At 41.6% G+C, this 140618-nt stretch overlaps 2 protein-coding genes and 2 long non-coding RNA genes across 4 annotated transcripts; 2 read left to right on the plus strand and 2 right to left on the minus strand.

Annotated features, from left to right (window-relative positions):
• The first annotated feature begins 15942 nt into the window (after positions 1–15942).
• On the plus strand, positions 15943–18597 carry LOC120751150 (uncharacterized). The gene is made up of 3 exons (XR_005700288.1): positions 15943–16049; positions 17524–17570; positions 18506–18597. It is a non-coding gene; the product is annotated as an uncharacterized LOC120751150 (long non-coding RNA).
• An 11101-nt stretch (positions 18598–29698) lies between these two features.
• On the minus strand, positions 29699–34081 carry LOC120750966 (uncharacterized). The gene is made up of 3 exons (XR_005700221.1): positions 33969–34081; positions 33523–33608; positions 29699–31512 (listed from the first exon to the last, which is right to left on the minus strand). It is a non-coding gene; the product is annotated as an uncharacterized LOC120750966 (long non-coding RNA).
• A 223-nt stretch (positions 34082–34304) lies between these two features.
• On the plus strand, positions 34305–104289 carry FBXO11 (F-box protein 11). The gene is given in 32 exon segments (XM_058420094.1): positions 34305–34726; positions 69002–69129; positions 69244–69325; positions 75048–75192; positions 76453–76582; positions 77593–77676; positions 77765–77897; positions 82886–82992; positions 83084–83195; positions 88105–88211; positions 88297–88434; positions 95799–95841; positions 95844–95908; positions 95910–96016; positions 96337–96376; positions 96378–96420; positions 96504–96598; positions 97637–97711; positions 97713–97763; positions 97860–97935; positions 98324–98410; positions 98524–98665; positions 99581–99672; positions 99675–99692; positions 100832–100860; positions 100862–100940; positions 102233–102347; positions 102768–102786; positions 102789–102807; positions 102810–102871; positions 102930–103021; positions 103023–104289. Coding segments are annotated over 32 exon segments (2682 nt in total). The 5' UTR covers positions 34305–34614; the 3' UTR covers positions 103078–104289.
• Positions 104290–104753: 464 nt separating this feature from the next.
• MSH6 (mutS homolog 6) lies at positions 104754–118471 on the minus strand. Its single transcript, XM_040060161.2, is given in 25 exon segments — positions 104754–104960; positions 105096–105250; positions 105791–105848; positions 105850–105881; positions 108030–108147; positions 108699–108899; positions 108901–108965; positions 110280–110349; positions 110351–110479; positions 110481–110600; positions 110602–110679; positions 110681–110701; positions 110703–110774; positions 110777–110839; positions 110841–110981; positions 110984–111081; positions 111084–111141; positions 111143–111246; positions 111249–111584; positions 111587–111650; positions 111652–111684; positions 111686–112834; positions 113989–114161; positions 116650–116852; positions 118412–118471. Coding segments are annotated over 24 exon segments (3705 nt in total). The 5' UTR covers positions 116810–116852; positions 118412–118471.
• Positions 118472–140618: the final 22147 nt, after the last annotated feature.

The raw sequence follows: 140618 nt of genomic DNA on the forward strand, positions 1-140618 counted from the left end.
CGTGTAGGTGTTATTATGACGGTAAGGCTCCGAAAGAATCAATTGCACAAAAGCCAGGCCGGCCGTGGCTCCTGCTAGCAGTAGTTTGGGTAACACTGCTCACGTCACCTTCTCACATTACACCCTGTTCCTTGAAGGAGGTTTGGCTGTAAGCTCCTCCCGACTCCATGCTAATTCCAAAGGATAACATGAGCATCAATTAGGCACTACCGTGACTCACTCGGAGAATGAAATATTGCCCTTGGTGGGAAGTCAACACGGCGTGTTTTCCTTCACCAGCACGCGTTGTCCTACCCACTAGGTGTCCCTGCCAGCCAGGGAAACAGAGCGCCGCAGCCAGGGCTGCGTTTGCTTCATTCCACTTGGCTTCAGCTGAAAACATCAAACGCAAACAACTACCCAGGAAACATGTCTGAAATAACGTCTTTTCTCTCTCTCTCTCTCCCTCTCTCTCTTTTTTTTTTTTTTTTTTTTTTTTTTTACCCTCCCTTTTTGGAGCGGCTTCAAATTCATGCACGATGCACAGGATGGGAAAGGCAGCTCTCCGTTTTGCTCTGCAGAGGAACAGAAAGTTTTTGGCCCAAAGGAAAACGGTTTCCCCTCCTGGATAGCAAGCAGTTGATGGGCTGCTTTAGCCCAAGCACCACCAGTTTAATCCCTCCAGCCTCATCTCCGACTTTTGTAGGAGCCAGATAAATTGTAATGTAATCCCTCACCAATATTTGCCCATCTTTGGAATAGCTCCTGTGCCATTTTGTCTCCTCCACCATGGTGTTGAGAGGTTAAATGAAGGGTGATACTACTCATTTGCTTCCCAATTTTAAAAAAATAAATCAATATTTAAAAAAAAAATATTACTATCAATGTGTGGATGTTCAAGTCTCACAAAGAAATTCCTAATGTGTGGGTAAATAGGGCTAGGTGGATGCAGGTGTTTATAACCTCAACATGGATTAGGCATAACACACGTGTTCAAGCGGCTGCCTCTGTAAATAAGAGATCGTTTTTCCCCAGCTAAAATTTGCTCCAGTAATCCCTGGAGAATTTACAGAGGTCAGCAGGGAATCATGGAAGAAAGTGAAGACATTAAAGGAAGCACATATCTGCAGATGTGGCAGCTCCTGCCAGCCCAGGAAGAGGGAGAGGAAGGAGGCAAAACCTCGAAGACATGCAGGGAATTTTTTGTTTTGAAAAAGGTTTTATCTCTTTGTGATACTGAACTGGGGGAAAGAGGGGCAGAAAAAAGCTGGAGGAACTCATTCCACATTTTTGTAGTTCTCTTTCCTGATCAGTAAGGGAAGGGCAGCAGCATTTCCAGTCTCCCAGTGATGCTGCTTTACGAGCAGCCTGAAATCCTTCGAAAGGAGAACCGTGTTTTCAGAGCCGTCACACGGGATGATTTCTGTAGCAGAAGCCTGGTCCGAATGCTCCGTGTTTGGGAGCCATCCGTGGGCAGCGGGCCCCATTGTGCCGCGCGCTGTGCAAACAGCCAGGGAGAGCCACCGCTGTCACAAAGGACCTGCTCTCCAAACAGAGACGGCCGAGGAAGAATAGCAGGAGGATCAGAAATCAGTTGACGAGCCCCGAGTTGCAGGGTTTGGTGAGGACGCCAGAGAGATAGAAGCCTGGTGTTCTGATCCCCAGCCCAGCAATCTGCTCTTTCTCACGGCCAGCCACCTTTGGCCGCTCTGGTGCTCGCAGGGTGTTAGTGGCTTGGTATTTTTAACTACTGGGAGCTTTCCATACAGGCACACACCCTCTGAACTTGGTTGCCCCCAGGGACAGTGTCCCCTCCTGGCCCTAAGACAGCTTGGGGGGTGCTCAGATAGTGACTGGAAGGTGACCTTCACAGCAGAAATGCCACGCAAGCAAAGGGACACGAGGAGGGCACAGCTCTTGAGAAATCCGGCTGTTGAAACACCTTCGCATCTTGCAACACAAAGCCAAAACCCCTTTGTCTTAAGGACTTAAGACTAACCATAGGAAGAACTGTGTTTGTCTCATGTTAATCACCTAGGCAACTGGGAAAGCAGAAGTGAGCTTCGCTTTCTAGCGGGCTCTAGAATCTGCCAATTCATTCAAACGCCTTTTTCCGGTACAGCAGAAATATGCGTGGTTCTTGCGTCTTAAAGAAGAAAAACCGTACCTATAGGCAATCACTTTGGGGTGGTAGCTTTTCCTTTCCCACAGGTGTTATGTGCCTGCAAGGCCAGGTAGTTATTTAATGACCCAGGATCTACATTAGAAGTACAGCCCTCTCCCTCATTTTAATTTCTCCTCCCCTGGGATCCTGCCACTGGGGCAGCAGGGATTTGTTAGAGACCAAGGAATGGGCTGGGAACCACCCTCTCCTTTCCCAATCAGTAAGGAATGGATAAATGCCTCTCATGCTTTGAGAGGGGTGGTTAAGGATAGGAGGATATAACCCGAGAAAATGAAGTAACGCCGTGTGGGTGCAGACCTGAAGCTTGTGTCACACTGCTGCAACACAGCCATCAGTAAGTGAATAATCCAGCCTGCCACAGGGTCTTGCAGGATTCAAGTCCCAACTCATACCTTTATCGTGGGCTGGGTCAGGAAAAAGGCAGGGAGGCTATCTCTTAGCAAGGAGCAGCAGCAAGGTCGTATTTTTCCTAGTAGCTCATTCAAATCTGAAGTTGTTTTTGTGAATAAATTCTAGCATTAGCATCTGCTATTTCATGGAAACACGTACAAAAGCATAGGTTGAAAATTCTGTTGATCTTTTGGCAGAAAATGAGGCCTTCAAAGCAAAACACCCCCCCCCCCCCCAAAAAAAAAACAAAAACCACACCACCACAGACAGCTCCTACAATCCTAAAACAAAAGGTTAGATTTAATTTGATTGTTCCTACTCTTGTCCAGATTGCTTTGCTTCTGATAGATTGCGATAGTTTTTCACAGACCTCTTTATTTCATAAATGGAAAAAAAAAAAATCCTTTCTGGATGGTGCTGTCCTAGAAGAAAAACATGTTTTTGGTAATGTCTTTATTTACATTGTTTCAAAACCTATTTTCCTTGAAAGGAAATGTTTATGAGGTTTGGCTTTTGTCCCTGTATTTCCTAGGGAGAGTTGCTGGTGCTTTGCTCTGCCTGCCTAAGCCCAACATTAAATCCAAATCTTTAGTATTCAGCAGAAAAAAAATTATGAGTTTTCTAGCTATCTACAGTTCCACAGAAGGGGTGTGAAGCCCTGATATTTCAACTGGGCAACATTCAGAAAACTTTCAAATGACTTTACAAAGTTATAAATAATTATACAAAAGGTGCAAGGGCTTGCAGAGAGAAGCCAAGTTTATGAGGCCCAGAAACTGAGGGAATTAGAAAATTTTCCATCTGCTTGGATGGGTTTTGGTTTAAACACTTGAAAGTCAGATTCATCTGAACATACTGGATGAATGGAAAAGTTACAGAGCTGTGGACAACACGATACATTTCACTCCCACAGAGGCTGCTGAATAAGGCAGAGAGAAGCACATGATCAGATTCTCTACCAATTTTTTTTCGCAAAAGAGCACAAAACGAGCAAGAACAAGAAGGAACTCAGCAACCTTGCGAATCCTTTAGAAGGGATAAATTCACGGTGAGGATGGAGAAGCAGCTGTGCCTGTGCTCACAGCACCTGAAGTAGAAAAGAGCAGGGAGCACAGCCTGCAGAGCACAAAGTACCTGGACAGCATGGAAACTCTCCTACATCCAACATGCAGCCTGCAAGGTCAGGGTTTATTTTGTTTTTCCCCAAGGCCATGCAGCTGTAAAGGGGAAAGAACTGAAGGCCTGGAAAACTCAGGAAGTGAAAGGACCACTTTTGGTATTTCTTATGTTTAGAATTAAGAGAAGGTAGAGATACGCTGCTTAAGCACTAAGATGTAATTTATAATGAAACATTAAAGGCTAATTATTGGTTATTTTCAACAAATGGAATTAGTGAATGAAATTCCTGATCACAATGCATCTGTCTTTAAATTATGAGGATCACGACACTCACAGGATAAAGCTATGGGACTGTCAGCATGTGATGGCTCTAGGAAGAAATGGAATCCAATCACTTGTGTGTGGAATAATTTTTTAACATTTTAAACCAGGTAAATAAGAATGCCATTTATTCATTAAAAAAGATAAGTTCTTGGGAGCCTGATACAAGCCTCAGGACCACCATTATGAAGGGAAGTGGTGTGTGCAAAGCAACTGTCATCTCCAAACAGACTTGTTGAAGCTGGGCCCAGAAATTATGAATAATTGGGCAGTCTTATGTGCAAAGAAAGACTGGCATAAGCAGACAGAAAGTGTTAAAGTGGTGAAATAAGGGAAAGGGACACTGGAATAAAAGGGTGGAATTTGGCAAGGAGAGATTCTGTGGCATTGGGAGCTAGCTGCACCGATGCAGAGGGAGGAGAGAGGCATTATAGGAAGAAAAGAAGTTAAATCTGCAGGTTACAAATGGATGTAATATGAGATAGAAGCCATATGTTGTCATTTCCACTCCCCCTGCTAAAGACATCCTCCCTAAAGTCTTGATCAAGGAATGGGCTGTAAATCGCAGAAGAGGCAGGGTGCAAAATTCAGTAATTTCCATTAACTGACGCAAGGCTGACACGGTAATTGGTAAAAAAAGTGGTTTAGGGCAGTCTATTACCTTTTGTTTTGTTGCTCATCATTCCCACAAGTTCATAAGAGAGTACAAGGCAGTCAGATACCCAGCTGTCTATTAATAATTGATTTAATGTAATACATTAAGTAATCTATTTCCTTGTTTCTCTTTTTAATATAATCCATGAATCATGGCGACCAGTGAAGAGGCTGACTGACCACTCAATGCTAACTTTTTCACTAATTCCAACTATTCACTGGCATTTAAGAAAGTTAAATATCTGCTAAATATTTTGTGGTTATAACAGGGATGCTATGGATGTGGGAGACAAATAGTCAGTTCATTAGATAGTGTTCATTTTTGGATAAGAGTTCGTAACTCTGCCTTGTGCTGCTTCCAGTAGTCTCAAGTCTACCCAACATTGGACACTAAAATAATTGTTGCCAAACATAGACCTCTCTCATTTTGGCCCAGTGTCTTGTCTCTCCCAGACCTAAGTAAAAGTTTAACTTGCAGAAGTTGCTTTTATCCTCACCATATTGCTACAGGTATCAGTTTCACGGTATCTATTTACCCCACAGTCAAAAGATTTCCTATTTTCAGTACCTTTTCAAGGTGAGGAACTGCTTTTCCTCTTTTACTCATAGGGAGCTACGAGTGTGTCAAGAACCTGGCTTTGCTAATTGTGCTATTTCAGGCACTTCTGCTTGTGAACATATGTGTGTTTTTCACCAATGCCAAGATTTTCACTCACTGAGTGTCACTTCCTTTGTTAGCTCCAAATGTGCAGAGGCTGAAAGGGCATCTTTACTAGTGAAAAATCTCTCAAGAACTCTTATAAATCATTCAAGCTTCTGGTTGAAAATGTTTCCTTTCACACGCTTCTTAGTGCCAAATACAGGCCCATCTGGAATCATTATTAATTCTGTTGAACTGTTTAATTCCAAATGGTTCTCTCTCTCTCTCTCTCTCTCTTTTTTTTTTTTTTTTTTTTTTTTTAAAAAAAAAAAAAAGAAATACTTGATTCAGTATTTTATAACCATAATTGGAATAGCACATTAAGACTCAACAGCTCATTTTTTTTTTCCAGGAAATGGCAAGCAACACATCTTGTACTCAATCAGTCACGTTAATAGAGCAATGTTAAAAAATCTTGTAACGAGCAGCTACCCACTAGTTTAATTCTTCTTACATATTTGTTTGCCATATAAACAGAGATGAAAATGATCTCTGTGGGCTTAAGAAAGCCTCCTAAACAATTCGGAGCACTTCTCAGTGTATGCTTCATTGAGCACATCAGCCAGAGTATTGGAAGAATAGGTGCTCTGCCACTGAAATGGTTGAGCAAAGTGCAAAGCATGCTCCTCCAGATACAAACTCACATCAAGACAGTGGTTTCTGGTTTAGCATCAGGAGAATTAAATTAGAAGAAGAATTAAATTCAGTTTGCAAGCAAAGTTCCATTCACATTTCAAAAAGAAAAGTGCCCAAAAGTGGTAGTTTTGTGCAAACCTGCTTATTTAACTTGTTTTTGCATTAAACAATGCCTCTAGGATTTGAATGCACACATCTAAGGGAAGGGAACTGCGAAATCTTGGTGTCATTTATGTCAACAGCACAAAATTCTTGATGACTAACATTCAGGACAGCCGGGAATTTCTCTGCATAGTTCTCCACACGCAACTGATGTGGGAGACTCTCAGGTTGCACGTTTGGCTCCTTGACACTTGCTCTAAAGAGCAGTCACAGATCTCCAGGCTCTGTGGGGTTGCACAGGCTGCTCAGTTCAGGCAGGCAGGCTGGAAACACAGAGCCAGGCACTGGCTGCCCACGGAAGGGCACAGCTTGCATCCCCCACAAAGCTGGGGATGAAAGCTCTGGAAGGTTTTCATCCATAGAAGCTGGTGATTAATGTTCAGCTACAGAGAGCTGTAGGTATTAAAGCAGTCAGAGCTTGGAGTGATACAATTATAAATTCATAGCCAGACTGTCATGAAACAAATTAGTCTCAGCACTCATTTTCTTTGGCAAAACTCCCATTCTTTGGATGCCTTTCTGGTGAAATTTACTGTGACATGAAAGATATCCAAAATACAGATAAAAGGAGTAGTTTTCCAAGTGCAAAATCCACTAGAAGTGTGTACCATAAACTCCCAATAAAATAAGCTGGAAGGCAGCTTTCATGTCTGATCCATACTCCTGCTCAAAATAGGGTCAGCTTTGAAGTGAGATGGGGGTACTCCGGGCCTTGTCCAGATAAGTTTCGAGTATATCCAAGAATGGAGAGCTTACAACCCTTCTGAGCACTTATTCGAGCACTGGATCTTCTTTACCACAAAGTTTTTCTCCTTACATCTAACTGGGATCCACCTTGCTGCAAGTGGGATTCACTGCCCCTTGCACCCTCAAGAAGAGTCTGGCTCCATCTTGTCTATTATCATTTATTAGGTATTTACAGAGAGAAGTAAGATACTCCTTGAGCCATCTCTTCTCCAGATGAACAACCAGCTTTCTCAGCCAGTCCTTGTACTCCATATGCTCCAGCACCCTGAGCATCTTGGTGGTTTTTGCTGAACTTGACCCAGTACAGAATCATAAAATCGTTTGAGTTGGAAGGGACCTTAAAGATCACATCATTCCAATCCCCCAACATGGGCAGGGACATCCCCCATTAGCTGCTCAAAGCATCGTCCAACCTGGCCTTGAACACTTCCAGGGATGGGGCATCCACAATGGCTCTGGGCAACCTGTGCCAGTGCCTCACCACCAAATTCGTTGTCTACCAGGACCCCTGGGTCTTGCCTTGAAAGCTGCTTTCTAGCAAGCCCAGCCCGTGCTGTTGCAGGACGTTATTCCTTACTGGGTGCAGGACTTTGCATTTGCCTTTATTGGACTTTGTGACATTTCTCTCAACCCATTTCTCCAGCCAGCTGTCATCCCTCTTCAATATCATGGCCTTCAGTGCATTGACTCTTCCATCAGTTTCAGGTCATCAGTGAACTTGGAGAGGTTCCATCCCACTCCATGGTCCAGCTTTAAAGAAGACCTTAAATGACATCAGATCCTGCAGTGAACCCTGAGGAACACCACCAGTGCTTCACTACTTCAACTCTGGTCTGCTGCATGAAATACCTGGGGTCCCGTTGTCCAGTCAATTTTCCACTCATTCTCCTGCTCAGTCCTCTTGTCTCCAGCCCAGCGCCCAGGATACTCCTGGAGGCTGTCAAAAGCCTTGATTGAAGTTCAGGTAAACAACACCCACTGCTCCCCAGTGTCAGCTGAGATGGCCATGCCCTCTGGCACTGCCCCTTTCAGTGCCCATTGGCACCACCGCCCACAGTGTTGTCCCCAGGTTTTGTTACAGAGACCACGTGAAAGGATTCTAATGTCATTGATCTCCTTGTGCAGCAGATACAGCCATGAGGACTTGATTGAATACCAACGCCAGGAGACAGCAGCAGAGTAAATTTTGCTTGGAAATATTGCTGCAAAATCATCATATCCATAGAGAAGAGTTTGATGTATTAGTAATCAATTTCCCTGGAATATTCCTGTAATTGTTATGGTTCCTTAGGTGTAAGGAAACAATTTTCTGGATTTGGATCACTGTGTTAGTTAGTCTGACAAGCCCAAAATAAAGTAAATTTTCACACATCAATCATTAGCATATTTGCCTAAGAAACAGAGAGCAGAATTCATGCAAAATCAACAGCTTATTCTAGTAAATACATATTCATAATTATTCTATGTGAAATATTGCTTTCTGAGTTTATTCAGCGAATGCTAACTACATTCCTAACAAATATACAAAAATAACTGTTCCCCTGTTACTATGGAGAGGGAGAGGAGAAGGTATTTTGCTGGAGGACTAATTGTAAAATCTTTGGAGTAAGAACAAGAGAGTGTGATTCCCTCAGATACAGTAATAATAATTTAGCAGCCCAAGGTTTTACATTTAAGGTTTTGGAGGGAGAAATGAGGAGTTGCTGATGAGCTGGTCTAGAGATGTACTGAAGGGGTGTTTCACGGGAGGGACATTTTCCATCATTCCGAGATACAAGAAGGGAAGGCGTAATTCTCGGCTGAAGAGAAACAAACACAGGAACGGGTTTGGCTTTAGCAGCTATGCTGCGTCTGAAAGGATCCGAGCTCGCCGGACACAACCACCCCTGTGAGAGCCCAGCCCTCTCACATCTCCTGCAGCGCAGCTGGCAAAGCCAAGCCAGGATACATGTCCTTGAAGGACTCAGTACGCACATGTGTGCACGCACCCACCTGCGGCCATGCGGCCACTTGATACCTCATCTCCATAACGGGATTCGCCGGGAGCGAGCCGAACGCCATCGCCCCGCCCCGCCGATGCCTCGGAAAGAGCCGGCATTCCGCGCTTTATGGCCGTGGCGATAAACCCAGACCGGGCCGCAAGTCACATTGATCAGAGAGCCTCTAAGGCGAGGAAGGCACCCTGCGGCACGGAGCCTGCAGAAGCGCCGCCAGGGAGGGATCACAGCACTGCCAAGTGTCGCTGCAGCGAGGCGCAGGGAGGCTCCGTGCTGCATCCAAGAAAGGACGGGGCATGCTGCATTTTATAGGGCAGCAGCTACAGACAGGAATTTACACCTTTTTGCCAAAGATTGCTAAGCACTCTGCACCGATTCCTGACGTTCAGGTTCCCAGCGCCAGTATGTGGTAGTTTTCCATATGGCAGAGGGGCTTTTTCATCCCTAACAGTGCGCTGCACTCATTATTATGCAGTAGATTTTTTCGTTTCTGTACACCAGGCCTGGGATCTTACAAGGAAGTGATTATACTTGCCTAAATAGAGGTTCTGGTGACAAGATAATTTACAACGCTCTGTTGCATAATAATTGAGCCAAGGTCAGGGAAACCATTGATGTAGCGCAGTCAGGGCGGTTGTAAATAAACCCCACATCACGAAAGGGGCTACTGTCAGTGAGAACAGACAGACAAGAAAGGACAGAAAAGAAAGACCCTCCAGCTCTCTCACCATGGTAAATTCTTACTCCCTACCCCTATCTCCACAGATCCCATGGTTGGCTAATTAAAAAAAGGAGGTGTAACTATCAATCTAATCTCACTTGTTCTCAAATTTACCATAATTTCTACACTTGAGAGGCTGGTGAAATGAAACAGCACTACTAGAATTTCCCATTCATCAGCAGGAAGCAGAACAACTCTGGGAATTGGGCTAAAAATAATTAAGAAGCAGGATCAGGTGCTGTGCACATGCATCTGTCTGTACACGGGCAGCAGGCACACGAGCATTTACTGGAGGTAGAATCAGTAGCACGGGGGAGATGAGCACCACCAGTAATTTTATCTTAACATATGAATGCTTGCAGATGTACTCATACTTATCAGAGCAGCAAAAACGCCCAAGAAAACTGCCATCAAATTATGCTAAAAAAAAAAAAAAAAAAAAAAAAAAATCAGCTTTTTAAGCAGATAAAACCACCACCAGCAGTACTTCAGGAGACACTTGGGAGCTGCTGGGGTGGCCACAGCACGCAGGGTGCTCAGCACATGGCCCTTATCCCAGCACACTGTGGGCACAGAGAAGGTACACCCCCTTTGAGCAGGAAGATTGACATTTTCTGGAAGCATCTGCCTTATTTCACGTGCTTTGCTTTGTTTTGCACTTGTGCAGTAACGCTAGAGCTTTTCAGAAAGTGTTGGAGTGCTTTTGCCCCTCCTCCATCCAGGCAGGCTGGAAGTGAGGTGCTGCCAGGGGCCTTGCTCTGTTCAGCACAGTGAGGGTGCAGCAGGTCCAGGACCTGCTCCAAAAGATCAGACACAGATATCCTGCATCATCAGAGCTGTTCTTCAAAATCCACTTCCATTTCAAAGGGATAGCTGAGAAGGAAGCTGTACCTGAGAGGCAGGACTAGGATGGAGGATTCAACTAAATAAGTAGCTCTCACCTGAGGAATCAGCTATCCAGCAGGATGATTTTTGAGAGAGATTCCCCAGCTTTACAATTACTCAGCCTAAACATACAGTTATTTGCCATGTTCCAGGAAAAGCCTTTAGTTTGCAGCTCCTCCAAGAATGGTATAAGGAGATGGTGATGGGGCAAATCCTCAAGCCAGTGTAAACCAATGCTATTTTTTTGCCTCTGCTATTTAGTCTAAGAGCTCACACACAACTTAATATGCACTTGTGTTAATATTTGCACTTTTCAGGGTTTGGTAGATTGCGTGCCTGGCACATGTCAGGCTGAATGTCATTTCCAAAAGCTAGGGGATGTCACTTCCAAATGCTAGGAAACCTACTGGAAACTGCCATTAAGAGTGTCTAGCTGACAACATGTAGCACCTCTCTGGAAAAGCCTTCCCACCTCAAGCACCTCCTTGTGATTAATCTTTCAACTAGACAATACGCTTTACTATCTAAAAAATCTGAATTTTTAAGGACAGAAAGCATTAATGGTCAGAGGAAAATGTGAAGAAATTAGCCTTCAAGTACTGCAAGACGCAGGAAAAAGATACAAGGATGGAGAGGCCAGGTCCCATTGGAGACCACAGCTGTAGCCTCTGTCTGCAACATTGCCTCCTGGCAGCATTACTGTATCCAGCCCTGGAACCCAGACTGAATGCCATCACTCCAGAGTGGTACATGATGCACGGCATCTTGGGAAAATTCAAATCAAAGTTTCTTTCCTGCACATTGGAGTGGGATAGGTAGCAAAGGTTGATGTAAAAAGTGAGCAAGCAGCAATGATGAGGTTTTGTATCACACAAGCTTAGAAAATAGTCTGGAATAAAAAATATGTGCATCACTGCCTTTCACACTTTATCTGATCTTGCACTGCCAGACAACTTAGAGTGTCTGGCAGAATTCAAGATCATTTTGCAAAGACTTTTCATTCTCCTTCAGCAGATCTCTTTCTGTAATATGTGATGGGCAGGGAGTTGGAATACATCATATTAGAATGAATATAAATGGTAATGATCATGCTCCTCCACAACACTTCCACTTTAAAGAATCAGTTAATGAACCCTGAACCGAACAGGCTTGCCAGTCAGGAATAGAGCAGTCCAATTGATAAGAGCTTCCTGACCCCTACTTCTCAAGGACAAGATTCAGTAACCTGTATTTATGTTAAACATTAGCGTACCCTGTGAGGAACCTCCAGAAATCAATAGGAATTGCACTACATGAGTAAGACTGGCAGAATCTGATACCAAGTATAAACTCAGATTAGTCCTCAGCTGCGTATTTCTGTCTGCTCTTCTCTTTTTTATTTTTTTCTTTCCATATTCCTCCTCCCCCATGTCTGCACCCAAGGAAATACAGAACGTTCCCTCTTATAAAAGGCACTTGAATGGCTGCTTCTCCTCTTTCTCTGTAATCCAAAAAGTATGAATATTTCTTGTTAAAGGAAGGTAATGTTTGACAAAACTTGGCAGATTGAAGTATATTTCTAAACCTGGAAGGAGCCCAGCCTTTTTGACAAAATGGAAGCCACAATTTGTGACTTTTAAATGTGAAGTGGTTTATTTCTTCTTGAAGAAAAAAGTATAGCTGAAACCACTAGAGAAAGCATTAAGGGAAGCAATCTGGACTTTAAAAAAAAAAAAAAAAAAAAAAAAAAAAGAAAAGATATATAAGATCTACATCTTTTTCTTTTACCAAAGCATGTGAGGGAAGAGGTGGATAGAAACACAGAGATGGATTTTCTATTTGCAGTTCCTTTCCCCAAATTTTTCCAGAAGCAGAACAGGCTGTAGCTGGGTAGAGGAACTGAAAGCCTGAAGATACTGGTAAAGAGAAAAATACCCATGTGATATAAAAGGGAGGTGGGAGAGAAAAATCCTTCAGCCTTTTGAGTCAGCTCAAAGTTAAATCACATCTTGCAGCACAGGGGAACCACATCTCCTGAGAGCTGCAGCCTGGGTTTCTGTGTCTCCTCTCTGGTCTGGCCTCCTACGTTGGACTCCTTTTCCCAAAATGTCACTTCCACCCACCACCTACAGCAAACTCCTTGACTCAGCGGAGCCAGAAAAGCATGTTTTGCTGTTGGAGCAATCGTTGGGATGGGGAGACTGGAGGATGGCAGGGGAGCAATTCAGCCTCCAACCTTCTAGCTCAACAGGCTGAAGCACAGTAAGCTCAGGCTGGGCAACCCTAAATGCAAGACTTTTGTTTAAATCACCTGATGAAGGAGTTGTTCGTGTGTTAGAGTTGCTCATGTGGCAGAAACTGCATTTTTTATCAAAAACATGGTTTTAATGGGAAATTTAGAAGTGGATCCATTCTTACTAAAAAGGAATAGCAAAAAACCCCAGTGGGATCTCAGGAATGAAATCATGCAGAAATCATCCTTCCAATACTGATGTGCAGGCACAATAGATACTGGTGTTTTCTGTTGCTGAATGACTGCTGCTCATGCTGCCTTTTTCGAAGCCGAGTGACAGATTGTGCTGGAATTAGATGGGAGGCATTGCTACCTTGAAGCTGTGTGCCTGTGGCTTTACAGCACTGACTAGCTTTGAGTCTCTATTTTCCCCCAGTTTAGTAGGTACTTTTCTGCATGAATTAGATGCTTCCAGATTTTTTGAGCTTGTTTTTCACATCGGACAGTGTCTGATTGCCCTAAACTATTGGATAACTAGCAATCTTAAAAAAAAAAAAAACAAAAAAAAAAAAAAAAAAAAAAAAAAAAAAAAAAAAAAAAAAAAAAAAAAACAAACCTGTGTGTCTGGCTCTGGTATTTTTTTCTGTTCCTGTCCTAAAGCCATGTCAGGTTGAAATAAGGTACACAGCATCTCTCCCATCCTTCTTCATTGGCAGCGTCCCAGTTTCTGTGGGAAAGAAAACCTGGAGCATGCACTGACAGGGAATTGCAGCATGGTCAAATAGGTTTCTGATATAGAAGAGTGGGACAGCAAGTCTGCAGGCTCCTCCCTGCCTGCACAGACAGAGCCAGCCAGCCAGGAGTTCCTTATTCTTTCTATAGACACAGACAAGAAGATTTACTGCTTAGTGTAGCATTGCCTCTGGGGCTGGAATTGGATTTCTCCCCAAACTGTTCCTTCCTTTCAATCTCCTCTTCTGTGCAGAAAATTTTAGAACGAAATGCCACTGGATTACACAGCTGCTGTCTGCCTGGGCTTTAAATGTGCCAATTTGCATCAGTCTGTAGGAAGTGCTGAGAACAGGCTGGAAGTGACTGCAGCTTTCCTATGTTACTAGTGGCATCTTACTTGCAAATCTGAAACAATTGAAGAGAAAAAGTGAAGTAGGACTAGAGACAGCCAGCTCTGAGATGCTAGAAAAAAATTAAATTCTTCTTTTCTTCTGAGAAAAGCATGTGTGAAACATAGCACTCTTGAGGGATGCCCTACAAGACGTCAGGATTAAGCCCCAGTAACTGATGGAAGCAAAATGAAGTACAAAATATCCCCATGAAGTAAAAATGTCTCTATTTGTGTAACTGATCACGCCGGGGAATTAAAATCGTTGAGAACAAACCTGTCACTAAACACACTAAAAATTTTTCAAAGATAAATTGTAACAGTATCAGTGCACTGTGAGAAAGCTGATTCCTACTTGTTTTGCAGAAACAAATAAATAGGATAAGAGCTGAACTGCAGAAATGCTGGCTTGAAGCAAAGTGCTAAAGCTTTGCAATTATGTTTTCTGTTAACAGATAAGCAGGCACATTACCACGGGAAGCATCACCATGTAGCATCACTACGAAGTCTTCTAATGTTACCTTTACAGTGTGCAAGCAGGTTTCCATCTCTTAGAGAGACCTACTAGCTTGCTGTTCAGTGTTTGGGTTATGCAAGGACTTTGTACCTTGGCAGGCTCAGGAGAAGAGGAGGCAATGTGAACAGCCTGGAAACTGGCTGTCTGCCTTGCTCCTCGTTAAAGTAATTCTGGCATTAAGAGTTGTCACTTGGGAACTAGACAGAGATGTTGGGCTAGGACTCCTACATGAAGGAACTGCCTTATATGTTGGCTGTACATCCTCAGTTTAGGACTGGGATGTATGTGTGAGGTAAGTGATTCAAATTTAGAACACCCTCAGACTGCTTCTATGCCCAAAGGAAGGCATAATCATCTGCTAGTGATGCACAAGACACCCAGATGTTAGAAGAAAAGTCAACAAAACTTCAACTTACTGTCATGTGCCCCTCTTCATAGGAGAGACTTTTAAAGGGTAGAGTACAGGAAAAACCCTGCACGTGCTCAGTGCTTCCTCAGAGGACAGTAAATAAACCCTTTAAACCTTGTTGAACCAAGCTAGTAAAGCATAAAAATATTTAGTAATCACCATTCTAGGAGGGCCACCTTTTTCTGAACAGTAACTAATGTTATTTCAAGACATTTCTAAATATTTATATCAACAATGTCTTGACTGCAGTATCAGCTACTTGAGTGCCTCTCTCCTCGATGGTACGTGCTCCATTTCAGCTGGCACATTTGAGGAGCTGAGTTCAGTATCTTAGGTGAAGAAGCACTTAAAAGGCATTAACTAGTAAATTAACATCTCTGTTTTCAAAGGGATGTGTGAGAGGAAGAAAAAGGCAAACTCTTGAGTTAGCACTTAAAAACATAAGTGAAATCATACAGAATTTTTTAAAGAAACTAACTTGGACAGCTGCTGTTATGATTATCTTATGATATTCATTAAAGCCCTGTTTGACATTCAAATAAGTTCTTGTTTCTGGTGGCAAGCAAGAAGGAAAGTAGGCACTTTAAAGAAATTACAGGATTTAGAAATGAAGATGAAAGATTCAGAACTACCTTGTAGTTACTTTTTGCTCCCTTTGCCCTCTTATAAACTGGAAATATTATGACAAGAGGCACAGTGACCTCTGATGTACCGCACAGGAAGAAATGAGAACGTTAATAGGGGAAGCACCAAATTAGACACCTGAAAGAACAGGATTAAAAGATGAATAAGAATATTATATCACTTGTCAGCATGGCATTACAGAGTCCAACTTCCTCTTTTCTTCAGATTTCATTAAGGAAATGACTAGATAGGGCTGTTTCTTTCCCAGCCCTGCGCAGCCTATTGAAAAGGCAGGATGCATTCACTCCAGTAGGATACACTCACTCAGTAGTAGCAGGCCAACAACGTGCAAGGCCTAAAAATTATTCCATGAGGTTCCTATGGGTTTGCACTGCACCCCTCTCCCCCTATCCTAACTGGGCACACCTGCTCCATACAGCTCATCCTGTGAGTGGGACTGAGCCTCCTCAGAGCTGCTTCTCAGGCACTGCTGCAGCCAAGGCACAGATGCTCCTTGTGCTCCCTTTATTAGATACACGAGCAAAGGGGATGAGCTCCTGAGCACCTGAGCTCCCCGTCTCCCTCTTTGGCTCTGTCCCACCCAGTCATCTGATGACAGCACAGAAGATCAGCTACAAGTTTCCACCGTAGCTTTAGAGGAACTAAAAAATGTGGGTGCATTCTGCTCCTCATTAATTATCCAGCAGCACTCAGGCTGCGGGTGTGGATGTTCCTGACGCAAAATCAGAACTTGCTGCATTTCAAGCAAATGCTTGCAAGTATTGAAGATGTCATTAGCCATCCAGGCTTATTCCTCTTGGACTCCCATTTGTTCCTGAATATCTACCAGCCACATAGCAGAGTATTTCTTTCCATATGTGGTTTGTAGGAGGTAATGATCAAATACTATGATGACGATGATGAAGCTCTAAAAATATACAAAATCTGAGTAGATTAGACTAAAATAAACATGGACAAGGGTATGTTGGGAGATGATCCTTTTACTTGGAGCTTTCACCTTAGTGTGGTAAGAACTAGATTTTTTTCTTTCCTGGTATATTATGAATCTTGTGGTTTTTCCCCAGGCAAAAAGATGTATTGAGAATAGTGTAAGTGGGTGAAAAATGTAAGAACTGGCAGACTGAAGTGTCATGGATGATGTTCTGCTTTTTATCAGCTTATTCGGTGAATTTTATATTTGATTTTGTGCTGGTTGTAAGCCTTGGAGAAATACATTTTATAAATTAAAAAATCAGAAAAAACTCAGCATATTGCAATATATCTTCACCTGTTATATGCATGCAAACTCTTCTTAGAAATGGGTTCTCAGATTCTAAGTGGCTTCTAAGAAGTTGATTTTGACCTTTAAAATAAATTTTATTTATATAGAAGTTTTCAAGTGACACATATTAAAGATGGAGATGTTCGGATATCGTAGTAACTTGACTGACTGGCTCAATATAAAACTATCAGAAATCAGTAGGATTTTCCTCTTTCTTTTCAGTTTGTAAAGGTTTGTATTGATTGGCACCTTACATTAGAATTTAGCTGAAAATAAGGCTCAGTCAAAAACCACTCTTGTCAGAGTGAATTCCAAAATCGTTTGGAAGATGATTTGGTATCCAAGTACCTCCATTCCCACAAGCACTCCTTTCCAGACATAAGAGACTGAGATTTAAGTTAATTAAACATGAGACAAGATTCTAATTGATTTGATTTTCTTTCAGAAGGCTTGATCTGCTCTTCACAATTTCTGGCACATGCCCCTAAATAAGCAATATGTCACATCCCTGTTGCCATGCTGCATGTGTGGGACTGAATAAGCAAAGCCTTTCAGTTACAAAGGGATGTTTCAGCCTAGGCCACTGAATTCCAGTTCTACCTGTATGATCCCACTTGATTTACCAAAGGCTGCTCCCTTAGGTATCTGCTCAACCTGTCTGAAATGACTCACTAGAAACATTCTTAGCATATGCCTTAAAAAAAAAAAAAAAAAAGTGGAAGGAAAATAAAGAGTGAAAAGGCAAAATAACTGTTCTGTGTTATTTAATTTCTCAGAACCTTATTTATTCTTGCATTTTGTCACTGTAAACCTCTCATGTATTTAATTACTATTTTTTTTTTTTCTTTTTGTTATTTTTACAGGGACTGTGCAAATCGATCTGGAGAATTTCTATTTTGGATGTCATTAAGTAAGTATTATCTGTTCATTCTGACAGCTGATCTCTGAAAAGAAATCAGCTGTTATCATTCATCTGTCTTTTTCCTGGGTTCAGATGGAAACATTTCAAGTATTCTCACTGCAAATATAAGATTTTTTCTTTACATCTGACATTATTTCCTGTATTCTGGCTCTCTAAAAAAAAATCCCAAGGTCTTTTTTAACATTTTTCATACAGCCTACATGTCAATCAAGACGAAATGTTTATCTCGTCAACTTTTTATGCCTGGGACACATCTATGCAACAGGAGAGTGCAGTTACAAAGGCGCAAGGATGTTAAATGCCCTCAGACGTCTCATGCCATGAAGATTGATTTAGTTTGGTTAAGGCATCTGACACTTCCCTTTTAAGGGAAGATGTTCCTGAAAGAATGTCCTGAACTTTGGGAACACCCTTATCTGCTATTTGATCTGCATTAATCTTCTCCTATATCACAACCTCTTATTTGCCTTTCCATTCTTTCTATTTCTTCTGCTGAAAGTTTCACAGGAAGAAAGAATCACAGTAAGCCTTGTTTCTTCATTATTTATCAAGGCCACTGTCTCTCTTGGAATCAAAATACCATAGTGGAAATCTTCAACTTTTCTTTTACATCCAAGAAACAGATGGGCACCCACACGTATTTATCCAAAACCCCCTTTCCCCATTAAGACATATTTCTTGATCTTCTGCAATGACACCAGGAAATGAGACACTGCCCCTCACATCCTCCTGGCTTCTCCCTCGCTTTCAGCTACAAGTTGTAATTATGGGGGCTCCAGAGTAGCCACACTTCCATGCAGAGTCACCCTCCTCCCCATCTCTAGCCCTGTGCAACAAACGCACCCCATCAGGTCCCTGTTCACTGAAGGGTCACGTCCCTCCCAGGACATTCTGATACCTCAAGCTTCATCTTTGTCTTTCAGGGAAGACTTCAAAGCGCTGCTGGGGTCAAGGTTCAGACCCTTCTCTGGAAAAGCAAAAGAAGATTCTAGCTGTAGCTTATGAGGAATGATGCAAAGCAACTGATTGCATTTTGTCAGGGAGAATGAACTGAGCCCGGGCTACCCAATAAACAAATCACTTAAAACAATTTGCAAGTCATATTATCTCCACATTTTTTTAGGAGGTATCCTGAAGGACTTTAGAGAGACATTTACAGAGGAGTTGTACCAGGAGACAAAGCACTGACTGAAACATTAAAAGACTACCGATGAAATCCAAGCAGTTCCATACTGGAGGGAATTTTCTTTCTTCTCTTGAAATGCAGAAATTTCAAAGTGCTAAAGTGCAAGCAAAGACAACGATAGTAGGGCAGCCTAAATCACTCCTTCAGGAATTCCTGACACAATCTGTCATGCAAGTAGGTACCCATACTAAACTGCAGAAAAGAAAAATTTTGCAGAAAAGGAAGGGAAATGCATAAAACTAAACGCTAGTCATATACAGTTGTCTGTTGTTGAGTTGCAATTTACTCACAATAATAGCAGAAAGAATATTAATCTATAAACAGTCTTGAAAATATGAGGAGAGCTGACCAAGTTCCCAGTTGACAACCAGACCACCCAATTGTCCTTTGTGCTTGGGTGAGATCGAGCAAAGGAAGTAAAAAAATATCCTGAAGGATGCTAAGATGTTTCACAGGGTGTTTACCACTTAGTAGAACGGAAAGCAGAATAGGCAAAAAGGTTGGTGACACAAGCTGGACCTGAGACAACTGGGAAGAAAGGTTGGTTTGGGTAAATTTCTCAATGATCCTTCTGATGCTGCGTGCCTTGAAATATCAGTAAAGACAACCTTGGACAAAATCCCTTCCCTTAATGCCAATTTGCTCTAATGCCATTAAACCTCGTTTGGAAACGGATGAGGTTATACAGGGTAAGGGCAGAAACTGGATCTTTATCCAGGGAGATGCTTCCAGATCTCCAGAGGATGGTCAGTAATAACACAAATGCAGTTCTTACTCCCTGACATCACTGTTACAGCTCGTTGCTTTTGCTATTACTACCAAGAGCTGCTGTTGGTGCAGCGGCCTGCAGACGTTCACCAGCTTCAGCCCCGTGGCGCCGAGGGCTTCTCACACACCCGGTAAATGGAACTTGCAGCCTCCCGCTGCCCAGGAGCTCAACTTCAACAGGACCAGGCAATCAAACGGCAGGAGGAGATCAGAGCGTGGAACGCTGGGAAGGGAATCGGCCAAAGGTCACCTCGGTGCCAGACAGGGACAGGGAAAGCCAGGCTGTGCTGGCTGCAGGCCTCTGGAGCCGCGGCTGATCTGCTCTGGTGCCTTGGTGCCTCTTTCCCAGAGAGCTGACTCTGGCCAGGCCGGCTCTTCCAAAACAGAACTTGCACAAATCCCCAGATCTTTTGCCCACTACTTGCATTTTGTGATGCTAATATTTATTTGTCCCTGATAGATAAGTTAGGTTACCTAAATAACCTGACTGATTATTTTTTCATGCTGATACTTGGTAAAGCATTTCTGAGCAATCTGGGCCCATGCGCCACTAACCAGGACAGCTTTGGCTCTTTCTGTGATCCAGGCATCCTCTGCTCTCTCCTCTTATTAGCTGATCATTGGCACAGGCAAACAACTGATGGTCCCAGCTCCGGCCGAAGGCAGCGAATGCCCAGCAAGAGATACAAAAGCACGTTTGATAGAGGAACTACAGCCTGAACATCGGCCTCTTTCGGAAGGGAAGGGTCAGCAAAGCGCTTTCCAAGACTGATTAAAAGCTCTGCTCAGCTGCAGGAGGGTGGGAGATGGCAGCCAGGCTGACAGCTGGCACATCCTCACTGCTGAAGGATGGGGAGGTGGAAGTTTCTGTCAAGGGTAGGAACACAAATCCTTCTTGATACCAGGAGTCATATAATCTGTAAGAGTGAATTAGGAGAGAACTAACAGGTTTTGTGATTTTTTTAACCCCTTGAGAGAATTGCAGATGTTTCTTGCCCATAAAATACATAGAAATAAACTTGAACACCCTGGAAAAAAGTTAAAATAAATATATTTCAGGGAATTGAAGTGCTACAACATTTGTTAATCCATGCCTTCCCCCCCACCCCCCAAAAAACCCAAACAAACAAACAAAACAAACCAAAACAAACCAAAACAGAAAAATAATCTAATTTGAAGAGGAGTCAATTACATTTCTTTGGGGATTTTTTTGGCATACTGCACTCACGTTTTCCAACTTCTCAACTGCAGATACCAGAACTTACTTTTTTTCCCTAGAAAGTGGCGTTTGAACATTATTAAATTATAGTTGAAGTGGGAACCAACACAACGCTAAATAAGAACACCGACACAGACACAGACGCCAATGCTGGTGATGCAAAAAACCACTAAGCCATTTCATCTGACTAAGCAGCAAAAGAAACAAAAGCCTTTGAATTGCTAACAAGTTAAATCACAAATTGTAGGGTTGGCTGTTAAGTATTATATACCACAAGAAACTTTATCACAAACTATTAGAGCTGGCATTAATTTGTGCTTGGCTTCCACTGCATAAAGCCCAAGTGCACCCCTGAGAGGGGAAATCCTTGTGCCTGTGGAAAATAACTGTGAACTTTGCCCTATGGCAAGTTTCTAAGAGGCTGACACAGGAAAAAAGAAGTGAGTGGAAAGGATCTGACTGGAAACACAATAGCAGACTTAAAAGGCTCTGATAAATGAAAAGTCATTCCGAGATTAGGGTCTCATTCAAAAAAAAAAACAAAGACATTTTCTGGTATGTGGCTGAAAATAGATTCCATATGAAAATGCTTAGTAAAGCTTATCAATACTTTTCATTCTCAGCAGTCTCTGAATAAATGCAGCAATTTTTAATACTAAAATGGCATTTTTAAAACATTCTGTAATTTAGACGCAGAAGCTACACAACTAATGTCTTCATTTTTCCAAACCAATAACGCAGTTTTAAAGATTCTGATGTTACAATTCTTTCACACTTTTTTCCCCTTCCATCTGCCTGATCTTGTCCTCACTTCTTGTAAAAATACTACCAGCGAGGAAAGAAAAACAACCGTCCTTGCCTGAAAACTGAACCAACTTAAGAGTCAATTGATTCAAATGTTCCAGAAACTTTGTGGAAAATTTAAAGAAAGCACTGAGAAATGTTTCTCATTTTTGGACCATCTCTAGTATCCAATGAATCTTTAAATCCCCATTTGCAGGGTATACGCAATATTCCGAAGTCTTTAAAGGACTGTTGCAGACAGAAGTTGTTTTCCTTTTCCATAAAAAACAAAACACGCCACAAAACAAACAAACAACTCCAACAAACCAAATTGATGGAATTTTTAAAAGACAAAGCAAATTAAAGTTTTGTCGGGTTGTCTAACATTTGATCACGGTGCAGCACGCAATATTTCATTAACGGCAAGAGCACAGCTGGGGGAGGGGGGTAAAAAGCCATTGTTCTGTTGATACACTAGGTATTAAAGCCTTGCAGCACGGAGTCCGGCACAGGCTTAGCGCTCCCACGTTTCTCACGGAGCACGTGGACTCGGGAGAAGAGCCGGTCAGCAACGGCACACAGGCCATCCCTCCCTCCCTCCAACAACCTTAGCCAAGAAAATAACACCCCGACTCCGCAGAGCGATTTCGCCAGGAGGATTCACCCCGGCCCCAGGGGCCCGAGATGTTGCTGTCTAGCTCCGCGGCTCCCGCGCTCCCCTTCCCGAGCAAACGCCGGCGGAGCAGCGGCGGCCGCGGCCGAGCGGAGGCGGGAGCGCGCGCGCCAGCGCCGCCTGGTGCCCAGCGCCGGGATTACAGCCCGCCGATGCCACGGCTGCGCGCCGCGCACCGACCGCTCGCCTCGCTCGGGCGCCTCTTTCTCCTTGGAGATGGCTCGTTTTCACCGAACAGCGTTCTAAGCCACGAGGCGATTTACTTCACGTTCAAAACATGGGGTTTTGGTTAAACGTATTCTCTCTGTTTTCAACCGGGCAAGCCTTCAGTCAGAATTTGCTCTTCTATTAAATATGCAGCGTAGGAATCTGGGAGTCCAAACCACCAAGAAAGTCAACTCTGTAACCATGACTCAAGTGAATAATCATGAGACATCTGTGGGACTACTTCCAGGAGTGGGAAAAGCAGCATATGTCGCCAAAAGTGCTTTGAGCACTGCAATTCTGCCAATTCTATCGTGCATCTCCTATCTGCTGCTTGAAGACACAGCTTTGGGAGTCGAGTGCTTTAATGTGAACCTAAATTCTAACCTAATAAGAAAAACAATTTTTAAACTTGTTCAGATAAAAAAAGCTTGGGGAGGTGTGAGACATGTGAACCCCCCAAACTAGATACCACCATGAGTAATAAAGCAGTATATTTTAAAAATTTTTTGAATACCATCGAGAGAGCGTGGGCGTGGATGCCTGGAGATGACAATACTGAGCAAACTCTGAAATTTGCTCTTGGATGCAGCAGCTCAGTACATCAACCTTTCAGGAGAGACCACCGCCCCCAAATTCTGCAGGCTTGTACTTCACCTTCTGCCCTTGCTGAACAAACCTGTGCAAGAGGCTGGAAAACAGTTCTGAATCACTTAGGGGAGGAGTGGAGAGGAGGGGATACTGACAAATCCTATTTATCTTCACAGATCAAATGTGGCAACGGTGGGTAATTACAATTGTATTAATTTACATAAATGGTAATTACAATGTATCTTCTTCACCAAAGAAATCACCTAAATGCAGATACAGCCACAAAATCACCATCTACTGTATTACTCCTCTGTGTGCTTTTATTAAAATTATAAACTAACACTCAAATCTAATTTCTGGCTTGTTTCTTCCCATTTCCACAATGATCCCATTTTTTCTGTAAGGGTAGAATGAAGCAACCTGAAGTAGCAAAGGTTTCCTCTTCGTTGTCTGAAATCTGGCAGCCCATAAGGTTGTATGATGCTATACAAAGCTTACTTTACTGTTCTATTTCCTTTTTTTTTTATTTTTTTTTTTGCTGTTGAGGTCAGTTTGTATCTTCTAGCATTCTAGCAGGAAGTCAGCGTAGCGTCTCAACTGCATCTTCATCTTCAAACAAGACTTTTGCAAACTGATGCTCACAGTGGCTCTCTTTAGAGTTTTTTTCTTGTGGGGACACAGGCAGGTCCTCCTGATTGCTTCTGAAAGCATCTCTTCACTGCACTTTCCATCTGCACTGGCTTCTGTTTTCAACACTAAGGTCACCACTAAGTGTGTCTGGTTTTCCCACTCTGCCTGTTGCATTAGTGGCACTCTGAAAGTGAGATTTTCACTGGATGGGAAGTGTTCAGTGAATTTTTAAATACCATTATTGATTTCACATTAATTTTCTTTATGAACCAGGGAAAGCTCTTATGTGATGGTATAAACAGCCAAGAAATATTTGACAAGTTGTTTAAAATCTGTTGCCTGGAAGAACTGTGGTAGAGCAACTGAATTATTTTCCTGATATTTTAGTATATTCTTTAAACATATTTTAACTGATTATTATTATCCATCCTGAAGTACGCAGCACAAAAGCGATCATACATTACCTGCAGCAGAGGTGGCTACCTCCTGGATCTCTGCCACAAGAGAGATGATATTTTGCCCAAAGCTGGTTTTTTCCTTCAATGAAACAGGATTAGAACATAATGATTTTGCCTCTGCACCAGTCCACACCAATTCTGTGGCTTCTGTTTTAGGGCATGAAACTTGTAAGAAGGGGAGATTCTTTTATATATGCAAACTTCTCTACCTGTTACGTCAGTTTATTTCACATCCCATGGGTGCTCTTTTGGATACAGATTATTGATTGCTCTTTAGTGAGTAACTTTTTAGTCATTCTCTGGCCTCAGAAAATTACCTTTAATGTTTTATGCAAGAGTATTCATTATGAACAATTAATGTACTGAAAATGTCAGCACCTGAAGAAGGCATTATATAAAAGATGAGTAAATTTATGGTCATGCATCATTCAAACTTCCTGTACTTTTCATTCTTTTAAAATTTATGTCTTACATTGTAGTGCAATAGCTTGTAATAACTAGGTGACCTGAATGGAATAACGTCAAAAATGTCTTTCTGGGCATTTTAGAAATTAAGAGGTCTTTTTCCCTCTACCACTATTTTTATATTGTATCTATTATATTATATGTAATTATATTATTATGACGTGTCACAGCTTTATAGTAATTCAAAGTATTTACTTTGCAACATCTCTTCTCATGTTTTTTAATCAGAAGAAAAAAAAAATTGGTTCAGAGGAAGCTTCAGTCTACATAAAGACATTCATAGAAAGTGAGGAGTCCTTTGTATCAACTGGAGGGTGGAAGGACTACTTGTATCCATTTATATTGATATTTGTCAAGTTTTATAACATAGAACACTGAATTTAAACCTCTCAAACTTTTCCCTTTGACATGTGGAAGGATCTCAGATTGTTTCACTTAATTTAGTAAGCTTTAAGCCTTGAAAGTGATGCATGTTTCACATCACTGTCCAAATGCTCTAAAAAGTATTTTGAAGGTACTGCCAGCTAATTAACCAAATCCAGGAGCAGCAGATTTTAATCTAACTTCCAGTAACACTTGAAGTAACAGTCTCGGTGCAGCTGGTTTGCAGTGCTGGAAGGGAGAGGAGAGGTCACTTTAGGTGATCAGCTGCAGTCACGGGCAGCACATACTTCTCTCTCCAGTCACAGCACCACACCTAGGAGAACTTGTGCAGAGGAGTTCAGTGGTTGGTTCCTCCTTGGCAAGAACAAAGGCTCCCCCCAAAACCAAAAGAACCTTCAGCTCTGAGCGTTGCAAGTATCAGCTTCCTCCTCTGATTTACACAGTCACTCTTCTAGGTCATGGTACGAGTGCCAGATGGTCTTTGCACCTTTTTGAAGGGACAGGTACAAGAAGGCTTGGGTACATGAAAGAGGGTTTTTTGGTTGAGCTTTATTCATCTTTTACCTGACAGACATAATTGCTAAGTTTAATACTGAGTTAGTACTGAAGTACTTTGGATGTTAGACAAAAGTCATCAGCTGCAGAAAGATTAGGAATAAATACAATGCCAGTTGACTGTCACTCATACACTACAATAAGGGAAATATTGCTGGAATAGGGTCTGCATTTCAATTCAATTATACTTGGCAGCTCAGTTAGAATTGCTCACTATAATACAGATATTTCCCCTTTCAGTGTACTGTAGTAATGGATATTCTTCCCTTTTTATCTCACATATGAGTGATGAACAGGATGTTTCTAATTAAAACCAACGCCAAACATTCCATTCCCCAATCTTCACCTTTTTATGTTTCTTCACTGACTACTCTTCCACACCTCCAAAAATTGACTCATAGATTGGATTGCCACCTTCTTTTTCCACACCTCACAGTCTGAGTATGGATACCCTGAACACACAGCCCAAAAGAGTGCGGTGCAACAGAACCAGTGACCTGTGGAAACTGTGATTGTGAGAGCTAGAGATCCCCTTTCCACCCAAATGTGTTCAGAACCATGCAAAATTCCAGCACTGAGTATCCACTGCCCAGTATGGCCTAACACTGACTACTGCACTAATGTCATGCTGGAACAGAGTATAGAGGGAGAAAATTAGATTTAATGCTTTTCCTTCTTCGCAGTTGCTTTCTGCCTCACAAAAAAGTAAAATGCCTGACTGCATTTTTGTTGTGAATAACTATTAATTAGTCCATACACAAAGTGGTTCATAGAAGAAATGCCATCTACACAGATGTAGATCTGAAAAAACACAACTTGCATCAAAATATACCTGGTTTTGCCAAGCAGTTTACAAGAAAAAGTCATCCATTTAATCACACAGTAATAAGATGACAAGTTTGATTAAAAACAAAGCTCAGCTGTTAAGAAACAAAGATTACAAAACAAACAATAAAGATTGAACATTTATAAACTTCTAGACTAACAGCTTCTCTACTGATGCTCAGTATGAACTTACAGTGGCAGTCAGTAATCTGTTTCCATAAAACAGCATAGAGACATCACTTCCCTTTATCCAATTCCTAAAAGGAAAATTCTCTAGAATATTACACTACTCTTACTCAAGTTTTTCTTCTCATCTTAGCTGAGACTTGAAAATATATGATAACCTTGATTTCTCATTTTTCTTTTCTGATTTGCTGTGGAAAAAAAAAAAAAAAACAAACCCACAAAAACTTAAGTAACAAGAAGATTTAAGACTCAGGAACTCAGTGAGTCAGTAAATCTGAGTTTGTCACACTGGACACAGCCAAGTGGAGGGAAACCAGATTTTATTTAACATATTTAAATCAGTTGTTCTGTAAGCTGTCCTGACAGTGAATGTGCATTTACATATACTATATAAATTTTGTTGAGGCCTAGATCACACTCATGCTCATCACCAAGAGTTGGTAGAGAGGATTTTACAGTGCCATTGATCTCATTTATACACACCTTCTTCTGAATGGGTGATCTATACCCCATGTCTGCTTATCAGCATAAAATAAGATAATGGTAAGAACCTGACACATTAGGGATTCACTACAGAAACAAGGTTATTAGGGAATCAAAAAGATCACAACCAAGCCTTTGATGTGGTAAAGATGGGATAGGAAAAAAACTTCTAGATCTAGAATAACCTAAGACGACAACCGACTAGACTCAAAAGGGGACACCTGCAGCATGCTACCCTTAAAATCTATTCTATTTTGTCAGTTATTCCTAGGAAAACACCTCCTCTTGTTGATTAGCTCACCCTGCTGAGGCATAGGAATGTGTACACAAAAAATGGAGGATAAATAGAAGCAAACATACCACCACCATGCGGATAACTGGACAAACCATGCAGCACTGCAGAAAGTCACCTTGGTGACTGTAGGTACTTGGCCTGTAAGACATTTCTTGCCAATTTATCTGCCACATTCCCTCAGCGGCAGAAGTCCAAAGCTCCTTGAAGGCAACAATCAACATCACCACCACGTGGCAACAAAGAGAAATTAACTACTTAAAGTCATTACGTAGCTTTAAGTCTCCACTCACTGCATGCTCCCAAGTTGGTCATCTCTGAAGTACGTGCTGCTACCCGTGTGGATGCGCAGCTCAACCACAGAGCAGAACGTGGGGCTTCAGCAGCAGCCCAGACAAGTCCCACAGCAGCACAGCTATGGCTGAGAGCATTGTAATAAAACAGATCTCATTAGGAATTACATTCACCCACGGTCCCAGGGAAATACTAAAGGCATGCTTCCAGGATCACAGTGAGCCAATCTGTCTACAAACTGCCTTCACGTAAGGGCCATGCTTCCCCACCATGTTTCTGCACTACCATTGCACATGTCTGAAAATAGCTGTGCCCTCAGCTGGATTAGTTTGCAGTCATTTTACCCCCTCCATCTGCCTGTGCTGCTGCAGAAATGCTGGTAGAAAGGACAGGGTACAGGGTAGGGGCAGCAAAAACTTGACTGTGAAGAGCAGGATAATTTCTTAAGGGCAACAACTTGGATCCCAACTGCAAAATACTCTTCAGGGTATCCAAAAAACGCTTTCTGATAGAATATCTCTTGGTCATAAAAATAATTACAACTTATCCCCAGTTATCAAATAGGGCACAACCAAGAGGTCCACCTGAGACAGCAAGATGGAGAAAAAGGACCTAAATTCCTCTTTTCTACCTGCTCAAACTAGATAAGGAGCAAGATGGCAAGACATATATACACAATATGCTACACTTTTTTTTTTTCCTGGACAGGTGCAATCTTTCTCTACTGAGAGAACTCTTATGGTAGAAAAGGATATAGCTTTGGAGCAGTTCATTTAAAATGGCATCTGTCTACCAGGCAGCAAAGTGAAAAACTGTAATCTCTCTCTTTTTACCATGAAGAACTCATTCCCAACAGTTAACAAAAACAGTTGTTGTTAGGGTTAAAACTGTCAGTACCAATAAAACCCACACCCACCTGCTCTCTATATTTGAAATGAAGGCAGCTATATTCATGCACTGATGGTGAGACCACTTTTGTCTTCCTGCCTTCAGGTTGAAAGCAGCATCACTTCTCACTGCTGACCCTTCTCTGTATGGAGATACAAAACCCCACTTAAGCACCCCACCTCTGGCTGCTCTGCAATGCTGCCAATTGTTTGACACATTGAAAATGAAGAGTGGGATTCCTCATACTTGTTTCATATTTAGCTGTTCATAACAAAGGTGAAGCAAAGTGGCCCTAACTTCTCCTGCCCCTAACTTCTCCTGCCCCTCTAGGCCTGGGATAGACCAGCTTCAGGGAACTAAGTACTTTGCGAAAATGGGGAGTTCAGAATCCCACTGAGATATTTTTAGGGAAGAACCACCCCCAAAATCACCAAAAAATTTCATAAAGAAGCCATTATTTTCCTTTGGTAGGTCTAAATCTGGAGCCAGGCCCTCATGTAACTCCAGCCTCCTGGTATTATGAATGATTGAGTTTTCCAGCTGGGAGTATTGGATGTACTTCTTGTAAACATTTCTCATTTGGGACCCAACTCAATTCATTATATTGAAAGATCTCTTCAGGCTGCATCCTCTCTAAGGCAATACAAAAAACACCCACACCAGCCTTATTTGGGTGGGCAGAAAACCCCAGCTCTAAAGACAGAACACATCATATGGACACGCTGCTGATACAATGTGCAAAACAAAAGTAGGCTCCAAGGAATAAAAACTGAGTGAAGCCCATACTTGATCTATGTACATGTGAATCTGAAAATGAACAGCAAGAAGCAAACCTTGAGCAAATGAGAGCCACCAAGTCAAAATAATCTCAACACCCATAAAATTATGTGATTCATACCCAATCTATTTTAATTAATTTAAAAAATGAAGCTTTGTATCAGTTCAGACTATCTGAAACACCCAAATTCAGCACAATCCAGAGGACCAAGTTTGGGTATTTCGTTGGGTACTATCAGGAAAAATGGGCTGAAAATATAGAATGGATACTTGAAACAGCTCCATACTCCCTCTCCCCCCCCCAGAACATATTCCCCAAAAAATCCAGAAGGCAGCTGTGTAGATATCTAGCTATGAAATTTCTACCAAGACAGCTAATAATGCTTTAAAACTCAGACACAATCCCTCCAGGATTTTTTTTAGAAGTTACTTTTATTAAAAAAAAATTAGTGAGAACTGAAGTACCACTCATGCTTCCAGAGAGCTTTTGTTAGGGCAGAATTAGAATTAACACGTTAGATAAACATGTTGCAACAGTCATGTGAGCTTATAGGAAACAACACACATTCCCCACCCTGAGGTCTTTATTTTTAGTGCAGAAACCAGGTTGGTATAGCAACAGAAAACATCCCAGCCACAGACTTTCACCCAGAAGGCAACCCAGGAAGGTCAGCTAACATCAAGCTGAATTTCAGGAGACATGGCTAAAAGGTAAAATGGTAAAAAAAAAAATGGTAAAAGGAGGAGAGATTTAAGAGTCTTTTTCTGCAGGAGTGGGAAGATTCTAGCTGCATGAGATGGGTTGTAAAACACAGTTAAGAGGAACTGAGGGTCAGAGACATTGCAACAAAATGACATTGGAATTTTTGAGTTGCACAGCAAGCACATTCAACCAGTCCTAGGTATCAATAGCTACTTATGAAAGGCCCACAACTTTCAATCTTAGGAGAAACAACCCTCTAAGTTTAAAGAGCTACAAGTCAGAAATTCTCACTGGGTCAGTCCCAAATCCTCAATGCAGTATTTTTAGTCCAGGGACATATTAGCAGCATATGAGACGGTCAGAAATAATAGGCAAAATTCTTATACTTCTGAAAGCAGTAACCTGACACCATGGAGAAAGCCTTCGATAAGGACTCCTTTACCCTGGGTTCTGTTCATAGCCCTGTTAATAGCCTCGAAATGCTCTTGGACAAGTCATTTCAGCCCTTTCTGATTCACTTTCATCCATACAGAGAGGGAGAGACATGTGGTTCCTTTGCAAAACCACTTGAATTGATTAAAAAGCACAAAAAAAAGAAAAAAAAAAGAAAAAAAAAAAAAAAGAAAGAAAAGAGACTCCTTGTATTTTCTTGTTCAAATCTACAAGCTGTAGCTAAAGGCTCTGAGGTGGGCTTTGTATAATAAACTCTAACCATGTTCTCAAAATGTTTCTTGTTCTCTCACAAATATTAGGAAGCAAAAGCTAGGGAGAGGACTATGCATTTGTCACTTAATTAAAAGCCAGAAATTAGGGGCAAAGGGGTGGTTTGTTGGTTGGGTTTGGTTTTTTTGTTTTTAATTTTCAAAATTATGGTTTCTGAATAATTTTTAAATAGAGCTTTAGGACATCATATACAAGTTGAAGTCTGCCTTTACTTACGTTTTGTGAACCCCGTGGAAGTAATTCACAGATTCACTGAAACCTGTTATCTTAGATTTGTTTTGATCAACTGTAAAAGCAATATCTGCATCTTCAGGGTAAGGATGGATCATGACAACTTAAATGAATCTGTCCCACATTCAAAGCATTTCTAATAGGCTCTGAAGCAAGGCTTTTCAGGTTACTTGTGGATATATACATTAAATAGAATGAAATAGTGGTGATTCCTGCAGATCACCCTGGCCACAATCAGCCTTGCTGACTTAACACTTTATAATGTCCCACAGTAAATTCCCAATCCTGCTTATTCAGTGACCTCTAATCTCTCAGCAATACTTTGAGATTCTAAAAAAGAAGCAGATTCCCTGTCTTGATATTTAAGGTGTTTTAACAGTCTTACTTTAGAGAAAGTCAGCCGACTCAAAGTTACTCTTTCTCTGCACATCACCCCCACAAACAGGAATCCCCTTCATGACAACTTGCACTACATCTCTCTATGAAGCTGCTTCATCTCTAACTCTTCTGTGTTAACACATAATTAGCAAGTTACTGTTATCACTAAGCACTCTGTGGCATCTCTTCCAACATGCAGGAAGGAAGGTGATCTCTTCAAAGCAGCAGCCAACTCTTGAAGAAGAAACAGAGAACCAGTTATCATTAACATTTAAATACACACACATTTGAAGTTCAGTGCAGCTTAGAAGATGGTCTAAACATGATGAGCTTGCACTTGACAACTCTGTCCAAATTGCTTATGCTATAAATGCTCCAAGCAAGCTCTTCTACCCAGGTCTTACATCTTTCTGTTCATAATGTCAGGCTGTTCAAGGGTCACCAAAAGGTGATTTGTGGCCAACATAACCAGCCCAGCAAGCATTTCTATTGTCAACAATTATGCAAAAAGATCACCGTACAGTTTAGCTCTCTTCCTAATTTAAATAAAGAAAAAAGCTGGCTTGACAAAGGCAAAATTATCTTGCCAGTATAAATCACACCCACATTCAGGAATGGCTTACTAGCACATCATACAGAATGGCTTAAAGCACCTCCACAGTGGTCAATACAATGAAGCCCAAATTAATTTGGGCTTTCAGTGCCATTTCCATTACAGAATGCTGTTTTCCTTTGCAGAGGCTTTGCAGAAGCAAGGGACACATAGGATGGCTAAGCACAATGTTTTTAAAGACTGACAAACCTGAAATTATGATCAAGTCCCAGACTGGATACATTTAACAGCTATGAGGAGAGATTCAGAGATTTAGTCAATGCTTTGATGAGTTTTCAGGCTTTCTACTGTCTGGCCTTCTAAAGCACAGCCAAGAATATCAGACAAGAGCACTGCAAGTATTTCTTTACTCCATCCCTTGTAAGCAAACACTGAATACTTACAGGAATTACTTTTTTTTTTGCCTCAGTAATTTACTAAGTAACTAAACCAAGTCTGTATTATTCAGCATGAGGTTCTCGTCCTATCAACTCAGATTTATCCCAAATTCCTGCATAACTTCTATAGATTGCCCTTGATGTAATTTGGTTGTCAGTGAGAGAACATCTTGGACCTTAAGGAGCTAATTACAGAAAGTGTTTTTGTAGGACAAGAGACCATTCAGTTTCAACTAGTTCAAGACTTCTTAAGGAAGCTTAGAGTTTGCTTTGATTAGATCATGTTTTATTCTAGTATCAGAACCTTTAGATTCTTGAAGGCTTCATGTGAAAATTAGCTTGTCATCCATCCTTGAACAAGCTTTCAAAGATTTAGAGTACTACAAACTTGGAGAATACCTACATTGAGCAATTTCAGGTAATCTTGTGACACTAAGAATTCATTTGCTTGGTGAAGAGAGCACAATTAGAAGAGCTGAAGAGAAATGGATTCAAACAATTGAAATACTCAGTTTAAAGACTAGAAGTTTTCAATGAGGGGAAAAAATCCTCAACCATGACACAGTAAGTTCACAAATTCAGCAAAATACCTGCGTAGGGTTAGTCTTTGCATTCAAGAGTTAAAGCAATTCCACAATGCTACTACCAAAAATAAAAATACTTTAATGATATTTACATGTAATTATGTAGCTCTACAGAATGTTCAGCACACTAGCCTGGTAATCGTTATGACAGAAACTGGCCCCAAACAGACTGATGTTTATATTCTTTTTCCCTACAAAGTTCTTCCCACAGGAGCTTAACTTCATTATTTCTTCCCTTAGTATCAGAGAAGTTGGCAAGAATTACTTCCCTCTGACATGGACAAACATCCTCCACTGTTTCTCCAGTCACTCTTTTAAGGCAACAAAATGTTAAGTCTAAAAAGTGCTCCTTAAAAACTACTGAGGTTTCTCATATGTTTATATTTGGTCTAATATGAACTAAGAATTAGAATTTCACTGTCCTTTCCTTTAGAATCTCAAGTATAAATACTTTAAAAGTATTTTTTCTTTTTAAAAGCTGTCATTTCCTTTAGCTATATTATACCTTCATTTGTCAGCTTGAAACAAGCTCCTACCCAACGTGTTTTTAATTACCATCATTTATTTACATTTTATACCAGATAACACTCTTGCTTTTCAGGCATAGACGACGGCCCTGGATCCAGAAGCTCCCACAGCTTAGTGTAAGTAGGACTCCGCACAAACCCACCTTCACAGCATTAGAGGCAGATTCCTGATATAAAGAGATCTCTTCCATACTGCTTGTGTTGCGCCATCCATTTTATTAAGTGATTCCTGAAAAGGAAAAAAGACCACAAGCTAGCTTCGTTTACTTTCCTTCCTGCTCTGAGGCCATCAGCTGAGCACCAACACAACAAACATAATAAAGAAAGAAAAGCCTCATACACTCGTCTAAAGCCCAAAAGAAAAAATGATCGCTATATTAGCAAACTACAGCACAAACACGAGTGGGCACACCGGCCAAGGAATATACACAAATCCAGACGGGAAAAATGGTTAACAACCAGTCAGGAAACCTATACGAGCCGGCACCCACACCACGGCTAATCCCAGCCCAGGCTGGGTTACCAAGGCGCACGGCACCACAACAAGGCACCGTCGCCAGACGCCCGCCTTCTCTCTTTCATCACACACCGCCTAAGTAGAGCCTGCCGGGCCCCTCCGTTGCCGGCGTCCCCGGCAGCTTCCGGGCCGCCACAGGCCCGGCTCCACAGGGGCACAACCACCACAAGCGGGCCCGAGCGCCGCCATTGCCGCCCCGCACGCGCGGCCCCGGCCTTTTATAGGCACCGCGCCGCCCCACCCCGCGCCGCGCCGCCCGCCCGCCCCTCCCCTACCCGCGCACCGATAGTACGGCATTGCGGATTGGCCGCGCCCTCGCCAGCCGTTTGTGTGGGGCGCGGCGATTGGCGGAGCACGGCCGCCCAACGGCCGCCCGCTCGCGAGCGCGTCCCTGGCGGTGTCAATGGCTCCTCCTGCCACGGAGCAGCGACGGGCCTGAGCCGGGCAGGACCGCGGGATCGCCGGGGGCCGGGACGGGGGGGCGCGGCGCCATCGTCCCCCACAGCAGTGCTGGGAGAACCGGCGGCTCCTCTACCTTCGAGCGAGCGGGCAGCGGCGGCGGGACCCGCGCCCGGAGATTTCCCCCCCGCCCTTCCCTGCTGCCTGCGCCTGCGAGGCGGCCGCCCCGGGGCTCCCTCCGAGCGCCCCCGTCTCCGCCGAGGCACCGGTTGCCGGAGGATTCCCCCCCTCCCCTCCCGCCGCCCACACGAGCCGGCAAATGAACTCGGTCCGAGCCGCCAACAGGAGACCCAGGCGAGTGTCCAGGCCGCGCCCGGTGCAGCAGCAGCAGCAGGAGAGGAACAACGCCGCCGCCGCCGCCGGGGATCGGGGTAAGCCGGGCTCGGGGCCCGCCCTGCGCGGAGACCGGCAGGAAAAGCCCAGGCTGCTTCACCCTTGGCTCCCGCTCAGGCCGCGCTTTGTTTGGCTCGGGCTCTGCCCCAGCTCGGGGGGAGGCGGGGGCTCGGCCCCTTCCTCGGCTGGGGAGGGGGGAGCCGATCGCCCGCGGCCCCCCGGGACAGGACACCCCCCCCCCCCCCCGCCTCGCCCCCGCCCCGTCCCCGGGGACCGCGAGCGGGCGAGCCGCCCTCGCCCCCCGGGAATACCGGTGCCTTTCTCCGGGGAGCGGCGGGCCGGGCCCCCGAGAGGCGCGGGGGGAGAGCGGCCGAGGGAACTGCGGGGCGGGGGGAGGCGGTGGTGCCGGGCGACTTGCGGCGGTACCTTCCCCGAAATGGTGTCCGGGGGCGGCGGCCCCATGTCTGGCCGAGGCTCCGCGGGGCCGGGCCCGCCGCGCCGCGCCTGCTGCGCAGTTCGGGCTCCGGCTCCAGAGCCCGCGGGGGGGCCGCTGCCCATCGGCCATTGATCCCCCCCGGCCACACCGCCCCCGCGGCCCCGGGGCGGAGCGGGGGCTCGGGCCGCCCGCGCCTCAGCCCTGCCCGGCCGGGGCCTAGCGTCAAAATGTTGACAATTCGGAGCTGTTGGGGGAAGGCACCATTGTGTGAGGGCTTGAGGAAGCGGCGAGGTGGGATTCGCTCCTCATGGAGCCCGGAGCGGGGTGCGGGGGGGGCTCGGGGGTGGCGGCCTCTCGGGCCTGTCGCTGTCGCCCCAGTGGTGGCTCTGAGGGTGCCACTGTGCGTGTGCTCCGAATGTACAGGGCTGGTGGTGGCCGGGCTTTTTTTTTTTTTTTTTTTTTTTTTTTTTTTTTTTTTTTTTTAAGGCGAGATGGGGGTGGGATTGGAGGAGACATTTTGCATGTCTTATCTGGTGGATTGGATTTTAATTTTTTATGCATTACCTGTCACAACTCCGGTGTGATAAAGGAGACTGATCCGTGGTGCGGTCTTAGGTGTACAAATGTCTTTTTAAAATTAAAATTAAAAAAAAAAAAAAAAAAAAAAAAGGGCTTCATTGTCAGATGAATGTCTTTTGTTTGAATATCTAGGATATCACATTAAGAACAAGGTGTTTAACTACGGAGATACGTCGCGATAAATATTTTAGTGCATTTTATACAATCAAAACATTTTAAGTAAACGAAGTAAAGAAAATTTAATCTGAGGAAGTATTTTTAATTCTCCATTCCTCCCCCTCCCTTCCCTCCCCTTCCTTCCCCCGCCCCCCCTCGCACACATTGGTCAGAGCAAAGAATGTTACCCAGACCAGATTGCTGTGTATATAACCAGAGGATGTGATGTCTTATGCCCAATTATGGGTCTTGTGTAAACCTTCCAAAATCTTCAGTAATTATATGATTAAAATGACTTCTCTGGTATACTGACATTTAAAAGAAAAACAACAACAAAGAAAATAAAGCAAAACAACAGCAAAAAAAGAACTCTCAAAGACATACACTGAAGGTTTTCATAATCAATGTTCCATATACAGAATATAGGGATTTTTTCAACCCCGTGGCTGACTTTGCCTTTTAAACAGATTGAAATACAACTTACAAAAGGCATCCAGAATGATGTGCTTATGGATTAAATGCAGTGATTATTCAGTTTTACATTGGACTGCCACTCTTCATATGTTACTAATTTGCTAAAGATACAGGCAGAAACTTTATCTATTAAAATGTGAGGCTGAAGTGTGTTTGTATTACTCTGACATTTCTGAAACTCTGGAATCACCTAATTTATTTTTTTTTTTACATTGTTCTGTGCTGTTCACCACTCAGTGGTGATGAAATTATAACAAAATCAAATTCCATGGTTTGTGGAAATTATTGTTCCATGTGGATCACTGCTAGCTTTTTCCTTGCATGTTTGAAGGTCAGTTGTGCTAGTCTCACTTGCCCAAAAATGTATTAACAGCATTAATTTTTTTTTTTTTTCATTAGTGTTCTGTCTACATTTGGAGTGTCTCTAGTACAGTTTCTGTTCTGTCTCAGGATTTGCAAGGTCTGATCCACTGTATCTGGAAAGTAATGTCAGTTTTACCTGTGACTTTGATCGCTTTGTGCAGGGCTATTGCAGTAAAGGCTGATGAATAATGCTACTAAATTAAAAGCCGATATACTGGGGCTAGATTATACCATGCAAATCAGTGTTGACATTTTTCACCTTTATTCCCAAGCAATGTAGGTCATTTTGAAAAAGGCTGTACAAAAGAATCAGTATAAGTTATTAGGAAAGGGTTTCCATTGAAGTCAGATTTAAATTTGTTTAAAAAAACCTCTTACTGGATACTGTGAGTACAGCTGTGACTGAACACATTTTTTTTTTTTTTTAATTGTTAATTTCTTTCCTGCTTCATATTACAGCTCCGTACTTATTACATGGGACGGAGTTGATAATACAGCTCACAGTTAATCTTTGGAACTTCATGTTTCATATCATTAGATTGCTTAGTAAAACATGTACTAGATCTTGAGCTTTATTTATTATTTATTGCTGTGTAAGTAGACAGTGTTTTACAACTGAGTAACAGCTGTAACGTTCACTACTGGGTTAAAATCAGGTAAAAAAGTTATTGATGCCTATTGTTAATAAATAGATCACTGGGAAAAAGTGCTTTTATAAAAATCCTCAGATGTTCTGTATTAGAATTTAAAAATCATACAAAGCTGTGCTTTATACTGAACTGATTCACATTTTGTTTGTAGTAGGAACAAATCTAATGAATATATAACCCTGCTGTCTATATTACACATTGATGAACAATGCCTTTGTACCTGTGTTCTGATGAGTGGGGAAGGGAGATCATAAATGATTGCAGATAAAAATGTTTTCTCCCCCAGACTCACAGTGTTGTACAGCCAAGATAAGATGCCATCAGGATACACGTCCCAAGATGTTTTGCCTTATCCTCTGTTCTTCACATCTCCCTCCATCTAAATTAGCCACTGGCTACACTATGCCACTTCTGTTTTACCTTCTCTCTTCTGAGTCTCCAGTGGGGTTACAGTGGTTTTGCAATTCTGCATGAAGGATATAGAATAGATGTATCGTTTTATTTTCTTTAGGACAAAGGCCTACCCAAAAGGAAATCTGAACTTGGTAATGTTTATGATTAAATATTCCTATGTTTGCTTATAGTGCTCTTTTTTTCTTCCTTGAGTGTATAGGTTTGGCTAGTTTTAGGAAGAAGACAAGGTTAGACATTTATTTTAAAAGATCAAAAGATCTTGTGCGGAATGCAGGTGAAATTGTCAATCTCAGAGCTATCATGTGAATATTTTTTTGTTGTTTCTGTTCTTCTCAGAATAATAACTCCATTAGTGCATATATGCCTCTGTAAAACCAGCACATCACTGGATGTAGTACTAATGAGGTTCTGAGCTCCAGTGTCCAGAGTGAAGTGCTCTTAGGGTCAGCTCCTGTGTGCTGACAAATACCCAGTGTGTAGCGCTGTGGCAGCTGCATCTGCCACAGTGCTGCGCGCTGCTCTTACGTGGTGGCGGTGTCCATGTGACAAGGCAGGGAGCTGGCTCCAGTGCTGCCTGCGCCAAATGCTAACTGCCTTTTTTTTTTTCCCAGGTTGATTTTTGGCACGAGTGCTGCTACAAGGGAAGGGATAACACTGAACGCCTGTGGGTGTGGTGGGACTGTGGCAACTCCAATTTAGATTGGGTTAAGCTGGGTCAATAGTTCTGGAGCTGAGGCAAATTTAATATATGCAGCCTGTAAACCTACCTTGCAAGTTTGCTTCCCCTCCTCGCCCCAATCTATTTTCCAGTGAAAACAAGATACATACACTCATACAGTCTGTGTGTCACTCTGCAACTTCCGAACTTGTTAGCTCATTTCAACCAAAGTTGACAAAGGGGTGTGAAGTTAAGTTTTGTGGAAACTATTGGCTGGGCAGGGGACAAAGACAATGAGGGAAAGACATTTTTAACTCACCCTCTCTACTCATGCCAAGAAGCAGCAACCAGCTGGCCTGTCAGCACACAAGGTAATTGAATTAGTCATTTGTCTGTATAGGGGACATGAGGGCTTGGCGTACTGGGAAAAAGAGTAGGTTAGGCTGTGTAAAATAAACGTAGAAACTAAGCTTTAGTAGAGTCCTTGCTCACAAAGTTTGAATTTTGTAATGTTGAGATAAATATCTTAGGAAAAGTAAGGAGTCTTTATTTGGCTCTGTTTCAAGTGTATGTGTATAAGCACATGCATGATTATATATGATTTTTTTTTTTTAGTATGTGCACCAAAAAGCTTACTTGTTGAGTGCAGGGCAGTAAAAGTAACTGAATTACATTACTCTTATTCTGAAGCAAATGCACAGACTTGCATCAAAGCACCTAAATGGGTTTCAGTTTTTGTAGGGTCATCCCTTAGGGCAAGAAGTCAAGTCAGGTATCCGTTGGTCCACATGGAAAGAAATCTAGTTAAGGCTTTTCTCTATTTCTTGAAATTGAGTCATGGGCTGAGAAAAGATATATTCACATATGGAAATATAATTCTTGTTTTTGCAATGAAAAGTTTCCAAAGTCTACCTTACAGATAAGAGTTTAGAGTCTATAAACTTGGTTATTCAAGTACAACTTCTGTTTCCCAAAGCCTCATTCTGCATTACGAATACAAAGAAGTATCTGTGTACCTTTGTTGTGCTTCATGTAGGACAGATGCCTAAACCTATGCTAAAGCTTTCTATTTCATTTGGAGAGATCAAAATCAAGTGTATTTGTTCTTGGCATTACACAGTAGTGTTCATTGCCTATAGTTTTGGTATATCTTAGTCAATCATAAGACCACTAACATCAATTATAGTTTCCCAGAAATGTCAAATCTTTTTTTACTTTCTGTGTTACAGAAACTTGGAGCCCAGTGGTTTAAGAGACAATGGAGCCTCCTCCATGGGTCTATTTTTTATCTTTGTGCTTTGGGGGAAGGTTATGCTCTGTGCTCCTCTCCTTGCTCCGCTGCTTCCTGGGCCATTAACAGTTACAGAGTAGACCAAAGCTGTGCAGTGTGTGTCAAGCTTTTGCTGCAGGTTTGCAGGCACGAAGCATTTGTTGAGCATAAATAAACTTTCTGTGCACTGGATATGAGGCTTTGATGTATATGCATAGAATTGGAGCACTAGGAATGCTCTGTCAGCCCAGCAGCTGCCTGGGAAGGTCAGGCTGGCAGCCTGCTTTCCATGGGCAGCTCCCTCAGCAGTGTGGTCAGTCTGGTGTGCCTCACGAGTGCTGAATGCGCACTGCCTGTGCAGAGCTGCTGCTGGGCCATGTGTTTGCTCAGCACACTGGGCACACACACACAGAGGTGGCATCCCAGGGGCTGTCATTGCAGCCGGAACAACTCCTTTGGCCCACAGTCTCCTCTGGGTCCCTGGGGTAATTGGAAGGAGGATGCACCAGGTGCATTGTTAACATGCATCACCTGTGGCAACACAGAAACTTCTTTTTGCAGGCTGTGCCTGTAAACTGGTCTGCTAGGAAGAGGAGGTGGTGTGCTTCTGTACAGTTTCTAAGTTGCATTGGTTAGCAATTAAATATATTTAGTCTTACATATTACAGCAGATGCAATAGGAAAATTAAACCAGAGCTGCGCAATGTATGGGTAACAAAAGCAGAGGTGAACTGACTGAACTAGCCGGAATTGAGAAAATGGAAGGTTTGTTCAGTTGAATTTGTCATTACCTAATCTTTTAATGTTTTCAGATTATTAAGTATTTTGTTTTGTTTCTTACTTCTGCGATATTTCTGCATTCGGCACTTGGATTGGAAAGGGATCAAAACTTGGTGATTCTTGTTTGTGGTACTAAGCTGTAGTATCTGAATATAACCTAGGCTTTTAGTCTGAGTCCTTCAGTTCTTGTGAACCGGGGGTCAAGGAGTGGGGAGGGAAAGAAAACAGATTAAAACATTCAGTGAAAATTACAGAACATCAAAATTCTGCTTTTGTAGTATATTACTGCTTTGAAATTTTTGTAGAAGAAAAGAGTAAGCTCTAGATGCTCTAGAGGCGTCTTCTATTATGGCATTGTACTTCCTGTTGGAAAGTTTAATGAACTTTTCTTGAGGTGATTAAAAGTTGTGAACCTGGAATCCTTCTTAAAAGATAGCTTGAATAGTAGTTATTATGGTTGCTCTCAATAACAATTTTCCTGATTATACTGCTGCCTGTTTTTAAAGTTATTACCCATTTGTGGAGAGAAGCTGGGATAAACAAGCAATGAACACTTATAAAACCTGCAATTCTTTCAGTAGGCTTTTGGGGACTACTTTTTGTGCTCTCCTCTGAAACACTTCCTTTTAGTTGCATTTTTCTAGGAGAGCTAAGTAATTGTAGAGCCTGTTTGTTAGAGAAAGGGGTTGTCCTGGTTCTCCTGCTTCAAACTCCATGCTCAGAGTTTGCTTTGCTTTGACACCCTTAGCTCCCTGAACCATGTCACCACAGAAACCAAGCCTCCCAAACAGTAGTTACCTGCTGTTTCAGCTGTTGTAGCTGTCTGACTACAGGGTTGGGTGAGGGCGTAAGACAGCTGGTGATCAGTGGGACTGACCCTTGCCCTTGCAGGTCACCCTTAGATCACCTTGGCAGTTGTGTGGGATTGGAGCCTTCCCCAGTGTCTGGTGCCAGTCCTGTGTATTTGAGAGGAGCTGTTGCAACACTGCTGGGGCTCTGTGCTCTGCTCTGTGCTGTGGGACACACAATGAAACCTACTGTTCGTTGTAACAGAAACCTGCAGTTTCCATTCCGTTGCCAGGTTTGTCAGGTCCCTCTGATGTCTTATATATGAGAGTTCAGGCACTGCTTTGTTCTGGGAGCTCAGACTGCTGCATAGTTGAGCTCTGCCTGGAAACCTTGTCACTCAGGCTCCTAGGTTTGTTTCTGTTGAGCAGCTATATCCTGACTCTGTGTAGGTTATTCCTCAGAAGCCTGTATAGATATGCTTCCCATACATACCGGATATCACTGGTATTCCAGTATCGAAATAATGGTAGTGTTTATCTTCTTGTGCAACCAGTTCTGTGTTCCAAAAAACTGATTCAGCTGTACCATGTGAGTGCCAGTCTAGTGCTGGTAGAACATATAAAGCTTTTCCTCACTCTTTCTGTGCTGATTGACTGCATTGAGCTTGGTAGGTACATACAGCATAGAGAAATGAGCACTCCTGGGAATGAGGTTGGAGACAAAAGCTTGGATTTTATCCTGCTTTGAATTGCCACTACATGGCAACAAGGCCAAATCAACAACTGTACTTGGGATTCCTATACTTATTTTGAATAATCAGTGTCCACACCAGCAGAAGAGCTGAATTTGCAGTCTCATGGTCATCATGGTTCATGATTTTATATAGAAGGGCTGGTTAGCGTGAATAGGTCATGTTACAGTAACTATTTCCTTTTGGTAATCACAGTTTGTAGTATTTGGAAACAGCCTGTTTACCTTAAGGGCTCTCATTTGTGGGTTCTCTTCTGTTGCTTGTTTTCAGCTTACACATCCAGAAGCAAAGGTTCCAGGAGGGTTTAGTGTCTTGCTTTCTGAATAGGGGAAACTTGTAGCTCTACAGCAGGTCTAAATTTCAAGCTATCTTTGTATTTGGACAAGTTATTGTGGGATGACAGGTTACCATATGTCAGCTGATCGGTGGTGTCTAATTCACAGTAATTGTTCATGTGTATGCTCTTAGCCTGTGGCAAATGGAAGGTAATTTGAGTTCGCTTGACCCTCTTTCATTATGCTCTTGCTAGGCACTCCCTTTTACATGTGGATTGTTAGGCCTGCTGAAGAGCCTTGGCTAAAACAATAATGCAGTTTCTGTCTCTCAGCTACTTTGGTTGTATCTGTATGACAGCAGGGTGAGGACTTCACCCTTTTCCTGTATTGTTGCTGTTTTGAGACCATACCTTGCTGAAGAAATAAATCCTGCAAAGATGCTATCCTGAAAACCGGTCAGATGCTACAATTGCCAGGTGTGTTTTTCTTTAGCAGAACATACAAAGCTTTATTAGTGCACTTAAAAACATGTGAAACAAGTTATTTTTTTCACAGTATCTTGGGATACTTCTTCGTTGTTTTTGAAGAAGTACGTTTTACCTTGATTTCTTTCAGAAGATGCTTAGGAATTGAAATAATTATAACACTGCAGGAACAATTTTCAGTGTTCTCATTCAGAGCCTACTGAAATCCTGGCTAACTGAAAGATTCCCATTTACTACAAATGGCACTTGAATTTGATCTGAAATGACATGAAAGATAAAACAATTGATTTTCTTTTTAGTGCTTAGTTGTTATTTGAAATTTGATTTTTGCAGCAGAAAATCCAGTCCAGTCTGGTTCATCAATAATTGTTAAAAATCTAAAATACTACTTAAATGCTTATAGGAAGATACTTTTCAGTAGTGTGATACAGCCATTCTGTCTTGCTGCCTTACTGAATTCTTAAGGCTCCCAAAGAGAAACTCAGAACGGTCTCTTGAATCTATTCCAGTTCCTCTTCTTACACAGATTAATCTCATTACTTAAGTACTGCTTTACTGATCCTGTGTGTATATAAAGTATCCTCCCTGTTTTTTCATTCTTATTTGGTCAAAAAGTGTTTTTTCTGGGAGATAATTGGGTAAAATTTACAGTTCCCAAGCTGCTTATTTTTGGAAAAGTTAGAGGAAATGTGTAAATTTCTTCTTTAATTGGAATTCGAGACATAGGTCTTGGTGCAGACTTGCTGTAGTCCTTTGACAAGTAACTAGTTGTAAAGTTTATCAACATACCTTTAAGAAGTTCAGTTTATCAATGTACCTTTAGAAAGAACATTATGCTGCAGAAGCATGGGAAAACTTCAGATTTTAATCATTGTTTCTAAGAGCCGAGGATGAAGTTGAATGTTTTTTTGGCTAAAGAAGCCTTTCCTGACGATGGGGAAAGCAAGAGGCCAGAAAGGCGACCCAAATGCTCTTGGGTCATCAGTATAAATTGTGTGTTGTGGCTGCTCAAATTAATGTTTACTATTTCCTTCAGTTGAAAGACTACAGCTCTTAGATGGTTGTTGCATGAATCGTTGTCAAGATGTGATGCCCTTACCTTTCTCTGAAGGTGGTGAGATCTGTGACCATTTTCTTGGATATTCATCCATAGTCTTTGAAGAGCAGTTACTCAAAATAAACCAGTTCACTCTAAAGTTTCATTTGGAAACTTCTGTTCATCTGCTTGGACCTGTGTTGGCTGCAACTGTCCAAGCTGAGACTGTGGGTAGGGACAAAAGATAGCTATGACCTTGGAAAACCGAAGGGCCGGGGCAGTTGCAGTGTATGGAAGTGCATAGTGGTTTTTCCATCACAGAAAATCTACTTTTCATGGACTCAGAGACTGGTTTGGGTCGGACGAGACCTTAAAACCCATCTGATTTCACCTCTCTTGTGTTGAGGTCTATTTGAGGCTTCCTCTGTTTCCGTTTTTAAGTTTCTGCAAAGCGCTATAATAGTTGAGCCTCTAAGGTACATGCCATGGATTGCTGTTGAGGGAACCTCCTTCAACACCAGAGTTGTTTGGCCAGCTTAGGCATCAGTGGGAGGAGAGAGGATTAGTGCTGTGGGCTACTGTTGCTCTCAGGTTGACTAGCAGAGGAATGGGTGTGATTGTGATAATGGCTGATATATGAGCAACTTCAAGCAGCCTTTGATAACAAGTTTAGAACTTTTCATATCTTGCCAGATTTCTTTTCACTGATCAGCCTGTTGTGATCAATAACCTGCTAATACACTTGACATTATCAGTATGGTTGTTTGTCATTGTCAAATTTTACCTTAATTTGAAAGGTTTAAGTAACTCAAAAAGGCATATCCCAGTAGGTTCAGTGAGTGTCTGTCTAATGAAGCTTTGTTCTGAAGATCAGCTTGTCACAGTACTTGTCACTGTGATGTTGGATCTCCCATTTTGTCTAAATAATGCTTGAACATCTGAGCTTGTTAACTTTAGAAGTCTAAACAGGAAATAATGTTTACTAACCACCCTATGTCCTCTAAAACTGGTTTTTAAGTGCCAGAAAAGGAGATGAAATTATTCTGATTTTCCAGTTACAGACAACCTAATTGACATATTAAAGTTTAAAGGAAAATGTATTCGTCATGTTAATGTTGAAATCTGTAAATTTGTAAAAATGTAGGGAAAAGAGAGTGAAGAAATTAATTTCAAATGAATTTTTATTTTACGATTTCAATCTCAATAGTATGTGGTGTTCCAGTTCAAGATCAGTTTTCCTATTCACTTCCTTTATTTTTCAGCCCATGTTTTTCTGGAAAACTTATTTGAGAAACTGAAGCTTTGAGTGTTCTCTCTGCTGTGTGTTGCTCATATGCTGATTAATACAATGGAAGTTAAAAGTAGGTAGTGTGTCGAAAAAGCATGATTTTTTTTTTTAATGCCTCTCTTTCAAAGGTGTGCCAAACAATACCTGTTATCCATTGGTACTGAGAGTGGATTCATTGCTCTGTTCTTGGGTAAATCCCAGCAGACTGAATGCATAGTTTTTCATTAGTTTCAGTTGACTCAATGGCCAGTATCACAAAGAGTGCTATGAGCTGCCAGTATATTTTTGTGTGTGTGTGTAAGAAATGTTGCACAATTGTGTGGAATCAAGAACATTACCTGAATCTTAGTCAGTTGGGCACAGTGATTTTTCAGACTAAATGCACTTTAGTTGTTATCTCAGTGTTTCTTCCCTATCAGCAACATTGGCCCTGAGCATTCCTCTGGGCTAGCACTATTAGCAAACAGAGTCTGGTGAAGTGGTGCTGTAATGGCTGTGAAAGGCAGAAATTTTCAACTCTTTTATGTCACTTGCATGGTAGAAATAATTACCACTTTCATAATGAGCAAGTTATAAATAATAAAACCGACCATTTCTTTTTCTAACTATTTTTATGGTGTTTTGATGCAGATGTAGTCACTAAAATTATGTATATATACTGAGTATTAAACATTAACTAAGATTTATTTCTTGTAACATGTGTAGGGTCCTGTTGGCAGAAAGATTATGTTTTGCAATAATATAAGTGCTGTGTGTGCATTATGGTGTCTGGAGAAACTGCTTGAGCCTGGTTAAGATTTCCTTAAATTTCTGGGATATATTTCGTTGTTTCCCCAAACGCATTAGTAGTACAGATATGGCCAAATACATTATAGAAAATGAATTTTAATTTGTCTAGCTTTTGAAATCAGTATATGGCTTGAGAAAGGGCAAAGGGATCAGAAGAACAGGGTTTAAGAATGTGGTATCCTGCTTGTATGGAGTTTTTTGCTCAGTTACAAAAAAAAAAAAATCACCCTGCTTTTTTTTATTAAAGCAGAAATGTGATATATTTCCTCCCAAGGCTTGCCTCTTCCTCCCCTCTGTCAGGTGTTTTTCACTATATATATGGAGACAATTCTAAAGTCTCCCTTTCTGCAAACCTAGCTGGCAAAAATCTCCCCATCTAGATAAAATTTCTCTTAGAGAGAATCACTAGTAGACTTAACGACTTTGAGAGTTTAAATTAAATTACACATTTTTTTCTTTTAAGATTTGTATACGTGTGTGCATGTTTAATTTTCAAAGTGAGAGGAACAATTCAGTGGTTCTTTGTTTCCTCTTAGTATTTCTAGTAACAGCACTGCAGTGTGTGGACTAAGACTAATGAGCAGTTTGTAGTCCAGAAGGTTCCTGACATACTAATCTTTTCACAGAAATCCTTACTCTTGTATATGCTAAGAGTTTTCTTGGGAAGGAGCTGTTCAAGCATTTGGTGATGTAAAAAGAATACTAATCAGTGCGCTCAGCTTTAATCCTTCCCTTTTGCCTGAAGGTCTTGTGTTGGAGTTGCAGTAAACGTGAGGAAATATCTGTTATTCTGCCACTAGTGATTGCTTAGTGTAATTTCAGATACTGGTAAAGGATCCCATTTGTTTTACTAATTTGGATATTTGTACTGCAGAACCCATGTGTCATGCAGGCCTCCAGTCATGTCTGTAGCTGTCATTGCACACCTGGGATGTACTGATGTACCATTGTTCTGACATCAGCAGTGGGAAATGAAAGTAAAGAAATGGCATAAGTTGCCCAAAGTCACCTGGGAAGTCTGTGGGCACAGTTTCACTGATATTTTAAGCAGTGTGATTGCAAATGGCCGCCAAAAGGGATTTTCTCCGTGGTTTGCTTCTTCCTTCCTTTGTTTTAATGACTGTTTACCTATAAAATCATTGGATATTGTGTGTGGGAGCTGGTGGGAAAAGGTCTGCACCCTCCTTTCTGGAAGTATTATACACTTAAATTGTTTTATCTTTATCTTAGAATCACATCTGTGGCAAAGCACAGAATTGATCGTGATGTCCTTGGATTCCTGTGGTTGGTACTCTAGTTGTGAACCACGGAGTGTCTCTTAGTACAATACCTGTTTTCTTTCTGCACTTATGTTAGTGCTCAGCTTGTCCCAGGCTAAAATCTGGATGGGTGTACTGGGAGTTGTTGCTCTCAGTTGTCCTTTGTCCTGTGCTCCCAGCTGATCCTTGTTCAAGACAAGGATCACTGAATGGCTCAGAATATGGCTGTGGTGGTGCTTTAATCTTTCAGGGCAGCATATGAAGGTAAAGGAGAATTGCAGTTGGTTGGCTTAATTATGCTGGGCTGAAAGCTGGAGTTGCTCTTGGAGTGCCATGTGAGCTGTATGGCCATCTGTCATTGGGGCAACAACTTATATTCTAAGGGGCAGCTGGCAGGGTTGAGGTTTGCTTTGCCTGGCAGACTTTTTTTTTTCTTTATTTGCCAGTGTGTGTGTCAGTCAAAGCCCTTATTTGTGGGTAAGGCAGAGAGTAAAGGTTAACTGTTCACACAATTAACTTTAAAAAAATTCCCAAGAGGAACAGTGGGCATTTCTGTGAGAATAGATAACATTCTTACAGCTTGCATTCTGTGCCCTTGTAGACTCTTTTTTGTGCTTTTGAGATATAACATGGTGACAGTTGTGAAGCCATAGGTGTGCCTGTGGGTTCACTGAACCATATTTATGGCGCAAGAAAATTACACATTTGTACAAAAATGCAGTGTGACATTGTGAAGGCACAAATACTGAAGGAAGTGCATCGAGAGACAATCTAGAGCTCATGTGGAAGATTGAAACACAGAGATTTTGCTCTGGTTTAGAAACTTTATCATAGGCTTCTGAGTAGGAATATGGGAACTCTTAACAGTATTGATCATATTGGCACATTGCTGTGAACAGAAAGAGGAAAAAAAGCGATGGTAACATTTTATTTGAGTAAGACTCTGAGTTTGTAAAAGCTAACTGTAGGGAAAATAAGTAGTTGGAGAAAATGCTGCAGTTGGCAGTCAAACAGTATATGGCTTCTAATTTGAAATGCTTTGAATATTTTTATCAGAAGGGGAAGTACTGCTCCCTCTCTTTTTGTTTGGTTGTTGGCTCTTTTGTTTTTTCAAGACTAGGCATGAGTTAATAGTTCAGTGGTTGTGGAAACTCAGCGAGTCCAGCATTTACACTGGCTCCTGAATATTCAAGTTCAACTACTGTAACTTGGTCATCCCCTACAGCCAGCTGATGTGCTGGGGGAAGAGGCTGGGAAGCAACATAACAATAATGAATTCCTAGTACTCAGTGGTAATCTGGACTGGTACACATGATGTTCTGCTCGAACTTGAAGCCGCTACTGGCAGCCCTAAAAGGACCTTTATAAAGATGATACCTGGCATATGGGTGCTTTGTATACTCCTGTCCACTTCTCCATCCATTGGACTGGTAAATCCATTGGATTGTTAAAAGGAATACGTGCAACATGCATTTATTGAATTTGCGATGGTATGAGTCCATAGTTTGGTCTCAGAATCTGTCTCGGTGTTTATTGTGCCTTTTCACAATCATGTCTAGGAATAAGCAGTAGGGCTTCGAGGCTGTTAAAGTTGGAGTTTTATGAACATGCAATAGAACATGTCTGAGACGTCCTGTCATTGCTACATGTAGCTCAGAGAGGAGTCTGGAATTAAAATTATCTTCAATCTGTGCTACTAAGTTATGTTTGCTAGGGGAAGGCGAATTTTTGATGGCGCTTTTTTTTTTTTTTTTTTTTTTTTTTTTTTCTTTTTTCTTGTAGATGTGGTGGAAACATTTTACTTTAATAATTGCTTCAGATTTGCAGGAAATTATATTTAGTTCTCTGTACTTTTCAAAGTTGATTAAAAAAAAACTTCTAATGACTTGGAATAAAATGTTAAAACTGTCCAGAAAGGGCACTGACAAAGTATTGTACTTATTTGTACTGGCAAAATGATGTTCAAGGTCACTTTCAAAATTACTTCCAGTGTAATTATTTCTGATAAAGAACTTGCCTGATACTGTCTGTATTTTGAGATGTTCAAGTCCACAACTTAGCTGCCTTGCTTTTGATCTTGACTCGGGCACCATGTTCCCCAATAGGTACACATCATAGACAGCTTCATGTAGGGAACTGCTGTCTGAGGCTGTCCCACAGCACGGGGGGGACTCCTGGTATTAGCATTTTTTTAGTGTTTTTTAACGTGTGTTTTAATAAATATGTGCCTCCAGTCTCCAGTGTAATTTGTGATTGAGGTGGGAGGAATGTGATGGTCGGATTTTGTCCCTCCTTTATATTTCAAGTCCATTCTTTGTTGGGAAACCAGAAATCTTCTGTGTTGACAGTAAGGTTTCGTGTTATAAAAGATGAAATTTAGTTAACTGTTCTGTGCTGAAGATGACTGCACATCTGTATTTGTCGACTAAGGGCACAAAACAGCTCTTTGTTGCCACTTGTGTCATTGTCAGTTTTATGGCTGTGGTTGTTCTAGAAGTTTTCACTTTGTACGATTTTCTTCCCAACACTGTTGTAGCTGGAGGTTTTTTCAGGTCTTTATCCACAATTGATTACTTTTCTTTAAGGGAAAACTTTTCTCCTTTTCCATTTGTTTCCTAAAGAACATAAAATATTTTAATAAGGGTTTTCTTTTGTCTTAAAATCTAAGCTTAAATAGCCAAACTGGATTTTGATTTTGAGATGCACATGACTTCTTTTATTTTTCTTCTTAAGTTTGAAGGCTCTGGCTCTCAAGTGTGAAATGTTGCTAACAAACTTTGCAAAACCTGATAATTCATAGCTCTTCATTTTGTTCCCAGGAACAATGACATTTTCTGACTAACAGATGCCACTATATAGTATAAATGGTTCTTGTCCTTGGAATACAGAAGACTCTGCTGCTGTGAAATATGGATTTAGTTTTTCACCCAAGTGTTGCTCTTAAGGTCTTGTTAGCATAATACTGGTTTTGTGTGCTTAATTATGTGTATTCAGCAGCTTACTGCCTTGTAATAAATCTAGCCTGAGCTCTAAATGACTTTTACTCTCTCAGTCCATGTTGCTATAAATGTTTATTTTTTTTTCATTCTGGTAGCTGAATTTGACTACTGCCCTTGATCAGAAAGTATCGAATTTGTTGTACCTGTACACTGTATTTCTACCAGGGCTCAGTCTGGTCCTGCATGATTTACTTCTCGGTATGTTTAACTAAAAGGAACAGGTGTGTGTTGGTTATAGGAGCCACCGGCTTCTTGCCTGTGGACCGTTCCTTCTGGAGAGTGCCTATGTTTTTTGAGGAGTATGGATTGCTAGATTGCCCATGTCAATTAAGGTAAAAGTTCTTGGAAGCAGCACTTATTTCTACCAAAATACTAGTTTATGAAGTTGTGAACAAAACCTCAGTAATCAACTAAACCTCAAAAAGTGAACCCCAAAAATACCATATTTAGAGCATCTGGATGTAGGATGAGTGTTGGTATCTGTGGAGGAAAATGAGTAAAGGAAGGTTGCTATCGGTAACTTCTTGATTAAATTCAGAATGGGTACACATAATGCAGTATTTAAAAAAAAATTATTCTTGAAATATGTATTCTGTGTAAAACAGTCACAAAATTACACGTGAGCAAATTATTACAATAAATATACTAGCATTTTTTTGTATAAGCTCATTCATTCAACCTATAGAATATGAACAGTTTGTTTTTTAAATTAGCCATAGTTTGAGAATAAACATGTCAATAATTCAATCTGACAGTTGCTTAGAATAAATCTTAAGACAATTTTTTAGCTAGGTTGAGCATGAATATAACAAAGATGACCAATACTCTGTGTGCTCAACCAAAATACAGGGGGGGAACATGGTAAAGCTCAATGTGCTCGTAGACTATCTTTGATACGTACTAGAATGTGGGAAATATCCCAGTTTTGCCTCTAGAAGAACAGTGAACAGAGATGTAAGAATGTTATATTTGATGGTTGACAAGTATTGTATATTCTAGTTCAGTGGGGGAAAATATCCATTTATTTAGTAGGCTGGATTTAACTGTGTTCGTGACCCTTGTGGCATACTTGAAGCTGAGTGCACAAATTATATTTCACTTGCTTGAAATGTTTTGAATGCTCATGATTTAAGAGCAACTCATGAAGGATTCTTTTAAGTCTCTAGTGATGCCGAATCTACTCATGTCTGCACTGGCACTTCAAATGTGACAGACTACATAAATGTAGTAATAGGGGGCTTTTTGTGCTTCCGAATGGACAGTGTCTCAGCACATTCTACATGTGTGCGATTTGAAACTCGCTGTGATTCGTCGTTCTGAGTTTGCATCTGTGGTCTTGCTATCCCATGGTAGTCTGCAGAGAAGGTGGATGCGGTGTGACTGTGTAAAGACAGGATCATCAGTCTATAGGTGCTTTGCATGCAAGGTTTTCCTCTAGGAATACTTAGGCACTTCAGAGGCTCCCTTCAAGGTTAAAGATACCAGACAGTCAATAAAAAACCTCTTGTGTTTAGAAGTGATGGTTAGTACTAGATTGGTTCTGAATTGTTGGCATTGACCCACGTTCCCTGAAGCACTGCAGTTCTCCAGGATTAAATTATACAGGAAACGTGAAAAGACGGGAGCAGAATGAACTGGTTCTGACTGTTATTCTTCTAAGTATTTAAGGTTGGTTCTTACTTTATTTTTAATTAGCTAGTGTATGTATGCACACATATGTAGCTCTTGCCGTTGACAAGAGTTTTGAACTTTCCTCCACCGAAGACACAACCTCCTGTAAGTGCTTTGAGAGCCTGAGATATAAAGTAGAATATATTTTTCTGGAAATATTTTTCTACATGTGGCAAATCTGAGGTATCTGTTAGGGGAAATTAATCTCTGTGGTGATGTCTTAGCTTTGTTTACTTGTTGGTTTCTGGTTATAACTGGACATTGCAACGACCATAATATTTTCCCAGAATATCACAGTAGATAGTGCAGTGCATCTGTCTGCTGCGAGTGTCTGTTGTCTATCATATGGAAGTAAAAATTCATTCCATCATAGTTGAGTCCTTGGCCTGTTTCTCATCTTGTGCTAGTATCAGAAATACACACAGCACTGGCATGAAATAATTCACCGACTGTTAGGGACTACACTTCAAAGATAGCAGCCTGATTTGATGTCAGGCTTCATAGTTTTTTGACTATGGTTTGACTGATGCACCAAAATTTCTTTTTGTTCCTTACTTGTTAGTCATCAGTGGTGGCATGTGCTCTGACATCTAAGGAAAAAGATATTGTCAAGCAGCTCCCGTAGAGTGACAGGGTTCTTCAAGGTATATTTCTCTGTTTTCTGCCTTTTAGCTGTGCTGGCTGCAGGCTTTTGGTTCACAGGGTTTGGATAATGCCCACTTGCCTAGCCCATAACTGGGAGTATAGAAGCCACGGGCTGTGTGTTTTCTTCCCAGTTTAAGTGTTACTCAAAGCCCTTTTGGAAGTGGTGTTTCAGAAGCACAGGAGTGGCACTGAGATGTCTTTGGTGGCTTTGGGTTGGAGGGGGGAGGTGGCCGCTCTCTGAAAACTTCAGTTGCAAGTATGACTATATAGTTGTCCAATTCAGTAAATAAAAATTCAGGATAAGTCTGGTTAGTGAAATTAAGGACTTTTGGTATAATTCAGATCAAGCATTGGAAACTGTGGGGCACTAGATTCTCCTTTATTTTCACCAGTAATTTTCAGTAGTATTTAAATTCAAATGAGTTCACAGAAAATACTTTTTTCTACCCTTGCTTTACAGTAGTGAAGTCTGAAAGAAGCAGCAGGTGAAAGAATGTAAGCAGCAATGTCTTTTAAATCCTCCCCACCTACTTTTGAAAGATGTTAATCCTTTAACTCATGAATTGGGTGGAGTATGCCAAAATGGCAGCAGCCAGTTCTGGTTTGGCTCCAGCAGTTTCAAGCAAGTTTTTCAGTGTAGAGTTCTTAAGCAATGTGCCATCATCTCATCTCAGATTATCAATTAGGGTCAGAGATCTGAATGCTGTTCACATAACCCCAGAGCACTGCATGGTGAACACGAGTCTAAGCCTGTGTGAAAACAAACTCACCATACCTCCGTGTTGTCTTAACTTTTTCTTGTTCTAGCCTTGCTTGCAACCATGTCCATGAGCTCTTTGAGGTGAGTTTGGGTTTTTTCCCCTCTGCTGTAAGTGTTTGAAGTGACTGACTTAGCTGCATCTCCAGGTGCTCCTGCACATTAATAACAGTGGAACAATTGAGTAGTTTGCAGGTGTGTCAGATTGGTAAATTCAGAACAGGTGAAACTGTGACAGGATGACTTGATGAAGGAAGCTGAAACTGAGGTGATGATTACAAAGAGTGACAGAAAATAGGGTCTGGAAAATAAATTCAATTTGCTGATGTTATATAACCATCTTAGTGCAGCCTGTAGATTCATTAGTTTGGGAACATACTTTGTAAGGGAGAGTGATTGTGTGTGGCTTTGGTTTTAGCAAATTGGCTGTAATTTAGAGTGAAGGTGTGGGAGGTAGAATATATTAATATTCTGACTTTCTAGCTGGTGCGATCTTGTCTAGCAGGTGAGTTTTTCAGCGTGTTCAGCCAGCATGTGTTCCAGCATATTTCAGTTTACAGCTGCAAAGATCCTTGAAGCCATGAATTGGCACAGTAGCAGTTGCTGATTTTTTTTTTTTTTTTTTTTTTTTTTTTTGGTAACTGCTGAGAGCTTAACAATCTTGAGAAAGAATGGTTTATCTCTTTCTGTACCAGCAGGACATTCACAGGTTTGTGCAAAGATGATGTACAGTAATAGTGTAAGTATTACCTCATTCCAGGTGAAAGACGTGGGGGTGGGGGGGCAGATGCTATTTTGAAGATCACCCTTAAGTAGGTGGTACTTGTGTGTCATTCATCCTAGTGTGAGCAGAAATGACTGGAAAAACATGAGATGGGGAGAGGAGTGGGAAAGGAGCGTAGCTTGCTGCAGATAGCCCAGAATCCTTTCTGAGCTCTCCCGGCACAGCCCAGGGGTTTTTGCCTGGCAGGACTGTGGCCTCTGCTTAGCTCGCTGTCTGAGAGGCTTCACTTCTGAACAGAGATGGAGGTTGCCCCTGCTCTGCTATCACCGTAGCAGTGCAGATTTTGAAATCTTAATTCTCTTAAACAAAGGTCTAATGGAGTTTGTCTTCCCTTATTTGTCAGCTTTAGCAGTAAGGGAATAATCTTCTCTTGTAGCTCTGTAATCAAAGCTTTTATTTCAGTCAAAACCACGTTTGAGCAGTGTAAACAAGATCACACAGGCAGTGGTTTGTTTACTTCTTCCAGGTAAACACTAAAACCTCATTAGCTTTTCTTTAATGTGGAAAGGTGAGGAGAGAAGCAGCTTGAGTCCTCCTGTTTAAAATTTCTGCACATTGGCTTTGAGATTGACCTCTTTGGATTTTTTTTCTGTAGATACAATTAAAGCATTTGAAAAGGAAGGATGTTTCTATCAGTTACTCATCGGCATTCAATTTTGTAGAAATGTTGCTGCTTCTGTAAAACAGCTTTTTGTTACAAATACCGTATCAGTTGCTCTCCCTTTACACAAACACTGTGCGTTCAAGAACAGATAAGGACTTGGTGATGTTCCACTTCCCTGGTCAAGTGTATAGAAGGGCCCTGGGGTGTTTTATAGCCTAACTCTGGGTCAAAATGCACAGCAGTGGTGTTTTTCTCTTCTCAGACCTCTGGATCAGGAAGATCATGAAATGAAACTGAGTCTGACAGTTGGGAAGGAGTGATGTAATATATGGATTATGGAAATCTAAGAGAAGGAGGGAGTTTCTGTTACTTAAACAAGGTATATTTTAGTACTTCTAATCAAAGCTTTAAATTGCTGTGCTGAGGATGCTTTAACCTAAAATAGTATTTCTTCATAATAGATTTTTGCTGATCAAAATATGTTTTGATACAGATTATTTGACAACATAGGTAACACTGGTGTGGAAAATATCTGTGCTCGTGTAGCAGTGTAGTTTTACATGTGTACGGTTGAAAGTACCATGGTCTGTCTTCCTGTCCTAATGTGACAATGTCTGATTTTTAGAAGTGTGGAGTACTCAGCAGAGTTAAAATGGCCTGAAGTTTTTGAAATGCTGAAGTACTGCAAACTTTTATAGCAAAACAGTTGGATTGGAACTTCAGTGAAGGCCAGTGGTAAGGCCTTGTAATAGAAGTCTGAAGGGTAAATACTTCAGGTCTTGATATGTTAAGCTGGAATGGGAGAGCATTTACCTGATGACAGTGCTGGAGTCAGACAATGATTGAATTGTTCTCTGATGGTTCCTTCTGCCTTTACCAGATTAACAAGGCCATGGCCATCTTGGAAAGGGCTCACATAGTCTGGAGACTCCACAAACTCCAGGCAACCTGCACTGCTGCTTAGTCACCCTCACAGTCAAAAAAAAAAGTCCTCTTATGGAAATCTTTTTCAGATGTCCTTCCAGTGCTTAAATGTTTTCTCACCTTATTTGTGAACTCAGTGAACTTCTGCAGTGCTTTGGGCCAAGAAAGTCTTTGTTTTTAGTTTCAATATTTGAACAGTTTGTCCTGCAGAAGAGATAATTATCTATTAGATTAGTTGTCATACTAATTTGTGGGCCATCTGTCTTGTTTGAAATATGATGTTCCTTCTTAAGATTAATACTCTTTATTCCTGCAACTTTTTAAGGATATTGTTAGATGACCTAAAAACCACAATAAATTAGTACTATGAAATGGTATCCCTCTTGAACGAAGGTATTGTGATTTTCTAGTCTGTTGATGCACTAAGTAAAATTAGTTTGGCTAAACAAGGGGTGTTTATCTGTTCTGGTGGATCAGTGTGTTTGGAACTGTTTCAGGCCTGCTCACCTGTGACTCTTCTCTCACAGAGTGTTTTTGTGTAGGTATCAAATTTATCTCCAGAAGAATGCCTTGACAGCTCTGCATATGCACACAGCTACATTTCTATTTAGTATGTATTTAATTTTCATCAACACTAAAAATTATTGACAAGATTAAACTATGTAGACTTTTTGGAACGTGGGGGTAAAGAGCTAGTCGGCGCTAGTCGAGGCATGACAGGGAACCTTACCATGGGGCATCTTCATGCCCCATCTTGACATCTTTGAATACTTTCTAGTCAGTCTTCAATTTTTTTTTAAATCTTTCTTTGGGGAAAAAAAAGAAAATTGGGAAATGTAGGTAAAAATAACCAGAAAAGGAGTTTACAGATTCCCTTTTTTTCTGCATGTGTTCTGTACACTCTACCCTCTAAAGTGCCCTGGTCTGTAAGTACACTGCTTGGTGTCGATATCCTAGAGAAAACATTTGAGATCAATGGATGTTGATGGAACTGTGCATACATGAAGGGAGAAAACTGACTATATCAATGTGCGACTTCTAGATTATCTTTGATATTTTGGCATAGTCAGAAAGAACATTCCTCTTTACACCTCTTTAGGTCCTTGTGGCCCTTTAGCATATTTTTTGATGGCTTTTTCAATCTATCTTTTAATGGCTCACAACACAGAATTACTGTGTGTAGTGAAGGGCTTTTAGAGTCTGGATGGAAGGAGCTGTTACTGGGCTCTTCTTCAACCATACTGTTTCCCTATTGCTTTATTCTGCATGTGTTCAAATAGCTTTTACAGTTAATAGACATGATTTAAAAATACTTTTTTGAATAGAAATTTACCATTCTGCAGCATGACAAATTTGTAGGAAGTGTGGTGGCTCAGACCTTCAAAATGGAGGCAGAATAACTAGCAAAACCCCCCTTCTGTCTGGTATTAAAATGAGTGAATATCCAGAATTTCAGAAACTAAAAATGGGAGTTTGGGTGCGTCAGAAGGAGGACCTGTTTAAGAAACGAAAAGTTCAGGATTCTGCTGTAGGTATACAAAAAGACTAGACAGACTGTGGAAGAAGAACAACCCTATTGAAAACTTCCAGTATTTCTGGACAATTTAGGCAAAACAAACAAACAGAGTAGTTTCTTTCCATTTTGTGACTTATGCTTGCTCTCAGGTAACCAAGCTTACTCTGCCTGCTTGAACTTTATTTCCTTTTAATGTTGTTAAGAATAAATTTGAAATGGAAATAATAAGCATCTATTTCTTTTGTCAAGGAGGAATCTATAAGGCTTCTTTTTTTTTTTTTTTTTTTTTTTTTTTTTTTTTTAAAGATCGGCATTTCTGTATTGTTTAGTGTAACAGAGCTTTAGTCAAATTGGGACCATAAGAAAAACAGTTGAGAGATACTAAGAAAAGAAGTTAGATTTATTTTTAAATGAAATTGTCAGTAGTTGAAAACATCTGATACAGATACAGGGCATCATCTGTGGTTTTAAACTTTGAGAGTGTTCACTGCCAAAAATCTCTTTCTGGAAACTCTTAAATTATGCAGCCATTACATTTAACTTCAGTATTTATCAGGAGAAATGTATCTGCAATTAGTGTAGTTAATTACCAAAATACATAATTAACAGCCAAATACACAGATTTTTGCACTCCACCACCACCCAAACACCTTGACAGTTGTTGTTTTAGTCTCTGAAGTTTTACCAAAAGCAGAGTTCCTGTATGAAAATCAGTTGTCTTATTCATTAAGAACACGTTTCTGAAGTTCAAATATGCAGCTGTTAGATATATAACAGCTCCCCACAATGTGAAATGATAGTGTTAATAGAAAGTACTAATGGAAATTTAATAGCTACTTAAAAAAAGCTTTTAGAAGTTCATTGATGCAGCATTTCATGCATAATACTGCTTTTAATGGCGAAGGTACATCATCAGTCAGCATCTGACAGCCTGTTTTCCTTGCAGTTGAAAACAGGAGGGTTAAAACCAGCTGAGTGTTGTGGGGTGGTTGGTTATGCAGTGCTGTGAAACGGGCTGGATAACTTTAAGTTTACAGAATTAACACAGTGTTTAGGTTTGAAAAAAAGAAGTGTCTGTAAAAATAAACCTGGTTTTAAAAAAGTTCTACTTAAAGGCAGAGAAAACAAAAAACAAAGGTAAAAACTTGATTAATATATCAAAACTATGCTATTTGGTTTTCTAATAAAATCAGGACGTAATTTTACTATTTTTTTCCTCTCTAGATATGTAACAGCAGTAACTTCTGGATTGGGATGTTCAGGAGATCTTTAGTCTATAGGGCAAGGATGAACAGAGTATATTTCCTGTGCTGCAATTTCCTTGAACATATAATACAAAACCTTATTTTCAGCTTTCCTCTTGTTTGATTTTCAACACATTGGCAGTGGAAAACAGATGATTCTGTTCTTCCAATTTGTATTTCAATCATGTATTAATATCGTAAAACTTGGTAGAAAAGCTATTTAGCCTTTATCTCCCAAGGTAGGTTTGAACAATGATAGTTGTTCTCTGTGTAGGATTTACTTTTTCTCAAAGCAACTTGCGTTTAGGTAGACCCTTAGACCTACAGTATTTGGTGTTGTCAGCAGTTTTTTGTTCTTATTGTAGCTCTTAACAAATGTAGTTTTGAATCAGATGTTGACTACTGCAGTGGTGCTTTATAGTTTGATGACAGATTTCCTAACTCGTATTAATAACATATATGCTGGCAAATAAGTATTTCCCTCCTGCACCCTGATGATACTTGGCACTTGCTATGGCCACACGTTGTTTTCTCAGTCATTTCCGCGAAGCTAAACAGAACCATGCCTTCCTGCTCTTGACAGGCACCTTGGATTTGGTAATTAAAGGAATTGAATAATAGGAACAGTCCTTGAAGTTTTCAGAGGAAGGATCAGATGAGTGACTGCATGTAAACCTTGTCACACTTAGGCTTGTAAAATTCAGCCTTACCACAATATATATTAGATGCAACATATTTTGACTAATTTAGGGATAAAAAAATGCTTGCTTTCCTTTTTTTACATATACATGTTTCTGGCATAATAACACCCATATATTATTTTTATTGAGTAGCCTTTCTTGTAAGGTTAAAAATGACTGTGTCTTTTTTAAAAAGAGACAAGGGGTCTCTTTGGTGAATAAAAGAGCAATAATTTGGCAGGAGCTAATGTGGGGTTTTTTTGTTTGGTTGGTTTTTTTAGCTCTCCAGTATAATGCATTTATGTTTTCTGGATACTGTTGTTAGTTATGGTGTTCTTATAGTGGTATTTCACAGTTTCTTTGGGGGGGGGGGGGTGCGGCGAGGTGTATGTGCTGGAGTTTCTTTGCATTTTGTTTGTGGGTTTTTTTTCATTTCAGCTGTAACATTTAAAATTCTGTGTAAGTGTTGATTGTAGTACTAGAGCAGCAGGAGAAAGCAGTGTGCTTGTTTAATATCAGTGTAATAGTAAGGGAAAATAGCCAGAAATGGTAGCAGAATTAATATTTTTTCCTTTTGCAGTTTGCGCAGTTCTTTTTCTAGAGACATACTCTTGAATATCCAAAATTGTGAGGAGTGTTAGCACAAGGTATGTTTTCCTCCCAGCTATCTGTCAAGGTTACATGGTCCATGTTTTTTCCTCTGGGCTGTTTGGTGTTTCTCTGCTTCTTCATAAACTTATTGTCAGCTTGGAAACTTTGCTTAGTACAATAGGGGAGAAGGACAGCTGAATCCAGTAAGCTGTAAAGTATTATTAATATAGTTTTCCTCCTCTTGCTACTTTCCTAGAGGAAATAATACTGACTATACCCCTTGAAACCCAGCACACAAAAAGGACTGTCTGGCCTTTCATCTTGGTTGGTTTTTTCCTTAGCTTTTTCGCTACTGCAAAACATATCCATGACCGTCTTTCCTAGTCATGCTGGGCATTTCAGAAGCTCTTTAAATTCTGAAGCACTAAACCAGAAATTTCCTAAGGTTCATCAAAACTGCTCTTTGACATAATGAGGTTTTAGCTGGGCCAATGTATTGATAGATGTCAGTCACTTGTGATGGAGAGTCCACAGAAGGCAGATGGCTTTGCATGGCAAGTATCTCCAAATCTGCTACTATGCTCAGTAGCAGGAGATGGTATTTTTTTCTGCCTGTTTTACAACAGTGTTCTGCAGATGTGGCTCATGACAGTGAAATCTGTGGGAGGCTTTCATTTCCTGAAAATAGGGTGAAATGATTGTGCCCTGAGATGGTGTTTTACAGGGGTTATGCTTGAATAACTGCAATAGTGTTAATTCATAATAAGACCTGTGAATTTTTTAATTACACTTTCAAGAGGAGCCATGTTTCTCTTGGTTTCCCATGGATCAGAGAAAATTTCTGTAAATAGATCAGTTATGGACTGTAGAAAACTTAAAGTTGTGGATGTGTTAAGTGAAATCTTTGCATTCTCATTGAATTTACTCATTCCTAGACTGTGGGTTTGCCCAAAGTTTTTTCAAAGATACCAGAAACTCAGCTAGAGAAGAAATGAGTAATGTCCTGCTCCTTCAGCTCAGCAGTGCTGAAGGAGGTGAGGCTGAAAATAATTGCTGCCAGAAGTTAATACAAAGAGGAAATCACAAACTTCTGATTATTTTTCCGGAGTTGGTATCAAGAATATCCAGACTTAGTCTAATTAAAGAAGGTAGAGAAGGTAAGGTTTCTACTTGCACCTATTCTGCTTATTAGAAATAATCTGTCCTCACAAATAACTAGCATATGTAAAAAGAGTAAGAGATACTTAGGACATTTTTCTCCCTAAGTTTTGGAGGAAAGTTTTCATCCCGGTAATGTCCAACCTTTTAACTGACATCATTTTTCATGAAAGTGAGTTCTCTGGGTTTAATTTTTTTTAATGGCTTATTTGATTGGTTGTTTTGGTGGGGGGGTTCTGCCTGCAGGTGTGTTGTTGTTGTTGGGGTTTTTTTTGTGTGTGTGTGGTGGTTTTGTTTTGGTTTTTTTTTTTTTTTTTTAAGTACCAGCTGGTTCCGCAGTTCCTCTGTTTATGTGTTCCAGTGACTTTGGTGTTGCTGTTGGAGAATCTGTAATTCCTTCCTCTCTGAGAGACACTTTACTTCTTGGTAAAATGGGATTTTGGATTTTTTTTTTGTAGGCCCCAAGGGTGTGGTCACAGGGTTCCATTCTCACTCACCTCGTTGTTCAGGCACCTTGAAGTACTGCCTGAACCTGGAGTATGAGGATTGATCAAAAACATCTTTCTGGTCAGAATAAAGTGGCAATACTTGAACCTATTTCAGTGTTTTTTATTGTTCTCACTGGCTGTGCTTTCCTAATGAGATTAAAGTTGCTTTCTCATTTCTAATGAGATTTCAACCAGAGAGGAAGATGACCTTTGAGACTAGTAATCTGACTGCCCTAACAAATGAAGCGACATGGCCAAGTAGAAATTTTAATTGGTCCTACTTGGAATCTTGAGTATAGTAGTCACAATAGACAAGAAAAAAAAAATCAGCTTGTAGTAATAGTCTTTTATTTAGTATCATTCAGAAATGTAACAATGAAAGGCTCTTGGCACTATATTTCTTAACCTTAAAATCTCCTTGGTCAGCTTTTTCACTGTAGCATCAAGGAACCGTGCAGCAAGGCCACAGCTTTGAAAGTATTCCTTTCTTAATGAGGAATGCACCCAAAAAGGGTTCCTTGTCTCAATGAAAGCTTGTCAGAGCAGAAGTCAAGGTGCCTATTAAGCAGGGAGGGAAGTTCCCTTAATACTTGCACAGCAGCCACCTGGAGAGTTGTTTATTACTTTGCTTAGTGTTGCAGCTGTATATACATACAGGTATCATCAGTTTGGGAAAGCAATGTAATTTAAAAAAATACCAGAAAATAAAATCTGTCTTCTAGTTTATCAGGTCTACATGCTAGTGCTGATCATTAGAGCTTCTTGTTCAAAGAAAAAGATCTTTTTTGTCTTTCTCTAAAATGCATACCTGAGCTACTTGTTAACTCAAGTACTTGCACAGTTATTCTCTATGTCTAATAACAGTGTGCATGTTAATGATTTTTTAATTTTTTTTTTTTTTAAGAAATTCAGTCTTTAACCTGATGTTAAGTATCTCTTTTGGGGCCATGGTTGTGGAAACAAACCAGAATTTTCCATCCAATACTCATGATCAGTTTTTGATTCTGGCTTCTGGAAAGGAGTATATTCTTCATAGTAGCCCGAGGGATTTTAAACTGGTGTTTAAAACTGGTGTTTTAAACATGTTTTTTGTGCTAGGTGGTTTTGGACTGTGAGCTCCCTAGAGAATGAAGTGTAAAGATGTGAATAGCTATTTGTGACTGTTGATAATTTTTTAAGAAATATAAATGAGGACAAGGTTTGGGCTTGCAGCCACTGTATCTTTCCCGGTTGTCTCCTTTTCTATTAGTCTGTTGTGTGCCAGCTCTTTGAACTGAAGTTTTTGCCTTGCTGTGTAAGTCATGTTTTCTGTGCAGCATTTTGGGGGTGCTGGCTGACCTAGCAGAGCTTTGAGGGAGTGTTATCTGTGTCTGGTTTGCGTGGCCTCTGTGAAGATTGCAGTAGTGGGCTTCACAGTGTGCTGAGGATGAGAAAAGATGAGATTTTTAGGATTTCATGGAAATTAACTTTTATATTAGAGTAACACTAGGAAATAATCTCAACTTTAAGAAACTTGATGTAGCTAGAAGTAGTTGCTTTTCTTCTTGTAGAAAATACTTCTAAATATGTTGTAAAATTAGCATGAGCTTCTGGATAAACACAAATAGAATTTGAGCATCTGATCTAGTCTTACTCTATTTAGGCCGTCATGACTGCATGACCTATTTCCAGAGAGGGTAATAAGATGTCTTATTTGGGTATTGATGTTTAAAAGATTAAAATGTAAATGTAAAAAAGGCGCTGTTTGATTCTTTGGGTGGAAAGTGCTGCGGTGTGTGTGCGTGTCTCTTAAATTTTGCTCTGTAGTACTGTGACTTTAAGCATAGTTTTTTCCCCTCTTTCAATTTAAGAAATAAATCTCATATGTGAAAATTTTAAAGTATTCCACACAATTTTTGTTTATTTTATAAACTGTTACGAGCTACAGTGTGCTTTGCATATTGTTGTATATCTTTGGTTTGTAAAATTGTCAGTAAGAAATTGTATGTATATTTAAAATATTCTAGTAGTCAGTAATGGTTATTGTCTGGTTGTTGCTTCCCAGAAGGCAGAATCTCTTTATTCCGTATGGCATTCAGGAAGCCTGATCTTTCTGCAGTCTTTAAGAAAGCATACATTTTTAATGTTAGGTCTGTCCCCTTTCCAATCTGAGAGCCTGCTACTTGAGTAGCAGTTCTGACTCAGAATCTTTTTCTTGCAGAGTTTCTTCCAGTTCCAAACAGCTTTTTCTGCAGTCAGAGGTTAATCCTTCTCACTGACCAGTGTCATCAGAACTTTGCACAAAATAGTACCTTCTGGATTTTACCTTTCTGTCAGCTGAGCTGCTCTGGATAATGCTTGAAAAATACTACAGGTTTTTTTTCTGTAATAATCAAAAAATATATCACAGTATTTATTAAAGTCCAATGTTAGTAGCAAATGAGTTTGCAGCTACTTATTTTAATACCATGTTTTTAACATTAAACATAAAATGGAGTAGCTGTATACGTGCCTCCTGTTTGTTATAGACTTTTTGTTTCCCAAGTCCACTGTAGTAAAGTGGAATTTGACTGTAAAGGACCACCACGATGGTCCTGCCTTTAGGACATGTTATATCTGAGCTCTGTGAACTTTGCATGTCATCTTTCTCAGTTTTATAGGGGGTTGGTTTGTTTGGGGTGAGGGGTTCTGGGGGCGGAGTTGCTTTTTTGGTTGTGGTATTCCTAGGTAGTGTTTTTTTTTTTCTCTTCAGAGAGGTCCTCAGATGGCTCTCAAAACAAAATGGTCTCCATTTCAAAAGCAACCTTAAGCCATCCATAATTTAAATGAATCCTTAAATGCTGCCTGGAATCAATGGGCAAGCCTCTACTGGTGTGAGAAACCTTTGCTCTGAGATACAGAGGAGTAAGTGCAAATTCTGTATTCAGTATCTTTCATGTTTTGGTACTGTTTCTGCTTTCAGGTATCAGCCACTTGTTAGGAATGTTTTCAAGGACACACTTACTGGTACATGCATTTCTTTAACAGCTCACTCCCAGAGACTTGCTCCTTAAAGAAAAAGGGTGGGTGGGTGTGTTCCACTTGTTCTTTGGGTCTGCAGTTTGTTGCAGAGACATTGCTGTAAGTGCAAATACAGGACTGCTTTGTATTTCTGTTCTGTAAATTACTTGCCTTCATTGTTAGCTCTGTTGGGGTTACCTTCTTCTCTGCTCCCTTAAACTTGTGTCATCTTCTTTTCTCTGTTGGAGCTCTGAGCTAGTCCAGAAGTGGAGCCAATCAAGTAGTTGGGGCTGACATCTCACAGGCTGGCAGGATGCTTGATGCGGGTTTTGTCAGATTTATGGCAACATCAGCTCAATCCAGAGCATAGGAGCTGTGTCCGTTAACATTTGAGTTGCTTAATTTGTAATTTCTTCTGGTTAGGAAGGTGTGGACAGTTGGAATTTTTTTAATAGTTTATTATTTCGTTCTGAAGTTGTACTAGTTCTACTTAAAACACTGTCTAAAGAGCTCTTCCTGTTAAAAATTTGTTTAATAGGCAAGGTAAATCATGGCTTCATTCAAATAGGTTCAGTATGGATTAACTTTTTTTTAGAGCTGCTCTTCTGGATCTACTCTCAATTTGATATGGATTTTCCTGTCTTAAAACTGGTTGTTGACATTTCTCACCACTTTCTTTTCTTGGCCTGCAGGAGCAATTTCAGTGCTGTGTCTGTTCGGAAATATCTGCCACCCTCAGGACTCTGCTTCTCTTGACTACAAATCTTTTTGGTTGGTTGGTTTTGCTCCTCCTGCCCCATTTGGGGAAGGTAGAGAAAACCAGCACAAAAATGTGATGTTGCAGAGTAAAAACTTACGTTATCAAACCCTACAGGTTACAGTGTATGAGCTGCCTTCCTTGGGACCCTCTCCCCCCTGTTTTCTTTTTTATTATGAGTCTATTGGGGGAATTTAAAGCTTTTTTCTTTTAATTTTAAAGAATTTGTCAACCTTGCAGCTGTCATTTATACTTAGGATGGTTTTTGGAAATATTATCTGAACACATATAAGATAGAAATGAAGCCACGTGCATGTGTTTTGAAAAAGGTATCATGGATATGATAAATTTTCTCTAGAAGTGACCTGGGTGTGTGTATTTTTTAGTAAATAGCTCTTGACAGCACTTTGTCACTTCTCTGTAACTTACGTCTTCATGAAACAAGTCAATTGTATAATTCTATTTTTTCTTTAACGTATTCACTTCCACAGCATCTGTGGAAATAAAAAGCACTCTTAACAGCAGTTGCCAGAATGGCATATTCTTCTTCTTCTTTTCTTCCTGGAAGTATGTCCTTTTTGGTCTTTTGTGGGTCTTAAAGCTTATAGTTTTACCGTTCAGGTTCGTGAGTAAGTTTGAGATATCAGATGAGATAGTTCTTAATTTAAATTTAGGTTTTGACCTGTCAGAGTCAAAGTTCAGTAAACATGACTTTATTTGAAATTATTTTATCTTACTATATGATATTATTGGTGTAAAATATTCGGGCAAATATTTTTATTTGAGAGCAGACTCAGCTTAATTTAATCTCTTAAAAACTGCAAACATATTGACTTGGTTAAAATTGTGACACCATCTGGCAGTCATTTCAGCAGGTGTTTGTATGATGATATTAATATTACACACACACTCTTCCAAATTTGTTTATTGACTTTTATGCTTCTATCATCAACAAATGTGATTATAATGTTTTTTATGTATGTTACTGCCTGATACTGTTACACTTTTAAATAGGGTTTTTCAAAATATTTTGGAGGCAGTGAGCTTCTGTATTTTAAAGAAGATAATTCTGCTCTAAAGCAGGTATATGTTGAAGTGATTTTTAGGGAAGGATTTTCAAAATAGAGTTCTTGAAGTCTGGTTTTAGTTTTCTTGCTTAGGGAAAGGCAATGTGCTGTGTTGAAGAAGTATTACTTTGCGAGCAGCATTTCTCTGAAGGTTCCCAGTGTAGCTGCTTTAGTCAGTTCAGGGCTTCCAGGGAGCATCTGGAAGGCTAAAACCCAGCACCAAGGCTATTGCTCTAAGAGATCACTCAAGACCTTCAGGTTTTCTGGTACTGTTCCACTTGGCAGTAACTACAAAGGCTGCATCTGGAAAAATAGGATCAGTTGTTATTTTCTGAAGTGTCAGAAATCTGTGCTGAAGCCCCTCAGAAGTGTGGCAAAAAGTGCTGGTGAAAGACATCGTGGTACCATTCCCTTGTCTTCCTTCGTATTCAGATCAAAAAGGGAAGATTTTAATTCTTCTGATACCTGCTGTGAGTGTGTGCTTATCCCTTAATGTCATCTGTGCTAGAAGAGTGATCTTTAGTGTGACTCCTGCCATAAACACACCGCAAGAAAGTGAATGTATTTCTCTTCTGATTAGCCAGTCCTTCAGTGTTTCAGCCAAACTGACCTTTCCTTCCATTTTACCCCACAGGCTTCTGCTGTCTCTTTCCAGCAGTAATGTCTTCTGTCCTTTGTGGCCTCCATGGCTGTTCTTCTGAAGACCTGATTGGGGTTTATCTGTGCCTTTTCCATCACCTACTGAGAGATCAAAATTCTGTGCTTTGCTTTTTTTTTTTTTCCCCCATTGTCTTTGCTTATTATGCTGTTGCTGTGTTTCATGTGGCAGTTTTGAACTGTTGTACTGACCATCCAGAGCAGGGGGAAAAACCCAGCTGTTCTGACAGTCATCTTGTGTTTTCAATGCAAAATAGGGGAGTGTGGGGGGGTTGAGACACCATGCCCAAGTTCCCAGGTAGCTTCTGGGGGTATTAGCAACAGTAATCCTAGTTACTGTATCAAATCTAAAATAGAAACAAGGGCTGCAAACCGGATCCCTGCTGCAGTGTCTGAGTACATTTGGGTGTTTTGCTGTGAGGAGCCTTGGGGCTGCTGGTGGTGTCTGAATTCCTCCTGGCAGGGCCTGCTTCCCACCCATGGCTGCTTTTCTGCTCTGCTGTGCCAGGGGAGCTGGGAGCTCTCCTGTAGCAGCTTCTGTCTTCTGCCTACCTTGTTAAATTGAGAGGGTGTTTTCCATCAGAGATGCAAAGAAACAGGTAAAACCAAGTGACTGAACCATGAGTATGCGTTGGGTCTGCTCTGAGGTCACTGATTTTCCACAGGCAGCGATCCCCACGCTGGGCCAGACATGCCTTCACTGGAAGTTTCACTACAGTTCATCTATCAGTGTCCTTTAGGCTTTTTGCATAATTCATAAATACTTACCCTTCTTAGGCAGTGAAGTGGTCAGATGCGAGGTGTGCCTGGGAAGCAGCAGACAAGGGAGTATGAGCCAGCTTCTAGCTGAAGTTTCAGAGGTGGCTGTCTTGTAAAAAGTGGTGGGTCCTGTTAGAAATTTCACGGTTCACTTCTGCCCTTAAAAACCTGTGCTGTTGGTGGTTCTTCCCAGTCATATGGTCTTGTGGCTGTGCTGATCTGGACCAGCTGCTGGACTGGCTGGAGGCTGATCATGGAGGTGCTTGCAGGTTAATTTACAGGTGGATTAATGAGCTGGGGAAGCTCCTTCTTCATGGCTCTGAGGAGCCTGTGTGAAGGTGTGCACATCAGCAGTGAGCTTCATCTTCACACCAGCTTCTGTCCCCTGTTTGGATGTTGTGGCAGTGTTGTGAACTCAAACGGCACATAGCAAGGTTGCTGTTCATAAATATCAAACCCTTCGGAAAATCATGAGACTAAGATTTTGAAATGAGCATAAGTCATTTCAGAATAGCATTGCTTTGTGTTTTAAACAGACTACTATAGTATTGGAAGAGTAGGGGACTTTTATTGGTGGCATATTGGGGTTCTTTTTGTGGATTTTTTTTTTTTACGTTGGTCTCTTCAACCGAATATATTCAGGAAAACTGCTGGCTCTATGGCATTGCTTTTATGGCTTTTATTTTCACATCACATTTTGCCCAGTTTAAGAAAGAAAAGGCAATTAAAATGAAAAGGACATGCAAAATTGCTTTCTCACAGTTAAGCATCTATAGAAAGTGTACCTTTTTCTTACGTAGAGTTGGTTTTAGTTTATTTTCTAGATGCTTTTTGTTCTGGCCTTTTTAAAATTCTTGCAGCTTTATAATGTAATGTTAGTTATAGGGCGTGCGGCGATGAGTAATTATTTCTTGCTTGTTTCAAGTATTTTCCACAAATACAGGATCAGGGAAAATAGAAACTAATGAATCAAAAGCTTTAAAGTTATACTCATGACACTTATTTTTTAAAGGACAGGGGAAAATATGCTCTTATTCTTTCAAGTGTAATTTAGGTGAAGAGAATGTATGTATTTAAAGCTACCTCCATTTTATAGAAGGTTTTGTGTGCTGGCCTGAGCTGTTCCCAAAGTGTTTGAGGAAAGCTCTGTCTTGAGTTTCATACTAAGTGCTATGTTTACTAAAAGATTTCCTGATAACATATAGTTAATAATTGACACTTCAGTGTTCCTCATTCTGCTGATAATGTTAGGTAAAAAAATTGAAGTAATGAGGTAATTGAATTAACATAGTGCATTAAATACTTGCAGAGAAACCAAAAGCCTAGGTTTTTGATTAGTTTTTCTTAAGCTGCTTTTGGTATAATTGCTGTGTATGTATGGAGAAACTACAAATCAAGGAACTGTATATGCTATAATATTCTGACTTTTTTTTTTTTTTTTTTTAAACTACAAGTTCTCTGTTCTCTAGAACTTCCTCCCCACCCTTCTGACTATATACTTACCTGAAAATTTCTGTAGCATTTTCCTGGTATAAAGCAAAGCTACAATTCCAATTATTGAATATCTTTTTTTGATTGCAGATGATGATGTACCTGCAGATATGGTTGCAGAAGAATCAGGTCCTGGTGCACAAAACAGCCCATACCAACTTCGCAGAAAAACTCTTCTACCTAAAAGAACAGCTTGTCCTACAAAGAGCAGTATGGAGGTAACTTTGGTTTTAATTGTAAAGGAAATTTTACTGTTTCAAGAATATGAAACTAGTTAGTGTTTTTCTTAAGTTATCCAATGACTGAACTAATTCGTATTTATTTCATTAAAGGGTGCCTCTACTTCAGCTACTGAAAACTTTGGTCACCGAGCAAAACGCGCTAGAGTATCTGGGAAATCCCAGGATTTATCAGGTAATAACTTTTTACAAAAAAGGGGGCGAGGGAGAAGGTATAGAGACATTTTAACGTCACACATTCTCCCACACACATTATCCTCCAACTGTTTTTCTGTGTGTTCTCCAACTAAGAAAGAGTAGTGGGGAAATAAAGCAACAAAAAAACCCATCAAAACAAAACTACAGGCTTGTTCTGAACTTGAAATTCAAATGGTAGCATGATTTTAATCAGAATGGAATCTGGTCCTTTGTTCTATCTGCTTCACTGCAGGAATGTTTTGGTTATTTTTTATTCTCTTAGTGCTGTGGAGTTGTAGCTAGGCTACTGTTAGGAGCAGTAGTAATGCATTGCTTAATTACCATTTCTCATATTGATGGCATTGTCCAATTCCATTTTTAGGGGTAGTTTGGGTATGTCATCATAGCACTTGATTGTGGAGAGAGGGAGAGACTTGGTGTGTTTATAAATATAAAAACAGATACTTGCATACATAACATACGTAGATTTTTGCACACATCTACAATAAATGTACATTGTACAATAAACACACATCCAATATGTGTGTATAAAACTTTAATGTGTGTGTATTTTATTTGTGTGCACACACTTTGTAGGTATATACAGACACACACCCCCTGCTCGTTTGTTTTCTGTGTAGTTTTTCAATCTCTCTGCTTCTATTGTTTTTAGTCTCCTGACACACTCTTCAATTCCAGATCTGCTGTCACTTTTGCCTGGAAAATCAACACCAATGCTTGCCAGCTCCCATCAATGTGGTTTCTTCTGCTTTTCTTGCTTCTGTTTTTTTCAGTCCTTGTCTCCTTAATACTGTGAATTAAAACTGAGCAGCTGGCACAAGGCTTTGGGTCTGTTTTCATTGCTTCTGTTGAGGTCTGCTCTTTCTGGCTTTTCATTTTCTCCATGGCATAGTTTTTTGTCTTTTGAGTGCTCTGTCTTTTCCCCTCTTTGTTTTATTCTCCTCCTCTTTGATCAACTCTTCATTTCAGCAGCTGTTTAAGAACCATTTAACTTCAGGTTTATATTCTTAAATAGCCAGAACCAATTGTACATAAACCTGTGTCATTTTGCATTGATTCATTTCCTGATTGGCCCTCTGGAGCCTTGTGCAGTTTTGTCACAGACTCTGTTTCTCTTGACAGTCCTTAGTTTTTCTTCCATTTAATTCATTTTTTGCTGTGTTTGTCATTGTGCTTTTACTCTCCTCCTTTCTTTAGTAAAAGTCTGTAACTTTCCAACATGAATGACGGTGATTTCCAGAGGAATTCTCCACACTTTCACCGTGTGTTCCATTTATTAGATTCTTGAGCTCATATGGGGAAAGTATGGGTATTGTAGTGGCTTCTCCAGTATGGAATTAACAGAGGAATTATAAACAGTGACTTTACATTTTTACTTTTAAGAGTGTGTTCAAACCAGTTGCGATGTAAGAAAGGAGTGTCGTCCTCAAACCGTTTTCTATTAATCTCTTTCCCACTATGGGTGACAGATATTTTTATTCTCCCTGTTGAGTTTCTAAGAGATTCCTCTAAATTTGTAGGAATATTGATTCTGGTGAAATTTATTTTGACACACAGTCCCCTTCACCTCACGTTTTGTTGGCATAGGTAATGATAGCTGTTGTAACTGAGTTGTGAATGTTTTGGATTGTCATGAGTGATGACTGTATTGTCGTCTGGGCTGTACAGGTGTTTATTTTAGAATTGTGGGTGAAATGAAGGCATGGGACGAGAAGTACAGGAAAATTTCTTGGTGGAAAACCATTCCTTGTTTTACAAACTGAGTAGAAGAAAACTCAACATTGAGTTGAAAGGAGAAATGCCAGTCAACTAGAGTTTCCAAGTGGAGTGAAGCCAGGAGTTGGAAAAACGTGTATTTTAATACAGATTTCAGAGTTGGTTCTGCTGAGAGTGTTGCTATTTTAAATTTCTCTTTTCACTGAACTATGGATTTGCAGTACATACTGAGACTTGAGGTTACTGGTTCACTCACTGATTGTTCTGTACAGGAGGAACATGTATAAGTTTACAGAACTTACTGACTTTGTAAATTGATTTTTTTTTCTTTTCCTATTGATTTCCTGAGATACTTTCCCAAGAGCAATACATGCTGTTTCTGGCATATTTCTGCTTCTTAACAAGAAAAGATTTTTACTAATATGTCGTTATGGAGGAAAAGCTATTTGTCTCCATCTTTTCCATTAAAATGGACAAAAAAGGCAACCATATAAGACATAATTTACAATTTTGTATTCTTGGGATGGCATTCTTGGTCTTTGTACAAAGAAGGGAAATCACTTTCGGGCAGCTTTCCCTGCTCTTTGTCTTGGTATTACTTTACTAGTTCCTATCAGCCAAATGATCAAAACTGAAACTGATTTAGCTTCATGCATATCTTGTGGAAACTGAATGGCATTGCGTAGCTAACTAGTGTGTCTAACTTTGAGATATGCAGTATATTAATGCTTACTAAATCATAAATAGTTTAACTGTCAACTTATGTTAGGGCAAAGATGAAGATTGGTGACCTCTCACATTTAGTTTTTATTTTTATTCCCGTCTGGCTTTGACACTTACTTGGAAAACTGGTTGGGTTTCTTTTAATATCAGTATACATTTTGTACATTACCTTCACTTCATCAATAGACATGAAACTGTCAGGGGTAGGAGCATCTAAAGGCTTCTGATTTGGTGGCCAGACAAGCCTTTTAAAACTGTTTCGGCTCATTTTTGTAAACCGAGAGGAAGAACACATTGATTACATCCTTGCTTTGACACATTGCTAAAAGAAATCTAAGATGTGAAGTGTGGGTTTGTAGAACAGAAACATATAGGTCTCTCTTGGGTACAGAGAAGGCTTCACACTAGGAAGCAAATTAGCTTTTTCAAATTATACTGGAGAATTTCACCTGGTAATCACTGTATCAGTGATTTGAGTGGAGAAATCTAAAATCAACCCCTGCTTAATTGAGCAGAAAGGCAATTTAAATTAAATTGCTCTGTTCTACAGGATTTTGAATAAAGCTGAGAGAGGATAGCAAACACCTGTAAAATCATCATCTTCATTTTGAAAGCAGTGCCTAAGTTTCCAAGTAAATGCAACTTGAAAAATTGAGGGGCAAGAAGGTTAATTGAGGCTTTTAAATTCTTATTATTATTTTTATTTTAAGTGTTTTGACTCTTTTTCAAAGTTGGTCCTTGTGCCCTGCAGTAAGGAAACACATCTGAATTTCAATTTTAATTTTGAAATCGAGCCTAGGAAGGAAAACAGGAATATGAACTTTGGAGCACTGGGAAGGCACTGTGTTAGTGGGCTTCCCCATTCAATAAAAAATTATTCAAGGTCCTAACGTAGGTAAAGGAAGAAAAAAACCCTGCCGTTTGTTTATGGAAGTAACTGCTTAAATTGTATGCCTCAGGGATTTGTGTGTTAAAAGGAGAAGACAGGTCATGGAAAACTTGGGAGTATTTACTGTTTTGCATCTGCAGTATAGCATTTTGGCTTTCAGTAGGACAGTAGAAGACTACATCTAACTGGAAAGCTAGCAGAAAAAGATTAATTCAGAAGCAATGTCCAATTATCTTGTGATGCATTTCAAGAGTAACAAGGACTGTAGAACGAACTGCCTCCTGCCTGTTTGACACAGGGAGGACCTTTTATATCTCCAGTGGAAAAACACCTTCTTAAAAACCAGCCTCGATGGTGCATGTAACATTTTTTTGTGTTCCCAACCATGTTCCTCCCTTACAGGCTGCTGTTAAACTCTTCAGACTTCAGCCTCCCCAAGTATCTCTTGAGCGAAAGGCCTTTCCAAACTACTTGCATTTCATAAGTATGAACAACTTACTGGCTTCAGCCTGGCTCATAAGACTTTGTTTTGTTTTGTTTTTCCTTGAATAAAAATAATTTTGTAATCTGCCATTAATAATGCTGTTGCATTATTAAGAAGAGAGCTTATCTTGGTCAACTTCTGGGCATTCATTTGTGTTTCTTTCCTTGTGTCCTGTGCTAGCAATTCTGTAGCTTTCAATGGACTACAGCAAGGAGCTGATCATAAAAAAATTCTGGAAGGGGGATAGGATACTGTGGAGCAAATAGCTGTGGGCGTGTGGAATGATGGCACTTACCACTTTGGTACAGCATAGATTTTTTTTTTTAGGTTAAAGTGGCCTGTAGTTTATGGCTGTAAACTGTGATACTGCTGTGAGCAGCTGTCAACTGCATAAATACCCTTCTGGCATCTGAGATGAAATTGGTATTCTGGAATCACTAAGAGGATATTCATACGATGGCACAATAAGGAACATGTTCATGGAAGGTGCTGCAATCTCAGGAATATTTCAGAATTTCTACTGCCTGGTCTGATCAGAGATGTAAACATGACACCCTGAAAAAACAGCTCTAATCGCTTCTGTTACAGTGCACAGGTTCTGGGGATGTGGTCTGCAGACCCCATTTAAGGGCAGATAAAAAAGCCACAGTTTGGTGCTTACAGTTCCTGCTTTCTCCATCTTACAGCTGGAAATAACACATTTCTTTGTGCTGCCTTATCCAAGGGAATCCTGGGGCAGTTTGTTCTGTTTATATGTGAGATCTTGCATGGATACTCTTTTTCAGAATGTTATTCCCTCATATTTAGTAGGTCACCTTTCTTAAGGTCGCTTCAGTAGGTTTCTTGTAGTATCCAAATGACAGTCCTGTTGCTCCTTCGGCACAGATGTTCTTAAAAAAAAAAAAAAAAAGTGAGGGGCGTTACATGGATGTAATTGCGCTGTGAATTTAGCGGGCACAAATTTTGAATGCCTTACATACAAATCCTCTAAACTTTGGTAGCTGCTCTGTGTTATTGTGCCTTTAGGATCATAGAAAGGATCCTGAAGCCATTAGCCGATTAGCCAGGGACCTTTGCAAGTAGAACTCAACTGATTTGAGGATTTCTGCCCCAGGAGGATCTGGTGAGAACACAAACTGCAGGCAGGGCTTTCCCAAAGGAGCTGTTGTACATGGACTGTCCATGTGCCTGTGAGCAGGGGTTTAGCAAAGTGCACTCTTATCTCCACACAATGACGTGAGAATACAACTCTCTCCAGCCTCTCTGAAGAGATGCATCTGGCAAGACTAATACTTCTGGTTTAGATTTTTCATTTTAAAAGGAAGAACATAAATGGGAATAACTGGAAGGAGGAGACTTGGGAATTATTGATGACTGTTGGTTTCCTATGTCCCAGATGTCTCTTTCCCTCATGTGTTCATTGTGGGAGAACAAGGAAGTGTTCCTAGTAGTTCTTCCAGGCAGTGGCTATTTCAGATTAAATTCTTTTGTGTTTGAAAACATTTGCAGACATTTTGGCTTTGGGACTGCATTATTATTTATTGTATGGATAATGTTGGTTAATTGAACCACAATGAAGCTAATAGTGGTGACAAGCCAGCGTTTCTGGAACATGCACAGTAGCCTGCTTAACATCTGCACTTGTTTGCAGAATGATTCTTCAGAAAAGGTGAACTAAGAAGTTTGGAAAGAGGACTTGAAGTCTGTAACTTCTGTTGGATTTTTTTGCCTTTGGTTTTAGAAGAAACAAGCTTTAAAAAAAGGCTGCCTGGAGATAATTGACATTTTAAATGGGAATCTTTCAAGTGACAAGTTGGTAATCTTTTGCAGTCAGAATTTGAGCTCACTAAATATATCAATAACCTTGCATTGATTACTGTTTAATAGCAGCACCTGCAGAACAATATCTTCAGGAGAAGTTGCCAGATGAAGTGGTTCTAAAGATCTTCTCCTACCTGCTGGAGCAGGATCTCTGTAGAGCAGCCTGTGTGTGTAAACGCTTCAGTGAGCTGGCTAATGATCCAATTTTGTGGTAAGTGAAAAGCTATTCCTCATTAACTTGGGAAATACTAGATGTGCTGCTCAAGATGCTAGTGCAATAGAAAAATTGAAATGCTGGTTACAATTAGTTGAAGGAAAACCAATTGTACTTTTTATGTCTGGTTTAGTTAAGCATTTTTTGTTACTTGTGAATATCTGATTATATGTATTAAACAGTAAAACATGATTCTCTAGTAGCGTAGATACTAGTTAAACAATGCCTGTTTTAAAAAAATCAGCTCCTTCAGTTGCCATTCCTTCTTCCCCCTTTAACCATTTTTAGCCTACTGTGGGGATTGTGTGAATTCATGCAGAAGAAACAAAACGTTTCTTCAACTTAGATGCAAGCTTTGTCTAGTGTTACTTAAATGGATTTTTTTTTGTTGTTTGAGTTTTGTTTGTTTTGTTTAATGGTTGGATACTTGTTTTCCCCCATATGAATCTGCCCTACCCCCCCTCGAGTTATTGAGAGTTTAAATAAATGGGAACTAAATCGGTAATTTTTTATGAGTAGAAAAACCAACATATTTCTTAAGCTGCTTTGTTTTAAAAGTAAAGATTAAGACTAAAAGAAAAATAATAAAATAACATCACAGAACTACCCCTTTTTTTCTGTCCTGAGGATAGCTTTGGGGATGGCCTTGTCAGATGAATTACAACTTCTGTGATTCAGTGGCATCCTGTAAGTCTGGGCTTAATATCAGCAGGCTCAGACACTGCAATTATTTGCATTCTGGCACTAATGAAAAGAATCCAACTGCTATGTGCCATTTTCTTCTTTTTTAACCACTGTAATTTGTTCAGTGATGAACTCTTCTTGGAATACAGTGAATCACTTGTTCTCCGTGAATGCATTTTTCAGTCTTCTTTTGGCAAGGTGAGGAAGAGGTGGTGACACGCTTGGTCTTAAGTTCTGTTATACTTGTGCTACTAGCTTTTGTAAGTGTTAAAAGCAATGCTGTAGTTAATGCACAGTTTGATTCACAAATAGTGTAACTGCTTAAGTTTCTTCATGAAAATGGCATGTTGGGAACTTTTTCTCTTGGATTGTAAAACACATCAAAATTTTTGTCAGAAAAACGCGAAAGTCAGTGCAAGGAAAAAAAATTGGTTTTAAGTGGTTGGTACTGATCTTGATTGTATTCACTGTCACTGGGAAATTCTGTTCAAAAAACTCCCCAGGTTTTAGCCTTTGGTTTTATATTAAAATGGATGAGTAATCAGAAACTCATTAATTTTCTCTTTTGCTCAGGAAAAGATTGTATATGGAAGTATTTGAGTACACTCGTCCAATGATGCATCCTGAACCTGGTAAATTTTATCAGATTAATCCAGAAGAATATGAACATCCAAATCCCTGGAAAGAAAGCTTCCAACAGCTGGTAACAGTTGTACTCATTTATATTCAAGTTTATGGGTATTTATAAAAGTAAAAACACCGACTTCTGAAATGTGGCTGACAACAGTAATTATCTTGGCTTTAGACTTTAAGATCCTTGTGGTGTTGAGCAGTAGGGGGAATTCAGAAGTTATTTCCTGCTTTGAGGCACACTTCAGGGAGATGCCACATGGTAAAGTGGAGTTCTTGAGTATCCAGCTCTTCTGTGTTGGGTTTTGCTTCACTAAAATTTTGTATGCAAGATTGTCATGGTCTGAGACTCACAATGTGAGAGATGCTGTTGTCGTATCTTACTAAATGTGTGTGTGCTGGTTATCAGATTTGTGTGCATCTTCCTCTGGTGAACCAGACATATATTGGTAATATCACTTGGGCTAAATAGTGATTTACAGCAGGCCTGACTGGAGGCAAGCAAATCTTTAAGGACTGTGATTGCACCTCTAATCCAAAATTTCAAAGGTATTGAATATATGCCTGGACATACTAGGAAAACAAGGGAAATAAACATTGAGGTGCATGTAACATACAATGCCATGTGTTGCTGGTTAATGAATTTCTGAAGTGCATTGAGGACAAATGCTTGTCTTGGCTTTTTTATTTAGTATTCCGTCAGTAGCAAAGGTATGGGATTCTCTTTTCCTCACCATGTAAATGCCATTTTTTTGGCAAGCTGATGGAGAATCAAGAGGTGAAAGTTAGGACAGCTCTTGTGGAATGACTCAGGTGTATGAAGCTTTTCCATCAGGTTCGAGGCTTATGGCTGTGTAAGTAGTTGGACTCATGGCTTAGTTGATCACTCCCTTAGGCTCAGGCATTTTTTGGTGTTGCCATTTCAAACTGTGTGCCTGGAGTGAGAGGTTGGTATATGATCCTTACTTCCTGGGACAAACTGATATCGGCAAATGGCTGGTTAATTAGGGAATTAGTAAATCTGTCAGTGCATTCAGACCCACCTGTCTGCAAGCTTATCACAAGCTCTCTTCCTTTTTTCAGTACAAAGGAGCACATGTAAAGCCAGGTTTTGCTGAACACTTCTACAGTAATCCTGCAAGATATAAAGGAAGAGAAAATATGTTGGTATGTTTCTAAAGCAGTTCTTAAAAATATTTATATATCTGTATAAATGGAAATGGACATTACTCTAAATCTGTTCCTTTTCTTCTAGTATTATGATACCATTGAGGATGCTCTTGGTGGAGTTCAAGAAGCTCATTTTGATGGACTTATCTTTGTTCACTCTGGTATATATACTGATGAATGGATATATATAGAATCTCCAATCACCATGATTGGTGCAGGTATGTGAACTGGGAGCATCACTGTCTCAAACTTGTGTTCATTACTGCCTTAATTACCATGATACTCAGGTGTATTAAATAGCTGGTATAAAATGCCCATCTTTCTTCATCTGCTTAGCAAATAATTTTTTTTTGTACAAGTGTCACTAATTCAAAAAGTAGCTGATGCTTCAGACTGAACTGCTGTTGTCTTCTTGCTAGTTCTTGGAATAACTTAATTTATCTTTTTATTTCATTAGGGGAAAAAATTGAATTTGTCAGAAAGCTTATTCAGTTATGGGACAGCAGCTGAGATTTTTATGTTCATACATATAGATACATATACATATAGGTAGATATAAAAGCCATCTCCAGAGTAGAAACCAGCAGTGGGAACAAACCCAAATTAGTGTCTGTCCCATTTTCTTCAGTATCATAATTCCATCTTGAGGAAGGAAATGAGAGCATCCAGCAGAAAGATTTTGAGACTGAAGGTTCTTCCTCTGTTCTCTGCCAACTGTTCCTCTGAAACAGGAACCCTTTATGGGGAAGGAAATAAGACTCAAAGAATAGGAAAGGTTTAGGAAGTTAATATAATATACCAGGCTGCAAAATGTGGTACTTGTGGAGCTGCTGCTTTTCCTGTCACTACTAGGAGCATACTAATCCCAGTAGCATGATAACTGGTAGGAGTTCAGGCTACATTACTCTGGTAGAGATTTTAATTAAGGGGTCTCATACTGCTTGCTCCTGTGGTGATCCAAAAGTGAATTACCTGCTGTTTCTGTCTTCTGAGAAGCTATCTGTCTGGGTTACTTGGGTTTACTGGATTGTGGGTTTTATTGAAGGTGGTGGGTTTGGGGTTTTTTGTTTGTTTGTAAGGGTGGGGGTTTTTGTTTGTTTTGGTGGGTGTCTTTCGTTAGTATATGTTATTTGTTTTGCAAAATCCCTCTTTCAAAGTCTCCCTTTTTAGGTATTTATCTCTTTGCCATACCAACTGTTTTGTTCTTGAGTGAGACTGTTTCTGGCACTTCTTGCCTGGGTTTTGCAGCCTTGACGGGGAGGAATGGTTTTGGGCAATAGAGTCAGATTGTTCCAGTGTTATTCTGAAAAACTGTCCCCACAGATCTGCAAGATGTGACTGTGTTAGTATGTGAGTTTGTCAGTTTGTGACTACATTTCTGGAGCTAACATTCTGAACGTGCCCCCTTACAGTGCTTTGGTCTGCGTTGTGGTCAGCTTTTGGAGCACAAACTGGATTCCTTTTGGATAAGACTAATTAAAGAGACATATTCCTGGAATACTCTTACTGCCCTGCAGTAGGCAGTGTGTGTTCAGTCAGAGGGACCTGGTGAGGGCTAGTGCAAAGTCAGTCTCTCTTCCCCTCCCTGTCCTGCAGTGTATGCTGGGGGTGGCTGATCCTCAGCACTGAATCTCTCTCAGCTACCACTCCTCTGTTAGGCTGCAGGTGCTTGCTAATGGAGATGTGGCCATGGACAAATAACCCCCTTGGCTTCTGTCTCACAGAGAGAGGATGACAGTACAAATAGGGCAGGTCATATTCGTGAAGTGTTTAAAATCCAGAGGAAACTGGATCATCACATGATTATAAAATTTCAGAGTCCACTTCAAGACACTTGAAATGATACCTTTGATATCTGTGTAAACTTCTGCGTGTTCTGTGCTTTAAGTTTTGGAATGCCATCTGCTTTCCCTTCCTCTGGAATTATCTAAGTTACTCAGAAAAACAGTTATCTAAGTACAGTCCTTTAAAAGCCAGGGATCTTTATTGTGTATTTTTGTAACAGAATAGCTGTCTTGGGGAACAAAACCTCCAAGAGGAATCCAGCAATGCTAGATGTATTTATATTTCAGTTTTTGGCACTGCTGACTTCACTTCCTCAGAAATGAATGTCACTGAATGGTGAGTGACATTGTAGAGAGAGTCAATTTTCATTTGACTGGAAAAGAAAACAAATTAAAGTGAACGCTAAGCCTTGGAGAACTACCTCTTCTCTGTTCAATCTGGGCATGCTTTTCAGAATGGTAGGATTAAGGCAGCCGCCGAATCTCTCTGCATTTCTACTCAAATTCTTTAAGAGTTTTTTTCTTCTGGCTTCAGAAGAAGCACAACATAAGTAGAAAGGCAGCTTAACATACCTTGAGTTGGAAGAAGCTTCTCCTTGGTCACATAAGCAAAATGTGCTTACAGAATAATGCCTGGTGTTCTGAGTGTTTTCTGCTTAATTTTGGGGTTATTTTCTTCCTTTAAATCTGTGAGAAGGAGTTGGTTCCTAAGGAAGGCTTTGGAAGTATGACTAGTACTGTGGCATATGAATTGCCAAGGAAGAAGGAAGCGGAAGTGGTTCTGTAAGTAAATTGTTGCACATCTGGTTCAGCAGACAGAAATACCTTTGAATTTTTTAAAAGAGTTCTGTTTTCCAGGGTTGGAGGTGGGGGTGCATTTGCTGCGGGAATAGGAGCCTTCCATGGAGTGCTCATCTCAGTCAAGACACAAAATCTATCAATTGCTGAGTTACAGCAGTTGTACAGACGTGTCCTGGTATGAGAATCTTCACTGAATGTGTATTTTCAAAGCTACAGTTTTCATTTTTTCCCTCTATTCCTTCAGCCAAGAAAAATAATTAGTAAAACCAATAAGAGTGGTTATTGTCATTTTAAGGGTGGAAAAATCTAAAAGGGTAAGAAAACTATTAAATTTGGATATTTTTTGCTTTAGAGTGCAAGAGTACTTTCACATACCTGAGTTCTTCAAATACCCTTTCTGTATCTTTGAATTGAAAGCTTTATTTTGGACTGATTTAGACCTTTGTGGTTTACATGTTGTATATTGTACAGTCTGAAAGAGTATCTGGTTTTTGCTTGGTACAATTAGATAGGGTCACAGCTAGTTCCTGCAGAAGGTAGTGATTTTTTGTCTTCTAATGCAGGAGAAGTGAAATTGTTTTATTCCTTATGAGGAATTAAATAATTCTGAGGCAATATCCAGTTAATTTATATTTCTTTTGACTGTCCCTTACTGTAGGCTTTCCGTTCCATTATTTCTAAATGGTCTATCCATGGTCCTTAAGCTGAGCATGAATTCTGATCCTGGGGAACATGACTCCCTTAGGTTCCAGCAAACTGACTTCTTGGGAGCTGTGTTTTGCTTTGATTACAAATTAGTGGCCCTTTTCTTCAGTTTCCAGTTCCAACTGGTTTCTTTATTCTAAAGTGGTCTAAGCCAAAAATCTGAAATAGAGATATTTCTCTGAAGGATGACTTCACAAAGATTCAGTCGAATGTTGCAGGAGAATTTCATTGGTGCGTTTGGAATGAAACTAATGCTTAAGGGAAGTCTTCACTATTTTCCGAGGGAGATTTAAGTGCAGCGATCTTACTAACTGGCAAGTTCCATGATGGGCATTTTGGGACTTTCCCAACTCAGAAGTTACTACTTGTGTAGGAACTTGTGTGATGAAAGGCAGGTGTCCATAGTGAACATGATCCAAGTGTTTTGCAAACAGTTCCACAAATCTCTTGTTTAGTAGTGTTTCAGAGCATCCAAGTGAAGGGCGTTTTTTCTGTGCCACCCTGAAAGTTCTGATACTGATTTATGGCTCTTGTGTCCTCCTAAGGGCTCTGTTTATTTCCTGGGCTTGGTTCACCTGCAGTACTGTGGTGCTGTTCTTTTCATGTGCTGAAACACACCGATTTGTTTATGCCACTGCATTCGCACCGTGGTGAATATATAGAAATGTTACCAAACCACAGAAATATGTTTTGTATGATGATACAACTCCTCATCAAAGTCTCTTTCAGTTATTTAGTACTAAGTGAGTAGAAGTGTAGAGGAGAGCCAGACTGCCTTAAAATACTTGCAGCTCTGCAGTAATGAAAGCGGAGATTGGGTTAGATAGTGAGAACAAGCTGGATAATAATGTAAATGTTGCTTCATTCTGACTGACATCTTTCTGCCAGAGTGATAAAGAACAGGACATACTGCTTGTCTGTACTAATGTCAACAGACAACAGAAAAGAATCTGCTCATGAGAAATCCTGTGCTTAGGCTTTTCAATAAAATACAGAATTTAGGACAAATACCTGCTTATGTTTGTGTTGAATTGGGAACAGTTTAAAATGCTATCAGGTAAGTTATTTCCTATAGTATGTGAAACTTCCACCTTTATATTTGGTGTGTTGAGGGAAGGCTGCTTCTGGCTTGCATGTTTAATGTGCAGGTTTGAATCAGACAAACGATCTTGCTTGTGAATGAGCGTCATTGAATTTATTCCAGTGGGTGGCTGAGGTTAACTGGTGCTCCCTCTGCTGGCTCGTGCCATCCCAACGTGAACATCCCCTGCCTTTGGATTAAGGGTAAAGAATTGAGCCGAGCCTCTCATGTAGCACAGGAAATCAAATGACATATTATGGCATTTTGCAAGTGAACCACTTTGTTACCTTCTGTACATACTGCCAATAGTATAGTTCAATCGAATTCAATAAGTTTTTTTTTCCATAAACAAGAATGAGGATATCAATTAAAAACTGTGAATCCAGCGTTTGAGAAGTGTGGGGAGGTCACTTGTAGGTTACAAGCAGATTAGTAAATAGTGGTTCATGTCAGTGATTGAATGTATGTTTTTAGCACTAATAAAAGGGTTTGGAATACCAGAAGAAATTGTACTTGAAGCAGAGTTAAGCTGCCTCTAGCCTGGTACCCATATTTAAACTGTTCGTTCAGTTCATTGTAAGTAGTAGTCAAAAACTAGTTCTGTAAGAGGAGGCTTTTCTTGTGGTACTAGATTGGTTCCAGATTGTGTTAGTTAAAGACTAGTTTCTTCATCGTCATTGAAACTTAATTTTTAAGATCCTTTTGACAGGAAGACTATTTATGTGCCAGCAATAGTGGTAATTTTCCTTTGTTGCTTTGAACAGAATTCTGTAAGTATTTTGAGGGGTTTTTTTCAGTAGCATAAACTAAGACTTACTAATTGTTTTCTTTGCAGCACCTGGAAAAGTAGCAGATAAAGTTATAATAGAAAACACTAGAGATTCCACCTTCGTTTTTATGGAGGGTTCTGAAGATGCCTATGTTGGATATATGACAATCAGGGTAAGACTCTCATCCTTAAGCAGATCTTTTAAAAAAATTATTTTAATGCCTGAGCAGTTAAATACAGCATTTCTATTTTCTTCCTTTCCAGTTCAACCCTGATGACAAATCTGCTCAGCACCACAATGCACACCATTGCTTAGAGATTACTGTGAACTGCAGCCCAATTATAGATCACTGTATTATTCGAAGTACTTGTACAGGTTAGTGGGCTTTTTATTGTTTGAAGAAACACAACAAATTGAGTATGATTACTATTGGTGTGTTTTTATGTTTTGATGCAGGTATTCAATACAGGTCTGCAAGCCTTAATTGCCTGGGAGCATCACTATTAGAGTGACTTCTTTGTGTCCACAGCCTCTGTTATAATGTGTACTTGGTTTTCTGTTTGAATCTGTTTGGACTCTTTGGGCAGTTGGTTTGAAATTGAGAAGTGAAAGTTAAATAAACATACTTGAGTTGGGTGTATAGTTGGAGCTGGCAGAATGGAGCATTTGCAAGGGTTACACATGGGACTTGCTCATTCAGTTCATTGTGATACTCAGTATTGGGCCCATTAAACAGTCGCGAGATGTAACTGCTAAGCTCGGCTCACTTGCGAGTGGAATGATTTGACGTGTTCAGAGGATGAGTGGTAGCTCTACAGGCCAGGCAGAGGTGTTGAAAGACTCATTTCACCATCAGAGACAATGACGAATTTATACCGCCTGATTTGGGAAAAAACAGTATCTAGGTTGAGGAGAGAAGGGGTCAGTGTCTGGAAATGAGGAGCTGGATGGCAGTTTAATCACCAGCAGGAAGACATGGCAGTTTGCAGTTACTAGACACAAGACATGGCAAGTTGAACACCTTTGAACACAGCCAGATGAAGTGGAGTTGGAGTGTCAGAAAGAAGAGGTTCAGGAGAATTAAGATAGTGAGTCTTTGCGTGGAAATGGCACATAGAACTTCCCCAAGGTCAGCCAGGGTGCAGGAATGGATCTGTGCAGGAGGCTGTGCATAGAGGTTGCTCAGCTCAACATAAAGGCAAGAAAAAGAAAAGAGTTCTTCCAGCTAGATACAGAAAACTACATTTTTCTGGTACTGCCTGTGAAAGAATCTGCATGGAGCCATGATGAGAATGGTGGAAGGATTCCTGGTGTGTGCCTTCTAGAGGAAGATGTTGCTCTCATGAAGGTTTGGAAGGTTTTGGGCAATAACCCATTGCACTTGGTCAAGGCAATGACCAAGCTCTGTGCTTTGCATCACCATCTCTTTTATTGGAGACACATCAGTGAATACTTGGAAGTGTTAAGATTACAAAAGAAGGGCAAAGGACAACGAGCTGCTCCCAGTATCCCAGTTATTCCGGTGTTAATGCTAATACTGGGAGATCGAAGTATACAAAGAAAACATGTTCTGGAACTTATCATTACCAGTTTAGGGACCCTAATAACCAGTGGAAGGGAATTAGATACGACCACATTCAGCTTGATTATTAAAATAGTCTTGAAGAACTGCATGACTTCATATTTTTGTGAAAGTTGTTCATGAAATTAAAGTTTTGATAATTTGTTCATGACCACTTTCCATTTGTGAGAATTTTTTTTCAGTTTTGCTCCCTCCAAGACTCTGGATTCTGAATGGTTACTGTATTGAATTGTTGATTCTCTTCTCCAAATGAAACTTCTGATCAGTTTTGGAGGCTGCTTGTGTGTAGACTATACTATCATCAATTATCACCGTTTTTACTGGCTTTTTAATCCTACCAAGCCGTGCTATACCTACTCAGGAAGTTACAGTTTGTAAAAAGGTATGGGAGAATGGCAGTTCTGCCAGAAAAGGCATTTACCGTTTCCAGATAATTGACATATATCTGAAGCTGATCCATAGGCATTCAAAACCGCTTTCCTAGCACCTGTTTGATACCCTTTCTGTAGACATCCAAGTTGCATTAAAGCATATTTCTACATTGTCATATGTAAAGTTTTTAATGCATGTCTAAAAATGGGAGCTCTGTAAGTGCAAGTGAATTAAGCTGGAAGTTCCTGCTGCCAGTCCAAAGCATCTTTTGAAATATTTTCAAATAAAGTTTAAATGGCAAGATCCTGAGTCTAGAGGTTCTGTTGCATCCATTGTGTAAGAAATCTGTTAGTCCTCACCTCAGTGGATGAAAGTATTAGCAGATGGCAATGTTCCTTTTAAAAAAAATTGTAATATTGCTAAAGTGTGTGCAATCATTATATTCTGAGTAAAGAAAATAAAGCTTAAACCAGTACTACATGTTCTTTGTACTCCAAAAGGACCAATTTCACACAATCAATACTCAAGTCCAGTGAAGTGAATCAGAATAAAGATTGCTTTCAATTAAAATAAGCAAAATGTGATAGAGGTATGCTTTTACAACATCACACTGAGTTCCAAAAATCCATAGCTCCTCAGTCTCACAAAAAGAGATAGAGGAGGGGCAGTGAAAGCAATTATGAAATACAAGAAATAAGTTATTAACAGTTAATACAAATAAGAAGTTAGGAATTGAAGGAAACTGTGGGGACCTCCCTCCAAAATAAAAATGCACCACTTTACTGCCACAAAGAAATTGATAAACAAGACAAGATGCAGCATCTGTCTAGAATGTGTCTTAATTTGGGGAACAAAGGGAGTTTTAGCAGTGATGCTTATCCATCATAGAATAGAAAAATTTGAATGGCAAAGTGTTGTGTAAGTTTTGTTCCATATTTAATGAAAATAGGCAGGAATGACAAATGCCCTCATCCCCTAGAGGATAATGAAACACATTCCACTCTTGACAGTAACTGTGGATGAGATTAAACAGCTGTAAAAATGGAGATTCTAAAATAATGCAGGAGTTTAGAAAGAACTGGCTAAGAAATTCTCTGGTTTCCTATTGTGTATCAATGGTAACTTGAAACCTCGATGAGATGGTCTTTGTCCTTGGGAGAGGTGACAGAGGAGAGACTACACAGGGTGAAGTATGGCAGGAGTACTGCCTGTTGATCCTGGGTAGAATTAGGAGGTATAAATGCAGGGGTTTGGTCAATCAAGAATTTAAAATCTATGATGAATCAAATTAGTGTGTATTTACAGAAAGTAATAATGGTTGCGTTACACTGTTGGCATTTTTGATTACTTTCTTTGACCAAAAGAAGGTAGCAGTTCCAGTATAATTATACTTGAAAAATGTTTGACATCAACACATAGTGCCTTAAAATTTTAGAGTTCTACAGAATGCCCAGAGCCTACACCAAATACATGAAAAATAACTTGGAGGGTGAATGTAGTAGTGTTTTTTTGTGGTTATTTCAAAGATGACTTCTTGACTTGCAGAGAAGAAATAAGATCTGTATTAATGAAATGTATAATCAGTGAGGACTTTACTATAGAGTGTTATAAATACGAGTGTAATAAAACTACAGTCTTAAAAATAAACAGGAGGATGGGTTGCTATGACCTTCCTGGTGGGTGGACTGTCAAACACCACTCACATTAGTCTGACAAAGTGCAGAGTTACACGTGCAGCTTGCTTTTCTTCCTATTTCTAAGGGCTGAACCCCTCTCCTGGAAAGCTGGGAAAAGCTTAAGGAGTCACTATGGATAAACTGCTAAATATGAGCCCTCATATGTGATCAAGTGGCCAAAAGAACTGAGGTGATCCTTAGTTACACCTGTGGGAATACTGAGTAGAAGTAAAGAGACTGTGTTACCTAACATCTCTGCTTAGTCCTTCTTCAGAATAAAGTGCTCTTTTCTGGTGTCCATAGCAACATGTTGGAAAATTTAGAAACCGTTCAATGAAAAGTCATATAAGGTAAAGCAGAAAACTTCAGTTGTAGTGAAAAACACAATGATTGCAATTTGTTACTTTACCAAGGAAAAAGCTAAAGGAGAAAATTGCTTGCACTGAAGATGTGCATGTATTGGGTATGGCATACACTGGTATAAAGACAACTGGGTGCCAAAGCTGAAGGAATTCAGATGCGCAATTAAAGTGTAAATTAAAAGGACAACAGCACTTTAGCTAGCTAACAAGCTTTGTGCTGGTTTCTCGGTTGCTGGAAATCATAGTTATCAAAATTTAAATATGTTTTTACAAGATACATGCTGAAGTTCCTGCTACTAGAATTGAATCAATACTTAATTCAGGGAATTAGTATAGCCTGTATTATTCATAAGGTCAGACTAGACAATCAAAGTAATTTCTTTAGAAATTAAAAAAATAAGCTCTCTGTAAATGAGTCTGTGAATTATTTAAGCATAGTCGTTGTGGTGCTTTTCTAGAAGGATATATGAAAACTGACTAACAGAGCAGGTACTTCCTTGCTTATTTAGTGGTGCTTAAATTGTGGGCTACATGTGTTACATAGGCTAGGTCGCCTGAGATGAGCTCTTGCCTTTCAGAAATCTCTGCTGATTTTAGTGGCTGTGGAATTTCATGTTGTCACACTTCATGGAGTTCAGGGAATTGAGCTGATCTGCTGAAGTCCTGAGCGGTTTGAGTCCTAGTTTCCTGGAAAACATTTATTTTCTGGGTTATGGTATGGTAGCTGAAGTAATTCAAGGAGTTTTGTAATTCAGCTGGGAAGAGACCTGTTGGTTTCTGATGCTTATTCTGTACTTGAGATTGTACATCTGTGGTCTGCTAAACATTGGGTAGACAGTGTGTCTTTGTATGCTACAAAATTATTGTTTGTCCTCTATGAAGTACTGAGTTGTGAAAATTTCATGGGAAGCAACACACGGCAGTAGTTAGCAGAGAATTTTGTTAGATTTCTGTTGTCCTCTACTGTGAACGGTCAGTATACATTGGGCCTAACACAGCAAAATAAATGAGTGAGAACTTTCATAAGCATGAATTAATATATAAACCACTCTCCTGGCAGCTGTTTAACCTTGGCAGGGTGTTTTTTAAAGCAACTCCTACCATGGTTTTTGCATCTGCAAAATGATGACATTAGTGTTTTTCTGCCAGTGGCTTGCAGTGCTTTGGTTCTCTACACACCAAATCTTTTTTAAAATATCAGTTCACGCTAGCTTTTCTTGTGAAAGCACTGCCAGACTATTTATAAATACAGTGTGCTTTGAAGCTATGGTAACTGTACTGTTTTCTTCCAGTTGGCTCTGCAGTATGCGTTAGTGGCCAGGGAGCTTGTCCTACTATTAAACACTGTAACATCAGTGACTGTGAAAATGTTGGACTTTATATTACAGACCACGCACAGGTAATTTTCCGTATTTTTTTTTTACTTTGGTAAAGTTGTTTACTGTTCTTGATTCCTTGTCTTAATTTACATCTTTATTTCCCAGGGCATATATGAGGACAATGAGATATCCAATAATGCGTTAGCAGGGATTTGGGTTAAAAACCACGGAAATCCCATTATCAGACGGAATCACATTCACCACGGACGTGACGTTGGCGTTTTCACTTTTGACCATGGAATGGTAGGTAACCTATATGTTTTCTTTTGAAGGAAGAAGTACAGGTGTTGTAGAACTGAGGTCTGCAAATTTTGCCTGTCTTTGGAGAAATTTGTTTTAAAAAGTGTGCATTTACTCATGAACATATACTTTAAAATATGTCTACTGTTGTTCTCTTGCCCTTAAGGGGGAGACGACACTTTAAAGACAATTTTAGCTGAAAGCGGTTTAAGCAAGCTTTTTGCGATTGATTGGCATCCTGTTCCATTGTATTATGTTGTAGTGACAAAATACCTCATGAAATAGGATGTAAACAGTAGTCTTATATTTATACTTCATTCTTTTCTCTTTGAAATGGAACAAAAATAAGGTGCTGGGTGATTTAGAAATTAAAAAAAAAAAAAGCTTTGTGGAGACTTAGCCTTATTTTAATGTTAAAACTCTGAAAAACAGCATATGTACACCTTCTCATGGAAGAGGATTTTTGTAGCAGGAAATTAGTTGTGGAATTTCAAGACAGAATTTCATATCAGAATTCGGGCCTTCTTTCATAAATATGTTTATTTGTGTGGGATGAAGCTCATAATTTCCAAGTACATGTACAGTACTGAGAAATTACATTAATGGCCCTTGAAATAGAATAGATTTTTTTTTCTCTGAAATAAAAGGTGATTTGCTGATTTGTTTTAGGAAAATATTCTGCATGTCTTCCAAAGAGTGCCAAATCATTGTTTTTCCTGCTTGAATGACAAAGTCCCAATTCCCCACGCCCAGCTGACAAATGAACCAGTTTTCTTTTAGTCACTCTTAAAATGGCAGATCTCTAAGAATGCTTTCCATAGGGTGCAAATCTCTTGATCCCCAGGTGTAAGGAAACAGGCAAGGAAGGCAAGAGACCTTGGGTTGAGATTAAAGGGCAAGAAGGAAATGCACAGGCAGTGGAAGCAGTGACAGGTGACCTGGGAAGAGTCCAGAGACACTGTCCAGTTGTGTAGGGATGGGGCCAGGGTGTGAATGGAGCTGAACTTGGCAAGGCATACAAGGAGTGACAGGGAAGGCTTCTACAGGTATGTCTTTCAGAAAAGGAGTGGCAGAAAAAAAGCACATCACAGCCCCCTCCCCCCCCCAAAAGCAGCAGCAGTGACAAGAGATGAGGAGAAGGCTGAGGCACTCAATATTTTGCCTCAGGTTTTATTGGCAGCCTGCCTTCCCACACCTCTTCAGTGGATGGACCTCAAGGCAGGGACAGTGGGAGCAAAGTCACTCACATTGTGAGAAAAGATCACGTTTGTGACTGCCTGAGGAACCTGAATGTAACAAAAGTCTGTGGAACTCAGTGAGGTGCATCCCAGGGTCCTGAGGGAATTGGCTGATGTAGGGTCCAAGCCACTCTCCATGACATTTGAAAAGTCATAGCAGTCAGGTGAAGTCCCCAGTGACTGGGAAAAGGGAAACGTTGCAGCCATTTTCATTAAAGGGCAGAAAGGAGGACCCTGGCAGGACCTGTCAGCCTCACCTCTGTGCCTGGGAAGATCCTGGAACAGCTCTCCCTGGAAGCTGTGCTGAGGCTCATAGAGGACAGAGAGGTGACTGGGGACAGCCAGCATGGCTTCACCAAGGACAAGTCCTGCCTGACCAGCTCAGTGACCTGTGATGGAGTGACTGCATCAGTGGAGAAAGGAAGGGCTATGGATGTCATTCATGTGGACTCCTGTAAGGCCTTGACACATTCCTCTAGAGCATCCTTCTCCCTAAATGGTAAAGATGTGCATTTGATGGATAGACTGTTCAGTGGATGAATTGTTTGGATAGTTGCATCCAAAGGGTAGATGCCAGTGGCTAAATCATGTCCCTCAGTGATGTGCACTGGGGCTAGTACCATTCATCAGTGATACAGACAGTGGGATCAAGTGCATCCTCAGCAAGTTCTAACCCAGACTTACTCAGGTTTTTGATGAGAGTTGACAGACTGAAAATAGCATTATCAATAAGTCGACTGTGGATAGAATCTAGTGAGGCCTTTCTCCTTTTTGCCCAGGTTGCTGGGGAAGCAGAGATAAAGGATTGAGGCAGTGCTAGTTGTAGTTGTTGGATTTGTGGTTTTCTGGTTTCAGTAGGAGGCGAACAGGTCACAAGGCTGCTGTTTTTGCTGCCAGCATAAAATCTCGCCAGTGGAAGGTGAAACATGGTGGGATTCTGCTGGTAGGTGCCTCTTCTCCAGTCTAATAGTTACATCCTAAGGACCATACTTCTTCTGTGTTGGGCAAGATTGCACCAGCTGAGAGGATGGCTTTATATCATTTTCTGTTCTCTGGCGATGATGTTGTTTGGCTGGTTTGCAAAGAGTGGTGGCAGATGACTTTGGTTTATATTACCTGTTTGTTTGGACTGCATTAAGCTGTGTTAACATACTGTACAAGCACTTCTAATGCGCTTCAGTGGGTACATATATCCATGTATCCCTTCAAGACTTAAACAGACTTGGAAACATGGAATGAAGTTATTTCAGCTGTAGAAAAACTGGTAGAGGAAAGTGCTTCAGCAGCTCCTGCAGGGGAGGTATCTGTGTGTAGGCTCAAGGGTTAATTGGAAAGTCTACGTAGGAGCTGCTTCTAGTTTAAGTACTGAAGTATAAATATTAAATATGTGAGCACTGAAATACTAAAAAAATTAAAAAGCCAGGCTGAATTCACTTGATTAATTTTAAATAAAAATGGTTTTGATCTTTTTTCTTAGCAATGAAATGCCTGTTTCAGAACTGTGATCAGTGTGGTATCACAAGCAAAATGGAACAGAAATAAATGTTTCTCTTTTGTTTAAGGGAAACAGTAGCACATTAAAGAGAATGTGTGAATAATATTTATCTCAGCTGCAAATATTATTGAAATATTTTATAGTTGTAAACTCCTTTGAAAGATTCAATTTCCCCATGTCTCAAAGTTTGCTTTGGCAGCATCTTCTACTTTTGCATCACGTCTAGTGATAGTCAATGAAATGACATCATTGGCAATGTTTATATGCTTCTTAAGTGACGTGGTATCCTTCAGACACGAATCCTGTATTCCTAAACAAATTAATGACTTTTGTGTTTTTGCTTCTCTCACTTCTCTTCTGTTACTTTCTCTGGTTTTTTTTAATACTGCTTGTGACTGTGAAGTGGGATAAGTGTATTCCAGTCCTGAGTTCCTACCCTACCTGTTCTTTTCCCGTGGGTTTCTGTGCTGGAGTGCTGTCTCCAAGAGGTTTAAGAGTCCTTTGTTTTTCAGTTTCACGTTCTCACACTTTCTCACGTTCTTTGTGTTCTGAGACTTGTAGAAACTTTGCCAGTGTAGAAAGAGGAGGTTATGTCCTAACATTTACCTTAGTGCTGTGACAGATATGTACCAAGCTGGCATTAAAAATGCAGTGTGGCATTGGACAGCCCTGGCTGCCTTACCCTGAAACTCTCAGGTGCCTGAGATGGAGTTACCAGGCATCTGTCATAAATTGTGTTCTGTAGTTGTATGCCAAACAACAGAGAAGTTCGGTTTTAATATAAGATAATCTTACAGTGTTAGAACTGAGGCTCTCAGGCAAACACGTTTCATTTTCATTGCTCCCAAATGAGAAAGCTTGGGGTTTTTTTTCCTGATGAATAAAAGTGTAGCAAGCATGTGTGGAAGTTGGGTGATCACGCCTAGTTTACTCTGTCTTCTAAACGCTACAAATCAGATAATTTTAAAGAAATGTGTGTATAAAGTAAAAAAAAAAATATTAAGCATATACCAGATTCATATACAGACTACCTTAAAATTCAGTTTGCCTTTTGCTGTGCATAGAAATAAAGGTTTGTTTTGCATTCTTGGATATGATTTTCTTTATGTTTGCATTTGAATTTTCATAAAATGCGCTTAACTCTTCAAATAAGGGACTTCCATGGTTCAGAAGGCAAATTTTATAAGCATAGGCAGTTAATTTTTCTGTATTGATTTCCTGTTGTCTTTTTTTTAAAAATTTGTTTTTTTTCTCTTTTTTCATACCATATTGGGAATACCAGAGTCAATAATATTTGGGAAATGTTAAATCTTACACAATTTTATCTTTTTTCTTTTAATACTTGTGTTGGTTCAAACAGTAATATAAAATGCCTCTGTGTTTCTGTGATGTTGTAATCTTCACAACAGAGAAAGAAAAAAAAAGCCCTTTTAGAAATAAAGGGGTGAGGTGAGAAATCCTCTGAGAAGGAAAAAGCAGCAACAAAATCTCATCAGTTAAAGTTTTTAACTTCTCAAGCATTTGAAAGCTATATTTGTCTAGACTGGGGAAACACACAGAAAGTAAAAAGCATCCATGTTCAATTACTGAGTTAGTCTTGATGTAAAAAGCCTTCTGAGGTTTTTTCCAGCTGTGCAGGATCCCATCTTTGTGATCACATCTTTTTCTGTACAATGTGTGGCCAGGTGGGAAACATCAGCCTTATCATTGCTGTGGTGTTTGTTTCTGATTCATTTACCTGCTCAATCTTACCAGGCTGAGTATTGTTCTTGCCCACGCATGCTGTCAGTGTAGTTGTCGTTTTGTGTCCACAGCTAATGCTCTGCCTGGGATTGTAAATAAATTTGATGTACAGAGCTGCTTTTTAATATTTTGGATTTTCAACAGAAAGCTACTTGGTAATTTTGTGCAAGATTGTAATACTTTTTCACATGCATCCCTTATTCCTTCTTATGAATCATAGGGGCCCTCTTTTTCCTTAGCAATCCTAGCACCGTCTGGTGCGTCCCCTCCAGTTCTTCTGTTAGCTGTTGAATTTTAACTAGAAACCCTCACAAAACCCAAGTCAAAACACTCCAGAACACTTGAAAACCATTCTTAGAATGAGATGGAGGCAATGTAAGGGCTTGTAGTACCTCTGTGCAGAGGGGTACTGACCTTCCTGACCTCAGTAGCTGCCTGGCAGAGTCTCCCTAAAGGATCTGAGCCCAACAGCTGGACAGAGCACAAGGGTTGGGCAGCTCAGGTGTGCTGACAGAGGTGATGAGGAGGAGCAGCTATGTCTGATGGTGGGCTAACTTGTTACAGCTGGAGCTGGCAATAAGCTTTGTGCTAGCAGAGTTGCTGGACCCCGTGGATAATAGGTAGGGAACTCCATGCTTGGAAACACACTTTCCATTTTAAAAAATAAGTGCTAACTTTCCAAAAGAAAAATGTTGCCTGAAGCCCTATGTGATTTTTTTGGGATCTGAAAGCTCATCACCAGACCCCTTTGAGAGGGCTGAAGTTCAAAGGCACAGTAATGCCTTTTGAAGGGGTGTGGCTCTGGTGGCTGAAAAGATAGCAGGGATTGTCTGGGGGCATCTTAAAGACAGAAATCAGTATTAGCCATTTCTAGGGGGTGAATTTGGGCCAAAAAAGTTTGTTGGTATCATCAGAGAATGTCATATGTGTGTGTATGTGTGTGTTGTGTGTATATATAAATATGTAACTATATATAATGTTATATATCAAATTGTCCTTTTAGGTAAGTTTCTCTGAGGACTTCATTTTAAGTGAAAATTTGGAGAAGAAACCTGGGGTCCTTTCAGGATAAGAAGTCAAAACATTGCTTGTTGGCATAAAAGGCGTATTTCTGAGATCATCTTTGGATTACCCTGTCTGTTAGTGTAGCTTCCTTGAGAACTCTGAAACCATCTTGGCTCACTTAGGATTGGATTTCTTCAAAGTTCTTGAAAAAAATACACTCTGAATATCTACAGAAAGTAGCTGTCTTCCTTTTGACTTCGTTACCCAGAGGAATCTGAAGGAGCCAAGTTGTGCAAATAGATAGTCCTTTTTGGAGAATCTTTAATCCATCACTGCCCTTTCCTGACTGCAATCCTAAGAGCAGGGGGAAGAGCATGCTGCCACGATTTCCTTGTTAAACTGGATGTGTTTCGGATTTTTTATAGTCAGTGTCTGATGGAGTCCTATAGTAATTCACAGCACAGTGAAATAGGCTGCTGCCTGCCTAGGTTGGCAGTAAATTGAGTCATTTCCATGTGATATAGGTAGTAGGAACTCCAGGCCTGAGGCAATTCCTGGTAGTAGATCAATGTGAGCATGGAATCCACTTATCTGAACGTTAGCCAGAATTGGGGGGGGGGAAGGGGGGGGGGGGTGTTGTTTGTTTTGTATTTGGTTTGATTCTGTGTTTTGGTTTGTTTGTTGTCTGGGTTTTGGGGCTTTTTGTTGTTCTGTTTTGTTTGTTTAGTTTTTTTGGGGGTTTTTTTGTGCACAAGTATAAACAAGTCTTATGATGGAGCAGGTCTAAATAACGAAACTTAGGTGGCTACAGGAAAAATGGTGCCTGCTGGAGACAGTCTTGGGTTAGAGCTTTCAGATCTAAGCCATCCACAAATTACAGCACATCACTTGGTGGTTGTCTGCCATCTCCAATAAGAGATGCTTCCTGTCTTTCAGTTTAGTTTCTATTCTTCTGGTTGGACAGAATAGGCATGAAATAACATTAAAGTTCACCTTAAGAATAGGTTGAATTTGAATATTAAAATGTTCTAGGACTGTGTCTGGAAAATCCTCTGAAAGAGGTGACGCAGTTACTCAGCAAAGGCCCTGGAAGTAGAATCAGAGAAATCATCAGACAGCAACAATTATTTTGTCAGGTGAATTTTCAGGTGGACCAGTTCATGGTGCTGCTCCATGGTTGGCTTGGAAGGAGTGTGCCTGGGATGGCTTTGTGCAGTGGTCCTTTTTTTCCCCTGCCCATAGCAATACTGTTTATAATGCTCTTGTTTAAATACAGTTGTTGTTACAGGTCTACTTACTGCTGTTACAGTGTCTCAGTGTGCACCATTTTAAAATGGGAAAAAGGAAAGAATTGTACCACTTGGCTGTTCAGACCAGTCCAACCCTGGAAAAATTACTGAATTCCTACGTGATTATTATTTGTTTTGATTAGTTGCTTCAAAGACATTTAGCACACTTCTTCCTAAAGAATCATATTTTGCCAAATGTATGTAGTTCCTGGTCTGAAAACAAGCAGGTAGTCTTCTCCATAGCGTCCTTCTGTGTTGGGCCTGTGGGCTTTATGGCCTTTGAAAAAGGAGTCTGATCTTTAGGAGCTACTGAGGAAACCTGATACTGAGTCCTATTCAATGTGCTATATCTAGAGTTGCCATTTTTTCTTGGTGTTCCATGAGTAGTCATAAATAGCAATGCAAACACAGTGTCTTTGAAACAGTATTTATTTTTGGAAAAATGAAATTATATAGTGTCAGTAGTTGTTTTAATTAGCTATATAAGTACTTATATTTTGTCAGTTTTAAATGAGGATTGAATTTAAAGGGGAGGGGGGGAATAACCTTCATTTTAAAAAGGACTTTTACAGGAAACTGCATGTTTTATGTCTTAAGGGTTACTTTGAAAGCTGCAACATCCATAGAAACAGGATAGCAGGCTTGAAGTGAAAGCATATGCCAACCCAACGGTGGTGCGGTGTGAAATCCATCATGGCCAGACTGGAGGGAATCTATGTGCATGAAAAAGGAAGAGGACAATTCATAGAGAACAAAATCTATGCAAACAATTTTGCAGGTGTTTGGATTACCTCAAACAGTGACCCAACAATAAGGTATTGTTTTCCTCATTATTATTTTACTACATAGAAGAAGAGATTTGATGGGGATGGAACAAGTGCACTTCAATTTAATTTAATACCGAGGAGCTGTAAATACTCCTGTATGTGTAGGAATGAAATTTCTGTCTGTGTTCAGTTGAACTGCATTTTTAAATTTGTGTGTGCACCTACAGATAGGTCTTTCTCAAAGCAACAGAACATAGGTTCTTTATTTTAAATCTGAATGGGGTACAGTCCTGGCCACTACATACATATGTATGTAGTATTGTACATTATATTAGAATAACTTCATAATGTTGATTTTTATTCCTTAGGGGCAATGCAATTTTTAATGGGAATCAGGTGGTGTTTATATCTTGGTGATGGAAGAGGCCTTATTGAAGGAAATGACATTTATGGTAAGCTGATTTGCTTGCTGCATATTGATTTCTGAGAAAAAAAAGAATGTGTAAGTCGTATTAAATAACACTTTTGTTGACAGGTAATGCATTAGCAGGAATACAGATTCGAACAAACAGCTGTCCCATCGTTCGACACAACAAGATCCACGATGGTCAACATGGAGGAATTTATGTAGTAAGTGCAGCCTAGGACAGGCAGACTTTGTTGTTCTGTTTTAGAAATGTTGGGGAAAAGTACCCCATGTGAATGTTTGTGCTTACAATGCTTGGAGCCTCTTATGTTCTAACCAGGTTCATGGTAAGCAACTGAAACTGTTGCTGCTATATAAAAGATGAAGGTTTTTATGAATGCCACTAAATTATTCCTGTTACAGAGTAAAATATTTAAAATGGGATAGATTACAGAATTCTATCATTGCTTCGATGCAAGCTTTTTGAAAAGGCTTAGTTTTCACAGTAGTATGTCATAATTTAAAAAAAAAGTTTGTTCAGCTCTTTTGGAGTGTAGTGTGTTTATCACTAACCTCAGAGATTTTTTTTTCACTGTCTTCAGGATGATAGAAAAATTGCAGTTGTTGTATTGAAAAACTGTGTGAAATAAAGCACAGTTCCTAACATGTGCAAGGGCTCTGCTAACTGAACTGAAAGAGCTGTCAGGTTCCCTTAAGCAATACCAGATTTTCAGAAATATGTGTCTGTCTTTCTGCCAAAGGTTACCTAAGGTCCAGCTAACACTGCAAGTGTGCAGCTTCATCTCTTCTTTGAGTAAATTTAACCAGAAACAGTTCTTCCCCTGACTCAGAAAAAACTGTTTGACCTCTGAGCCCAGACATGTGGTGGGGATGGTGACCTTCAGAGCCATGCCAGCTTTTTGTGAGTCTGGAGGGCAGAGCTTGGTGTAGGCTTAAGAACCATGAGCCAGGGCTTTCATGTGAATGCACATGTCCTAACAACAGCCAGCAGACATTTACATTTACATTGCAGAGCCTTGAAACAGAATAATTTACATGTAGGGTGTTCTTTGTTTCATGGCAAATATTCAAAATAATCATATGCTGTTATTTTTTTTAAAAAAAAGTGAAAAAGCTTATTCAAATGGAAAGGAATTAGTTTGTTGCATTAAAGAAGCCAGGGGTGGGAGGGATGGGTACAGGCAGGAAAAGAGTATTGGTGATAGCAGGTTTTCTTAACTCTTAAACCATCTTGTATTTAGCATGAAAAAGGACAAGGTGTGATTGAGGAAAACGAAGTTTACAGCAATACATTGGCTGGAGTCTGGGTGACAACAGGGCAGCACTCCAGTCTTGAGGAGAAACAGAATACACAGTGGGAACAAGTGAGTTTTGCTCTGTGGTTACAAGGGGCCACAGAAAAGAAAGTCCTGTGGTTTTATGCCTCATTACTTTGGAACTAATATATCATTCTTGATGTGTTAGGTTGGAGTTTATTTTTATGACAATGGACATGGCGTGTTAGAAGACAATGACATCTATAATCACATGTACTCAGGGGGTTCAGATAAGGTAACATTTATTCTGATTTTATGCCAAAACAGACGTAGCTTGTTATGTGCTCTATTGTGTCTTTTTAGCTGTTCTTGTCGTTTTGTTTATAAAATAGCTTTTTTTGAAATCCAGTGTGTCTGAATACTCTCTGCTTTAACCTACAAGAAAGTTACCACAAATACAGCCTGGGTATTGACTGGAATGTGTGGCCCTTAAGTCTGTAAAGCTAAATTATGTTTGCATGTTTGGAAAGAACTGTATTTTACTAAGATTTTAAGTAGTGAGATCCATGGGGCGCTCCTTTAGAGGTGTTTGAGATGTTTGGCCTTGGGATATAGTAAATGACTATAAATGACTTCTTTTTAATGACTTTTAAACTTCATCTTTGCTTACATTTCACTATAGAACTGGAAGTAACCCCAAAATTAGACGCAACAAGATCTGGGGTGGTCAGAATGGTGGTATTCTTGTCTATAATTCTGGTAGGTTTGTTTTTCATGTTTATCTAGAATTGTTTGTGTTCTGTGGTGTTATATTATCTTCTCATTTATTGTACTTTTTGATTTTTTTTTTTCCACCCTTCATTCAATTTTAGGGCTTGGATTTATAGAAGACAATGAGATTTTTGATAATGCAATGGCTGGTGTATGGATTAAAACAGACAGTAATCCTACGCTAAGAAGAAATAAAATCCATGATGGAAGAGATGGAGGCATCTGTATATTTAATGGGGAAGAGGTAACTTTTTCCTTTGATGTTTTTCACTGAATGTTTCGGATAAGAGTTACATTTCAGTTTTAAGCAGTGTTCTTTTTAAAGTGCTCTTGGAAACACAGCTCTTGTCTTCTGAAGTGAATAAAATAGTTATAGCGACATACCCTAATGTTTTTTAGCCTTAATTACATTAGTAATACTGAAATCTTGTGGGAGGCAGAGAGGTAGGATTAATCTCATCCAAGATAACCGTTAGATTGCTGCTTAGGACAGTCCTTTTATCCATTTGCTTTTGTAAGCTTTGCCATTTGACTGAAACACAGTGTTGAATTTAAGTCATGTAGTCAAATCAAGCACCTGGGCAGTTTAGGTTCTGCCAGAGTGTTCAAGATTCAGAGGAATAAAACCCACAGATCTTTAAGGAATCTCTTGTATACTTGTAAATTCAGAAGTGGCCCCCTGTCTCTGAAATCCCCTGACTGTTGTGTGTCCTGATATCAACTTCTGATATTCTGTAGATTATCACTTCCTCTAAGTGAGCTTTAATTTTAAACTCAGTGTTTTAGAGTAATTCAGGTCCTGTAACAAAAAAATGCTTGGCTTTGGCAGTCTGCTCATTTAGAAGACAAGAAGAGAGAAGTGTTAGAAAATTAAAAGAAGAAGGTGGAAAGCAGAAAGACTTAGTTTTCTGCAGTGGTGCCTATGATTGCAAATTCCATGCTGTGTACTGAAAAAATACATCTCCAAAATTATGACACTGAGAAACTACTTTAAAATGGTATCACTGATGTCAGTGCTACTGGTGGCTATTCTGCAAATGATGAAAGGAGCTATTAGCAGGATTGTGACACATAAGATCCTTTGAAAATAATTTCACAGAAAGGTACAGGTCAGGAAATGCTCCCAAGCCCGAAATTTAACATTTGTTGGTCTGTCATAGGTCTTCTGGAAGAGAATGATATCTTCAGGAATGCTCAAAGCTGGTGTTCTTATCAGCACCATAGCCACCCTGTGCTAAGAAAAACGGATATTCGATTGGATTTGCTGCAGGTTGTGCTGTTTAAATCAAATTTGGAAGCTTGGATTGAGCTATTCACAAATTTTACTCTGAGTTTCTTCCCCTGTGGTATTTAGGTGTTTTTAAAAGAGACTGGGATATCCTTCAGTGTACTCTAAAAGTCATTTGAGAAACCTCCAGAATTGTAGTCAGGTTGTATTTTACAGCATGTTGGAAATGACACATATTCTGTCTTGTCATTTTTTTGTGAAATACTTTTCATTATTTTATTTAGAAGCAATTGGTAAAGTTGTCTAGTACATACTCTTAGTCGATGTGCTGGATGCTGATGTGAATATCTTATCACTGTTTAAAACCTAGGAACAATATATACATTTAAAGGGATTTGAATTGCCATTTCAAGTTCAACTTTCTCATTCCACAAAGTTGAAACAATGTGTAAAAATGAGCATTTCTTTCTCCAAAAGAGATGAAGAATGTTTAACAGTGATTTTTGCAATTTTACTGTTTAATCATCACAGTTTCATACGTCTGCCTTCCATTCCATTTCAACTACAAATTGCATTCTTGAGTTTTCATCCCATCTTCTTTCAGAGAAGCAAGTTTCTGAGAAGAGCCTCTAAAGGTGTTGTTTCAGTGTGGTGGGGGGGAAGGATAGGTTGCTGTCAAGAGGCAGTCCTGGACAAATGACTTGGAAGACACGGGTTACTGAATAAAAGCTAAGAATTAAAGAAATGAATTTTAGGTGCCCATCTTGAGAACTTTTTAAAAAAGATATTTTTAAAAGGGTAAGGTATGTGCACAAGAACTTTCAAATGTACCTGAAGATGACAGCTCTAAGCACCCAAAATCATAGCCCTTTGAAAATAAGCAATCGTATTACCATTTTATTATCAGATAAACTAGTAGTGTGTTGTTCCTCCCAGAAACCATGCATGCCGGCTCTTTGAAGGACTCAAACAACAGCATTTGAACCCTGTTTTTATAAAAAATTACAGTGCAGTTTTTGTAGCTTATGTCATTTTCCTTTCTTCCCCTTGAGTTTATGATGGCTTAAAAAAAACCCCAACCAACCAAGCTGTAGAATAACGAGAGAGGTACAAATGCACAACTACCAGGATTTAACTTTGCCACTCTCTTTTCTCTTCTTTGTTCCCCTGACCCACTAAAGGTATTGAAATAACACATCATGCGACTGCAAACATTAGAAGGCAATCAGATTTTCAACAACCGCTTTGGAGGTTTATTTCTAGCATCTGGTGTCAATGTCACAATGAAAGGTGAGCCCGTAGTCCTCCTGGCTCGTGTTTGGTCTCTTGTTTTGGTGCTGGGTCTTGGGTTTATTGTTCCCTTTGTGGCTCACAGCTGATACCAACCTTAAGCAGAGTTGTGACTTAAGTTTCAACTGAAGGTAATGAGCCACATTAAGCTGTGTTAAGGATTTTTAGACAAACAAATGCATTCAATAGGTAACTTAAGGTTTTGCTGTCATATTAAAACTCTGTGATCAGCTCTTCTGTATGAAATCACTTCTGAACTGGTTCCTGATCTTTGGCCCATCTCACACTCCCAGTTCTGAGTTCGTACACTGGAAAGTCTTTTTCTCAGAGACCCAAAAACAAGTGTCCCGTAAAGAAACATGCCTCACTCAGCTTTTAGGATTTAAAAGCATGAACATTCACAATCCGAAACACTTTCTTCCAGAAAATATGAACAGTTCACATACATAAAATTCCCTTGTATAGTGGGGAGGTGTGCATGAAACAGGATCCTCTGGGACAAGATGGTTTGAATGCCAGCCAGCTCCAGGAGGTTAGTCAAGAAGGAAAAAAAGGTTCAGTTTGCAGGGATTTTTACATATTTGCCTGTAGCTGCTAAACCTTGTCCTGTGGATGACTTGCATCTCTTAAAACACAAGCTCTGGCTCCCCATTTCCCAGCCCATAGGCTTCTGATAGCATCACTTGGTGCTCTGATGCTGCTGGGAGCGGGCAGAACTTCTTGAGGTACACTTTGGGACTAGACAGAAAATCAGGTAGTTGAGTAACTGAGACAGTTATCAAATTCACTGTGCCTTGGACACGTCTTTGAAGTACTAGAGCTGGTCAGACCTAATTTCCACTTCCATTGTGTTGGAAAGTACCTCATTCCTAAACTTTCCTGGGGAAAGAGCCATACTTTTCTAAGGAATGTGTAAAAGGCCTTATGGTAAACGAGTCTTTCAACACTGGGTTTCAGGGCTCCTCAGCAGAAAACTTACACTGCTAGAAGGCTTGTGTGTCTCTAATATTAACAAGCCAGGTTCAAAAAGAGTGTTTAAATGGAGGCTATCATGTATTTCATGCCACATGTGCAGAGAGGAACCAGCGTTACTTGCTTCAGGAGTGTATAGCACTCTGGGCATGTAGGCATTGGTGGATTTTATATATCTTAAATGCCAGAACTGAAATGCAGGTAATGTAGAACTAACTGTTCCTAACGAGCCCTTTGTGTCAATGCCATCCTAGGAAAAAAGAAAGTCTTTGATCCAGAATGTGGGATTAGTCCTTGGATTTTTTTTCCCCCGCCAACAGTATCAAAATAAATGAAGCATCAAGATGCCATAGAGAAAAGCTGATTCAGTAGAGGCCAGTGTTTATATAAGATCTCAAGCTACACCAGCTACCCGATGCATGACATTCTAACAAGGTAACAGTTCTTCCCGTCACCTACAGTAAAGGCTGTCCAATAAACCACCTACCTCTTCCAGCAGGGTCCCTAAGAACAGTTGCTGGGGTGTCAGTGAACACACAAAGGTGTGCTTTCCTCAGCTGCAACCGAAGAGGATTTAACAAGTTCCCATTTTCTGGAATTGATCTTGGGCTTGAAGAAAAAGAGATTGTGTCTGTGAACCTGAGCCCAGGGGTTGCACAGCACAACCTGTGTTTGTGCACACAAGTAAACAAAAGTGTGCGGTGAAATCCAAGTTTGTGTAAAATTCTCACACTCTATAGTCCTGTGGCACCCCTCTTTCCTTCAGTGCATTTCTGGCCCTCCAGCCTCCTGGAGTGCTTCCTTGAGAAGTGGTCAGGTTTTGGTTCCTGCATAACGTGCTGCTTTTCCCCCCAGATGTCATACCTGCAACAACCACCAGACCGTAACGCCATCTGTGGAACTGCATCAAGAAGTGCCATCAAGGACATGACGTAGAATTCATTAGACATGATAGGTACGTTTCCAGCCATAGGGTGTGGGGCTGCTCCTAGAGCAGGAGGGAATGGCCACTAAGAGCTGTCTCTCTGTGTGGTAGGTTTTTTCTGTGACTGTGGTGCTGGAACACGGCCAATCCTTGTACGCTCCGCCGGAGAGCCTACCAACGATACGATACACTTATGACTCTGCTCCACCTATAGAATCTAACACATTGCAGCAAAACTGAATTCCTTTTCAGAAAGAAAGTCCTGCCATTCTAATATCGTAACTATTAAAACTTTTTTTTTGGAGGAAGTTACACTTGCCCATTTCTGCAGAAAGAGACTGTATAAAGCGGATGTGTGAGGTGTTGACACTATGGAGCTCAACCTACCAAAAAAGAAAGTGGCAATATGTTGACTCAGGATAACAGAACTGGGCGTTTATAAGCATTACTGTGTAAACAAGACTTATGAAGGGACAGAAGTGAAGAAAAATAGCTGCAATTTTGTACAGATACCAACTTCTGAGAGCTGGTGTTTTTACAAGTAGCATTGAAGCGCAGTCCAATTTGCAGTAGTACTATTCTGTAGACAAGCAGCATTCTTTGTTGCTGCCTTTATGGACATGGGGTACCAATTGCTTTTGTAACATGGTAAAAATGTGAGCTAGCACTTCTGCATTTCTTTTGATTTTTTAACATTTATTCAGATTGAGAAATATGATTTTAATGCTTTAATCTCATGTAGTTTGTTTTCTAATTTCAAGCAAAAAATCTTATTGTACTTGAATGTGTCCTGTTTTGTTAGCACACCTAGACTTGCTGTAACCTGTACTCATGTCCCAGTATGTACGTTCTTTCTATGAAAGAGAAACACTAATCTTAAATTATATCCAGCAATTTTTCTGGTGTCCCTCTGAAGTTAGAATGATCTCCTCCCCTGCCCCAGCAATAGTCTGTACTCAAACTACCCTAACAAAAGAAAGAAAAGCGAGTGTTTTTAATGAGACTTCCTAGGACTATAATGCACTATAAAACAAAGTACCCATGTAACTAAGTTTTGTGAAAGAAATTTACTATGTTTTAAAGTACACAGTAGAAAGTCTCCTCAAAACAGTCTTGTACTTTACTCTGTTCATAGTTTTTTTTGAACAGTCTGGACGTTACTTACATAACCTGCTGGAAATCACAGCAATTCCTGCTCTAATGAAGCTGAGACAAGTATATATACAGCCCTATACAGGTTTCATAGCTTTTTTCCATTTATGTGTATTGTGACAGTGGGTAATCCAACAGCCTGAAAGTGTATGCATGTACCATAACATCGTAGACATTAATATATTGTGGAGTACTCAATAACCATTATGTAGAGGGTAGGTATGAATTAAAGGGTTTAATTTCCTAGGAAGACAATGGAAAAATGGTCATTTTTAAAAAATAAAGTTTATTAGATCATAATGTTGTCTGCTCCCACCTCTTGAGAATCCGATGCGAGTTCCTAAAGCTGGTCAATCACGCCGTGAGTTCCGAACCGCATTTGCATCACTGGTTGCCTCCATCCACACACCTGGCACAGGTACCTGAGGAAATAACCACCTTTGCTGCACGGACATTAGTGGGGAGAGCTTAAGATTCCATTCCTACAACAGCTTTGAGGAGATACGGATGCTGGGCCTAGTGTAAAGGCTGCCAGCAGCACTCCCCCTGCACCTCTGTGTGCAGATTCAGACTGGCACAGTGACCCCAAGGCTTAAAATACTGTTCATCATAGCTGCCCTCCCACAGGCCCTCCCTGTTAATATATGATGTTGACTAAAGTAGTTGTAACTGCCCCTCTTGCTATGACTGACAAAAAGTCACTGCCAAAAATTAAAATGGGTTCCTATAAGCAATTTGTAACATAGATACAGAAACCCAGGGTCCTACCTAAATATTCTCAGGGAGAGGGTGGTTTTTTCAAACACTTTGGCTTTTCTGTGCCCCTTCTGAATTACTTCCTCTGGAATATCTGCAAGTCTTGCCGCATTGAAGCCATAGCTCTTTGGGCAGGCTCCTTCAATGAACTTGTACAGGAACGTAATTGTTTCGTGGCTTGGATCTTCTTCGCTCTCATTTTCAACCATGCACGCCTGGGAACAGCAAGTCACAAGTCAGAGTACTGCAGCCTAAGAAATGCATGGGACGTCATGTCCTGTTCTCAAAACACCCATTTCTCAGGGCAGAAGAGCACAGAAAAGCAGGAGAAATCCTATCCTCACACCTACCATGTGGCCCAGGCGCACAGCCCCGCTGTGGGAATAGTCCTCCACCAGGGAGTGGTAGTGAGTGGAGAACAGCGTCCGGCACCGGATCCTCTCGGCCAGCTCCTTCACCACCGCGCTCGCTATGGCTGTTCCGTCAAACGTGGCCGTGCCTCTGCCTGGGGACACAACGGGACAGCGTTGGCACACTCGGGAACACAAGAGGCACAGTCAAGTCAATCCACGGTTCACATGCTGCTGGAGAGACAGACACCCTAAAGGACAAATTCAGCAATGCATGTGTAGGGTTTGTTTTTTTCCCTCCCCGCTGTGCGCAAGACAAACAGCAGTGATGGGTGAGAGCCACCCGTGGGAAGTGACCTGAGTATTGGCCCTGCAACAATCACCCTCTTCTGGCACTGCAGAAAAAAGGTGTTTCTGCTATCCTGAGGTTTGCTGCAAGTAATTATGCAAAGGAAAAGCAGGAAACCACAGCTGGAGATAGGGTAATAATGACTGGGAGTGGGAGGTGGTGATGAGTTCCCAGGGTACCCAAGATGTGTTCATGTTAGAGAGGCTGAGACACCCGTTGAACACCAGCAGTATTATGATGAAACTGGCTCTGTGTACTTGGTCGGCATTCAGGCAGCCCAAAACCTTGCAGCCAGTCTTTCATCCCTCAGATTTAGCTTCCATCTATTACAAAATAATCTAATTACCCAGTTCATCCACGAGAACAAGGGAGTGCTCTGTTGCATGCTGCAGAATGCTGGAAGTCCTCGCTCAATTCAACAAAGAAGGTACTTTCACCTTTAAAAGAAAGGATGGGGAAAAAAAAAAAAGAGGCCATGAAGTAGTCAAAGATCTAAGAAACACACTTAAAACCTTGTTTAATCTGCACTAGAGTCTTGGTTAAGCTAAAGTGAAACTCGATAGCAAACTGAAGGTGAACAAAAACATGACACTTTTTTCCCAGTGTGAAAACAGCAGGTTCCCATTCACCAGAAAAAAACAAGTTTTGGTTCCTTCAGAGTACAGAGCACCAACACAATTAAGTTTTCAGGCCAAGACACCTGCTTATTTTTAATAGCACCAGTCAAAACTAACAGCTGGACAAAAAGAGGGCACAAGGGCTACACGATGGGGAAAATTTTTGTCGCTGTCTCGCTCTAAGTGCGCAGGACAGGCCAAAGGTGCGTGACTTTCCAGTAAAAAAACAAGCAGAAAATTAAAGACCGAGAGACTGGAATTACTGGTTGGGTTGTGATGTCATGAGGGAACTATTTGGGTAACAAAGGCTTTATTTGTACGTGCTCTCCTTGAATGACGTATGACAAAAGTAATATTATGCTCCTAAGGCTCAAGCATCTCATGGGAGTTTCAGCAACCCAGATAATACAACGCCTGAAATTTACACCTGAAATTGGTTTTAGCAGATTACAAGCAGTACACAATTATTCACACCCTTCCACATGATAAAGCCACACTTACAAAGTCAGGATTTACTTGTTCTTTGTGGGAATCATTACAAATAATCTCAAATAGCAGCATTTAATGCAATTTATTCCATTGAAAGCAAGCATTTATTTCCTGTACTTATGCTGCATGAGGACTGCTTTGCTCTAACGTTAAGTTTTCCAATATGAATTATTAAGCAGTGTCCACCAATCCTGATTTCCTGCATTTATTTAAAGAAATTACCAGGATTTAATATGTTTTAAACAATATTTAAGAATAACCATTTATTCTCTTCAGAAAATAGAGCTCTAAAATTGTATTACTGAAAAAATTAACTCCATAAAAGTCCTGCTGACATCCATTACAAAGTGACTGCCAAGGAACAACTTTTGTTCTGCATTCCTATCTACGCAGTGCGCAAACAAATGCATCAAGAACAGATTTCAAAGCTCGTTCTGTGTAGTGTTCACCCTCACTATGTAAAACGTCAAATCAGAAGTATAGTTCTCAGTTAACTGAAAAAAAATTGAAAATGCTACATTTGGTAGACCATTCCTCATGAAGGAAGGGCCCTTCTCATCTCTACCATAAGCATTTCAGTAGTCTTCCAGATTTTTGATTCATCCTTGTACTGAAATTAAAATGGAGACAAGCTGGGCAAAGAAAGCCTTAATAACATTCTCTAGCTATGAAAAAAAGCTTTGATTTAGGGAAGTGTAAATATTTTTGTTTAATCAAGAACTCAGAATGATTAATTTCCAAATTCCTTCTGTGCAACAAGTTCAGTGGGCTTAACTCCTTTCATATTCACTGACCCACATTTTTCAGCAGAGAGATCACAGAAAATCTGTGCCCTTCTTAAATGAGCAGTGATACTATTCTAACCACAACAATCATTTTATTTTTCTAGCCCAGTGGCACTCTGCCCATCACCACTGGCAGACTTTACCATTCCACTTGTCATCCTCCACCTGTGTCTTCCTCTCCATTAAAGGAATAAAATACTCCAAGAACTGTCAACTACTGCTTCCAAGGACATCTGCCTCTCTTCCTTGTCAGAAGAAATCAGATTTCAAACATAAGGCATTCTGATTGAAACAAGGGACTTCTATAGTCCTCGCAAGAAGGTACAAAAAAACCCCACAACTGTGCAACAGCTGCCCCAACATCACTGTCCTATTTCAGAACACTTAGAAAAAGGTATCCATGAGAGTAGAATACAATCAGTTCTACAAAAAGGTATTTCTCAGACTTGCATCCAGCTGGGGGTTAGGCTTTTAATATTCAAATCCATTAGGAAGTGATCCTGCAAGTCTGTCAAAAATCAAACGGACACACACATGGAAAAATAAAGCCTAACTACAATCCTGTCTCCACTCTGAACAAGAGAAAAGAGTGCCCAGCTCTCCCTGCAAAATACTTGCCCCAGCTTGCCCCTCAAAGCAAGAGCAGAAAGTTGCTGGCAACAGCCCTGTGTGCAGCTGCATGTCAGACACTCACCGGCCATGATCCTGTCGGAGGCGCCGAGCCGTGTGAACACGCGGTCGATGGGCGTGAGCCTGCAGGCTTCCGCGGGCACGTAGCACCCCAGCTGGGCCATGACCGCCAGGAGACCAGCCTGCACGGCAAACAGGGACATTGGCATTTGCACTAGTGCTTGCAGCTTCAGTTCCACACGCACAGCGAGGGGCACAAAGCTGTGTTTCCCCTAAACAAGGGCTCGAGTACATAAAGCTCCCCGCTGCTTTTAGCAGCTTCCAGGCTGCAGCAGCCACATCTCTGGCCAAGACTGAACTACTCTGAAAGCCTTAAAAACACAAATTATCACAGCAAGCAATGTTTATAGAGCAACCTCCCTGCTGATATCTAGTTTCATCTTGTTCAACCTGCAGAAGCATCTTTTGCCAGCTGATGCCAAGTCCTGGGAAAGTCACTTGAAAAAGATAAATGGTACTCTATCACTTTTTCCCAACCACCTCTCCTAGGACAAATAAAACTTATCCCTCCCTAAAGCAGAAAATCTGCCTGATCATGGGCATTTTCCACCAGCGTGTGCAATTGCCACACACCCTGAAAGTCCCACTTCTGGGACCTCCTGTGACACCCATGTAATTCCCTGTAATTCCCTCACCCAAACCCCAGAAGTACCCTGGAACATGTGACAATCACCTGTCTCATGAGCGTAGATTTGCCACCCATGTTTGGGCCAGTTACCAACACACAGGAGGCCTCACTGCTGCTGCCTTCGTCCTTGATGCCTATCACAATGTCGTTGGGAATAAAATCATCCCCAAAGAAAGTTTTTGTGATGCACGGATGGCGGGAATTTCTAAGTTCCAGGAAGGGAGCAGCATTATCCGTAGGCAGCAGGGATTACGGGTCGGCACAGGGGTCCATCACCACCTTGACTGTAGTGAGCAAGGGACATCAAGACATCTAGAAAGTTAAGAGAAATTCCAGTCAGTCACACTTTCAAATTTCTTCAAACACCGAAATTCATTTACTCATTGAACAGCAATTTTGTAGAAACAATTTTCTGTTCTATCCATATTCTTCGTAAGGGAAACACCCAAAAAGGACTCCAGAACAAGTAAAAAGGTGGGAATATTTACAGTGTCTTTCCTCATTCCTTCCAGATTTCTACAGATAAAAATGCTCCCCCTATAGTTTTTTTAGAAGTCTTTAAAATCCACATAATTTCATTTCAAAAGTACATATATAAAATACTATTTTCTTGCACTGGTTTTTCATTGAGTACAAGTAAGGAGGAAATCAGCTTCTGTGACAGTGAATTACTTTGTGAAGAATCCTAATTTGCTTGAAAAATTGCCAGAGGAAAACAGTATAAATATTAAACCTTTGTTGGTCCAGCAAGAAACAGCAGCACAAGTCCCCTCAGTTAGCTGAGCCCTGAGGTTCTAAAAGCTGATCACCTACACAATGAGACTGTTTTATGATTTTAGAGGCTTTATATACACACATTACAGCTGAGCCTGGACACTGAATTCCTCTCTGCTGGGAACCAATTCAGCACTTGCCCTGGGCTGTGGTGTAGCTGATGTGACTGCTTCCCAGATCTCCCAGCAAATCCATTCCCAGCCAACACTCCCTGCCTGCCTGCTCTCCCTTTTCTGTTCTTGTGGCATTCAGAGAGTGCTTTCATTTTTCCTTGGAACAAAGACATCCCAGAGTGCCTCATCTTAGAAGAAAATCCACAAGACAAAAGTATGCCAGTCCTGAGAAGGGAATATAGGAGGTTGTTTTATTCCAGAAATTTAAGGAAGATTTGGGGAAGCCTTCTTAGTAGACTATCCTCTTCAAGGCTTGACACCAAGCATTTTTATTTTTAAAGGATGCCCAGAAAGCATCCTGCTCAGATGGAAAGAAGCTTACCAGCAGGTTAGATTTTTATACCTCATTTAATAAGAAGCTACTAATCTACCCACACACAAGGCTCTGGAAGCAGTGAGGGCCCACGAGGCTACACTGACTGGGAGAAGAAACACTTGGCTGCACATCTACAACCACACAACAGGAACGGAGAAAGAGTTTTGCAAACATTGCAAGGCCCCCAGCAACCATCCTGCTACTTTGACAGGAAGGAAACAGGGAATCACTCTTAATTATCAAAGTTGTTACCCACAATCAAGAGCTTTTCAAACGACAAGTGCTGGAAACAAGCTTCCCCAGATCAGATTTCATCACCACAAGGGTAGTTTACTGTGTGTCAGAATGAGGCAGAGCTCTTACCAAGCACAGCAATGCACTCCACACAGCTGTCTGCCAGTCCTTTGCTGTTCTTGTCAAAGTTGTAGAAGAGGGCGCCTCATGCAGTCCTTGAGGGCAGCATCGCGGCGCTCCTCGGCATTCACCATCGCAGCCAGCATCTTCTCAATCTCCTTGGTCCAGTAGCGCTTGTAGCCCTTCCTGCTCGACCTCAGCTCGTACTCTCCTCGGCAGGTTACGAGATACGGCGCTTTCTGGGATTTCCAGCTGGTATCGGTTCTTGCCTGTCCCCCAGTACTGCACGGATTTGAGCCCAAGCAGCTTGCGCTGCTTATCCAGGTACTTTCCGAAGATCTTCCTGGATGGTTCTGATATCCCGTAGTGCTCCGTCATAATCAGCGTCAAAACCTGCCTTTGGGGTAATCCACTCCTGTCTTCCGAGCCTGGTTTGTGATCAAAGGCCGTGTCCCACCTTGTGAGCTCTGCACTCAGGTCTGGGAAGCGGCCGTCGGGAACTTTTGGCTTTGCGGGGTGACCAGCTGCCTCAGGACTCTGGATTTGAAGTCACTGGCAAACTCCTCAATGAATTTCAACAATTTCATTCATTACTTTGAATCCCTCCAGGGCAGACAGAAAGTCAGCGATTTTTTTTTTGCTGTATTTGAGTTCTTCATAGAAGACGGCCCTGCTGTCAGGATGGTTCTGACTTTTTGAGTGGTGACCCAATGCTGTTGAATTTTGCTGAGCAGTCTTTCAAGGTCAGGCAATTTCTTGAGGTACTCACTGACTTCAGACATTTTATCTGGCACCGCCAGGAGGTCCTCACAGCATCCAAACGATCATTGATGGATTTAGGATTACAAAGTGGAGCGCAGAGCCACTGTTTTCAGGAGTCGTTTCCCAAATGGTGTACAACAAGAATCAATTCTTTCCAACAAAGTACCTTCTGTGGTTCCATTGGTTCCATTCTGCAGGACTTCCAAGTTCATCAGGTGACTCCGTCCAGCACCATCCGCTGGCCAGTTCTGGCAAACAAACTACCTGAACTCATGGTTTTTGCAGTAGCAATATCCACAGGGACGTATTCCTCAAAGTTTGCCTGTGATAACAGCTCCTGATCAATCAGACATTTTTTGAGATAGAAGACACATCCCCCAAGAGCTGACAAAGCTAATTCACTGTTTTCACCAGGAGTTAATCCCAGGGAGTCACTCTCTGAAGTCAGAGATCTGATTACAGAGGGCAGAGAACATCCATTTTCAGAATTCTGCTTCTCCTTGAAATATCCTTCCTCAAGAAGGACTTTTAGTGTTTTAGATGCATCCCAGACTGGGAACCTGAGGTCAGCCCTTCCTGAATGCAGGAAACAAGTGAGCCCTTCAGTATCTTCTGTGTGTTCCACAGACAGGTTCCCCTTCTCAAACAGCACCCTGCACAGGGGTTGTAATGAGCTACCATAGTCTAAACCTGGAGCAGTGGCGGTCGTCTGGGAACTGGCCAACGTGGAACTTCCCCATGGAGGTGTCGACAAAGCAGACCCCGTACACGCGCGTCCCGGCTGAGTCGCACTTCTCCTTCACGCACAGCAGGAACTTGCTGTGGTTCTCGGAGGGGTCGCAGTCCATGACGCTGTAGGTCTGGGTTCCCTTGGTGATGATCCTGCAGATCTCCCGGCGCATCACCTTGTCAAACCTGGTGGAGTGGCCCACTGACTTGCAGCGCGCTTCCATCATTTCAGGCGTTTCCGTCTGCTCCACGCGCGCCACCTTGTAGCCCTTCTGCACCAGGACATCGGAGAATCGGCCAAACGCAATTTCTGGAAAACCTGAGTGTGCCCAGGTGCCCTTCATAAAGATCAGGCCCAACTCATTCACACCAGTGACTGCGTCCATGTGATACAACTCATAGAACTTTCCAACCTTGTAGCAAATCACAGCATCAAAGTTTTGACTTTTGAGCTGCCACCACCTCCGCACACCCGGCGTGCACTTGTTGAGATAATCTTCAGGCACATACAGAGTACAGGGGTCGTAATCAGGGTCACCCTGACGCCTCCTGTGTGCATCTCTCCTCCTCCCTTCTTGCAGCCAGTCAAGCTTTTCATGTTCCCACACTGAGATGCCACCAGTGCCTCCAGAGCTGCCAGCATTTGCTTGAGATTCAAAACTTTCAGGTGCTGCAAACGATGTCAGCTTAGACTTGGCTTCTGAAGAGACTGTTGCTGCTCTTTTGGGTGTTGCAGAACATTCGTTTCCCAAGCTACTCTTTTTAGCAGGCTTTTTCACCTCACTTCTCTTTCGTTTAGAAGGGACTTTTATGGGGCTCTCTGCAACACTCTCTGCCTCAGTGTCAGAAGACTCATTTTCATCCACCCCACTACTGGCTTCCTCACTGCTTGCTGCTTCTTTCCCATCAGGCTTGAACTCCACATCAGAGCCATCATGGTCACTGTCAGAATCCAACACTCTCCTTCTCTTGGCTTTTACAGCTCTTTCCCTGCTCATCACTCGCTTTTTGCTTTTCACATCCTCCTCACTATTGCAGTCCTCACTGTTGTCTGATGCATCTTCACTCATCTCCTGGAAAAAGAAATTATTTTGTCTGTAAGGTAATTCTGGCTACAATGATACTGCTGCATAAAGAAGCGCAAAAACGTGCAATAACACAGTACCCATGATGCTTCAAGCAAGAGACAGCAGAGCCACAGCCAATTCCATCTATCTTAACAGAACTCAGGTTTTTTCTGGATAACTAATTACTACTGGGCAGTGGCATAATTACTCTTGTGTTCTTTAGACTCCTTCATTACTGTACAGATGTGATGCTGATGAACAAAGCACTTAAACTACACAAAAAAGAATATGGCACGGGCAGGAGAAAAAAAAAGCAACTCCATGATTTGTCTTTTCATCCTCAGACTTTAATGGAAAACCACCAGTGGAGGGACTGCAGTGAGTACAAAGTGCCACTGCACATAACACAATGCCTGGAGTGGCACCCGTCCCTCAGGGCACTGTCACACTGAGGACTGAGTTGATGAGAAGCTAAGGGAAACCACCATCCCACTGACAGTTTCCTCATACCATTCATCTCCAAAGAAATCTATTCCAAGCCATATGGTGCTACTGAAATAATAGCTGAATCAACACAACATGAATACAATACAATAAAATATCACTTTTTAATTACTCCACCAAGACTGGTGTTAACAGTGCAAGAACTGGCATTTTAATGCTACTCCACTAGATGAGGGTGGGCTCCAAAAATTCAGTTTTATACCTTAGATGAATAGTCAAAAAACTAGAAATTTATACATTAGACACACTAAAAACTTAAGATCAAACTTAGGGCACTTGGACTATAAATAGCAGATAGAGAAATAAAATGATGCACCAGAAAAGAAGCATTTCTCAGTGAAAAAGTAGGTCACCAGGGAGTGATGAGGGAATAGAGTCAGAGAAGTTAAGCAGATTCTGAGGTCAGTCCTTACCATACAGAACACCAAAGAGACTTGTCTTTCCAACTAGAAAAGATGAGAGACCAGCATATGACCTGACAACACAGAAGCAGTATAAAAAAAAGACATATGGATATATATGTGAGCAAGATTAATGAGATAAGCTGTGATTACTGTACCAGAGAATTGCAGGATATTCCATGCTTAGTTCTAAGTCACAGCTTCTAGTTTCCTGGTAATATTTCTGCAAATGACAGCAATTAAGAACATTTTTACCTCAATTTCTTCCTCTTCCTCCTCTGTGTCTGAAGGTTCATTGCATACTGCCAGTTCAAGCCTCTTGGTTTCATCTTTGCTCATGGCATCGTCTGCCAGCACCATGGCTCTTTTAAATTTCAGGCTTGTGCTGTAAAACATACCTCCCTTCTTCGTCTCCCCATCTGATGAACCTGTAAAAAATCACAGATTTGTTAGGAACTGACACCAGTCTAGCATTTAGCCAGTGTACATAGTTCACTTTTAAATGTATTCAGACAACTAACCTTCACATTCAGATAACTAAACTTCTGTGCTGCTACCACTCATTCCCACCACACCTTAAATACAGCAGCCCTATCACTCAGCCTGATAAACTACCCCTGGGGAAAGTATACACAGTCACAAATGAAATGCTAACCTACATGAACACTTGAAGAATTGCTTCTATTTTTGTAACTCATTAGCACATGTGAGCACTCCTAAGCTGAGCTCTGAACACCCTCACACTGACTGTAGTTAGTGCTGAATTTAACGCTTCACACTGGCACTGCAGCAGACAGACCTAACTGAGACCACAGGGCTGTTTTAGCAAGGACAGGTAACTTCAACCAGGGTTCTCTTCACTTTCTAGGCACAAGCTATCTATGGCACAGACCTCAAAGCTCTGCTGGCCTCCAAACTGCTGCTCTAAGAGCAGCCAGGCACCCAGCCCCAACCCATTAGCCAGATTAGCTGATGGCCAATCACGCTGGCCACTCAGCCTGACACTGCAGGGCCATGAACAAAGCCTGCTATTAATAACCGCTCCATTCCCTCATCCTCCTGCACAGCCCCCATGCACCACAGCTCCTCCTGCCACCACCTGCACAAAAACCCAAAGCTAACCAATCTACAGACTGATTTCAGGTCCTTTTTCCCACTCTTGTGAATCTCATCACCCACCACTACTGACTGAAGCTTCCGCTCTAAATCAGTGGCAGACAAAGGCAGCAGACTTGGAGGAGGCCAAATACCCCAGGAAACAACTCAAACAAAACTCTTACTCACAATCAACTCCCAGTTTGCACTAGCAAAGCAGGGAGTTACAAGTAGCTGCTTCTACAGCACAAAGGCAACATTTTAACAATGCAGATCTCCCTTTCAGTTTTTCAAATGCAATGAGGCAGTGTAAAAATATTTTGCATTAATATTAAATGTGACTGAACAACGTCAGGAGAAAAATTTTCTCATATAACTGAGCTGCACACCCAAGTGTACAACACCTGCATATTCACTTAACCAAGTGCTATGCACCTCCACTTCTCCATGCCTGCCTCTTACAGGTCTAGCCCTGTGCTGTCTGCATTTACCCAGGTATAAAAAATAATACAACTCAAGAAACATCTCCATTTTCTTACCCAAAGACTCTAACACTCTTATTTTGTATATAGAAATGCTTTTTGTTTGAATTTAAAGCAAACCAGGTATTTTAAATTTTTTTACTCTATTCTGCATTCAACACTTTTCCCGTGATAGATCTATGTGTACGTGCTTAAACTTCTTTTTGGTAAATAGATTAATTCCCCTTATCTGTATTTGCTTCTAACTGCAACTGCAAGCTCTTAAAATACGGGGTTTTTTAATACTTTCGGGAAAGACGCACATAGCCATGGACCAATTTATTTGCAATAAATTATGCTAATACTCATGGCAATAACATTACTGTTTTAATTTAAAGCCATGGCTGAAATGCAGTACACTGAAGTACAGAGGAGACAAAAAAAGTAGCTACATGATCACATGAGATGGAACTCTAACTTGTAAAAAGGAAGAAACTGTTTAAATTCAGTCTTTTTCAGTGACACAAGCAAATCTTACAGGGCATCAGAAATACTGTATTACATATGAAGTATCTGATTGACTAGCAGGACAGTTTACAGCAATATGATTTACACGTGACAGTTTACAGCCAACGATTCCATTTTCAGCAACAGTAAAATTATGAAAAAAGGGGAAAACAGGCTATGAGTATTAAAAAGGTGAGATTTATTATGCAAAATATTAACTCTTGATAACATTTGATTTTCACTAGTTAGCCAAGTAATTTCTTCAGTACCACAAACACCAACTCTGATCTGTAACTACAAGCACTGCCCTCACCAACACTCAATTCTCAAGTTATATCTTTTATTTACAAAACTGCTGCACTACTGAGAAGAAACATTGCAGCAGAATTAATTTTATTTACCTGATATCCTGGGCCTAGCCTTTTAATTCTGGACATACTGCAGTTCCTAAATAGCTGCTTAAAAACTGGGTTTGACACTCTGAATATTTTAAGGATTCCGGGGCTAAAAGTGTTAATACTGGATTTATCTTTTACATAATTTTTATACTGATGGGAAAAATAAAGGATATATCTCTAAAATATTAGTAAGCTTTAAGTTTGCTTATTTAGTTGTTCTAATCTAATAAGTGAAAGGGCTTAGTGTTTTATGATTCTGTATAAGAACTGTATAAACACAAATGTACCTATAACCCTCAAAAACTTGTCACTTACAAAGCACAAAACATGCTCAATTCTACTCTTGGTTTTGCTGCTCTTTCTCTATCAAGAATAATATATCCTATATTCCAAGCCTGTAATTCCAAAACGAGTGGCATATTTCCATTTCAAACAGTTTTGTTTCTATCTCTTACCTTTATATGGCTTCAGGTATTTAACACTGACCCAACCTCTTGTAGGGCTGTCATCAAAGAACTGCACATGGATACGAGTGGATTTTCCTTTTCCTCTGACTATTGTTCTTTCAGTGGGGTGGTTGTATATGAGACACGGCCACCAGGGATAACCTTCCATCTTGGCCCACACCAAGTCCCCAGGAGAATACTCACAGGAGACACTGCAGAGACAACAAATGTGTCATTTGAGGAACACAGACATTTGGAACAGCTCTTTTCATAAATGTTACTGCACACTGCTGGTGACCATTTTGCCCTCTTATGGAAGCCTCCCAGGGGGTGCAACCTGGATGACATATTTCTTCCATACTACCATCAACACTTCTCTTAAACTTTTTTGGTTTGCTTCTCCAAGTTCTGCCACGGAGACAGAGCCGTATCACAGAATGGTTTGGGTTGGAGGGGACCCTAAAGATGACCTAGTCCCAAACCCTTGCTGTGCACAGGGACACCTCCCACTAGACCAGTATGCTCAAAGCCCCATCCAACCTGGCCTTGAACACATCCACAGCTTCTCTGGGCAATCTGTGTCAGTGCCTCACCAACCCCACAGTGAAGAATTTCTTCCTAATATCTAATTAGACCTACTCTCTTTCAGTTTGAAACCATTCCCTCTTGTCCTGTCACTACACGCCCTTTTCCTGCAGAAACTAATTTTCAACCAGGTACCTAAGGAAAAGAGTAAGACTTAAAAAACCCTCAGGCTACAAAAAATTAATAAATAAATAACTCCACCTGCATTGCAAAGCATCTGACACAGCTTTTTTTGTTCTCTCCTCCTTCCCATAGATTTCACCCCAGCCACTGCCACAGTCCCACAGATGATGGCCAGGAGACTCCTGCAGGCTGTGGCCCAACTACCAGTGACACTTAGCTTGCTAACTTGTGGGACACTTGCCATCATGGTGTTCAGCACAAGAGAGACATGGAGCTCCTGCATTAGGTCCAGCAGAGGGCAACGAAGATGATTATGCAAATGGAGCATCTCTCTAAGAGGAAAGGCTAAGGAAGCTGGGCCTGTTCAGCCTCGAGAAGAGATGACTGAGGAGACTTCATCAATACGTATAAATCTCTAAGTGTGGGGTTACCAAGAAGATGAAGCCAGGCTTCTTTAGCTGATACCAAGCATTAGGACAAGAGACAAAGGTCAGAAAGTTCCACCAGACCCCAAGGAAGAACTTCTTGACTGTATGTGTGACTGCGCACTGGAAATGACTGTTCAGAGAGGTGGAGTCTCCCTCCTTAGAGATACTCAAAACTGTCAATACAACCCTGTGCCACGTGCTCTGGGATGACCCTGCTCGAGCAGGGAGGTTGGGCCAGATGCCCCACTATGGTCTCATCCAGCCTGTGTCCCTTCTATGATACAGCACGGAAAGCAAACTTAAAACACGAGTGCAACAGCACTCCCAAACAGCAAGACCCGACCGCACGCCCCCCGTCCCCGCACGTGTCCCAGTGCCCCGCCGCCCAGGCCCGCCGGGAGCACAGGCCGCTGCGGGCCAGCCCCGCGGGCCCGGCCGGGCACCACAGCCAGGAAACCGCCGGGACAGGGGCAGCGACGGGGGGACGACAATACGGACACCTCGAGGGTCCCGCTCCGACCGCCGGCGGCTGCATCTCCGTCCCGTCTCCCCCTCCCGCCCTGCCCTGCCCTGCCCTGCCCTGCCCTCCCCTCCCGCGGGCCGCGCTCCGCGGCCTCCCCCGTCCCCGCCGGTACCTGGGGGCCTTGGCGGCCGCGCCGCCCCCCGCGCCCTTCTCGCCGTCCTCGCCGCGCCGCGCCGCCGCTCGGCCCGCCCGGCCCGCGGGGCTGCCGGCGGCCTGGAGGCCATTCCGCTCCCCCGAGGCGCGGCGGGGCCCGGTGCGGGGCTCGGTGCGGGGCTCGGTGCCGGCCGGCGGCGGGGCGGCCTTGGAGAAGAAGCGGAGCAGGGTGCTCTGCCGAGACATGGCCGCGGCGGGAAGCGCACGCCTCCCCGCGCGCCAAACCCGCGCCTGGCCCCGCCCCGGGCCGGCCCGCCCTCAGTCTTGGCGGGAAGCGCGGAGGGACCGGCTCCGCCCGGCCCAGCGCGCCCGTCCGTGTCGGCTCTGTTGGCGCAAATGTGGAATATCTACAAATTTCCGTGGGAAAGGACGTTCTGTGATGCCTGATCTTCTCATGCTTTCAAGCCTAGTCAACAGGAAAGGAGATTTAACTCCTTTGAAACAGCAGCTAAAAGGCAATCCCTGAGTGGCGTCCAGGTGTTAAAAAGACAAGTTACTTGTGGGTAGAGTTATCTTGTTAATGTTTAGGGCTCGAGATGATCTACGATCTCGGGGAAGGTTAACAAAGCCTGGGGAGAAGGATGCACTGCTGGCAGGATGCAGAATTTACGGGCCACAAGGACATTTGGCAGGAGCTCAAAACTAAAAAGACAACTGAGCAAATGTGCTGTATGAGCTCCGGTCAGGTAAAAGGAAATTCTGGCAGGGGGACATGGTGACCACCAACTCACGGACCCAAGAAACCCTCTGGCCCAAAAGAGAAAGACTGAGTATGGGACTAGTTAGCCGAAGAAGCGAGAGAATAAGCAGAAGACAGAATACTAATGAATAAGCAAACTATGTAACTTTTAGCCAATGAACATTAATGCCTTCGTTTACTAAAATGTATAAATGTTGAAAGGTTTTGGTAGCGGTCATGCTGGCATTGTGGCTTTGGCACCCAGCACCCCTTTCTGTGCAGAACTGGGAATAAATCAAATACTTCAACTCTGTGTGTGGATTGGCCTCTCACACACCAAGTCCAAGAACCTATTTTGGGACAACAGCTACTGCCCTCCAAACCCCGTTCCCAGCCTGCCATGGGGCCACAGTGCTTGTTATGGTTAATGGTGTGATAGCATGAGTTGGAGCCTTCCCACAAAAACATCCTCAGGGAAAGAGGAGTTGTGGCACTGGCATCGGAGAGCTTCCTTCTTGTCCTGCAGCGCTGTGGTGGGAAGAGGAGAAGCTGGTACGTGGCCGGAGGAGAAGCCTGGAGAGCTGCCAGCCCCTCTTCTCAGCTGGTTTCACTGACAGAGGCACATCAGAGCTAAGCGTCAGCTAAAATAACAGGATTTCTTCATATGGTTTTGGGGTTCTTTTTCATATTAATTGGTGAGCCTATGTCCTTTAAAAGCAATTTTCTGATGCATTATAACACACGGTGCACATGGTGTGACTCTTGGGGCTGTCCTGTGCAGGGCCAGGAGCTGGAATCTGATGATCCTTTTGGGTCCCTTCCAGCTCAGAGTATTCTGCGGTTCTGTGACTCTGTAAGACAATTCCATTTCATGGTTCTTGACTGGTATGCTTGAGATACAGGAGCACTGACCAAAAATAACAACTTATTCTTATAAGTTGTATAAATCCACAGAAAAATTATCTCCTGTCACCAGTTGCCAGTTAGTACAGCTTTTCCTTTCGCTAGCATTGTTGCTTAGCATGTCAAGCCAAAGCCACAGGTGCACTCTCACCGCCAGCAGAAACGTGGAACTGCAAGTTAGGGCTTTAACCACAAGAGGTCCTGCAAATCCAGCTGATAACGGGTTCTGAAAGCCTGTTCCTCCTAAAATAACAATTTCCTTTTAAGATCAAAGCTCAACTTCCATTTCACTTGTCATCTATTGCATTCAGAGACAATCTGATGTGCTCTGTGCCTCAAACTGAAGTACAAAACCTAAGGCATTTATTTCCTGAGAAAAATGCAGTGGATTCCACGGCTTGTGGCCTGTGAAGTTCTTGGAAGTGGAACACACTGCAGGATAACCCCCTCAGCAGGTTCTTATCAAAAACACTCACCAGGACCGGTACCTGCACAAGTGTTTGGGTGGCTCTCTTTTTTTCAATTTTTTTTCTGTAAATAGGTGACACAATTTAAATTTTTCTGGAAAATTACAGTGGTCATCCTTCTGGCAGGTAGGAGCAGGTTGATGGGATGAGGCAGGAAGGGGAAAAATTTGGGCGAATGCTGAAAGCAGGCCCAGTTTTAAAGATAAAGACTGTTTTGATCAGACTCCTGGTAGATTCTCCCTCCTCTCTCTTGTCTGTTCATTTGAGGAATGGACGTGACAGGAAAACATGAAGGGTTGTCTGAATTTGGTGTCCTCCTGATCCAGGATGGTATGAGTGGCACAGAAGTAATTTTATTGTTGGGGTTGAGTTTGGTAGCCCTGGGGTTTCTTCAGGCTGGGAGGAGCATGTGTCCAGTCCCGGTGACTCTGCTAGAAGAGGGATAGGTTGCTGATTTGGCAACACTGTGAATGTCTCAAGGGAGAGAGACTGTGATCCTTAGACTTTACAGACCACATGGTCCGGAAGCTTGAGTGAGGGGCCAGGCAACTTCCTAATTTATCCCATTCCATGATACCAGTTCTCCAGGTCTGGGGTGCCCCTGTGTCTGTGTCTGTGTCTGTGTCTTTGTCTGTGTCTGTGTCTGTTTGTGTCTGTGTCTGTCTGGACATGCCTCCATTTATGGTGACAACCACTTGAAAATGCCTCCCTCCAAAACATACATAAGCCTGTAATTTAGAAAGTCTAGGTCCAACATCCAGACACCCTTGCTAAGGTGATATCCACAAAAATGTAGAAATTTAAATTTGCAATAATGGTTGTTGTGTATCCCCTTTTCTCTGGGATCAGGCTGGGGAAAACACAGATCACAAGATATTATTAGATATCTTTTGTTATGCTGTTGTTAATTACAAGGGACTCATTGCACACTGCATTCATTTATTCCCTCGTGTGGTTCACAAACATCTGCACTGACGGGTGGAGCAGGAGTTGGGAGACCAACCCCATCTGGTTACTAAAGCAGAGGTGTGTGTTGATGTGTCAGGATGTTCAGGAAGTCCCTCCAGATAATTTTGTTTCTTCATTTATATATGTGTGCGTGTTTTATAAATTCATATCCATAGATAGATAGACAGACAATCTTGTCGTTTTGCATATAGCAGCCTTCATGGATGTGGCCTGCACTGTACAACACCCATGGCTGATGCCAGTGGATTTGGACAGATTTGGCAGAGTGTCTGTGCTCAGTTTATCAGGTTTTTGTGGATTCAGCAGGACTGTGAAGTCTCTGGAGCTTATCAGTTCTTGGCAGACACTTGGATGCTGCTGCTTGGCACGCACCTCCCCTCTCTTCAGCCTGCTTGTTCCTGGTGCCATCTTCTCCATCCACACTCGTGCCTGGTAGAGCCATTCACGCTAACTCAAGCTGATGGGGTTTTTAGGACAGGGTCTCATCTTCTCCCTAGTAAATATGTAATTCTACTTGTTTTTCTGCCAATCTCAACAGGGGTAGGTTCTAGAATAATAAACATGGAAGCCTGAAGTTTTTTCATAGGAGCTTGTCATGGGTTAGTACAGTTTGGTTTTTCAGTTATAGAAAAATGTAAAATAATTCTCCAGGTGAGGACCTGGGAATGGCTTTAGAAGAGACAAGGACTTATCAGAGGTTAGTTGGAATATTGACATCTATTCCGACCACTGAAATTCTTAGCTGCGACTTTGGGAAGTACTATATAAACCCCATTAATTTCCTGTAGGGGGTCCTTTTCTTCCTTTCCTTCGGCCAGAGCGAGAGACAGGTAACATCGAGCTGGGCCTGCTGCTCCCCCCTTTTGGGTGTAGCTGGCCTGAGGCCCTGGCCGGATTCCATCAGCTCCCAGGTGAAAGGGGCAGGGAAGGAGAGGTTGCTCTTTTATAACAGCTACTTTCTTCAGACTTCCCTGGAGCAGGGAGAGATCTCTGCTATGCCCTGATAAGAGCTACGGGCACCATTTGGGCTGAGGGCCACCCCCGATTTACACCGAGGGGTGGGCTGAGAAGGCATTTTATGATCCTGCCTGGTTTTTTGTGATTCCGGACTGCCTGAGTGCTCCAATCCTCTATGTTTCTGTGAGTTCTTCCCTTCTTATCAGCTCGGCTTGAACATCTAATACCACGAGCCACAGAGGGAAAAAACAAAGACTCCAGCAGATTTAACTCTTTCTTAACACATGAAGCTTCAGAGCTCAGCCCTTCTCTGAGAGAGTAAGGAAAGACAGAGTGAACATAAAGAACAGCAGCATGAAGTCAGTAGAAGCAAGAGTGAAAAGACTATTGGGGACAGAGGGTTGAAGAGTTGGTTGTTCTATTCTTACTTAAGCCCATGGAAATGAACTCTATATTAGGTCATTCCTTTAAATCATGGAAAAGATATGCATTTGGGAGATGATTGTTTTAATTTGTGTGTAGATTTAAGCAAAGGTGTTTGTGATGAACTAAGTAATATCCTATAAGATGCTTTGAACAGAGATAGAGATGAGAAGCCCTCTGTGCCAGTGAAGAAGTGAGAAGATATCTCTGTACCTTGAAGTGAAGAATCCTTTGCTTTGGAGTTATTCATTTTTAAAAGCTGACACCCCGGTTTGCAAAGTCTAAGACCCATGACCCATAAGCAGCTTGGGAAACTTGCTCCTGGGAGGGTGACAAAGGCAGGTTTCTCCGGGTGGTTTGTTTTTGTGACAGTTAAAAACCCACAAGAGAACTGTTCTAAGTTGTCAGTAGGATCCATGACTCAAAAGGATACTCTTCCCCTAATTAATTGATGAAAGACTACTATCAGATAATGAAACTAACTGAAAATTACAAGTTTTGTCTCTTATGTTGTTTTGCAAAAAGGAAACCTTTTGTAAGAGGAGGGAAAAGTGTTTTTAAAGTTTCATTCCATTTTAGGTTTTTTCCAACTTCTTTTTTTTCTATTCTTTTAGTGTATGTTAATAAACTATATGTTAATTTTAAAGTTTGAGCCTGCTTTGTTTTTCTCCTAGTCTCTCTCTCACAAAAAGAGTATGTACCAGGACCAAAATTTAGTAAACGTAAAACCACTACATTAATTGGTGTTTCTGCCCAGTTTGAAATTAAAACTATGACAAGGCTACAAAAGGTGACATTACTGAAAACTCTACAAACTACTCTGTCCTCCTCCCTTTTGTTAAATTTCCTATTTTTGAAGATAAAGCCATTGAGAATCATATAGTTGCTGTAGTGCAGACTTTACACAAAACTCATCTGAGCACCAAAAAATGCTGTATTTGTCGTAGTTCTTTTCCTCTCTCTCCCCCTGACAATGCATACGCATATCCTCCCACACAGCCCTCAAACAAGCTTTTTAGCTCTCAAAGGGGTTCTGAACATTTTCCATTCTAGAAACACTAGAAATGGCAAGGATTTGTCTTTTTTCAATATAATACCTCAGAATTTTTGAAACTGAAACAACTTTGGCTATACATAGCTTTTCTAGATTATACAGTGATCCTCAGGTATACATAGGCTTTCATCCAGAGTTTAGAATAATTCATTTCTGCACTATTAATTGCTGGAATAAGGAAAAGGCTGGCAAGGTAATTTTGAGGTCTTTCTGGAAAAAATATGAAGTCATGTATATCAAGAAAGATGTTTAAAAAAATAACAACAACAGAAAAGCAAAGTGCTCTTGAGGCCAGGTGCCTGATTGTTTGTATTCTGTACTGTTTGCTGTCTCTCAATATTCTTTGGAAGATACATTTGACAGGAAGGAAAAGTCATTCTCAGGTGAGAGGTCTTGCTGTTGAAGTTGCCAGCTACAGTCAAGAGCAGATTGGTGAGACTGGGGAGCAGCAGGAGCAGGGCTGCTCCTGGCAGAGGCAGAGCCTTTGCTGACCCAGCTGATGCAGACCCCCAGCGCCTGAATCACAGAACGGCCTGGGCTGGGAGGGACAACATTCCATTTTTCATCCACCAGAATCCCCAGGTCCTTCATGTCAGGGCTGCTCTCATCCTCTTCATCCCTCAGCCTGTGTTGGTACTGGGGTTTGCCCTGACCTCTGTGCAGGACCTTGCACTCGGTCTTGTTGAACTTCAGGTGACTTTTATGGGCCTCAAGCCTGTCCAGGTCCCCCTGGATGTCACCCTGTCCCTCGGGCACAGCAGCTGCACCACTTGGTTTAGTGTCTTCTGCACATTTGCTGCTGCTGCTGCACTTGATCTCACTGTCTGTGTCATTGATGAAGGTCTGAAATACCACTGGTCCCGGTCTGAGGGACACCACTCATTCCTGGTTTCCACGTGGACGTGGAGCTGTGTGGGCAGAGCAGGGTGCTGCTCACCACAGCAGCCCCAGACAAGGTGAGGGCATGGATCAGATCCAGGGTGAATCCAGGAGGAAGGGCTACAGGCAGGCACAGCTGCAGGGAGCATCACTCAGGCAGGGGCTGGGTCCTCGAGGCAAAAAAGAAATGCTGATATCAAACTTTTGAATGCTCTTCAGACAAAATTTGCTAAGATAATATTATCTGTGAGAGTTAGTGTCAAGAGCAGTGTAGGAAATGTCACTTTGGTATGTCTTTGGAGCACCAGATATGTGCACTACCCCTCTCTATGTGTCAGCTGAGCTGAGTGACAAATTTGCTTCCAGAGCTGACAGAAATCTCTGTAAGTGAGGAAAAAACCCCCAAAGGCCTAGCTATTATATGTAGAATTTTCTCATTTTGAACAAAAATGTGAAGATTTTATCATCTCAATATTTTGCATTTCACATTTGTGACAAATGTAATGATCTTCACTTTTCTCCTTTATTATAAACACATTCTTTCAAAAAATTTTAATATCTTTTATTTTCATTTTTGGCAAAGAAAGTGACTGTGGACAAAGATCATGGGATTTAGCTGGTTTTATAGGGCTGCTGCAAACCCCCAACAACTATTAAAAAACAAGTGTGTCCTGGGGTAACTGTGTGTCCCCAGTCGTCTGTTGGGTGCAAAGGGGAGGGCAAGCGCGGTTTGTTTTTCCCCAGGAAAACTCTGCTCATCGGAGTGACCTTGAAGCGGGGGAGCTGGAACACGGCAAGATGAAAGAAGCTCTGTTGCTTTTTCCCCCGGGCAGTTAGTTAGTTTAGTGCTAGCGTAGTTAGATGCTGTAGAATAGCTGAAGCCTTTTTGCCTTTTTTTTTTTCTTTTTCTTTTTTCCTTTTTTTTCCTTCTTTTTTTTCTTTTTTTGCCCTCTCCTCGGAACTGTTCCAGCCTCTCCGGACTAAGGACCTGGGGAAGCACCGGGGGCCTCCACAGGGGACCCACCCCACCAAGACCCAGCCCTGCACATCTCCTTTTCTCCCAATGCCAGCGGAGATGGAGCGGGTGGGAGCACAGTGACGACCCTCGAGGAGACTTTCTTTAAGTTTGTTATCCCTCCGTAAGCGGCATGAAGCTCTTGTCATCGGGTATTGTGCTGGGAGTGCTTTGCCTGTTTCAATAAACGGGTTTTTTTCCACTTCTCTCTGAGGAAGCCTTTTCCCGAACCGGTTGGGGGAGGAGAGGGGGGCCCCGTGGGAGGGTTTCTCCCAAAATCTGCCTGAAACCACCACAAAGTGAAATAACTCTGGCATGTAAATAGCTTCTGGGGAGTGGAAAGAGGAATCCACTGCTTCATTTGACTGATGTGTGTCCTTCCTCTAAGGCTGACTTGAGCTGCTTTGGTCTCTCCAGAGGTGAGGTGATCAGAGGTAACCCAGGTGCTTTGCAGGCCTGACCTCGGGGACAGAGGCTGCCAGGCTAATCTCGGACTGTGAAGTGGAACAATTCACAGAAGCAGTTTCATCATGCTGATATTGACAGGCCTGAAGGCAATGTGGACCTTCCTCAGAAGTTGCCCCAAAGGAGAATTGAAGCATGAGGTGAACGCTACAAAAAAGGCAACCAGTGAAAATGTTACGTTTTAGAAAAATATGGCCTTGAAAAATGAGGTCATTCTGACCTAAAATATAATCAGTCTGGTAGGCTGGTAAAAGTCACATATTCTAATTCACTCATTTTGTATAGGCCTGGAAAAATGCCAGGGTGTTTTAAGTGTGTTTTAAAGGGCATTTCCCCCCAGTGCTAAGTCTACCACTTGTCAGCATCCAGAAAGTAAATCAGAGACTGTTCATGCAGTAACCCATTCTGTACTGGGCTGAGAAACTACCTTTATTATTGTAGCAGAAGATGATTAATTTCCTCTTTGCTCGCATATTTGCATGTCTGCAGACAGGCAGATTCCTTGTACTAGTTTTAGAAGAGCTTGTACAACAGTGAAAAAAGAAACAAGAACTGCATGTTTATTTAGGGTCCCTTTAATGACTAAAACCTTTCAACTCGTTGTTGTTGTTGGGTTTTTTGGGGTTTTTTTGTGGTTGTTTTTTGGTTTTTTTTTTCCATGACAAAGCACCAAAAAGAAGAGATGGAATTGTAAGATTTCTGAATAAATGACATTTTAGGATGCTTTGCTTATATTGTACCTTCTCGTAGATGAAGACCTGAAGTGAGATGAGATCTGCCAGAACAGCAGAACTACCAGAAACAGGACTTCAGAATTCAAGAGTCTAAACATAACCTGAGAAATTAATTCCCAACCAGAACTGCAGACAGACTGCATCTCCAATTTGGATGTTTTTTATGTGATATGGTATAGATCTGTGCATAATAATAAAATGTTAAAAAAAAAAAAAAAAAAAAAAAAAAGCAGGAATCAAAATAAAAATGGGCCAGGGCTGAAGATGATCAAACTCTTCTCCATGATTCCATCCTGCTCCCACAGAACAGGAACATTCATCTGCTGATTTTGTTGAGTTCAAGATGCTCCTGCTATTTGAAAGTGTAGTAGCCACCCACAGTTATCTTGTTTCCTGCCTTCTGTTTTATTGTGCTTCTATTAATAGTAGGAACCCTTGTAGATTTTTCACTGATGCAGTTGATAATTTCAATTTGCAAAGAAAAAGTAACTTGCAAATCCAGAAGGAAAAAATAATCAGTTTGTAATCAAACCGTCTGACCTGTATAGCAGCTGACATTGAATTTCCCTGAGTCAATCCCTGTGTAAATCAGATGATCTCTTGTGGAAAACAAAGAGTTTTGATTTAAAGGTTTGCAAAGACTGATAATGGCAGGGGTCTGTTAATAAACTACCATGAGATATTTGCTGCTGTCAGGGCAGGGGACATTAATTTGAGCTAGATGGATAGGGTTAAGCAAGTTCCAAGCTTCTTCCCAGCACTGAATCAGTAAATCGGTGTTGCAAAAAGAAATTATTTGTATTTTGCATTCCTGATGTCCTCTTACTTCAATTGTCGCCTGAAAGCACTGGGGATGCATGAGAGAGGCAACTGGGAAGCAGCCTGGTGATGAAGAACCAGAATGGTCGCATTAAATGCTTCAGTCCTGCATTCCTGCCAGATACTGCTCAGAGCACCGAAGGAGGATTGGTTCCCGCTAATTAAAACGTGGCAAAAAAACACGAAGCAGCTTCTTTATTTCCTTTTAAATCTATAGCTTTGTTCCTTATGCGGAGCTGATCTATTGCCAAGTCATTTTGGCACTAAATCTGAGGAAATATCTTCCAAAAGTTGTTTTTCTGATGCCGGTGCAGGCTGGGACAAGGGTGAGGTGACATGGGGGAGGTGGCCTGTTCTGCTGTCACTCACATGATGCTCTGGGTTTCACACTGGAGGGGTGCTGTGCCCGGTGAGCCCTGTCCACACGAGATCCATCCTCTGGCTCAGACCTCAGGCCATAACTGGTTTTCCTAGCAAGGGAGAGTTTAACTACGAGCCTTTTCTGATTTCGAAGGAAATGGTAACCAGTCATCCTACTAATAGGAAATTAAAAGCTCGTTATTACTACTACTCTGAGTCCTTTTTTGGTGACTGCTTTGCGCAGATGCTCTGAGAGGTCTCTTTCCTGAAGTGTCTGTTTTGTTAGCAGGTTTTTATTTATTTAACTTTATTTTTAAGCATGCATACACTGAGCTTGTGACAGTTGAGAGTTCACTGATTGAAGTGAGTCTAGAAATTAATTTTCCCTATAATGACCGAGTTAGAGCTTGTAAAGCAGCACAGAGGGCAGAAGGGCAGAGGTACTCACAAAATGATTTCAAATGCTTAATAGGAGTTTCTTTTTCATCAAATTCACTGCCTGGGTGCTTGTAGGTGCACTAGGGAGCTGGTTCAATACTCTTTTCTCTAACCTGGAAATTCACTCTGTAAGATGCCTCAGTTTTATAACACTGCTATTTTAATGCAGCTCACTTTTTACTATCATGTTATCTTTCAGTAGATGGGCTTGGGAGCCACAAAACACAAATCTTCCAGGGAGACAAGGGCGTGAGATCTCTGAGATGGCACCTCTCCTTGAAACATGTCGTGCTTGGCCCAAGGAAAGCAGGGATCCCTCCAAGGTGTGTGTGGTAGAATATAAACCATGGGAAACACGGAGGCTGAGAGCTCACCATGGAATTACCAGGGCTTTCATCCTGCTCATCCCCACGATGGTAAATCTGTTCTCCATGGCAGTGCTCTGTGTATCACTTCACTTGGTCCTGCCCATACCATTTTTGCTGCCCTCATGAGCACAGGACACTCTCTGTGGTTATCTCCTTTTTTTTGCTGCATACACCATATCTCCCTTCACATGCTACAGACACAAGGTTTCCCATTATTTAATTTTTCCTGTAACTCTTACTTTTCTCTACAGGCTTTTCCAGTCCCTGCCAAGAGCTCCACTTGGAGCTGTTTTTCTTTTCTTTCTCATTGAGAAGGAAGCCATGCATGGTGCTAATATTATAATCTCCACAATGTTATGCTGTAAGGTGTTGATCTGTAGGTGGTTATCAATCTGTCCTCATTCTCCTCCTATTTTCACAAAGTTTTGACCACCCTAACTGAACAGAAACAGCAGCAAAACCCTGCAGACAAATACCACCACATTTGAATATAAGACCAGTTCATTGTTTTCCAATACTGCTTTAATATTTGGAAAAATATCAAAGCATCAAATATTAAGCTGGTACTTCTAATGGGTCCCTAATAATTATTATTGAAAACAGTTGCTAGTGTAATTGTTTTGGTACACACTAAGCTATATTACAACCTGCAATCATCTTCATAAACTCCTGTTGTAGCGGCAAAAAGAAAATAAAAATACATGAGGTGTACCCGGATGTGGCTGTTGCATGATATGGCAATTAAGCAGGCTGGGGAAGCAGTGAGGGCAAGGAGTGACATGGGGACAATTTGCCTACAGTGGAGAATTGTTAGATCTATTTGTGCAGCTGGTATGCATACCTTGGAAAGGCAGAAAATTTAAAAATTAATTCAATTCAGGTAAGGACAAATTCAAGACAGTGCCAAATGCACTAATCCTTTCCATGGGTCAGCTCTAAAAATTTTCATTCTCAAGCAAGTTTCTATTTTAATTAAAAAAAAACCCTAAGACAGATTGATATTTAAAGCATGCTATTATAAAAAGGTGTCCTCCTCCCCCCCCTTCCTTTAACTGCCTGCTAAAGCCAGGAATCCTGCCATGATCCAGTGACAATCGTATTACCAAGGAACTCTGCAGGCCTGCCCTCACAGTTGCAGCCCTGCTGGTCTGCGCTGAGGCAAAAAACGTTATTTGAGTTTCGTTTTTAGGATCACTGCAGTATTTTCTTGTCTGCTTTCCTGTGGAGAATTTGGAAGAGACGCGTGTAGGGCTTTTTGCCAGGACAGAGCAGGTGGCCTGCTATGTGAAATCTTGAGAAGGACGTGCAGCCAGTCCTCATGCGCTCGCCCTGAGGCTGACGTTCAGGCAGCCCCTTGGGGAGATCCTGACCCCACTCAGGCTGCTCTCCCCCTCGGATACTGGATGACCCTGCTGGCACTCTCCTCATCCAGGGAATGGTCCTCATGGTACCCATGGGCTTTCCTGCATCGCTCTGCAGAGCCGACTCCAGCTGACCCTTGTGGGCAGAACACTGCTGGCTGTCACACAACATGATGGGCACCGCCTCTGTTCGTTGGATGTATAACACCCGGCGCCGAAAATATGCAATGTATGTAGTTCTGAAAAATTGCAGGGGTTTAGATATTTTTGCTGAATTGTGGCGGGATAATTATCCTCTCTGTGAACAGAACTGCTGCAGCCATGAACGATAAGTATCTTGTCTATAGGACTCCATAACCTGTGAACTGCGATTTTCATCAGAAATGGGAGTTCATGTGTCAGTGCCAGACAGCAAATATCACTATTCCTTCTTTTCACAAATTTGATAGGGTGGTTGGGAGGTTACGCTGCTTGCATGGCAACTCTGCTGCTGTCACTGCTGCCTGAACTTCAGAAGTAAAAAGCTTATACTTGTGACATTCAATTCATGCATAATTTAAGGTATAATCTCTATCAGTAAATTTGACTTTTCCACAGGGTTACCAGGAAACAGGCCTCATTTTCACACACTTCCTTTCATTACTATTTTTTTGGTGGCTTCACATTTAATGGTCTTCTGTTTGACACATTCTCTTTTATTCCTAGTTTCAGGAAGGAACTTCAGCCGGAAGACTCCCCACGTCACTGCTTGACTTGTCTGTTACCACGTGTCTTGAGCATCCTGTGTTCATAGTAATAATACAGTGCAGGTTTTGTATTAATAGAAGTACACCTAATCCTTTTCACTTGTCTCGGAGCATCTGCTGTCCTCCTCCTACATTCTTCCTTAAATCTTAACTCAGGGTCTCTTAGAGAAAATCCTGCTTCACACTTAAATGAGCTCATTGAATTGGTACTTTTTAATGCATATATTTTACATGTCTTTTTTTCTGCAAATGGAAAATGCATTTCATTAGTTTGAAGCATTTTTTTGTTGTTGTTGTTGGAAAAAATGACTAAATAGATCAGTGAAATCTGATCATTTTCTGGGTGAAGTTTTTGTTCACTGTCTTTTCTTCTGCCCTCAGGTGGTGGCTTACTTCCCTCACAGCCAATTACAGCCGGGCAGCACTTGCAACAGAGATTTGTAATTTTAGAAGAAACTCTTTGGTAACAGATGGCCTCATTTTTTTTTGAGGACTGCTGAAGTCCTTTAGTATCTAATTTAAGTAAAATCTGTGAGCTGACAGCAGACTTATGCTACATTGCCAACTCTGGGCATTAAAAAATAACAAGTTTTTAAAATGTAATGAACTTTAAAATCTGCCTGGTGATTTTTCAGTCCAAGGCACTGAGTGATCTAATTTTCAAATATTTCCCTGGAAGAATGGCAATCAAGAACTTGCCTTCCTTTCAAATAAATTTTCATGTAATCCTGGGGATTTCAAACCGGGGTTTCACAGAAGGTGTCATCTGTTGCGAGTTTCATGGAGAAGAAACCCCTGAGACTTGCAACTGTGCAGCTGGCAGTGCTCAACAGGACAGTCCTGCACCCTCCTGCGGCGCATCCATTGCGTGTGCCCGTGGGTGTGGGTTAGTGTCTGTACACACAGACACGTGGTGTTAAATTCAGAAAGTTCTCTTTCCCAAAAAAAGGCAAGTTGCAAACATGGAAAACAGGCACCCTAGCACCAGAATCTCAGAAATCACTGATAGAAGCAGAGAAATGCTGCAGGAGCTTGTGTTCTTTGTAGAACAAGTGAAAAGCACCTATGCTGTGCAGAGTGCAAACCGCTGAAAAGAAGCACGCACAGCGAGTGCTGTGCGCGCTGTGCTCGCAAAGCAGAGCCTGTTCAGCTTAACAGCTTCTAAGAGCGAAAGAGAGCAAGCAGAGAGCAGCATACATGCTGCACTTGTTGCAAACATGGAAAACAGGCACCCTAGCACCAGAATCTCAGAAATCACTGATAGAAGCAGAGAAAAGCTGCAGGAGCTTGTGTGCTTTGTAGAACAAGTGAAAAGCACACCTATGCTGTGCAGAGCAAACCGCTGAAAAAAGCAAGCACAGCGAGTGCTGTGCGCGCTGTGCTCGCAAAGCAGAGCCTGTTCAGCTTAACAGCTTCTAACAGCGAAACAGAGCAAGCAGAGAGCAGCATACATGCTGCACTTGTTGCAAACATGGAAAACAGGCACCCTAGCACCAGAATCTCAGAAATCACTGATAGAAGCAGAGAAATGCTGCAGGAGCTTGTTTGCTTTGTAGAACAAGTGAAAAGCACACATATGCTGTGCAGAGTGCAAACCGCTGAAAAGAAGCACGCACAGCGAGTGCTGTGCGCGCTGTGCTCGCAAAGCAGAGCCTGTTCAGCTTAACAGCTTCTAACAGTGAAACAGAGCAAGCAGAGAGCAGCATACATGCTGCACTTGTTGCAAACATGGAAAACAGGCACCCTAGCACCAGAATCTCAGAAATCACTGATAGAAGCAGAGAAATGCTGCAGGAGCTTGTTTGCTTTGTAGAACAAGTGAAAAGCACACATATGCTGTGCAGAGTGCAAACCGCTGAAAAGAAGCACGCACAGCGAGTGCTGTGCGCGCTGTGCTCGCAAAGCAGAGCCTGTTCAGCTTAACAGCTTCTAACAGCGAAAGAGAGCAAGCAGAGAGCAGCATACATGCTGCACTTGTTGCAAACATGGAAAACAGGCACCCTAGCACCAGAATCTCAGAAATCACTGATAGAAGCAGAGAAATGCTGCAGGAGCTTGTGTGCTTTGTAGAACAAGTGAAAAGCACACCTATGCTGTGCAGAGTGCAAACCGCTGAAAAGAAGCACGCACAGCGAGTGCTGTGCGCGCTGTGCTCGCAAAGCAGAGCCTGTTCAGCTTACAGCTTCTAACAGCGAAACAGAGCAAGCAGAGAGCAGCATACATGCTGCACTTGTTGCAAACATGGAAAACAGGCACCCTAGCACCAGAATCTCAGAAATCACTGATAGAAGCAGAGAAATGCTGCAGGAGCTTGTTTGCTTTGTAGAACAAGTGAAAAAGCACACATATGCTGTGCAGAGTGCAAACCGCTGAAAAGAAGCACGCACAGCGAGTGCTGTGCGCGCTGTGCTCGCAAAGCAGAGCCTGTTCAGCTTAACAGCTTCTAACAGCGAAACAGAGCAAGCAGAGAGCAGCATACATGCTGCACTTGTTGCAAACATGGAAAACAGGCCCCCTAGCACCAGAATCTCAGAAATCACTGATAGAAGCAGAGAAATGCTGCAGGAGCTTGTGTGCTTGTAGAACAAGTGAAAAACACACATATGCTGTGCAGAGTGCAAACCGCTGAAAAGAAGCACGCACAGCGAGTGCTGTGCGCGCTGTCTCGCAAAGCAGAGCCTGTTCAGCTTAACAGCTTCTAACAGCGAAACAGAGCAAGCAGAGAGCAGCATACATGCTGCACTTGTTGCAAACATGGAAAACAGGCACCCTAGCACCAGAATCTCAGAAATCACTGATAGAAGCAGAGAAATGCTGCAGGAGCTTGTTTGCTTTGTAGAACAAGTGAAAAACACACCTATGCTGTGCAGAGTGCAAACCGCTGAAAAGAAGCACGCACAGCGAGTGCTGTGCGCGCTGTGCTCGCAAAGCAGAGCCTGTTCAGCTTAACAGCTTCTAACAGCGAAACAGAGCAAGCAGAGAGCAGCATACATGCTGCACTTGTTGCAAACATGGAAAACAGGCACCCTAGCATCCAGAATCTCAGAAATCACTGATAGAAGCAGAGAAATGCTGCAGGAGCTTGTTTGCTTTGTAGAACAAGTGAAAAGCACACCTATGCTGTGCAGAGTGCAAACCGCTGAAAAGAAGCACGCACAGCGAGTGCTGTGCGCGCTGTGCTCGCAAAGCAGAGCCTGTTCAGCTTAACAGCTTCTAACAGCGAAACAGAGCAAGCAGAGAGCAGCATACATGCTGCACTTGTTGCAAACATGGAAAACAGGCACCCTAGCACCAGAATCTCAGAAATCACTGATAGAAGCAGAGAAATGCTGCAGGAGCTTGTGTGCTTTGTAGAACAAGTGAAAAGCACACATATGCTGTGCAGAGTGCAAACCGCTGAAAAGAAGCACGCACAGCGAGTGCTGTGCGCGCTGTGCTCGCAAAGCAGAGCCTGTTCAGCTTAACAGCTTCTAAGAGCGAAACAGAGCAAGCAGAGAGCAGCATACATGCTGCACTTGTTGCAAACATGGAAAACAGGCACCCTAGCACCAGAATCTCAGAAATCACTGATAGAAGCAGAGAAATGCTGCAGGAGCTTGTTTGCTTTGTAGAACAAGTGAAAAGCACACCTATGCTGTGCAGAGTGCAAACCGCTGAAAAGAAGCACGCACAGCGAGTGCTGTGCGCGCTGTGCTCGCAAAGCAGAGCCTGTTCAGCTTAACAGCTTCTAACAGCGAAACAGAGCAAGCAGAGAGCAGCATACATGCTGCACTTGTTGCAAACATGGAAAACAGGCACCCTAGCACCAGAATCTCAGAAATCACTGATAGAAGCAGAGAAATGCTGCAGGAGCTTGTTTGCTTTGTAGAACAAGTGAAAAACACACATATGCTGTGCAGAGTGCAAACCGCTGAAAAGAAGCACGCACAGCGAGTGCTGTGCGCGCTGTGCTCGCAAAGCAGAGCCTGTTCAGCTTAACAGCTTCTAACAGCGAAACAGAGCAAGCAGAGAGCAGCATACATGCTGCACTTGTTGCAAACATGGAAAACAGGCACCCTAGCACCAGAATCTCAGAAATCACTGATAGAAGCAGAGAAATGCTGCAGGAGCTTGTGTGCTTTGTAGAACAAGTGAAAAGCACACCTATTGCTGTGCAGAGTGCAAACCGCTGAAAAGACAGCACGCACAGCGAGTGCTGTGCGCGCTGTGCTCGCAAAGCAGAGCCTGTTCAGCTTTAACAGCTTCACAGAGCAAGCAGAGAGCAGCATACATGCTGCACTTGTTGCAAACATGGAAAACAGGCACCCTAGCACCAGAATCTCAGAAATCACTGATAGAAGCAGAGAAATGCTGCAGGAGCTTGTGTGCTTTGTAGAACAAGTGAAAAGCACACCTATGCTGTGCAGAGTGCAAACCGCTGAAAAGAAGCACGCACAGCGAGTGCTGTGCGCGCTGTGCTCGCAAAGCAGAGCCTGTTCAGCTTAACAGCTTCTAACAGCGAACAGAGCAAGCAGAGAGCAGCATACATGCTGCCCTTGTTGCAAACATGGAAAACAGGCACCCTAGCACCAGAATCTCAAGAATCACTGATAGAAGCAGAGAAATGCTGCAGGAGCTTGTGTGCTTTGTAGAACAAGTGAAAAGCACACATATGCTGTGCAGAGTGCAAACCGCTGGAAAAGAAGCACGCACAGGGAGTGCTGTGCGCGCTGTGCTCGCAAAGCAGGGCCTGTTCAGCTTAACAGCTTCTAACAGCGAAACAGAGCAAGCAGGAGAGCAGCATACATGCTGCACTTGTTGCAAACATGGAAAACAGGCACCCTAGCACCAGAATCTCAGAAATCACTGATAGAAGCAGAGAAATGCTGCAGGAGCTTGTGTGCTTTGTAGAACAAGTGAAAAGCACACCTATGCTGTGCAGAGTGCAAACCGCTGAAAAGAAGCACGCACAGCGAGTGCTGTGCGCGCTGTGCTCGCAAAGCAGAGCCTGTTCAGCTTAACAGCTTCTAACAGCGAAAGAGAGCAAGCAGAGAGCAGCATACATGCTGCACTTGTTGCAAACATGGAAAACAGGCACCCTAGCACCAGAATCTCAGAAATCACTGATAGAAGCAGAGAAATGCTGCAGGAGCTTGTGTGCTTTGTAGAACAAGTGAAAAGCACACATATGCTGTGCAGAGTGCAAACCGCTGAAAAGAAGCACGCACAGCGAGTGCTGTGCGCGCTGTGCTCGCAAAGCAGGAGCCTGTTCAGCTTAACAGCTTCTAACAGCGAAAAGAGAGCAAGCAGAGAGCAGCATACATGCTGCACTTGTTGCAAACATGGAAAACAGGCACCCTAGAACCAGAATCTCAGAAATCACTGATAGAAGCAGAGATATGCTGCAGGAGCTTGTGTGCTTTGTAGAACAAGTGAAAACAACACATATGCTGTGCAGAGTGCAAACCGCTGAAAGAAGCACGCACAGCGAGTGCTGTGCGCGCTGTGCTCGCAAAGCAGAGCCTGTTCAGCTTAACAGCTTCTAACAGCGAAACAGAGCAAGCAGAGAGCAGCATACATGCTGCACTTGTTGCAAACATGGAAAACAGGCACCCTAGCACCAGAATCTCAGAAATCACTGATAGAAGCAGAGAAGAAATGCTGCAGGAGCTTGTGTGCTTTGTAGAACAAGTGAAAAGCACACATATGCTGTGCAGAGTGCAAACCGCTGAAAAGAAGCACGCACAGGGAGTGCTGTGCGCGCTGTGCTCGCAAAGCAGAGCCTGTTCAGCTTAACAGCATTCTAACAGCGAAACAGAGCAAGCAGAGAGCAGCATACATGCTGCACTTGTTGCAAACATGGAAAACAGGCACCCTAGCACCAGAATCTCAGAAATCACTGATAGAAGCAGAGAATGCTGCAGGAGCTTGTGTGCTTTGTAGAACAAGTGAAAAGCACACATATGCTGTGCAGAGTGCAACCGCTGAAAAGAAGCACGCACAGCGAGTGCTGTGCGCGCTGTGCTCGCAAAGCAGAGCCTGTTCAGCTTAACAGCTTCTAACAGCGAAACAGAGCAAGCAGAGAGCAGCATACATGCTGCACTTGTTGCAAACATGGAAAACAGGCACCCTAGCACCAGAATCTCAGAAATCACTGATAGAAGCAGAGAAATGCTGCAGGAGCTTGTGTGCTTTGTAGAACAAGTGAAAAGCACACCTATGCTGTGCAGAGTGCAAACCGCTGAAAAGAAGCACGCACAGCGAAGTGCTGTGCGCGCTGTGCTCGCAAAGCAGAGCCTGTTCAGCTTAACAGCTTATAACAGCGAAAGAGAGCAAGCAGAGAGCAGCATACATGCTGCACTTGTTGAAAACATGGAAAACAGGCACCCTAGCACCAGAATCTCAGAAATCACTGATAGAAGCAGAGAAATGCTGCAGGAGCTTGTGTGCTTTGTAGAACAAGTGAAAAGCACACATATGCTGTGCAGAGTGCAAACCGCTGAAAAGAAGCACGCACAGCGAGTGCTGTGCGCGCTGTGCTCGCAAAGCAGAGCCTGTTCACTTAACAGCTTCTAAGCAGCGGAAACAGAGCAAGCAGAGAGCAGCATACATGCTGCACTTGTTGCAAACATGGAAAACAGGCCCCCTAGCACCAGAATCTCAGAAATCACTGATAGAAGCAGAGAAATGCTGCAGGAGCTTGTGTGCTTTGTAGAACAAGTGAAAAAGCACACCTATGCTGTGCAGAGTGCAAACCGCTGAAAAGAAGCACGCACAGCGAGTGCTGTGCGCGCTGTGCTCGCAAAGCAGAGCCTGTTCAGCTTAACAGCTTCTAACAGCGAAACAGAGCAAGCAGAGAGCAGCATACATGCTGCACTTGTTGCAAACATGGAAAACAGGCACCCTAGCACCAGAATCTCAGAAATCACTGATAGAAGCAGAGAAATGCTGCAGGAGCTTGTGTGCTTTGTAGAACAAGTGAAAAGCACACCTATGCTGTGCAGAGTGCAAACCGCTGAAAAGAAGCACGCACAGCGAGTGCTGTGCGCGCTGTGCTCGCAAAGCAGAGCCTGTTCAGCTTAACAGCTTCTAAGCAGCGAAACAGAGCAAGCAGAGAGCAGCATACATGCTGCACTTGTTGCAAACATGGAAAACAGGCACCCTAGCACCAGAATCTCAGAAATCACTGATAGAAGCAGAGAAATGCTGCAGGAGCTTGTGTGCTTTGTAGAACAAGTGAAAAGCACACCTATGCTGTGCAGAGTGCAAACCGCTGAAAAGAAGCACGCACAGCGAGTGCTGTGCGCGCTGTGCTCGCAAAGCAGAGCCTGTTCAGCTTAACAGCTTCTAAGAAGCGAAACAGAGCAAGCAGAGAGCAGCATACATGCTGCACTTGTTGCAAACATGGAAAACAGGCACCCTAGCACCAGAATCTCAGAAATCACTGATAGAAGCAGAGAAATGCTGCAGGAGCTTGTTTGCTTTGTAGAACAAGTGAAAAGCACACCTATGCTGTGCAGAGTGCAAACCGCTGAAAAGAAGCACGCACAGCGAGTGCTGTGCGCGCTGTGCTCGCAAAGCAGAGCCTGTTCAGCTTAACAGCTTCTAACAGCGAAACAGAGCAAGCAGAGAGCAGCATACATGCTGCACTTGTTGCAAACATGGAAAACAGGCACCCTAGCACCAGAATCTCAGAAATCACTGATAGAAGCAGAGAAATGCTGCAGGAGCTTGTGTGCTTTGTAGAACAAGTGAAAAGCACACATATGCTGTGCAGAGTGCAAACCGCTGAAAAGAAGCACGCACAGCGAGTGCTGTGCGCGCTGTGCTCGCAAAGCAGGCCTGTTCAGCTTAACAGCTTCTAAGAGCGAAAGAGAGCAAGCAGAGAGCAGCATACATGCTGCACTTGTTGCAAACATGGAAAACAGGCACCCTAGCACCAGAATCTCAGAAATCACTGATAGAAGCAGAGAAATGCTGCAGGAGCTTGTTTGCTTTGTAGAACAAGTGAAAAGCACACCTATGCTGTGCAGAGTGCAAACCGCTGAAAAGAAGCACGCACAGCGAGTGCTGTGCGCGCTGTGCTCGCAAAGCAGAGCCTGTTCAGCTTAACAGCTTCTAACAGCGAACAGAGCAAGCAGAGAGCAGCATACATGCTGCACTTGTTGCAAACATGGAAAACAGGCACCCTAGCACCAGAATCTCAGAAATCACTGATAGAAGCAGAGAAATGCTGCAGGAGCTTGTGTGCTTTGTAGAACAAGTGAAAAGCACACCTATGCTGTGCAGAGTGCAAACCGCTGAAAAGAAGCACGCACAGCGAGTGCTGTGCGCGCTGTTCTCGCAAAGCAGAGCCTGTTCAGCTTAACAGCTTCTAACAGCGAAACAGAGCAAGCAGAGAGCAGCATACATGCTGCACTTGTTGCAAACATGGAAAACAGGCCCCCTAGCACCAGAATCTCAGAAATCACTGATAGAAGCAGAGAAATGCTGCAGGAGCTTGTGTGCTTTGTAGAACAAGTGAAAAGCACACATATGCTGTGCAGAGTGCAAACCGCTGAAAAGAAGCACGCACAGCGAGTGCTGTGCGCGCTGTGCTCGCAAAGCAGAGCCTGTTCAGCTTAACAGCTTCTAACAGCGAAACAGAGCAAGCAGAGAGCAGCATACATGCTGCACTTGTTGCAAACATGGAAAACAGGCACCCTAGCACCAGAATCTCAGAAATCACTGATAGAAGCAGAGAAATGCTGCAGGAGCTTGTGTGCTTTGTAGAACAAGTGAAAAACACACCTATGCTGTGCAGAGTGCAAACCGCTGAAAAGAAGCACGCACAGCGAGTGCTGTGCGCGCTGTGCTCGCAAAGCAGAGCCTGTTCAGCTTAACAGCTTCTAAGAGCGAAACAGAGCAAGCAGAGAGCAGCATACATGCTGCACTTGTTGCAAACATGGAAAACAGGCACCCTAGCACCAGAATCTCAGAAATCACTGATAGAAGCAGAGAAATGCTGCAGGAGCTTGTGTGCTTTGTAGAACAAGTGAAAAGCACACCTATGCTGTGCAGAGTGCAAACCGCTGAAAAGAAGCACGCACAGCGAGTGCTGTGCGCGCTGTGCTCGCAAAGCAGAGCCTGTTCAGCTTAACAGCTTCTAAGAGCGAAACAGAGCAAGCAGAGAGCAGCATACATGCTGCACTTGTTGCAAACATGGAAAACAGGCACCCTAGCACCAGAATCTCAGAAATCACTGATAGAAGCAGAGAAATGCTGCAGGAGCTTGTGTGCTTTGTAGAACAAGTGAAAAGCACACATATGCTGTGCAGAGTGCAAACCGCTGAAAAGAAGCACGCACAGCGAGTGCTGTGCGCGCTGTGCTCGCAAAGCAGAGCCTGTTCAGCTTAACAGCTTCTAACAGCGAAACAGAGCAAGCAGAGAGCAGCATACATGCTGCACTTGTTGCAAACATGGAAAACAGGCACCCTAGCACCAGAATCTCAGAAATCACTGATAGAAGCAGAGAAATGCTGCAGGAGCTTGTTGCTTTGTAGAACAAGTG

Source organism: Hirundo rustica, chromosome 3, assembly GCF_015227805.2.
Source record: "Hirundo rustica isolate bHirRus1 chromosome 3, bHirRus1.pri.v3, whole genome shotgun sequence".
Taxonomy (NCBI): domain Eukaryota; kingdom Metazoa; phylum Chordata; class Aves; order Passeriformes; family Hirundinidae; genus Hirundo; species Hirundo rustica.